The 144179-nt window shown below is 41.0% G+C and overlaps 1 protein-coding gene across 8 annotated transcripts; it reads left to right on the forward strand.

Annotated features, from left to right (window-relative positions):
• The first annotated feature begins 880 nt into the window (after positions 1 to 880).
• On the forward strand, positions 881 to 103481 carry Resf1 (retroelement silencing factor 1). 8 transcript variants are annotated; one of them, XM_076940931.1, is made up of 8 exons: positions 881 to 991; positions 1210 to 1390; positions 3293 to 3480; positions 6729 to 6870; positions 76446 to 76504; positions 93569 to 97894; positions 99715 to 99798; positions 102583 to 103481. In XM_076940931.1, exons 6-8 carry the CDS (start codon positions 93622 to 93624, stop codon positions 102738 to 102740), a joined length of 4515 nt encoding a protein of 1504 aa, XP_076797046.1. In that variant the 5' UTR covers positions 881 to 991; positions 1210 to 1390; positions 3293 to 3480; positions 6729 to 6870; positions 76446 to 76504; positions 93569 to 93621; the 3' UTR covers positions 102741 to 103481. The 8 variants fall into 8 exon arrangements, 4 of the variants coding, with proteins under 4 accessions (XP_076797046.1, XP_076797045.1, XP_076797047.1 ...); XM_076940930.1 differs by having other exon boundaries at positions 988 to 1112; XM_076940932.1 differs by lacking the exons at positions 881 to 991; positions 6729 to 6870 and adding an exon at positions 44262 to 44300 and having other exon boundaries at positions 998 to 1390.
• The last annotated feature ends 40698 nt before the right edge of the window (positions 103482 to 144179 follow it).

Here is a 144179-nt window from a genome sequence, read left to right on the forward strand (position 1 = left end):
CCCAGTAAGGCGGGGTGAATGGTTCCTGGAACAGTTTGTGGTTCTTCCAGTAACTGAGTTCAGGCTAGGGTCAGGCTCAAATCTAAAATGGAGCCTGCTCTAAAATGGAGTTTGTCTTGCTGACAGGCAGGATTCCTCACCCAAGTTCAATAACAAAACTACAATATTGAAGTTTCAAAAGCCCAAGACAGATCCAATCTCTCTATTCCTGCTGCCCCTGGATCCAGATGTAGAACTCTCAGTTGCTTCTCCAGTACCATCTCTACCTGTGTGCCATGCTCCCTACCATGATGATAATGGACTAAACTCCCGAAACTGTAAATAAGCCCAAGTTAAATGCTTTCTTTTATGAGTTGCTGTGGTCATGGTGTTTCTTCACAGCAACAGAACACTGACAAAGACAGTATGCCTGTTATTTCTAGGTTACTTGGTTCCCTACCAGCATGCATGCTGAGGATCAAAACTTGAGTTTCATGTAGGTTAAGTATGGTGAACAAAGCTGGTGGGCTTTGAGCGGGATTGGCAATTAGGATGTCTACATTTGCCTTTTGAATATTTTCAATATGAGGTATGATAAAGTTATTTTTCTATGGCTGTGAAAAGACACCATGATCAACACAACTTATAAAGGAAGCATTTAATTTATAGTTCCAGGTTAGAATCCACGATCATCGTGGCAGGAAGTGTGGCAGTAGATAGGCAAACTTGGCCTCTGATCAGTGACTAAGTACTTACATCTTGATCCACAAGTTGGAGGCAGAGAAAGAGACTGGGCTGAAGTGAAAATTTCTGGTTTCTTTGGAGACTCAGTTAGGTCCTGTGATGTTTTTCTGGACTCTGTCTTATGAGAGGATGTTTTGCTGAAGCAGACAAGTGAGAGGGTGTTTCGATGAGAACAGACATGTAGTGTTTTTCTGGAAGGTTCCTGGAAAAAGGGCATGTGATGTTTTGTTGGAGTGGACTCGTGAGAGGACTCGTGGTGTTTGGAAAGGTTTAAAGTATAACCCAACACACAGCAGACAATGCTGTGGCATTGATTTGCCTTGCTACTCTTTACTGGTTTTCTTTGTGCTTTGCTGATGCTGGTCTTCCCTGATGATGCTGCAGCATTGGTTTGCCTTGCCTTCCTTGCTAATCATCTTTAGTAAAGACTTTGTAGATAGAAACACACCAAAGAATATCTTGTAATATTCCGGTGGCTTCTTGCAGCTTCCATGAACTTGGAGTCATTGTCAGAGACTCAGAGTTTCTTCTGGATTGAACTGCCATAGCTGATTTGAAAATGATGTTTATGAGTGGATTGGACTACTGCTGCTGATTCCTGTGAACTGAACTGCTGATATGCTGACAAGGAAGATTGGAATAGCTCCAAAGAACTATTTCTAAACAGGTCCGCATCCCCCTCTGCCCTATTAACCTTTTCTTTCCACTACCTCTGGTGGGTGGTGGGCTGGAAGGGAGGTTAAAACATTTAAAAACCCTTATTAAAGTAGGTTTTGTAAAATCTAACCCTATACTGGGCCTGTCTTGAGCTTTTAAAACCTCAAAGCCAACCCCAGTGGCCTTAAATAAGGCCACACCTTCTAATCCTTCCCAAAACAGCTCAACTGTAGGGGACTGCTCTGCCAAATGTTGGAACCCAAACTGCCAATATCTTGGAGGCCAAAATTGTTAGAGCCCGCACTGCCCCAAGCTTTGGGGGCTAAATTGTCCTGGCTTGTACTGCTGCTCTGGTCTGCGGGTCAGGGTTCAGCAAGAGAGAGCGAGAGGGCTTGAAGAGCCCCATACTCGGGAGACCCTTCCTCAAGCCTCCGGAATCGCGACCCCCCAAAAATCACAAGAAACCATACCTGGATGCAATCAGCAGAGGTTTATTAGGGGAGGAGCCGGCGGTCAAAAACGACATGCTCTTTAGATCCAAGAGCAGGGTTTTTGGCCACGTGTGGTGGGTTAAAGGGTCTTTTATAGCATGGGGTGGGGGGAGGAAGGCATTTTCGCGCGCTTACACATGATTGGATATTTCAAACATCAGCAACTTGCAGAACTGGCAGAACTTGTAGAAACTAGGACCTCCCAGAAAAGGGAGGGAGAGAGAAGTAAACACCAGATAGCCCATTACTCACTTGGGCTTGTTTGGACTTGTCTGGGCACGCCCTTGCATGCCTTTATTTTTTGTCACCCTGCCCCTGCAGGGGCTTAATATTTTTATTATGACTATATTTAACAAATTGTTGGTGGTCTTTGCTGACCATGAATTTTTGTTATTGTTACAATGCTGCTTTCAAATTTTGTTCTCACAGGCTGACTCTAAGAATGGAGACCAGACAGAGTGTGATTCGGTCCCATTTATTCTCAAGTCTCTTTTCTTCTCTCTTTCCAAGTTTCTTGTTCCTAGTCCAAGTCCCAAATCTCTAGTTCCTAATCCCTAGTTCCTAGTTCCTAGTGCCTTCAAGTTCCAAGTTTCCAGTCCCTTCTTCTGTCTGCCTCTTGCCTTTTATAAGTCTGACCTCTCTAAGTCACACCTTTAAGTCACACCTTTAAGTCACACACACCCAAGGGAAAATCCTAGGTGTATATAAAACAAGATGTTATCAGAGTGTGCTCAGCTGTTGTAGGCTGTTGAAAACAAGTCTCTTGTCAGGGTATATGGCTCAAGATGGCTGCAAGGATGATAACCGCCTTCTGTCGGCTCCCACACTCAACCACTTGAGGAACAAGTGTTCAGATATATGAACCTATAGGAGTCATTCTCATTCAAACGACCACAAGATGGGATTAGAATTTACTGAAGTTACAGGAGGCATTAGTCCCCCTTCTCACTCCCCTATCTGGTAACTGCTTGTTTAAGGATTCTGAGCATTAGAAAGGTTTTTTTTTTTTTCATCTTTTAAAATATTTATTTATTTATTTTAAAATTTATTTATTAATGTAAGTACACTGTAGCTGTCTTCAGACATCCATATGAGGGTATCAGATCTCATTATGGATGGATGGTTGTGAGCCACCATGTGGTTGCTGGGATTTGAACTCATGAAGAGCAGTCAGTGTTCTTAACCACTGAGCCATCTCACCAGCCCTAGAACGTTTTACATGACAAAGCTGAGTTGCTTTTGGTCATGGTGCTTCATTGCAGCAACAATGACCCTAACTAGGGGAAGAAGACAAAAATTCTTGTCGTATGAGGATTTAAGCTTTTTAAAAATTTAGTTGTGTGGTGGTGACACACTTTTAATACTTTTTAAAGATTTATTTATTTATTTTATGCATATGAGTACACCATTTCTCTCTTCAGACACAACAGAAGAGGGCATCAGATCTTGAAAGACCCCTGCAAGGGGACCCCCACTCAAGTCCAGATAAGCGGGCACCCAATGACACACGAAGACCTTCTTGATGCAAAAGCAGAGGAGATTTAATAGCGATCGAACTGTATCACATGCAGGAGAAAGCAAGTTCGATGAAGAACCCAGAAGGCAAGAGGTATTTATGGGCAGGGATTGGGGAAGTTGGGGTATTCCAGCGTGGTTACATGTGATTGGTTAACAATTAAGTCATACAGGCAGGATGTTGAGTTGGCAAGCTGTCTAGTTATTTTTAACTATGTGCCAGTACGTGTCCAGACATGTCCTTGTGACCGTGAAGTTTTGGACTTTCCCAGAAGGGTGGGAAAGGAAAAACACCAGATGGCTCATTACTCACTTGGACATGTTTAGACTTGTCTAGGGCATGTCCCTTTGTTTTCGGTCATCTTGTTCCTGGCAGGCCTGAGTGTTATTATTCTGACTATTTTTTATCATAACATAGGTGGTCCTTTTCTGACCATGAATTTCTAAAATTACTTCAATGTGGGTGTTTTAAAATTTTGTTCTCACAATCTCATTACGGATGGTTGTGAGTCACCATGTGGTTTCTGGGAATTGAACTCAGGACCTCTGGAAGAACAGTGCACTTAACCACTGAGCCATCTCTCCAGCCCAAGTCTAGGCACACTCCTTTAATCCCAGCACTTGAGAAGCAGAGGTAGGATGATATTTAAGTTCAAAGCCAGTAGTCTGGTCTACAGAGTGAGTTTCAGGACAGCCAGGACTATACAGAGAAACCTTGCTGCAAATAACAACAACAACCACCACCAACACCAACAACCCAAAATTATTTATATGATTTTTTTTTTTTTTTTTTGCATTAGTGTGCTCTACATTCCCTTGCTGGTGCAAGGGAAGCCCAAAGAAAGTACCAATTCCCTTGGAACTGGAGTTATAAGTAGTTATGAGCTATCATGGTGCTGGGAATCAAAGCCAGGTCCTCTAGAAGAGCAGTCAGTGCTCTTAGCCATTGAACCATCAGAATGCTGTCCATGTTTGTCCTTTTTCTATGCTAGCTACACTTTCTGAAGAATGTTATATTAAAAATTGCTTCATTTATACTAGTACCTTGTATTTATTATCTTATTTCCAATAAATTAGGATGATTTAATGTTTTTGTTCCCTTCCATAAAAAAGCTGTTAGATGGAGATGAGGTGTTTGGGCTTTTTCTTTACTGCTATTACTCTGCCTTCTCAGATCAATGGCCATCTAAAGATTCAATATTCTTCTCTGCTTACTGATGTTTGTGGTAACAGACAGCAATAACTCCATATTCTAGTTGTAAACTGACTTGTAGAAATGCAAGGCATATTTGTTTGGGGACAAAAAGAAGACAGTTCAGGTTTTAGGATTCTAGTTCCCCGAACTAGCTGGAGTTTTTCAGAGAAAAGGATAAACAGATGGTATCTCAAGGAAAAACACCCTTCTATGGGGGCTTGACTAAGAGTGGCTCCCATAGGCTTCTATATCTGAAAGCTTGTTTATCAGGGAACGGTACTGTTTGTGAGGGATTAGGAGGTATGGCCTAGTTTAGTTATGGTTTTGTTTGAGGATGTGTGTCTCTGGGAGTGGTTGGAGTTTTTAAAGTTCAGACCAGGCTCAGTGTCTCTCTTTCTCTCTCTCTCTCTTCTGCTGCCTGTAGACCTGGATCTAGAACTCTGTCCAGCAAAATGTCTCTCCCTTGCTTCCTGCCATAACAATAATGGACTAAACCTCTGAAACTGTTAGCAAGCCCCATTTAAATGCTTTCTATGTAAGACTTGCCATGGTCATGTATGTCTTCACAGCAATAGAACACTAAGACACTCTTCCAAGATTGTATTTCTTACCACTTGTCTCATTTAAATTGTTCCCTGTGTGATGGTTAATCTTGGGAGTCAACTTGACATACATGAGAGGAGAGAACTTTAATTAAAGAGTTGCCTCCGCCGGGCAGTGGTGGCGCACGCCTTTAATCCCAGCACTTGGGAGGCAGAGGCAGGCGGATTTCTGAGTTCAAGGCCAGCCTGGTTTACAGAGTGAGTTCCAGGACAGCCAGGACTACACAGAGAAACCCTGTCTCGAAAAACCAAAAAAAAAAAAAAAAGAGTTGCCTTCATTTGATTGACTTGCTACCTTGCCTATGAGGCATTTTTCTTAATTTCTAATTGATGTGGGAGAGCCCAGTTTGATTGCGGCAGTACTATCCCTAGGTATCTGGGCCTGGGCTGTGTAAGAAAGCTATCTGAGGAAGTCAGGGAGAACAAACCATAAAGTAGTGGTCCTCCATGGTTTCTGCAGTTCCTACTTAAGTTTCTGCCTCAAATTTCCTTAGCTTTGATTTTTGATTACCCTTAGGATATCCTAGATATCTTAGGGATTTATGCACCTGTAGAAACTCCCATGGAGTAAGTACTCTAATTACACTTTTGTCTGCTAAGTTCACTAACAGCCATTTAAATAAAGCTGCCACCTGGGTCCTCAGGATTCTGACCTTCCCTTGGGATTTTTCAAGTTATTAGGTGATCTTTATGTGATCATTCTTTGCAATTAAATCATCTTACCTTACTATGATCTCACAAGAAAACTTCATTATTGCCAGTTCATTGAATTCATACCAAAAAAAAAAATTAAAGAAAAATCCAAATAAAATCTGTTGAAATCTGTTGCCCAAGAGGATTAATTTTGCCTAAAAGTTCAGGTCTAAGCCAAACATAGTAGTACACATCTATAATCCCAATATTCATGATGCTGAGGCAGGATGTTTACAAATTCAAGGCCAATCTTGGCTTATGAAATCCTGTCTTCAAATGTCATATGAGAAATAAAGAAAAAGAAAGAAAGAGAGAAAGAAGGAATGAAAGCCCCAAAGCAAACTGGTCATGTCCTTCAGTATCTGAAGTTAACAGCTAGTAACAATCTTGTGGCGGAAGCCACATTATGGAAGCTCGTGTGGATCCACTTATGCCTCCACAATCAACATGGCCACTAAACAAATACATCCCAAAACCTTGCAAAACAGTGGTTTGCTTTCCTCTAGAATACTATGCCTGATGACTACAGCTCTTCCTTAGCAAATCCCAAATTCATCCCTAAAAGGATGAATTTCAAACACTGAGTGGTAGGTAGTTCTCTCCTTGACAAAGCCAAATACACAGGAGCAAAATGGCATTACATTAGATGAGTGTACAAAGGTGTTGAGGTAGAATAAAGTAGAAAAGACCTATTAGTAAATGCTGATGATGACAACTGTTCTTGGTTGTCAATTTGTCTACATGTGCAGTTAACTAAAACCCAAGCTACTGGGTACAACTGTGAGGTATTTTTCTTGACTGAATTATTTGAAATGGGAAGACTTACCTTAAATATGTATTTTTTTTCCTTAGGTAGGATGATCCACTTTAAACCTGGGCCACATCTAATGGCAGCCTATATGAAAGATAGGCTTGTCCTCACTCTCAATGGCAAATTCATTGACTGGTATTGGAGGCTACTGTTTTTGGGATTCTGGTATATACTGAAGACAAGGTGAGACAGCCAGCCTTGTGGACTGAAGAATGAATCTACTAGATTCTTGGACTTTCCATTGAGGGACCACCATTGTTGAAATAGTTGAGCCAAAATTTGTAAGCTACTCTAATAAATCCTACATAAATTTATATATTCATTATATCAGTTCTGTTTTTCTAGAAAACCCTGAATAATATATTGATTTATTAATTTATTTAATAATTTACTTAAAGCACAGTTTATATAGCTTATTGCCAATCATGACTTCATCTTACCACTTGGAACAGAATGACTTGGAAAGGCGTTCCAAGGCAGGTTGAAGGGAGAAGTAGCTGAAACAATAGGTTTTGCTTAGCAACCTAACCACAAAAGCTTACACCTATCAGCTCTGTGTGTGTATGTATGCTTTTAAAAAGCAAAAGCCTCCCAATTAGCTGGCATATACTTAAGCTTCTGGAAAGTCCTACTTACTGGCTGGCCCCACCTTGTGGCTTTAAAGTATAATATGTGAAGGCAAAGGGGACTCAGAACTGAAGTCTTTCAGAGCTATTCTGGCTTAGGTCCCCTGGTAAATAAATCTCTTCTCTTCCACTCTCACTGGTGTCAGAGGGCTAATTCCAGAGACATTTCAAAAAAGTAATTCACACAGGAGGAAACTCAAATGTTCAAAGCAATAAAGAAGCGTTCTGCCTTTTGAATAATCACAGCAAAGGGACCCAAGTAACACAGGATGCTCCCTGCTGGACCCTGGATTAGGCAATGATCACACCCAAACACCAATTTTTAAGCACAAACCAAACACAAAGAGATTCTTTATTAAGCAAGGCAAAGAGACAAGGTGGCTGAATCTGAAACAGCAGAAATAGTTTTCCAAGTGTTGAGAGGGAAATAAGGGAGGTCTGTGTTATAATGAGATAGGATGTGTTGGTAAATTCTAATTGTGTATTTTAATTAGGTTAGTCAAAATAATGGATTTTGATTGTTGGACCTTGATGTTTTGATAGTTGGACTTTGATGATTACCCTCAAGAATGAGTTAGATACAACAAAGTGGCCAAATAAGGGAACAGACCTTGGTAGCTAGCTTTAGGAATGTAACCTAATAATTTAGCAAGGGAGAAGGAAGGAGAAAGGGCAAAACCTTGTTCAAATCTGTGTTTGCAATGCTTGGGCCCTTCACATAGAAATACAAGTCAAAACATTGACATCCATTTTTGTTTTTTTCTAAAAGTTTTGAATTACTAACTGTCTGAAAGGTATGAATGAAAATTCATAGAAAGAAACTGTCTGCAATGCCAAGGATCAGCCTGGGCTTCGTCAGGGGTCCTGGAAGGGAGTTTGGGGCAGCAAAAGAAACTACCTGAAGTCTAAGAGGTGGGGTGCGAGCTGACAGCCTTGTGTTCTGCCTGAGACAGTTCTCTCTGGAGATCTCCAGACAGCTCATCCAGATAGCCCAGTGTGCACAGACCAAAGCCCAGTCTTTTATTTATGTATCAATTTGCTGAGGACAGCATAGAATGACAAGGACTGCCTGCAGTAAGCTGGGACAGAGACATCTCAGTAGCCTGTGGCAGCTCTTTGTAAAAAACAGTTGTTCTATTTCTCCTAACCTTAGCCCTGGACAATGGCTGTATAGATTTCATTTGTGCGTGACTATTTTTTAGTTGGCCTTGGTGTGCATAATTATTCTATTATATCTGACTTTCTTACTTCCTTCTGCTCTGGTGAATTTTGTGAAACTAGATGGTCCTTGATGTAATGATTCTTAAACAATTAAAAATTGAGGCACAGGGCACAGCACAGCACAGTCCTAATGGCCCAGGTGCATGCTGTGTGTTCTCATCTTAGAAACAATGCAGTAACTGCACAATGGTAGTTCCAGATTAATGCTTGACTTGTAAAGGAAGTTTGAAGAGATTATTAGAAAATGAAATAGAGCCAACACTGGGACTCCAAGAAAGGAAAATATCTATTGAAGTTATGAAATAAGTTCTGTGTAACATTTAAGAGTGGTTCCTAGATAAGGAAGTATAGAATATATAAAATTTTATACTAGTAAAACTAAGTCAAAACACTGGGACTCTTAGGAGAGTCATTATGTGCAATGAACAGAAGCAGAAAGCTAGTGGAACTATTGAGTTAAGAGTTAACTTGATTCTTTCTGGCCACTGTCTGGCAGCTTTGCCCATGTCATTTATCATTAAGCTTCACAGGAAAATGCAAGTAGCTGACCTCGGAGCTTTGAGCTCTGAAGTATAATAAGTTAAAAGTTAAAGTTTAAATAATGATAAGTTTGCAATTATTATTTTGGCTACAGGCCTAGGAATAGGGAAGCTTGAAACTTTGGGGAACAATTGTAATTCTTAATTCTTTGTGGGATGTGGTTTTGAATTTGATTTGGCAATGATTATACAATGTCTTTTTTTTTTTCTACCTGCTTTTGGAGTATCAGTAAAAGACTGGGGCAAGAAAAAAGTTGAGAGAGCATGAGAAGAATGTGGAAAGAGTAAGTGAAGAGATAACGTGAAAAGTGAATGAAGAGATAATGTGCAGAGTGAGTAGAGAGAGAATGTGAGGAGTGAGTGAGGAGAGAATGTGAGGAGTGCGTGAGGAGAGAATGTGAGGAGTGAGTGAGGAGAGAATGTGAGGAGTGAGTGAGGAGAGAATGTGAGGAGTGAGTGAGGAGAGAATGTGAGGAGTGAGTGAAGAAAGAATGTGAGGAGTGACTGAAGAGAGAATGTGAGGAGTAAGTGAGGAGAGAATGTGAGGAGTAAGTGAGGAGAGAATGTGAAGAGTGAGTGAGGAGAGAATGTGAGTAGTGAATGAAGAGAGAATGTGAAGAGTGAGTGAAGAGAGAATGTGAGGTATGTATGGAGAGTGTATGTGTGAGTGAAAGGAGAGTGCATATGGTGTGTGTGTGTGGTGTATGTGAGGTGTGTGTGAAGAGTGTGTGTGAGAGTAAGAGGGGAACACAGAGGTGTGTAGGAGTATGAGTTCAAGAAAAGCACACAGGAGAAAAGTAGAGCATGCAGGAGAATGCTGAGTGTGTGCAGCCTCAAGCTGCGAGCAAATGAGTGAGAGAGAAAGAAAGCAGAGAGAGAGAAGAGAGAAACTTAAGTCTTGAAAAATTGCCTGTCAGTTTGTACCCAAAAGGTAGTATGTGATATTTATTATGCACCTTCCAGGTATCCCTGCTTCCAGTTGAGAACTCTGATCCTGTGTTGAGGCTGAACCCCGACATCAATTCAATTGTTTACCCCAAGTTTCCTTTTGATTATCCCATGAATCATCACTTTATGACCTTAGTTGCTTGATTCTTAGAAAAGGACAGCAAATATTTTTTTTTTTTAACATGGCAAATGAATTCTGCCTGCCTTTGTAAGCACAGACAGTAAGCCAGCTGGATGGGATCTCACTCTGAGATCACCATTTCCACCATGCCTGGGCCTAACCTGGCTCTGTTCCAGGCTGACTTTGAACTTATGAATCTACCTGCCTTTGTAAGCACAAATGATAAACTTAGCTGGGTGAGATCTTGTCCTGCAATCACCACTCTCCAAATCTCCTTTTCTTCTTCCTCATTATCTTTCTGACAAGTTGGCTCATAGTGCAACTGCTTCTGTTCTTTTAGGCTCACGAAGCCCCTCATGTAGTTTGTATTGCATCCTTATATTTTGAGAAATCCTGTTTATATATTTTTGAACTCGTGGTTTTAGAGTTCTTTCCAATAGCCTTAAAAGCTCTTCTAAAGGTCTCAGTGTTTATCATTTTTGCTAAGGACACAGACACACCTTTGCCTCCCAGACTTGTGCTGTCTTTGATTATCATGGAGTCATTAACCTTGGCAAGGAGAATATTGCCTGAAGGAGGAACAGAAAGTAAATTATGTACATTATTATACAAACAAGCATCTGGCCTAACAACTGTCAACACTTGTGGAGTGTCCTGCCGCTCTGCTCCAGGGGTGGGAAATCATGTCACATCTTCCCTTCCAAGGCTATGAAGGACTTGGCACTGGAAAACTTTATTTAGGCTCTGTTTGCAAAGGCTAATGTTTGACTGATTAGAACTTCAATGATGTCTATAAGTTGTAACACTGCATGTCTAGAGCTTAGTTACATTTTATCTTTTGAAGTTAGGTTCTGGTTCTTCCTTCCAGCCCCATGTTCAGAGAAATAAGACTCAGATTCAAAATATATTTATAGATACCTTGGCCATATAGCTAGGTTCTACTCTGACTGGATCATAACTAAAATACCCCATTTATTTTAACTTACATTCTTCCATGTGGGTGGTTACCTGTGCTCAGGTACCATGCATTCGTCTCTGTGCTGTCTAGCTTTGTGTTGTCCAGTTTGTGTTACCTAGTCTTTGTGTGATCAATCACACAAAGGCCTTTTGAAGTTGATTTGCATGCATATTTTGGAGAAATTAGTAACTGAGATAGTCTGTGAGAGTGAATCACTTGGGCTATTTGCTTTGTGGAGACATTCATGTCTCCGCTGATAACAGGTTATCCCTGGTTAGTTCTAATCTTTGTAAGTTTTATTGGTAACCATACTTTTTTCATTTCCTGTAGATATATAAATATAACCATGACCCCATCTTAAAACTATTTCAGGTTTCCATTTTAATGTCAACACATCCTTATAGCATATTGGTTGGCTTAGTTCTTCAATTTTTTTCAATATCCTGCTATCTCTCAGCTTCTGTTATTCCCTTTTCACCAACATTAAGAAAATTTAGAGTTAACAAAGCATTATTTAGTTTGTCCCTAGGGGATTTTACTCTTCCTTTTTGTTTAATAAGCATCTCTTTTTTAGTACAATTGGCACTTTCTATAACTGCTTGTCCTGTGGGAATGTGTGGTATACCAATAATATACTTTATATTGTAATATGCAGAAAAATGCTTTATCTTATAGAATATATATTTGAGAGCATTATCAGCTTTAATTTGTGCAGGTATGTTGCAGAAAATATTATAAAAGGCACCATCCTGCGCTACTCTCTGGCCCCAGTGACCTCGCTGCCTCTATGACTAGCCCCATGCAGTGACTGCCCATCTTGAGGTTCTCTTGCTCACATTCCTAGCCCCAATAAAATCACAACTCTAGAGGCTTGTAATTTATCAGTTAGATTTATATTAGTAAATTTTCAACCCACAAAATGCCCACACAAGGAATTCAAAATTCAATTGATATAAATACAAGCTACACACTTAGATGGGGGCAGACACACCCTAATTATTATCTAATCATCTATCTAATAAATCCTCAATACTTATGGCTCCCAGGACTGTGTGGTTCTGGCTCCTCTTCCTCTTCTATAAGTTCCATCTTATCTCTTCCTCTCCTTCCCTTCTTCTCCCCTTCTCTGTCCTTCTGTACCCTTTTGTAAAATTCTCAGCCCTCCTTCCTTGTCCACTGCCCAATCACAGGCTCTCACCTTATCTGGTACCTGCCCTCACCTGCATATAGACAGCAGTCCACACAGGTATCCCTATAATCTTGGACTATTTTAATCTCCTAAATAGCCTTTTCTTGCCCATCTACCTCTGTGTCAGACTTAATATTCCACAACTAACAAAAATATCATTTGGACTTTATTAATTCAACAAACTATTTTTCTCCAACTAAAGTGAAAAAAAGTTATTATAATATTTAGGGCTTACCTACAGCTGATATTTCTCTTCTTGGTTGTAACCCACCTCTCTGATATTTCCAATAATGTATTTGAAAATTGTCTTGGGACTAGAGAAATGATAATGTGGTTTAAAATATTTGTTGTATTTACAAAGGACCAGGGTCCAATTTTCAACATTCACATGGTAGCTCACAACCATCCATAACTCTGGTTCTAGGAAATCCAATGCCATCTTTCAACCTCTATATTCAGCAGACATGTTAGTGGTGTATATACATATGTACAGGAAAAACTATCATAGATACAAAATAATTTTTAAAAATTAATAAAGAAAACATTCAGCTGTTGTAGTGCACACCTTTAATCCCAGAGCTCAGGATGTAGAGGCAGGCACATCTTTGAGTTTGAGGCCAGCCTGGTCTACATAGAGAGTTCCTTTTCAGGACAGCCAGGGCTACATAGAAACCCTGTCTCAAAACAATAACAACAATGATAACAACAACAAAAGAAAAAAACTAAAGACAGAAAAGATTATTGATTTATAAGTTTTTTTTGTTATAAAAATTTCAGGGCCGGGCAGTGGTGGTGCACGCCTTTAATCCCAGCACTTGGGAGGCAGAGGCAGGTGGATTTTTAAGTTCCAGGCTAGCCTGGTCTACAGAGTGAACTCCAGGACAGCCAGGACTACACAGAGAAACCCTGTCTTAAAAAACAAAACAACAACAACAACAAAAAAAAAACAAAAAAAATTAAAGAAACTATTTTCATGTTGAAACATGGAATTTGGGGTCACTTAATTCTGTATCCCTGGACCATGGTCCATCAAGTTTGGTTCCAGAATAAACCTAGAGTTGGTATTTTAACATCAGTTATGGTTTACATTTAATATTGCTAATAAGATATATAGGCTTCAATATCACAAAAATACAGATATATATCTATGGTCTTTAAGTATCTCTGCATAGTTTTCTTTTTATTTCCTACCAAAGATAGAAGGAGAAGGAAATGGGGAAAAAGAGAAGACTTTGTGGAGAACTCTGGGGATGCTTCTAGGAATTTGGCAGGAATTTGATATTGGTCTGGGACAACGAAGTAGGCTCAAGGCAAACACAGCCGAGGAATGTATTGTGTTCCTTGTATCTTGGTCATCCTGATAAACCCCTAGACATAGTGACCATGAGACTTTGTTTATTGCCTTGTTTGATTACTTAGATTTTTGTCCTGTTTGTCCTTTGACTACTTTATTTATGCTTTGTTTGTTCCTTGACTACTTTGTTTATGTCTTAAGGACTGACCATATTCTTTGTATGTACCTAGAATGATATAAAAACAGACTGGGGAAAAAAACCCTCTAATTCAGCTTCAGAATTGCCTGGGGGTCATGTTATAGTGTTGTCTAATTGTCTTTTTATTTTCTTTTTTTCCAATCCTTGTTGCCTCCCTGGAGAACTCATTGACTGACTGAGCTGGATTGGTCAAAACTTGAAGAAGAAAACTTAATTTTTTTCTGGGTCAAAGATGAAATCAAGGCCTAGAGAGAAGGCTCAGTGGTTAAGAGCACTGGCTGTTCTTTTAGAGGACCTAGGTTCAATTTTATTACATCATATGGAAGCTCACAGCTGTTAGTTTCTCCAGTCCTAGAGGATCTGAAGCCCTTTCTGTTTTCCTTAGTAGCAGGCATGCATGTTGTTCATAGATATATATGCAGGCAAAACACTCATACACATGAAAATAAATAAATGCTTAAAAAATGAAATCAGGGCAGGAGTAGCTCAGTGGTAGAGAACTTATCTAGCGTTTACAGGGTCTTGGGTTCAATCTCTAGTACTACAAAATAAAAAGCAAATCAAACTGGAACTGATATTATGACACTTTCCTATAGCCCTAAGCTTGCAGGATAAACCTACAACACTCAGGACAAATGGATCTTGAGTTTGAGAACAGCTTTCATAGAACTTCAGCAAAGATTATAAAGAATGAGAACTTGGTCTTTTTATGACTGGTTGTTATCTATTAACATTGTTTTAAGGGCACATGTGCTGTGGATGATGTAGCTGGTGACTTTATTATTTTTTTAAAATATTTTTGTTTATTTTATGTATATGAGTACACTATTGCTCTCTTCAGATACACCAGAAGAGGACATCAGACCCCATTACAGATGGTTGTGAGCCACCATGTGGTTGCTGGGAATTGAACTCAGGACCCTCTGGAAGAACAGTCAGTGCTCTTAACCTCTGAGCCATCTCTCCAGCCCAGCTGATAACTTTATATTACCAAGTCACCAAAGACCAGCTTTAGCACCAGAGGGTAAACTAAGGCAGGCAGCCTATGAGGAGTCAGTGTTGAGAACAGCTAACATGGGCGAATCTAGATACTTACAGGGGCTACAGAGGTTAGAGAAGGGAGATGGGGAATCAAACTCTCTCTCTCTCTCTCTCTCTCTCTCTCTCTCACACACACACACACACACACACACACACACACACACACACACACACACAGAATGGTTGAAGCAAGGACAAGTTCCAGCCATTTATTTTTTCTCTTAACCCCTTTTTATACCTCTAGAGACAATTTTTTTTGTATTAGGAAGAAAATTACCTCATAGCCATAAGTTACACATCTTCCAGAGATAATCATCATAAAAATATTTCTCAAAACAAATCAAAATCATTACACAAAAGAAAATTACAACAGGATATTGAATCCGTATTTCTTATATGAAACTTATACCTAACTAAACAATTCTTATCTTTCTTTCCAAAAGTTCATAGTAACCTCAAAGCAGTAATTTTTAGTCATTGATTAATGAAGTTTAAACAAGCCAAGTCTATAGTAGCAAGTTTTCTCTTTGCTTGGTTGACAACAACCTATACTTACTGAGGAGCAAATCATCTTTCTTATGTCTTATTTTTGAAGTTTTGTTCACCTAAGCTGGCTAATCATCTATTTTCTGTCCTTATATTCATAATGGAATTATTTGCTCTTTATTATATCCTTATTATTTTCTGGTATACACAGAAACCTGTTACCTCATCCCCAGATCACAAGATCCAAAAACTCAGGCTCAACCTAGAGTGTTACTTTGATCATTAGCTTGTTCCAAGCCTATTCTTCTTACCTCTACAATTACATGTTTGTAATGCTTGACTGCTCACTGTACTCCTTTCTCTAATTCAAGCAGTTTCTGCCATTCTATCAGGAAAGGGCACATTTTATTCTTAATTCAAACTTAAAACTTTCTATCAACTCTCCTAATTTCCTAACTTTATATTTTTTGTAAACTATCCTAACTTCCCAAAATTATTCAAATCAAACTAACCTTTCTAAAATCAAGTCAGAAATTCCATAAAATCATTTCATCTAGGTAGCATCATCTCAAGAAATTTTATCTTTGTATTGATCTTCAAAAAGCTTGCCTAACAGAACGGCCCATCACACAGGGGGTAATCACACCAAGCTATAGGCAGTGAGGGTTGGCCAGTGACTACTCACACCAAGCCAAGTGAATGAGAAGTATAGCAATGACAAACATGAGGAAGCACATCAGTAGCAAGAAGCAATCCTGGGATGAAGTCTCTAGGGTCATGGTGCACTAGAACGTACCCATCACAGTTGAGCAGGATGGTAGGCTGTCTCTAGGGAGCTCATGTGCCCACTGCAGCTTTTCTTGCATGGTACCACCACATCATGCCAAGAAAAAGCAGCTTAAGTGTTATGATTTGGGTGAGTGTTTCAAGGAAATCACATGAGTTACATTTTGGCTATGAGATATGGATAGCTGGTCTTGGGATATATCTTAGCTGTGTGTGTGTGTGTGTGTGTGTGTGTGTGTGTGTGTGTGTATGTTTCTCCATTAAGGACATCAGTTGTAACAGACCTCCAGACCTTAGCACAACTGACTCAGTAATGGAAATACCATTTAGGCCCTAAAATTCAGCACATAGACAGCACCAGCTTCCAAAATGAAAACAAAGACCCAATCCATCAAAGTCCGTAGCTCTATGAAAGTCTTTGAATATACTAACCATGCTTTTCAGTTTCTGTAGTTCTGAGTCTGGCTAACTGTTCTTGTTAACTGAAGTATGTCAGCCTGCTTTGTGCTTAAAAGCTTACCCTGAGAATGGCTCAGTGGTACACTGGGATCCCAAATACCCAGTCACTGGCTAGCCAATAAAGTCTATTAACTTAAACCTGTGGCTCAGTATTCTTTTCTCTTGAGTACCCCACAGTAACTAATGGATCATCCAATAAAGAATCTAAGGAAATTTAAAACATAATAAAACCAAATAGACCATGGGAGCACAAGCCTGTAATCCCAGCACTAATAAGGCTAAACAATAAGATCACCTTGAATTCAATGTCATCCTCCGTTATTTAATGAGTTTGAGGCTTGGAATACATTTGGAATTCAAATCAAACTAACCTTTTTAAAATCAAGTCAGAAATTCTATAAAATCATCAATTCATCTAGGTAGCATCATCTCAATAATTTTTATCTTCATATTGATCTTCAAAAAGCTTGCCTAACAGAAAGTCCCATCACACAGGGAGTAATCACACCAAGCTATAGGTAGTGAGGGTCGGCACTATCTCAAAACAAGCAACAACAACAAAACAAAAAATAACCGGGCAGTGGTGGCACACGCCTTTAATCCCAGCACTTGGGAGGCAGAGGCAGGCAGATTTCTGAGTTTGAGGCCAGCCTGGTCTACAGAGTGAGTTCCAGAACAGCCAGGACTACACAAAGAAACCCTGACTCAAAAACAAAACAAAACAAAACAAAACAAACAAACAAACAAACAAAAAAACCAACCAACCAAAACCCTGACATTACAACTCAGAAAAATAGCTAAATAAATCCACACTAAAATGAAGAGTTACTTTTAAAAAATATCTGGGAAAAAGAAATCCAAGGAGAAAGTGATTTGCCCCAGTCCCACGGGGCGTTGAACTGGGATCAGAAGACATGGAAGAGTGAACTGGAGGACAGGGAATGCAAAGAACCACGGCTTGTCTAGTCTGATCAAACCACTATTTTAATTTTTTCACACAGGGGTTATATATACACATAGAGGCAGGATGTGGGGAGGGGGATGATGCAGGAGTGTAATTGTTCTCAGGGGGAGTACAAATATCTTCCAAAACAGAGTGTTGGCTGGGTGAAGAAGCAGGACAGAACAGGTCACTATGACTCTGTCTATGATTCATTTGTTCTTATCTAAGCTGGTACTTTCCACCAAGGCTACCTATCTACAATGTCTATAGCTATCTGTTCTAGGGTTAGTGTTTTCCCACAGAGACCAAAACTTTGTGTTAGCAGGCATGTATGACTAACTTAGGCCTATGGCTGACTTAGGCCTTCAGTGTATAAGCAAGGTTGCTCCCAACAGTGATTCAGTATTTTTTCCTAGTTATAATGTTTTTTTTTCTTTTAACAAAATACTTAAAACTGGGAAAGAAAAGATGTTTAGATTTATTTTCTTTGTTTGTTTTACATTTATTTGTGTATTTTGTGGATGGGATATTAAACACATGAAAACTCTGGGATGCATATGAAGAGCATAGAACAATTGGCAGAAATTGGTTCTCCCTTCTATCATGTGGGGCCTAGGGATTGAATTCAGGCTGACATCTGCTAGTTCAGTTTTAAAGCCTGATATCCACAATTGGGCAGTCTTACCTTGCTGTCCTCTGTCCTCTGATGAGCCTCCCTCAACTGGATTAGACCATGGTGTACAGCATCTTGTTTGGCAGGCATGTATCACATGGTAGAAGGAAGCCAGAGTGAAGATCTAGGACATCTGTTTTTATTGTTGTTTCCCCTTTGAGACAAGGTTTTCCTTATAAAGTCCAGGATTATCTGGAACTCATAATCCTCCTGCATCAGTCCTCCAAGTGTTGGGGTTAGAAGCATATATTTCAAACCCTGGCTAAGATCACTGAATGCTTACTTTTTGCCTTGTCTTTTAATTAATTAAATTTTATGTGGGTGTTTTTCCTGCATGTATGTCTCTGTACCACTTGTACTTAGTACCCGCAGAGGACAGAAGAGAGTACTGGATTTCTTAGGACTGAAGCTACAGAGAGTTGTGAGCCATTATGTAGATGCTAGAAATTGGACCAGTGCTCTTAACCACTGAGCCATCTCTCCTTTCCACTTTTTACCTTGTTGAGATAGGGTCTCATGTAACCTAAGTTGTCCAGAAACTCACTATGTAGCTAAGTATAACCTTGAACTCATGCATGCTCCTCTTGCTTGCATGTCCTAAGTGGTAGGAGGAGAAAAGCACTCCTAGTATCCCAATCCTCCACATTAGGCTCTACCTATCAAAGGTTTTGATGCCTCCATAACACTGCATTGAGTGAGGAGAAAACTTTTATTAGCACATGAACTCTCAGGGAAATACAGTCAAGTCATACTCAAATTATAGAACACATACTGAATTTATATGAATGGTTAATAACAACAACAGGAAACAATGCTAATCAAGATGGAACCACAGTCTGACATGGAGTAACCTCCTACGGACCAGGGAGATGCTTAGTAGGTAAAAGCTCTTCCAGCAAAAGCATGAGAACCTGAGTTTAATCACACACAGAATTTTTGTAATTAAATTGGACCACATCCCAAGCCTCTCAATGAGTACTAGAAACTGTGGAAAGAATGTGTCCTCTAGCAGGGCAGTGGTGGTGCACACCTTTATTTAATCCTAGCACTTGGGAGGCAGAGGCAGGCAGATTTCTAAGTTCAAGGCCAGCCTGGCCTACAGAGTGAGTCCCAGGACAGCCAAGGCTACACAGAGAAACCCTGTCTCAAAAAACCAAAAAAAAAAAAAAAAAAAAAAAAAAAAAAAAAAAAAAAAAAAAATGTGTCCTCTGTTTTGTGTCCCTATGTGTACATACTAGGATAACGTTTTATTTATAAATTAGGTACAATAAGATAACAAAATAATTAATAATAAAATAGAACAACTATGACAATAAACTCTAATAAAAACAATTCTACTATGGCTCTTGCTGTCATATAATTATGCTGTACTTACCCTGTGTTGAATACAAGTAGTCATGAGTGTCTACAATCCTATGCCAAAGGTTGTAGAAACATCAAGCTACATCATACAGACCATTATCCATGGTCTGGTTTCTGTTCTATAAATTGGCTAAGTTTTAGAAGCTCTGCTTTGTGCTTCCCATAATTTCAGTTAATTCAGTCATTCTGGATTTCTGACAGGGTTGAAAACTTATAGTCTCATAGCCAATCCTGGCTATTTACTTTGAGAGAAAAGATCTGAAGGATGTTTTTTAGCTGACATTCATTCTAAAGCCAAGAAAAAAGCCAGGTTCAGATCTAAGTCTTTTAGTTAGGAGAGATGACAGAGGTTGTAGTGACCTCTAACCATAAAATTATTTTTGTTGCTACTTCATAACTGTAATTTTCCTACTGTTATGATTGTAATTGTAATGTAAATATCTGTTTCCCAATGTTCTCAGGAGACCCCTGTAAAAAGGTCCTTTGAGTTCCAAAGGAGTTGACATCCACAGGCTGAGTACTGCTGTCCTAACATAAATTAAAAAAGAAAAGCTGGGCAGTGGTGGCTAGGGTAATATAGTGAAACCCTGACTCTAATAGAAATAGGGGGAAAAAAAAGAAAAAAGAAAGAAAAGATGTGAGTACTCTCCCTCTTGCTCCTAGTGCCATGCCTTGGTCATATTGTTTTATCTTTTATCATAGTAATAGAAGAGAACTAATACAAATACAAAGTTACAATAGGGCTGGAGAGATGGCTCAGCAGATAAGACCACTGATTGTTCTTCCAGAGGTCCTGAGTTCAATTCCCAGCAACCACATGGTGGCTCACAACCATCTGTAATGGAGTTTGGTGCCTTCTTCTGGTGTGTATGAAGAAAGCAATGGTAGTATACTTGTGCATAAAATAAGTAATTTAAAAAAAACAAAGTTACAATAATTCTTCGATAAATTGCATTCTGGACTATGGGATACTTTGACAGTATATTCTGTATGATTCTATTCCCCTAAGCTAGATTCCTAGTGTTTAAACAGAGCTGAAGTCCTGGATCCAAAAAAAACCCAAAGGGTCAAAAGGTAGTTGTCAGTTCATGAGGGTGTCTCACTCATTACTCATTTATCCAAAGCTCATCAAATATTTACTGTGTAGAAATCACTACAGGAGCCTTTGGAGTTCAAAATTTGAACAATACATAATCTCTGCTCTCAAGGAATTTATTTTATACTTTGACCTCAAACTGGGTCTTTTATTTTCTCTGATTTGTAGAAAAAGTAACAAAACTTGAGTACTAATTATGCAGTAAAGGAGAGTTTATTTTTTTTTGCCAATAACAGAAGAAGGAAATGGTCTCATGAATCAGTGTCTTAACCCACTGGAGCCTGAAAGCTTATAGACATATAATAAAAGAGATGAAACTAAGTGGCTGATAAATGGAAAGAGTCTTCTCCTCCTCCTCCTCCTCCTCCTCCTCCTCCTCCTCCTCCTCCTCCTCTTCCTCCTTCTCCTCCTCTTTCTTCTTTTGGAGACTGGGGAATAAGAAGGTATTTTATGGGGATTCAAATACCCCTTCTTTTCATTCCTTTCCCAGTTGCTATTATGTCAATTGTAATGGTACTGGTGCATCATTTAGCATACACAGTGATTTATTATAGTGTAGTTAGAGCATCTAGGATCACTCTGGAAGTCAGTTATAACTAATCAATTTTAATTGATCTATGTAAAGAAGACCTTCTGAACTTCAGACACCCTGTTCTTAGAGATAGTAGGATTACAGAGAAGTAGAAATGTAGCAGTGTATGTTTGAGGCCAGCCAGGGATACACAGAAGCACTCATCTCAAAACAAAACAAAGCAAAGCAAAAATGAACATTTCTGGTTGTTTATCTTTTTCATTTCTTTGTTTTGGATGCTCATCTTTTTACTCAAACAACCTCCCATTCTTTTAAGAACACAATTTCTTCTTTTATCTCCCTCAGCACTGATAAATGGAAAACATCAATTTGCAAAACAGGATGTCTTTTAGTAATAGTTCTAATCAGACCCTTGTGTTCAGCAAAGATAAAACCACAAGCTAAAAAAAAAAAAAAAACCCACAAAAAACAAACAACAACAACAAAAAAACCCAATCTTTGCCTATTAAGAAAGTTAGAGGCCCAGTTTAGCAAATTCTGACTCTTTTCTGGCCCAACCCCACCCTTCCTTCCTGTCTCTCCTAAAATAACTTGATAATTCCCTCCTTCCTGTTCCTCCTTGATAACTCACATCCTAAAAGTATCTGTTGATCAACTCCTTCCCCTCAAAAGCTTTACAAAATTCATGCAGTAGGCTTAAGATATACTTCAATTGGTACGGTACTTGCTTAGTGTGCACAAGGATTCAAGTCCTAGAATATATAAAATGGAATGGTGGTGCATGCTGGCCATAATGTTACATACCTTTAATCCCAACACTCAGAATTCAGAGCAAGGGGATCTAGACCTGCCAAGAATATAAAGTAGGACTGTCTGAAAACAGCAACAGTAATGGAATGATGGTGCATTGTTGCAACCAGTTCTGCTCTACCTGGCTTGAGACAAAAGACTTAAAAAGCCTGGTTAGTTACTATGTTGTGGCCTGCTTCGCTCTGCCTGGCTTCAAACTGCCACTTCGGTCTTCTTCGGGTCAGGGTCTAGAGGGAGAGAGAGTGAGGATGAGGAGAAAAGACACAAGGAATGAAGACAAGACAGACGTTCTGATCAAGTCTCTGATCAAGTCTCTTCATTTGAAGGGAAATCTAGGGTATTTATACACTTTTGCCATGCCCCTTGTAGGTGTGTGGATATGACGTAAGCCTTGGAAGCGTGGCTAGCATGTGGATAGCTGCTTTCTGCTAAAGGTTGGCTCCCAACAAGTCCCCCCTTTTAATTATTTTTTCAAAAGGGAAGGCTGGGAAAACTTACGGAAACCGTGCCTGTCTTAGGTTGGAACAAAGGACCCCAGCCTCCCTTTCCTGTCCTTGGATACTCAACAGCCATTGGTTGAGCTCCTGTCTTAGGATGGTGAGGCCTCCCTTCTTTTAGGGGCAAGGGTCTCAATATGTTCTCTTACCCATCACTGACTATCCAGCTTAGCACGTAAGTTAGGGGTTAATCCTTGTCAGTCTTGATGACAGAGGTTTCAGAGTCCCCTACTTCCAGCCTATAATAATGGACCTGTATGGGTTTCATTTGAATAGCATCTACCTGTTGCCATACAAAAGCCATCAGTCTGTTGAACAGCATAAACCTGAGAGACAAGAGACTTAATGCCTAAATAGTCAGTATAACAGCAACACTCTTTTTAAATGGCAACACACAGAAATACAGAACTGATCATAGCTTTGATCTTAACAAAACAAGTAAGGAAATTCCCTGTCCCTGCTCAGTCAATCTCAAACCCCCAAAACAACTATAACAACTGTGGTAGTGGGTTTAAACAATGTACCCCACTAAATCATAAGTCAGAGAATCAAGAGTCCAATAGAGCCACCCTGGAGATTCAGGTGGTGATGTCTCTTCAGCATTGAGAACTTCCCAAGTCAGGTTTGCTCATTGATCTGTTCCAGTTTGAAGGCAATTGTGAAGCATCTTCATGTTTCCTTCATATTTCCTGCAAAGAAAAAAATATGCTTCTCAGGGGGTTTCTCCTCCCTGGATTTGTTATTGTTGTCTATTTGTTTAATCAGTCTCTCTGGCAGCCAACGTGCAGCATCTGCAGTTTGGGAATATATGCAAACAGAACCTCTTCCCCAGATAAGCACTGGATCTGGCCCATTCCAGGTTCCAGTTAATGGGTCTTTCCAGAGGACTGTTGCAAAATTCTTTTTGGTATCAGGATGCCAGAATCTATCTGCAGCAGATTTTCCTTCAGAACCCAAAGTTAAAAATTTTAAAATAAAAAGTGTGTGATGAAGAATATTTCAGGGGGATCCCTTGATAGGATACCATTCCCCTTTTTTAATTTTTTCAAAATAACATTTAATGGTTTGATGTGCCCTTTCTACCATACCTTGGCCCTGTGGATTATATGGAATACCCGTTTTATGTAGTATTCCCAATTTTTCACAGAATTTGTGGAAACTGGAGCTTGTGTAACCTGGGCCATTGTCAGTTTTTATTTGTTTAGGCACACCCAATACAGCGATTGCAGCAAGCATATGAGTGATCACATGCTTGCTTGCTTCTCCAGGTTGTAATGTCGCATAAATGAAGCCACTGTATGTATCTACACATACATGTATATGTATATATTTTTGCTTGCCAAATTCATTATAATGAGTAACATCCATTTGCCAGAGATTATTTGGTATCAGTCCCTTTGGATTTACACCCAAATGAGGAACTGGTAAAAGTTTAACACATGATTGACATTGTTTGACAATTTGTCTACCTTGTTCTCTGGTAATTTTAAACATAACTTTTAAAGTTTTAGAATTAAGGTGATGTAACTCATGAGCCTTTATGGCCTGATCCAAATTAGAGGGCAGATCTGATAAAGTCACTGTAGTGGGTAAGGCCTGAGGTCCCATTTCTGGGGTTAATACTGTGTGGGTGGCAGAATTGAGGTCCAGTCCTGCGCTTCCTGGTGTTGCTCAACTAAGTTCAGAAAGGGATTGGTGTTTGTTGGTATGACACTGACTGCTCCATAAGCCTGTTTTGGCTTGCAATGGGTCGGGGCCTGGAGCTGGCCCCTGTTCCCGTTTCCCTGATTATGGGAAAGGGTGTTTCCTTGTTCATCTTTTTTGGACCTACATTCACTAGCCCAATGCCTTCCACATTTGCAACGTGGGCAGAGCCCAGGCTGTTTGCTGGGCTGTCTCTGGGTGAACTCATTTTCTGCCTTGCAATCTCTTGCAAAGTGTCTAGGCTTTCCACATTTAAAACATGTCTTTCTGTCTCTACTTGCCAAAAATTTTCTTACTGATTGTCCTTGCATAGCAGTAGCTAAGCCCTGTTGGTAGGAGGGCCCTATGTCAGAACAGAGTCTGATATACCCTGTAAGATCTGTCTTTTTCCTGTAGGGTCTAATGGCCACTTGGCAGGCAGAATTGGCATTTTCATATGCAAGTTGTTTCACATAGTCTACACCTGCCTTTGCATTACCCAAAATCCTCCCTGCTGTTGTCATTAATCGATGAACAAAGTCAGAAAATTGCTCATCAGGCCCTTGCCTGACAGTTGTTAAAGATGCACCAGTGTCTCCCTTTATCGGGAGTTTACACCAAGCCTTCATTGCTGCATTTTGAATTTGAGCATATAAACCTGGATCATATTGCATCTAGTTATCACTAGAAGCAAATTGCCCTTCTCCTACTAAGGCATCAAAGGACCAACCATTGCCTGCCTGAATGTTTCTCCTAGCTGTCTCTTTACAATTCTCATGATACTCTGATTTCCAAATAAGATAGTCTCCACCACTAAGAACCGCTCTCACTAACGTATTCCAATCACTAGGAGTCAGCCATTCCTCTGCCACAAACTCTAAAATTGCAAGAGTAAAGGGAGCAGTGGCACCGTATTGAGATATGGCATTTTAAAATTCTTTAATAATTTGAAAATTAAACCCTGTGTGATGTCTCCAAGCAACTCCTTGAGTGTCTCTGGTCTCTGATACAGGGAAAGCCTTAGCGTCTCCCTCCTCTGGCTGATCTGTAGCTGAACTAAGGCTAGAGGATAGGGGCTGCCTTTGAACTCCAGGTTGAGGAACGTGAAAATCCGGGGGATTTTCGCAGTTTACCTCTCGAGACCTCTTCCCTGTCCTTAATTTTTGTAGCTGATTAATTAAGTCCTGATACTCTTTTTCCAACTCTATTAGTTGTTTAAGAATAGAAATTTTATCCCGTAACTCCTTTCTGGGATCTACAACCAGTGTTTCCACAATGGGAGCCTCTGGAACTGGAGGTGCACTGGGAGAGTGCCTTTCAGAGTCATAATATTTAACTGCCAATTCCTCTAGGTCGGCACAATCTGGCTCTGACAAATTGTCATCAACCTTTGGTTGTTTTTTGGATTCTAATTTTGGATATATATATATGTTTCTTTTTATTTTGAACCTGAAAGACAGCATTTAAACAATGTAACAAAAGCAGGCAATTAACACACGTGAGCAGCAAACAACAGAACAAAAACAGAGAGTTAAGTTCAGGCTGACTTATTTCTTGCCCCATTTTCATTATACCTTTCTCGACGCAGCAGATTCCTGCGGCAGTCAGCAGATCCTTCTAATGTCCTAACTGGGTCTCTAGTTCCTAACGCCCTGTCTCCTAATGTCCTTCACTGGGTCTCTGTTCCCTCTGCCTCTCCTTGAGCGCCAAAAATGTTGCAACCGGCTCTGCTCTACCTGGCTTGAGACAAAAGACTTAAAAAGCCTGGTTAGTTACTATGTTGTGGCCTGCTTCGCTCTGCCTGGCTTCAAACTGCCACTTCGGTCTTCTTCGGGTCAGGGTCTAGAGGGAGAGAGAGTGAGGATGGGGAGAAAAGACACAAGGAATAGAGACAAGACAGACGTTCTGATCAAGTCTCTGATCAAGTCTCTTCATTTGAAGGGAAATCTAGGGTATTTATACACTTTTGCCACACCCCTTGTAGGTGCGTGGATATGATATAAGCCTTGGAGGCGTGGCTAGCATGTGGATAGCTGCTTTCTGCTAAAGGTCGGCTCCCAACAGTGCATGCCTGCAATTGCAGCACTCACAGTCAGGAATTTAAGATCCTTCTCAGCTACATGAAGAGTTCAAGGCCAGCCTAGCATACCAGAGACTTCACCTCAGAAATAAATACTGGCAGCTAGAGAGATAGCTTGGTGCTTAAGAGAGAACCAATATTCAATTCCCAGCACCCTCACAATGGCTCACAATGTCTGTAACTTCAGTCCCAGAAGATCTGATGTCCTCTTTATTTCTTCTGAGGGCACCAGACATGCATGTGGTATACAGACATACATGCAGGCAAAATACCCATACACATAAAAAGTTCACAACTGCCTATAACTCTAATTCCAGAGGATCTGTTGCCCAATTCTGGTCTCCACTGCTTGGCTTAAATAGTAAGTCCTTAAGTGTAAGGGTCCAAGATTCACTGAAGAATGATACCCTAGACTCAGATAGTATGCAAAGGCAAACTGTTTATTCTTCAGAAATTACTAGCATGCAGGAATCTCTGTCCAACAAAACAGGTGTTGAGTGAGCTTACAGGCTCAATTTTAAAGCCTGTTAGAGGAATTCCAGGGAGGAGTAGGCGACTTGTATCCTGATTGGTTGGCTCTATTTCTAGGGGTATGGGTGTCTTTGTGATTAGTCAAGGTTCTGGTAAATTTTGAGGTCTTTCTGAAGCCATTGCTAATAAATTTTTCTTGGCTCAGGCCAGGTGTCAGGGCAGCTTTTGGTAGCTCCTGATTAGTCTCCATAGAGGGGTGGTTTTTTTCTGGAATTGATTTATCCAGTTTTGAGAAACAGAAACTTACTCCTAGTCTTCTGACCTGGCTTCTTGCAGTCTGTCATGGAGTCAGTCTAACTTGGCCCTTTCATTAGAAAAACAATTTAAATGCCAGGTGGTAGTAGCACACAACTGTAATCCCAGCACTCAGGAGGCAGAGGCAGGCAGATCTCTCTGAGTTTGAGGCCAGCCTGGTCTAGAGAGTGCATTCTAGGATAGTAAGGATTAAGCAGAGAAATCCTGTCTTCAAAGACAATAAATAAATAAATGAAAGAAAGAAAGAAAGAAAAAATCTAATAAATTATGATGAAAATGCTAACACCATTCAGTTCATTTAACTGGTTTCATTTGCTAATTGTCTAGCCCTTTCCTGGCACAGTTCTAATAAGTTATACTGATTTCTCAAACAGTGATATTGTACATGGGAACCACCAAGTTAGGCCCAAATTATTTACTTATTATTTTATTTTACTTGTTTTTTTTTTTTTTTTAAATATGCTTTTATGTAACCCAGACTGGCTCTGAATTTCCTGTGTGTCAAGTCCCAGGGGAACTCATGAATGGTTAACTGTAGTGGCTATTAGCATACAAAGTACATGATGACCTTAGGCTCTCTCAGTGTCACAAGTACTGGTTTCATAGTCTATGCTGCTGGCATCCTGGCTTTTCAGAACTTCTCACTCTGCCCCATACCCTAAACCTCTCTAGTCCAGAGGTGAAGTGGAAACTCAAGGGTTCTTTGGAAAGTTGTTTGGATGGTGTTTTACTGGGGCAAACACATGAAGTAACATGTCGTTAAAGTCGACACAGGTGTGAAAGGCTAAGGCAGATAGGAAAGTTTTCTGAAGTGACACAGGAGAGAGGATGTTCTGCTAAAGCAAGCACATGAAAAAACACATGATGAAGGATTCTTTGCTAACAATACGTATGTATTGGTCTGCCTTACATTGTGTAGTTCTGTAGAGTGAAAAATTATAAAAATTGTTTTATAAAATGTATATAGGCTTTTCTTTAGGCCTCACTTTAAAGGGCATGGAAAATTTTCTCTGAAGCAAGCTAAAAATGTAGACTGGCCAGTTTCAGGAACCGGAAGAGAGGAATGCAAGTCATCTAGGTGGTGCTGAGAAACTAGTAACCATGATGACAGGGCAGGGTCGTGTCCAGAGCAACTGAGAAATAGTTGAACAAGTGACAAGGCAAGGTCACAATGACATGGCAAGACCACATTTTTGAGAATGAGTATACAGAATGTTTTCCACATGACCCTGACTCACTTAGGTTGGGTTCCTCTGGAATTTTCCTCTATTTTTATGTTATGTTTTTTTGGTAATGCCCTCACCCCCTTGGTTTGTGATTCAGTCCTATATAAGCCCTCCACTCCCAGCCCACGAGGTCGACACTCCTCTGCCCCTACGTGGGTCACGAGTCTCGGTCTCAGTAGACTGATCCCGAAATATACCTCTTGCTGTTGCATCAAGCATGGTGTCTTGTTAGTTTTTGGGTGGCCACGAATTCCTGAGGCTTGGGGGAGGTCCTCCCTTCATGGGGGGGGGGGGGGCTTACAGTTCAGCTGCATTTGTTGGGATTCCAGAGAAATGCACCAAGAAACGTCTAGTGGTGTTCAAACTCAGGCTGATTGGCAGAGTGATATCACATGCTGAGGCAAGACCCACGGAGGACTTATGATGTTTGGAGAGAGAATAAAAGGACTCAAAGGACAGTGACAGGACTGAGATAGGCTTGCTGGTACAGTGTTGGTGCAACACTTGTGGGTCTCAAGTTGTAAGACTCTTGTGAGCCTTAGCTTACCGGATACCTCCCTGAATGAAGCACTTGGAGACACGAATTGATGCAAAAAGCAAGAGGAATTTTAATGATTTTAATGAGAGGCAGTGACTCTAGCAGCCCATTTGATCAGTTTTTATACAGTCTTATACAGTTTAAGGGAGAAACAGTGACTAGGCACAGTATGATTGGCAGAACAGTGACTTTTAAACTGTTTGGTCTTTGGGGAATGAGGTGGCAAGGACCTCCCTTGTCTGTAGTTAGCAAGGGTTGGTCAGTCCTGCAGAATGTGTCTACATGCTTTGGGCCTTCCCCACCAGCAGGTGAGTTCCCTTCCATGTGGTCTGAGGAATGTTAATCAGCCCCTCCCTTCCTCCTCTGATGGAGGAATGTTAATCCAGCAAGTATCCTCTGACTGAAGAATGTTAATCAACCTCTCCCACCCAGCAAGTGTCCCATGACCTTTCTAAAGTTCCAGAGCTGACCAGAAATGTTAATTAGCCTCTCTCTTGGGGGTGGGTGGGTGGTGACAAGTGTTTCAAAGTCCCTCTTCATTGTCTTTGCTGATCTTCCCTTCCATGAGAGAGGCACAGTCAAAAATGTCTCCTACTGACTCCAAAATGTACCTCTTGCTGACTCCTACTGAGGCTGAGGCCTGGCTGTCTCTGCTAGGTCGTTCCACCACTGCTGATTCCTGTTTGCTATTCCAACTCTACCAAACTGGACTGCTGGTGTATCCATAAAGTGTGAACTGAACTGCTAATTTCCAGACGACACAGATAGGAGTCGCTCCCAAGAACCTTTCTGAACAAGTCATCTTCCTCTGTATGCTTTTCTCTCCACTAACTCTGGTGGGTGGTGGAATACAAGGGAGGTAATAGCATTTAAGAACCATCATTAAAAATGGTTTTGAAAAAAATTTTAAATTATACAGAGGCTTTGCTTTTCTTCCTCAAGCTTCTCTTTCCATTTTGGGCACCCACTCTTGGTCCTCTTGGCCCTCTCTCCTTCTGCTTTTCTTCCCCTCCTGATGCCCCACCCCCTTTCCTCTCGTGGCCCTGTTCAGTCTATTACTTTCTTTCCCTGTTCTGGATTCTTCCAGATGCCTGTGGCTGTACTCCCTCATATCTTCAATAAAAATCTTTCCCTAACCATACCTTGGGATGGTCAAGTCCTCATTTCCATTTACTGTATAACTGAGAATAAAATAACTTCTGCTTTTCCCAGGCTGAGATTATAGGTGTTTGACACCACACCCAAGACAATTTGTTTTAGTAACATTATATAGCTCAGAAGATTAAGTAATGAAATGGTTTGCCTAGCTAACACACACAAAAAATCAATTCTTCTCCTTCCATATCCTCTCTTTTAGGCCTTGCCAAAAAAGGGTTCAACCATTTTTCCTGATAGTCTTCTGAGCTCACAGCAAAATGTGGACTCACCTTATCAGCAGGGTTTCTCCTTCTCTGACTTTGTATGGGGAGCCGGGAAATCCCACACTCTCTACCTGCAGAATGTCACATAGCCTTGGTGAGATTAGAGGTTCAGCTTCCTTTCTCCGGATAAGAACTTGTTCAGGAAGCACTTGAGATTCCTGGAATGCCTTTCTATGCAAATGAGGCATTCTCAGAACTTTAAAACTCTAGACAATGATTTTTATTTACCATGAAAACTCTTTCCCATTCTCAAAGGTCCATATATACTGGATTTGCCCCAATAAAGTGTATTCATACAAGCCCACTCCAATAAAAAATATGCACAAGCTAAGAACATCTCAGAGAGTTGTTTCATTGAAGATGGTCAGAGAAGGCCTTTGTCTAAAAGAGCTGTAAACATTATAATCCTCCAAACACTGAGATCCTTGGGGAAGGCATTTCCCCCACTACTCTCTTGCCCCGATATTCTCTCCCAGCAGGACCAGAATCCTGCAGAACTCCATCCATTCTGGACTCTGCTTCATCCTTCCAGCTTGGTGTAGTGTACAGTAGAATCTAGATACCCTGAGAGGGAAGAAGGACACGAAACCACAACTAGATCCCAAAACGCATATCACACTCCTCTTTTCTTTGTCCTTTTATCTAGTAATAGATAATCAAATTCAGGCCCTCGTATATAGTATATAATCACGGAGCTGTGTCTCCAGTATTTGGTGTATTTGAGACAGGGTCTTGGTATGTATTTCACACTAGTCTGAAATTTGAGATCCTTCAATCTCAGCATCTCATCCCTGTTAGGAGCCGCAGTGAGCGTGACAGCATCCTGTGTTCCCACAAGTAAACAACTAACTGCGCAGGTGCAAAAGGCAAAAGTGCACCAAAGTCACTGCCCATCCCGGGGCGTAATATGGGGTAATGAGTGAACAGCCAATCAGAAGTGAACACGCCACTCTAGGGTACATATAGCAGTGCCTTTTCCGGGCTTGGTGTCTTTCCGCTTCTGCTGATACAAGAATAAAGCCTCGCTGTAGTAACCACCCGAACACTGCCTCACGTGTCTCTTTCGCAGGTGAAGGGGACACGGAAGAGGCCCGGAATACATCCCTACTCAGACTGCTGATAATGAAAATATCCAATGCCCAATTTGGGCTTACTAAAAATTTTCATATGTAATATCTTTCAAATTTCTCTTACTAAAAGTAGAAGTAGACAATATTTCTCCCATGCTGCTTTGTGCTTTTTAGCTTCTCAGCCTTATAAGGCCACATCAAATCATGAAGTCAGGGCATTTATATAACATGATGATGTCAACCCATTATCTCAGCAAGTACAAGGCAGAATTTTTGCACACACGATGCTGTAAGAGTCCAAAAATAGCTGAAGGAAGACCCCAGACTCAGATATGGAGACAAAGAACATTTATTCTGCAGAAACAACCAGCATTTGGGGTCAACTGTTCTTCAAAATGGTGATGCTAGACAAAAGTGTGTAGGCCTTCTTAAAGGGAATTAGGGGCATTTTCTAGAAGGATTAGGTAATCTAAAATTTTTTTGGTGGTTACTAATGGGTCGCAGGGGTTGGCTTCTGATTGGCTTGTGCCAGGTGGTCGGTGGTCTGCATTCCTATGTCATGAATGTTTAACCACAGGATAAGATAGGGCTGCCTAGCACAGATGGTTTATCCTGAGACAAGATCTTTTTAGTTCTTGTGGTTATCCCCTGGCTATTCTTTGGGAGGGGGTTTTATAACCTTGTTCCTGGATTTTATGGTCTGTTCCTGGAGCTGGTGCCTATGGCTTTCATTTGTAAATGAGGTCTGTTTTTTAAATTGGAGACATTTGGGGTTTATGTTGTCCTTTCAATGTTCTATTTAAAAGAGAGATGTGATAGCACATGTCAATGATTGAAGTGGCTGAGGCAGGGAGATTGGTTCAAGTTTGGGACCAGCCTGGATTGGAGTCAGTCTCACTTCAGCTTGGGTTACTATAGCTGGTCTTACCAACCTGAGTTAGAGTCAGTCTCATTTCATCTTGGGTTACTATAGCTGGTCTTTGCTACTCTGTGTGGGTTCTTCTTTTCCCACCTTTTTCCCCTTCAGTTTCACCCCATCACTAGACAGGAGGGAAAGAATTTAGAAAAGACAGAAAGAGATCCTTGAATCTAATTCCTTTCCTTTTGTTTCTTCTTTTTGAGTATAACTACTAACAAATTGCAACTAACTCTCCTGAATGACCATAACTAACCAACCACTCCTATTGGGGCACTAGCATTTATAGCTGACTTCCAGACAGCTAGGACAAGGGTATTAAAGCCCACACCTACAGTAACACATCTACTCAAACAAGGCCATACCTCCTAATAGTGCCACTCCCTGGCCCAAGCATATACAAACAATCACATTCCTCTCCCTGGCCCCAATAGACTTCTTCAAACATATGAGTCTATGGGGGCCATACCTAAACATAGCATAATGCAAAATACATTTAGTCCAACTTCAAATGTCTTCATAGTCTATAGCAGTCTCAACAATGTTAAAAGTTCAAAGTTCAAAGTCTCTCTGAGATTCATCCAATCACTTAACTGTAATCCCCAAAGCAAGACAGGAAACCAGCTGGGCAAACTCCAAACTCTTCATCTCCATGGCTGATGAAAAAGCAGTCTTTAGATCTCCAACTCCTTTTTCATCTTTGTTGACTACAACAAACTTCTTCCTCCTGGGCTAATTCCATTCCCTATAATCAGCTTTCCTTAGCAGATAGCCCAGAGCTGTGGCATCTAGAACATCTTGGGGTCTTCAAGGCAACTTCAATGTTATAGCTTCTTGTTTCAATGTTTGGGATTTATACATGATCTTCTGGCCTCCTCCATAGGGCTCAGGTCTTAACACCCCCAATCACAATGCTTTGGCAGCCTTAAGAAATAATGATATCCATTGTGGGAAGCGGCTCCGCTCTCGCCATTACAAGGTGGTGCTTGGCATAGGCATTGCTTGAGAGAAAAGACAACTCCATATATGGAGTTGTATGCACTGAGAGGTGTGGTTACCCAATCACCCCACCTCACATCATTGAGAGTGGCCAATCACCAGTGACTTTGTGGCAGCTGCTGATAGGATTAAGACAATGCTTATAAGGGGATGCATGGGGAAGAGAAGAGAGAGAGAAGAAGCTCGCTGTACAGGGATAGCTGAATAAACCGCTTGAAGAAGAACACGGTTGCTGTTGACTTATTCTGCTGGTCGGACATGGGCAGCGACAATCCATAAATGGGTTATTGCTGTTGCCACTCATGATTTTGACCCTGGTGTGGGCCCCACTGCAGCCCTGACTCCCTCCATTAGTGCCTTGGTCAGGGAGCATGTACAGAGGATGTGCCCTTCCCCTGAAGGGCCTCCTGATTACACCTGTTGGGGCTGTGGCAAGCCTGGTCAGACAGGACTACCCCTCAGCTAGGCCCAAGAGCAGATGTCCTCAATGTAACAAAAATTTCTGTTGGGCTAAGGATTGTCGTTCTCAAAAACAGGAAGACAATTTAAACTCCAAAAGGGGCACCCCTCAGCCCCACCACTAAGAGGGGACCCTTCTTGGCCAGTAGTCTTTTGGACCTTGCCTGTGTTTCCTTGCTCCCTGATGATGACTGTACATTTAGATAGAATACCTGTTAAAGGGTTGGTTGACACAGGGGCAGATGTCACTATAATTACAGAAAATGAATCATTGAGGGTTCCCCCACTGGAGATTCAGATCTAGTCCCTCCATTACAGTAGTTGGAGGCCAACAAGCCACAAAAATGACTACCTGACCTGTCCATTGGCAGGATCTCAACAGTAATTAGGGATCTTTTACACCTGTTGTGGCTGATGTTCCTTATATCCTTCGGGGAAGAGATATTCTGGAAGACATTGGTGCTATCCGTACTACAGATGATCATGCCTTTTTTTTTGTTTGTTTGTTTTGTTTTGTTTTGTTTTGTTTTGAGACGGGGTTTCTCTTTGTAGCCCTGGCTATCCTAGAACTCAGAAACCCACCTGCCTCTGCCTCCCAAGTGCTGGGATTAAAGGTGTGCATCACCACTGCCTGGCTGATTATGCCTTTTTTGATGACATTATACGACATGACCAACTAGACCACAAAAGTCACAGAGTTGGGGATCACATAAGATCACATTCTAAATTGCCTGGCTGCCTTGGGCCAACCTAGCCAGATATGGGGGTCACTGGAACGAGAGTCCTTTAAGGTTAGGTGGGTAAGGATTCCGTGGTGAAAAACAGAAACAAACACAGGGGCAGTTTTAATTTGAGTGTATTTTTCAGCTGTCAAGCAAAATATTGTGTATATTTTTATACATAATGAAATAAATATTACAACTCTTAGAAGATGTGTTTAATGAAGCAATCACGATCAAACAGATAACACCATTGTTATTTGGCACAGTAAAGCACAAAATCATCCAAGGCTAATGGCATATTTCCAAGAGCAGGTTAATAATTTTTTATGGTTAGTTATTATTTAACATCTGCTACCTAATTTTTTTGTGAAACTTCAAGGTGTAAATTTAAACTATTTTAATTCTTTTTTATTTAAGGCTTTCTTTACCATATATCAAGCCGATTTCCAATGACATACATATAGCCATATGAAATTTTGTGGTTGGAAAAGTTTTTATCTATAATACTATTTTGTAATTTTGTAAATGATTTATGAAGTAAAGTGCTAGTTTTCTCACAGATATGGTCATGGCTAGTGACCCCATCTCAAGGGATGGTTTCTTATCCAATTTCTTGCTTAAAATCTCAGCCTAGGGTATCAGGAACATCTCATAAATAAGAAAAGGAATAGAAGAAGATAAAACAAATAAATTGCCATGAGAACAATGGCTCAATATTTTGCTCCAGCCAAGAGTTCCACAAATGGTTAGTTAGTTATTATTTAAACTATGGTTTATATAATAACTAACCATTTGGTTAGTTATTATTTAAAAATGGTTCCGGAAGGCCTTCTTCTTTTGAAGTTTTTGCCTCTGTCTGTGGAACTTGTCACACAAATTCTACTAGGGTTGGTGTGGCAGCTGGCATATTAGCAGAAGGAAATGAGAGAAGTGGTACCCTCATTATGGCTGTAGACACAGAATTGGTAGAACAAGCCAGAATGTCACACCAGCAGTTTTACCTTTCTCCTTAGAATTGACATAAGATCTTACCAAATTTGCCTATGTTGCAATGTAAACATCCTGCAATTTTCAGTGCAATGTGTACACCTCTTACGCTATTGGGGCCCCTTGGCAGATCAGGAGTTAACCCTAGAGGTCTAATCCCCAATGCAATCTGGCAAATGAATGTCAGCCATTACCCAGGCTTTGTTAGTCTTTGGTATGTACATGTTGCAGTAGATACTTGCTTAGCCTTTCTGTATGTGGTAGCCACTGTGATGAAAAGGCCTCATCTGCTATTAAGGCTGTGAAATCAACAATGCTGGTAATGGAAGTGCCTTGGACACTCAAGACTGACAATGGACTTGTTTACTCATCTCAGCATCTTGTTGCCTTCCTATCCTCATGGAAGATCACTCACTCTTTTGAAATACCCTATAATCCTCAAGACAATAATAGAAAAAGAGCAATAATAGAAATAATAATAAATAAAATAAATAAAAATAAATAAATAATAAAATAATAATAAAGAGCAGTAATAAAAAGAAAACATAGGTCCTTGAAGGGAGCATTTGCTCAGGTCACCTCCTCTGAATCCAAAAGTGATCTACACCTGACCTTGGTGGAGGTCCTGTTCCATGTGAACTTTTTCTCCTTTGATGAGAAAAAGGACTGAGCCCTGCTTACAAACACTGGGACACTCCCCTCCCATTGGTTCGATGGAGGAACCCAATAACCTCTCAATGGTTCTGCCTGCTCTGCTTCTGACAAGGGGACGAGATTATGCTTGTATTTTCCCCCAGGATGCAACTGTGCCAAAATGGGTGTCCTTGAGAGATGTTTGCCCAGCCACAGACCAGGGGACAATGAAGGAACAAGAATTCGACCAGGATGTGGAGACATAATATACATACTATGTTTATTAATTTTTCTTCTGCCTGAAAGGACCTATGAACTCTTGGCTTTGGTGCTCCTGTCCCCCATTTTTTGCCCATGTCAGTTAAAGCCCCAGCCTACCCTGTTCTTTTCTCTTCCAATGTGAGTTTGGGTTTGCTCTTCATGAGCGATTAGAAGGCACCTGGCCCACGGAGGAAATTTTTTGCTTAATCCCCAATGTCTCCTCCATTGGCCCTTGTATTCAGCTATACAATATGACCACAATGGACTTTCATGATAATCTAACCTATGGCACCATGTTAGGCATGGAACTTCATGTTTCCCTTACTGACTACAAATTCCCCAAAGGATCTCCCAAGCATATCACGTCCACCGCTGCCTCGCTGTCCAAGGATTCCTCAAATGCCCATTTTCATGGGTCTTCCTATCCCTTGGTAGCACTGCCAGCCTGCACTAGGTATGGGACTACCTGATGTTGCCATCTAACCTCACACTTGGCATGTGGAGGTTTACCTCATATGATGCTTCCAATATTACTCTGTATGTTAACAGGGATCCCATTAGATTCTGATATGACTCCAATATGAGCAGTTGTCTTGATTCATGTCCCCTTAATCTACTAAAAGGTGGTCATCTCTTTAATGGGACATATTTCCACATAAACCAGTAGGTAAAAATGTGGATTGGGGCAACCTCCTGGAATGTAATCATTGGCAGCCAGGATGGCTGGAAAGCCTGTCTACAACCCCCGTTTTTCTTTCTGGTCACTAATACCTCCATTGTCAGAGACAGCCCTGACTGCCTTAATGAGAAATGATTCCTGACTGTCTGCTGGGTAGCGTTTTCAACAATGACTATTCTGATAAGAGAACCAGATGCTATTTGGATGCCTGTGGTAAATACCACCCACTTTCATGCTGTCACTCTGATGATCCAGACTCACTTACAACCCTTACACTGGGGAAAGAGGGATTTTGGTATTTCTGCTGCCACCACTGCAACCACCATTGCAGGCATTGTCAATGTGACAATCACTGCTGTTGCCTTGACCCAGACAGCCACTATGGTGAAGACCGTCAATGCTGTAGTCTCTAAGTCAGCTGGCGTGTTTCAAGCACAGGAGGTACTAAATCAACATCTTTATCAATCTATCTACATTTTACAACAGATTGACTTTCTGGCAAAAGAGTTGGCCTTTGTTAGGGACATGTTTCTATTGGCATGTGACCCCAGGTTCACTCAATCTGCCTAATCCCTTACCAGGTACATAACACAACAGTTGGCTTGAAGGTACCTGGTCAGACAAATTCCTTAACTATTCTCTGTTGTTAAGGGAAAACATAGCCAACCTCAGTGTAACCTGAGTATCTGTGCTCTCTCCAGATGCCAGATTCTTGGGCAAGTGTGAGACAATATTAAGAGGCTATTTAACCCTATGTGGATAGCCATTTATGCTATGATGGGAGGAATTTCACACTAATAATAATTTTGTTTAAGTGTCTCTCATAGCATATCTTCAGGCAGCACTCCATAAATAAGTTGACCCTCCAGGTACTGATGGCTTTTGAAAATCCTGATTGCCAACCCCCCCTCCCCCCCAGGGAAATGATCAAAGCCTGGATGGCAGAGATCTTGAGACTACCACGTAGGCTGTTCCCCATCACCCCCCTTGTGTGACATGCCTCCAGAGTGATATCTCTTTGAGGGCTGGTAGTCAATGGCAGGTAAGATCCTGGAAGACAGGATAACTTAAGACAGGCACAGTCCAGTATACTGGGAATCCTCTGAGGTAGGGCCAACAATATTGAGGCACTGGCACTCCAGCTCTCACTAAGCTGTCAAAAATCTAAAAACCAAAGGGTAGAAATTTAGGAGAAAATGAAAGACCCCCAGGAGGGGAGACCCTCACTCAAGTCTCGGGTTATCGTGGCCACCCAATAACTTGCAAGACATTGATCTTGTTGCAAACAGCAAAAGGCTTTATTTCGGGATCAGCTGGCTGAGGTTGACAGAAACTCATAACAAGGAGTGTCTACCTTGAGGCCGGGGGAGAAGGGTATTTAAAGGAAAAAGCAACAAACGGGGGGGTGTGTGTGTGTGTGTGTGTGAGGGGGAAAACCAAGGAAGAATACCATAAAAATAGTGGAAAGTCCCAACCCATTATTCAGTTGGTCATGTGGGAAACATCCTGTACATATTTTCTCAAGAATTCAATCTTGCTCAACCATCTACTTTGTGGTCAGCCAGTTCCCAGAATGAACCAGCTGACTTGTATTTTTAGTTCTGCTTTCTTTGTGGTCAGCCAGTTCCTGGAACCTGGAGCTAGTGAACCGGCTGGCTTACATTCTTGGCTTAGCTCTAGGGGGTCATAAAAATTTTCCATGCCTTTTATAAATTTTCTATACTTTTCAGAACAGTGGTGGCCACCTCTATGTAAAGGGGGGCGGGGGGGGGCGCACACAGCCACAGAGGCATCTCCTGCAGGAGGACCTAATTGAAGACTGCCTGAGAGACCAAGGATTGTTGATACAGATAATGCCAGCCAATTGGGAACTGCTGTTTAGAAGAGATGCTTTCTTGGGACCAATGGGACACAGGTGGAGGGCATTAAAGAAGCTTGCTGCAACGTTTCTCACCTGCTCCCAGAGTCTGTTTTTGATTCCAAGCCACCTCACCTCCAACTCCCAAGGGCAGGTAGGGTCCAGTAGCCAGAACACAGGCAGCAGTTGTGCTCAATTAAGAGAATGTTTCTACAAATGCATTATTAGTGATTTTGTTCATCATAGAGTTTGCTTACATAAGCACATATTGTGAGGTTCAGCACTTGTAGTGGCTAAAGAGATTTTTAAAAAGTAGTAGATAAAAAATTAATATTGCTGATGATACAAGACTGCACAGTAGCAGACAGTCCAAAAAGATAACCAGTGTAAAGGCCTTTCCTCCATACAAGCCATTGTTCCACTGTTCCAGCCATTTGGAGATGAAGACTATTGCTTTTAAATTCATGTTCCTTTACCTTTTGATTTACCCTGACTGATTGGAATTACTATGAATTTGAGAGAACCTGAGAAGGCTATGCTGACTCCATGACCAGTTCAAGAGACGAGGCCTAAGTCTCTGTTTCCAAGAACTGGCAGATCCAGGCAAATCCTGCCATCAGAAGCTGCTCAGCCACCTGGCCTGAGGCAAGGACAATGAATGAGTCAGCAGCAGTTTCCAGACTTACTCAGCTATTTCCTCAGCAACAATTCCCAGAACTCCCCCAGCAACAATTTTCAGGCTCCACACCCTGGTAATGGAATGTTCCTAGGGATGGAGTAAGATAAAGGTCACCTACCCAAGAATCCCCTAATGTGCTTTAAATCAGGCCTATAAGCTCACCTGGTTGTCTCTCTGTCTTGGTAATGAGAGACCCCAGTATGTTGGATTTCTGCAGAATAAAACGTTCTTTGTGTTTACATACTATTTGAGTCTAGGGTATCATTCTTCGGTGAATCATGGACCCTTACAAATCCATAGCCCATTCAAATGCTCACAGAATAAGCCTATAGTGAAATAGCAAGACAAAGGATAGGATTGTTTCTATCAAATGAAACCCACCAGCAAGAATTTACTCACACTTGAATTACTATGCACTTGAAGAGGTCAGCTCAGGAACTTTGGAAAATTCCACCAGACCCCTTCCCTCCTGGAAGAGAAAGATCATAGACCACTTAGGCACCCCTCCCCTCCAGAAGTCAGAGGCTAATTAACATTCCCTAGACCACAGGGGGTGGGGCCTGACCTAAGGGTGGGGGAGGCCCAGAGCACTGGCCAGATTCCACAGGACAGACAAGGGAGGTCCTTGCTGCCTCATTCTCTAAAGACCATTCAGTTTAAAAAGTCATACCGGTCTGCCAATCACATTGTACCTCATGGCTGCTGCTCCAAAGAATATAAATTTCACTGAAGGAGCAGCCTGGAGTCACCTCTCCTTTTGGATACAGGATGGTGCCAGTGAAAGGTATTGAAAACTTATGAAAAATATAGAAAGTTTTTATGACCCCTAGACCTGAGCAAAAGAATGCAGGTTCACTAGTTCCAAAAAGCAGAACTAAATATAAGATTTTAGGCCTTCACTGCCCTGGGATTCGGTCCACATTCCAGGAGGGGTACATTATCCCTGAGTCAGAGGACACTTGCAGGATTAACATTCAAGAGAGGAAGGGAGGGGCTAATTAACATTCCTCAGACCTCAGGGAAGAGAACCCACCTTTGGGTGGGGAAGGCCTAAAGCAAGAAGACACATTCCTGACCACAAAGAAAGATGCAAGTCATCTGGGTGGTTCCAGGAACTAGCTGACTTTCTACTGTTTCTATGTTATGTTTCCTTGGTTACCCCTTCACGCCCCTCCACCATTTGTGGGTTCCCCTATGTAAGACCGCCCCTGGCCAGGCTGTCTGTTCAATTCCTCTGCCCCTGCGAGGGTTACAAAATGACCATCAGTCGACTGATCCTGAAATATACCTCTTGCTGTTCCATCAAGAATGGTGTCTTGTGGGTTATTGGGTGGCTGAGAATTCCTGAGGCTTGAGGGAGGTCCTCCCTTCATGGGGTGGGGGTGGGGTCTTACACCAGCATGCTGGAACATTAAGATTCCTCTTGCTTTTTGCAGTGATTCTCATCTCTGAGTGGTTCACTCAGGGGGTCTGGAAAACAAAGGCTTGTCAGAGTCTTACACACTCAGAGATTAAGGGAGAGGTGTATTTAAAAAGTAGCATTTCTTCAGTTCTGGCTAACACCCCAAAAGTAACCAGCCCTGAACAGAAATAGCTTACTACTAGATCAGGATTGAAGAAAGAAACATAAAATTAAAAGAAAAAAGAACAAAGAAGATGGTCAAGACATATGGTTGCTTCCATCTTAATGAAGTCAAGGTGGCTGCAAACTACATAGTTGCTCTCTGCTCAAGATGAGCTCAGCTCCGTGGTAAAGTGAACCTCTTCCTTGCCAGGACACATATCAGTGTGGGATTCAACATCTCACAGAGAAAATATGGATAATTACACTCTTCCCTTTAAAATGACACTTAACTTAGTATAGATATAGAAGGAGAAATAGACAAAGGCACTTTTAACAACAACAACAACCCACAAAAACAACTCAAAACCCTGCTTGTCTCCAGATGGTGAATAGCTTCCCAAATCTCCCTAAGGAATGATACCAGCTCAGTTCCAGAATGGGGGAAGGTGTCCAGCAGTTTAATAGTCATTGTAGGCTTTCTCTGTAACAGAAGTGGGGGCAGGGAGGGACTAGTTTGTACTTTTGTATCCTTTTACAGTATTTTTTAAATGATAGATACCTCTCTATAAATAATAGTAACCTCTGCTGGAATAGTTTGCCTTTTAATTGTTTTAGGGCATTATGCTTTTGCTTACTGAGCTGCTTGGTTTTCTTTTTCCCTGTCATAGAACCAGGAGGCCAACCAATGAAGACCCCCATACTTGGGAGACCCTTCCTCAAGCCTCCGGAATCGCGACCACCCAAAAATCACAAGAAACCATACCTGGATGCAATCAGCAGAGGTTTATTAGGGGAGGAGCCGGCGGTCAAAAACGACAAGCTCTTTAGCTCCAAGAGCAGGGTTTTTGGCCCTGAGTGATGGGTACCAGGGTCTTTTAAAGAGCAAAACCACAAACCAGGGGAGTGGGGAGGGGGTAAGAGGTTGCCAAGGATACATAACATGAGAATAGTGATACATTCCAAAGAAACCCACCCTAAAAGGTTAATGGCCATGGAAATTACCCAGTACAATCATTTTCTCAAAAATGTGGTTTCACCAAGTCACTGCCCTACCTTGTCATTTATCAACTATTTATTCTCACTAGCTCCAGCTGTAAAGCCACAGTCCTGTCATTGTGTTTTTACCACCTGAATGACTTTCACTCCTTACAGCCAGTTCCTGGAACTGGCCTGGCTTGTTTCAGAGAAAATTTTCCATGTCCCTAAAAGAACTTAAAAGGTATCTATATATGTATATATTCTATAAAAATGATTTTTATAATTTTTCATTCTTCAACACAGGACAGGGATTCGGGGGACATTTCAAGACAAATATGCTTGAGTCTAAAGTAAGATGGCTAAATGTGGAGAGCTCTTGTTGCTACTTCAAGGATATTGGCAAGAATTTGACATTGGGCTAGGTCAAGAAAGTAGGCTCAAGATCTTGATCACCTTAATAAGTTCCTGAATACCATGGGACTTTTGTTTATGCCTTGTTTGTTCCTTGACTACTTTGTTTATGTCTTAAAACTGGCCATATTCCTTGCATGTACCTAGAATGATATAGAAACAGGCTGGGAAAAATTAACCCTGCTTCAGCATTTGCTAGAGTCTTACTATAGTGTTGTCTAAGTGTCTTTTTTTTTTAAATTCAGTCCTCACTCCCTCAAGACCCTGTTGACTGAGCAAGCTTGGTCAGCTAAATCCCATCTCCAGATGCAGCTTCTCAGTGAGCTTAAATAGCACAAGATAGTTTGTCAACACAACCTATCAATAAGCATATGGACCAGATTGTCTTTGTGTTCTAAGCAGGGTTTAGGGGACCTCTCAGCAGGAAAGAGGACACAGATGTCAACTAGATACTTGTGTCAAGGAGTGTGAGTAGGATCTAGCATGTTCTTGCAATGTATACAGTTTGTGAAAGAGAGGGAATAGTGTTTTTAAGAAAGCCAGTCTAGTGGTGTTTGCATTTGAGTGGTATCATCAACTATGAGGTTGAATGTTGATATTTCAGAGACCTTGTCTCCTGTGACTGTTGCCATTGCACCCAAACAAGAGTACGCATTCAAATGGCAACTCAACTTAAAAGGCAATTTGAAGTGCACTGACCAAAATCAAAGAGTTTATTCCAGTCACAGTGATGAGGGTAGCCACTTGGGAACCATGTCTTCTAGTTGTTTAGAATAAGTACTCCAAAATGGTGCCTGTGGAACTGTTTTCATAAAGAGCTTGGGGTTATATGATAGTAAGTCAGTTTTGATAATTACCTTAGTTGAAAAAAAATAACAGCACAGGTTGGGCTGGCAAGATGGTTCAGTGGGTGACGGTTCTTGCTGTCAAATATAACCATTTAAATTCGATCCCTAGAATCTACATTGTGGAAGAAGAGAACTGACTCCTGAAAGTTGCCATCTGACCTCTACACGTGTATGGTGGCATACACCACCCTTTACCCATGAATGCCCATGGCTTACTTTCATTATGTGTTCTAGGAACAAACTGACATAGGTAGGAAAGCTTTTACTAAGATTGTTTAGCATTGTTATGACATCAAAGGCTTGCCAGAAACTCAGCATGCTATGTCAGAGTGACCTAAATGACTGCTGTTTTATACCACATATTTGCACTGAATTTTCTGGACTCATTCTTGAACATGTTGAATCTATTGTGAAAAGATACAATAAACAATGGATCTCTGATGTCCACAATGCTGGAGTTAAACTTTCTAATATTTGTCTTGATTTTTTTTATTGAAAGTAGAAATAAAGCTTTGTCATAATTATGAGTCCTTGGAGTAATGAGTCTGTTTAGAACAAGGGTCCATATCTGTTAACTAATTAAAAATCATGTAAAGGAGAAGCCAGTAAAGGAGCTGTTAGCCTCCATTCACCTTGTAAAAGGTGAGATGGAGATGTATTTCAGGTGCTCAATATTTTTACTAACCTATTCTAAGAAGCTTAATGTAAGCAATTATACAGTTTTCCTTTGGAGGATTATTTATGCACACTTAAACAGTATTGACCATTAGTTCGAGTGGTAGCCTATAATCACACTATGAGGCAGATAGACTACCACTAGTTCAAGTCCAAGGTCAGTCTAGACTACCTAGTGAATTCTAGGACAGCCTGGGATACAGAATAAGACTGTTTCAAAACAAAACAAAGAAATAAAACACACACATGCAACACACACACAAATGACTATTGAATTTACATTTACAGTCATGTGACTAGATTTTTTTTTTAACTTCTCAGGTTCTTCAGAATGGCTACAGTTATTCTAAAGTGTTCATGGTAAGACTGCATGGCAAAGTACTTGTCTGGCATGTACTACAACTCTGGGTTACTTCTCAAGCATTACCCCAAAACAAAACAGAACAAAAAGGTTTACCTTACTTACTGCCAAATATGGTGGCACAAGCCTGTAATTCACATCATTCAGGAGGCGTCAGAGGGAGGAGGATGTGTAGATATCTGAGGTCAGTCTGATTTATACAGTGAGTTATAGGCCAGCCAGGGCTACACAGTAAAACTGTGTCCTGAAAAAACCAGACCAAACCAGACCAAACCAAACCAAACCAAACCAAACCAAACCAAACCTGAAATGACAACAAAAAGAGAATATTGGCTTCCATGGTACTTCAACAGGGGGAGATGGTTCCTCAAAGCAAGGCTCGCTCTATGACTAGTCACTGGGACTTGAGAGAACCTCAAAGGGTACCAGTCTGGCATGGCTGATGATGGAACAACATGACATGGTTCCCGCCCTGGAGCAGAGCCAGCAGAATGTGGGTCTCCTTGAGTATTGATGGTTGCTGTAGGGATAAGGCTTGTTTGTATAATAGTGTACATATTTTACTTCATGTTTCTCCTTTGGGGAATATTCTCCCTACCAAGGTTATTGGGGAATGTTATCCCTGCAAAGGTTAATGACTCCATGGTAACCAGAAACAGCATGATTTTGGGAATCAAGAATGTGTCTGATGATCCTCAGCAATATGATGATGCTGTGACATTTAGGGCAGTCCTTAAGGCTGTGGAAAAGAACTCTGAAAAAGTGAGTTCAAGAATACATAAATCAGTGTAAGAGCTGTTCTTTACAGGATTTTTCAACAATGCAATATAAGGATGCAATATGAATTGTATGAGAGGCTTCATGGACCTGAAAGAACAGGTATCTGCACTAATGAGTCATCTTAGTCAGAAAGATATTAAGGAAGGAGACATGATTTGGTCAATAGAGGAAAACATCTGGATCATGAAAGAGAAAAGAATAGTTAAAAAACAAGGCTCAGAAAAATTGGAGGGTTATCCTTATATAGATACCATTGTGTGATTTTGTATGTGTGTGTGCATGTCTGTCTGTCTTTCTTTCCGTTGGTCTACAACATGATAACCTCCTAGTACTACAGAAATAAAATGCTGTCCCAATGGGAAATTGCTTTATACATTTAGAGATTAACAACAACAATAACAACAACAACAACAACAAGCTCTTTAATGGTGTTTGTCTGGCCTAGGCAAGTGCTCAAAGAGTTGATTCTGAGTAGAAGATTTTACATACCTATATGTACCATACACTTATGAATATTACATATGTTGTCATTCTTAAATCTTTTAATTTTCATGCCCAGGTTATATTTTTAAACAATTTAAACACAGAGAGGAATCTACAAGTCTTGCTACTTGGGCAGATGAGAGAATTATACATCAAATATATTGTTGCCTGGGGCCATCTCACCCATATGGCAGAATTATTCTTTTCTTAAAAAGAGAACTGATAGCTCTATAGCAGCCTAGGTTGTGAGCCCATGCTACCCCCTAGTACTTCCAGTTAGTCTTTGGGAATGGACTTAATGTCTCCTCATTCCTGGTGAATATTTATATTCTAGCACTGAAATTTTGCTTATCTCTAACAGGCCTGGTTAGCATGCTACTTATTTTGGATGTGTTTTGGAGATAGCATCCCCTTAGCTAAATTCTAATTTCTGTGATTTACTGTCTCCTCAGTGATTCTACTAATAAATCCTTTATAGCATTAATTCTATTACCTTGAGTTTCTTTTACATTCCTAATAGTGCACTTTAAGATGTAGTAAGTCTTGAAATCATGGTATAAAACTCCTTCATCTTTTAGAATTATATTCATTATTTATAGTGTTTTGTACTTCTAGCCTCTGGTCTCCAATTAATCCTTTTTCTGTTAAATACAAAGAATGTTTTCCAGTTTCCTTATAGGACTTTAACGGAAGTGAAAAATATTTGCTCATGTGAACTCTTGCTTTTCCCTGCCTTTTATTTATTTTTTATTTATTTATTTATTTATTTAATTTTTGTTTTTCGAGACAGGGTTTCTCTGTATATCCTGGGCTGTCCTGGAACTCACTCTGTAGACCAGGCTGGCCTCGAACTCAGAAATCTGCCTGCCTCTGCCTCCCAAGTGCTGGGATTAAAGGCATGTGCCACCACAGCCCAACTTTCTTTCTTTCTTTCTTTTTTTTTATTCCCTGCCTTTTATGGTGTTATTTTCCTACCTCTCTGGTTGTTCTGGTGTCTAAGCCTTCTCCTTTGCCATCCTCCCTGGTTGTGTTATGCCCAGATCAAGAGGTCCCCACACAACACTAGAGACTATCAGTAATCTGACTCATATGCAAAAGCAAAGAGTCTTTATTCAAGCCTGAGCTCGGACCCTCCAACATTTCTAACACAGTGGATAGGTATGTGTAGAAGGTCCTGAGATGGTAAAGCCTTGCCATTTTATCACAGTTAGAGCAGGCTAGAGAACTTTCCAATGTAGCAGTTACATGATTGGTTAATATTTAAAAATTGAAGCTTGGCACATTTCTATTGGTTAATAATGATTTCAGCTTGTTACAAGCAATTGTGGTTAACTTGAGTAATCTATTTCAAAACATCTGGAACTTTCCTCTTAGGAGCTGACTGGCTGTTACTAAGGGTGGAGTGACTATTGTTAGGAAAGTTATGGCTGTTGCTAAGGGTGTCTTAGTTCCTAGATCAAGTTGTGGTTTTTCCATGGCTTTGTCATATACTCAGCGCAAGACATAAAAAGAAAGCTCCAAAAATTAAGAGGAATTTAAGGGTATGAATAGGTTTCAACCTTTGGAAATTGCTCAGAAAGTTTATGACAACCAAGATTCAGCTGAAAACAGACAGGGAAAGAAACCCAGAAACAGATAAGAGAGAAAATAGGGAAAAGAGGCTAGAAGAAAAGGAAAGGAAATGTTTGGGAAAGGACCAGTGTGGCTATTTTAAGTAGAAGGGCCACAGGAAGAAGGAAAGCACTAGCTGAAAGAAAAAAGGAGAGCTGTTGAGGACTGCACTGCCCCACACTTTGGGGCTACTATGTTCCTGTCCACACTGCCCCAAGCTTTGGGGGTAAGTGCTCTGGTCAAGAGAGAGAGTGAGGATGGAGGGACAAGAGACGTGAAGAATGGAGACAAGCCAGAGAATCTGTAGTCAAGTCTCCTTTATCGTCTCCCACAGACTATATTCACACCTCCTACTGACCACTACCACTACACCTACTCTTTGAACTTCTCCTATTGACACTATTACAAGGAAATCCTGGGTATTTATAAGCACAAGCAGGAGAACACAGGTGAAGACACTTTACCACGTGCACTATGCAGCTGGGGTCACTAAACAGCAAAACAAGCTATGTGGGATAAATAAGATGTTTGTCAGAGTGTGCTTCAGCTGTTGTAGGCTATTGAAAAACAAGTCTCTATCAGGGTATATGGCTCCAGATGGCTGAAAAGTTGATAGCTGCTTTTTAGCTGCTTTTTTTCTGCTTAAAGTTGGTTCCCAACAGAGAGCTGTCTCATTCTCTAGCTAATGGGCATCTGAATCAACCTTGTGTTCAGTTCTATAAGACATCAGGCTTTAACTGTGACAGTCTCCTGCTAGAAGATGACCCTGGAGGACCCCTGCACAACTGCCTTAAGCTGACTGACCTGATCCAGTCTATTAGGCTTACTCTGACAGATGTCCTATTGGCAATATCAGAAAGGTATTATTTACAGACAAGAGCAGTTTTGTCCAAGACAGGATTAGGTGTGCAGGCACAGTTTATTTGGGCACAAGCTTTAAAAAGGAGAATCTCAGCTCAATCAGCTGAACTTTTTGTATTGACTCAAGCACTCTTCAGGTGGAAAGACAAGGTTACCACTACTGATAGTCAATATGCTTTTACCATGGCTCATGTCTATGCGGCTTTAGGGAAAAGGCTTACCTTAGTAGGAAAAGAAATTAAAAAACAGAAGAAATCTTAGTTCTGTTGGAAGGTCTTTGGTTACCTAAAAGGGTCTGTTGCAAAGGCCATCAAAAGGGGATTCTCCAGAAGCCAGAGGCAAAGAGAGTGGCTGAGTTAGCCTCCTGGAAAGTGGTCTTAGAACCAATGGGGCCTCTCCAATTCTTGGTAGCTTTGACTGGACAAAACAGAAACTGGCTACATAAGATGAACAAAGATGGTGGATGTTGCTAACAGCAGACCCATCCCTCCTGCAAGTCCAGGAAATTGGCACGTTACAGCTCTTCACCAGGCCACTCACCAGGGAACACAAAAACCATTGAACATCTCAGACAAAGGTATTGTGTTCCAATTTTGGGAAGACTGATTAAAGTCACCACTTCTACATGTGGCACCTATGTTCAGGTAAATCCTAAAGAAGGAAAAAGTTCACTCAAGGAATTCAGGCTTGTGGAAATGGGACTGGGGAACATTGGGAATTGGATTTCACCAAATTCAGGTCTTCTGTTTCTAAGAATCTATTGGTGTTTGTGGACATCGCAGGATTGGTAGAATCCTACCCTTCTTGCACAGAGATTGCCCCAGTAGTTACAAAAAAACTTTAGAAGTTAATCCCAAGGTTTGGACTTCCCCTAGCTTTGGTGTCTGACAGTTGTGGGGGGCCTGCCACAGCAGTTGACAGGTTCTAGAGAGGAAGTAAGAAGGTGAGGAAGAATTGAGTCAGGCACGGTGATTAGGAGAATCTTGCAGCCTTGACTGACTAGAGGTCTGGATGCTTCTTTATTTATACAGAATTCAGTAAGCAGGGATAAATTTATGTTGTTCCAAGAAATACAGATCATATCATTTCTGTCCCCATACACATGTTTAATTTTTCTCTTGCATATTGGGAACCAACTCCTAGCAGAAGGCGGCTATCATCTTTGCAGACATTTTTGGGCCAAATATATGCATGGTTGATACTTTTATACCCTGACAAGAGACTTGTTTTTCTAGCATGATATTTTTTTCAGCAGCTCACAACAGCTAAGCACACTCTGATAAACATCTTGTTTTTCTCAGACATATCCTGGACTTGTGGTTTAGTGTTCCAGCTGCAAGGCACTCATGGTTAAGTGTCTCCAGCTGCATTCCTCTGCTTGTGCTTATATACCCATAATTGTCTTTCAATAAACAAGACTTAATCAGACAACTGTCTTGTCTCCATTCTTCGAGTCTCTTGCTTCTCCATCCCCACTCTCTCCCTTGCAGACCCTGTTGGTTGACCTGTGGACAGGATCTCTTGCATATCTGGGATCATAAGTTTAGTCATCATTAATAAACCATGATGGAACAAAGTTAGCTTTTACAATCATTTTCACTCATCAACCCCATAACCCAAGTTTTAAGAATCCAGAGGCATATTTTGCCAAAGCAAGAATATATGTTAAATAACAGCCCATTCTCAGGCTGGTAGCTCTTGCAGTTTCAAAAGTGTTAAACAGAAAGAAAATCTCCAAGCCAGCCTGGGGAAGATCACCATGTCCTAAGCAATGTATTATTAACCTTTAGTGATCAGAGTACCAGCTGTCAATAGGCCCAAGAAAAATCTTCAAACTAAAGCTGCTGCAGCTATTATTTAATTTCTGGCATAATAAAATGTTCATATTTTGTATCTTATAGAATTTATATGTTTAATCATGGTACTTTTTTGTTCCTTGGTTATATGATACCACGGTGGCCCCGTGAAAGCTGACTTTTCTAAGAAAGAGAGGTCCTGATACCTTATTCTTTTATCATTTTTTTTCACCTTTTTTTTTTTTTCCTATCAATATAAGTCCCTGTGTATGGCAGAGGTAACTCCAGCCTATCTAAGTTTTTTGCTGTATCTTTCCCTCAAGGGGCTTACCAAATGCGGTCCCTAACCTCATATGCCATGTAATTGCCTAAGCATACAGAAGGAAGAGGCTTGTAATCTGATCTACCAGCAACTCTTTTAGCCCACCAAATCTTAATGTCCCTTTTAAGTTTATTTTTGTCTGATTATCTTGCTCCTATATATGTACAGAGGCAGGTGTTTCAAGAATATCTTGGAGCTAGAGTCTCATAAAGAGGTCCCTGGCATCTTAATGTGCATTACAACTTCTAGGGCACAAGGAAGGGTCAAATAAGGTGATTTCCCTAAAAGTGGGAGGGGTAGTATGTAGCTAGAGATTTTGTTTTTACCGATTTGAGCTCCTGGGCAGCCACATTTTTTTTTTTTTTCAGCCATCCATCCAGGCTCTCTTTGGATCAGCAGATAAAACACACACACACACACACACACACACACACACACACACACACACAAGCTCATTTTTAACCTGTCTTACTTAGTGGCTGGGCTCTTCTAAGCCCTTCCTCTTACTCCTAGCTCAACACTTCTAAATCTGTTGCCAGTTTAGTTGCCCAGTTACCTTCTGTGAAGCCCATTTGTCTTGCTGCCCAAGATGCTTTTGGGCTGCCCTTCTGTAGGCTGTTTTCACTTTCTACCTACATTTTGGAAGATCTCCCTGCAGCTCTGATCTAGTCTGTCTCTCTCTCCCAAGTATGTTGGGGATTGGTTCTAATGCTTTGAAACTACGTGTCCCGACACTGAAGGTCCTTGTCCCCAACTGGTTTATGATCAATAAAGATGTCAGTGGCCAATGGCTGGGCATGAGAGGGACACTGAGAGTTGTGCTAGGATGCAGAGAGAATCAGGAGGACTGGGAAAGAAGAATCAGACAAAATAGTGGCAGGAGATAAAGCCAACCAGCCATGTGAGTTTTTAGGTAAATGGCCACTAGCCACTTCCCTGATTGGGCCTGGGGTAGCAGGGGAAAGTTGAGGAGTGCCCAGCCTTTAAAGTAGTCAAGGCATTTTAAAATTAATTGGTGTGTGTGTGTGTGTGTGTGTGTGTGTTTTCTATTTGCAAATCCAAGATAGCTCCTGAGTGGCTAGTGTGGCCTACCCAAGAGCATAAGGTAGGGTAGCAAAAACCACCCACAACAGTATTATTCTCAGCATTTTCCTGGGGAAGGCTTATAAGCAGCACTCCTGGGAGAAGGCATAAAGGATATATTGACATTTTCTATCAATCTAATATATCCGAGTTGCACAAATATTAAATGCTCCCCAAGCATTTGAAACCAAAAGTGAAAGATGGCACAATGGCAATTGCAATGTGCAGCTCAGTTTTGCTGGATCTTTGTCCAACAGCTGTGCTGGTTTCATGACTTTCGCTGTTCCCATCAGATATGGCTGTGTCAGACAAGAGGCCCAGTTCTTACAGCCAAGGTACCTCAAGGTCTGGCAAAGGTATTAAATATTAATTGGAAATTACATTGTGCATATAGGCCCTAGAACTTAGGTCAGGGAGAAAGGATGAATAGAATTTTTAAAGATACTCTGACCAAATTGGTCTTGGAAATGAGAAAAATTTGGGCCAATCTCCTCTCCTTTGCCCTGTTTATGACTTAACATACTCCTTCTCACTAGAAGGGGCTTACTCCTTTTAAAATTATGTTTGTGATACCACCTCCCATCCTCCTCAAATTCCAAGATATTCTCCAGGCAGAAATATCTAATCATTCCCTTCTCAAATCTTTGCAAGAAGCTCGACAGGCCATTAACTGGACCATGAAGGAAAGTCTGCCATTTCTTACCTCTAAATCTGCCCAACCAGTAAAGCTTGTTTGGATAAAAATCATCCCTCCCCCCTTGGAACCTGTCTGGAAGAGACTCTTCATAGTTATAGTGACTAACCTAACCACTGTCAAAGTATCTGGCCATCTCTTGGATTCATTACTCCCGACTGAAAGAGACCATATTGAACAATGACTGATGGGTGGACCACTACCAGAATCTCCAACTACCTAAAGATAAGGTTGACTTGAACTCCTTAAATGTGGGTATCATCTTTATTTCCTCACCTTATAACCCTCATAGTCCAGAAATTTGTATTTGGGAAATGAGTTAAACAGAAATTGGAAAGATTCTCTTCAACCTAATTTTGGATGGCCAATCACTTTCCTGGTGGATCTTTGTGTCCTTGTGACCCTGCCTCTTGTGGGGCTAGGATGAAAATGGGGTCTAAGAGGATGGGTTGTGGCTCTGTTGCCATGGATAGGGACTTTAAGAGTCTTAATACTATTCATGTCCTGCAAATGATCCATCCTTCTGTCAAGAAAATGGTAATTATCACTGTGCTGCCCCTGGTTGTAAAACACAATATTCCTGGGAAACAATGATCCCTATATCCAGATAGGAAGGGAAAAACCCCTTCAACCTATAATCATGGAAGATGTAGCCCCATGATCATTAAAGTCAAGGCCTGGACTAGGATAGGCACCACTATTAGGTCATGTGTAGAATGTACAAAATCTGGCTTTATGTCAGTGGAAATTTACTATCTAAAAAAAAAATAGCTACCCAAGAGGGTGACTCCCATTGGGTCCAATTTTGCTATGTTCTTCCTAATCCCAATCCCAAAAGTGAAAGAAAGCTCTAGAGATCCTACCCCACTTTCCATGCTTGCTTTGACTACCAGAGAGCTTAACTCACACCACCATTCCAGTCAGAGCCCCTCCTTCCATGTCAAATGTTGAGGCCCACACTGCCCAGCTTGGGGGCCACTGTGTCCTGGCCAGAGCCGCTGCTCCGTTCTGCAGGTCAGGGTCTAGAAAGAGAGGGTGGGGGGTGGAGGGAAAGAGACTCAAAGAATGGAGACAAGCCAGAGTGTATGATCAAGTCTTGTTTACTAAAAGGAAAATCCTGGGTATATATACACTTCATCACATGCCTGGCAGCCGTGAACAAGCAGGGGAACACAGCTGAAGACACTTTACCATGTGCACCTTGCAGCTGGGGGCACTAAACAGCAAAACAAGATTTGTGGGATAAACGAGATGTTTATCAGAGTGTGCTCAGCTGTTGTAGGCTGTTGAAAACAAGTCTGTCGCCAGGGTATATGGCTTGAGATGTTTGCAAAGATGATAGCCACTTTCTTCTAGGAGTTGGCTCCCAACAGTCAGACATGTTATTAAAGGTCTATTGCTTTTTAAACACTTCTGATTCAGAATTAGGTTAGGACTCCTGGTTATGTCTGTATCCATATCTACCTTTCTTTATAGGAGTATCGTCCAGTCAAACACTCTCCTGTTGAGGACCCTACCAATTGTGAATGGAAATAACCTAAAATTAAAAATCTGCAAGAAGGCACCTGTATCATGTCTTCATAATTTAATCTTGCTTTCTCACTTTATAATAATGTTTGTTAAATGTTGAACAAACGAATGCTGGACTAAAGGAATACATATTATTCAATGCCCCTGAGTCTACCTGCCTTTCTAATACTATTGGTTTGACTAACTTTGGGTTCCTCTGATTGGTTGGCAAGTCATACCTTCCACTCTCTATATACTGGTCTGTTATCCCCCAGATGTTACCTTCCATTATAGATGTTATTTCATCCATTTTAGACTTATAGACATACAATGTCTATAATGGAGAAGAGAGAAGAGCTCATATGGGCCTTGACTCAATGTTAATGAGGGTTTAAGAAGCCCCAGTTCTGGTCCTGATCCTAGTAATGACAGAAATAGTCAATGCAACTACCCTAGGCACCTCAGCCTTGACTACTGGGATCTAAAACTTTAGGAGACTCAGTTCCAAGATATATTTTAGATCTAGGCCATTTGGAGAAATGTATTTCCAAGTCAGAGAGCCAAGTCAACTCCCTCTCAGATACAGTCTTATAAAACTTAAGGGGATAGACCTTTTTATGAAATATAATCCTCTTTCCCAGAATGAGTTCATGATTTGTATGCCCATAGAATCAGTGGGAGATGTAACAAGGGCTGTAAATTGACTATGGTTAATTCCATTTTGGTAACTCAGATGAATTTTATCTTGTCCAATAAAGTCCTAGTAACTGAAATAGAGAATTTGAGAAAAACAATTTCAGGAATAAAAACCAGTGAAGGATATGGACTCTTTGCAAAGTCATATTTTTGCATATTTTTGGCTGTTGTAATTATTTGCTTAACTTGCCATTGTGGGAAGGAAACTGTGATAGATATTCTTGGCTGTCAACTTTGACAATTGAAATTAACCAAATCCCCAAAATGGAGGGCACTTCTATGAAGGATTTCTGCTTAATTAAAAGTGGGAAGATCCCCTTCTAATCTAGATCTTTGAGGCAGGAAGACAAGCCTATAATCTGAGTCAGCTGAGCTAGAAAAAGATACACTTTTAATCTGGATATTGAGGTAAAAAGACACATCTTTAATTTAGATCATTTGAGTTGGGAAAACCCATCTCTAACTGCTGGAGCCTGCCAGTCAGTCAGTCATAAAAACCACAACTGGGAGAATGAGGATGATTATAAGAAAAGCAGAAAGGACCCAGCTATACCACTCCTGGGCATATACCCAAAAGATGCTCCAACATATGCTTCACTATGTTCACAGTAGCCTTATTTATAATAGCCAGAATCTGGAAAGAACCTGGTGTGGATACTTTGGTCCTTCTTAGAAAGGGGAACAAAATACCCATGAGAGGAGATACAAAGTGTGGAGCAGAGACTGAAGAAAAGGCCATCCAGAGACTGCCCCACCTGGGGATCCATACCACATACAGTTACCAAACCCAGACACTATTATGGATGCCAAGAAGTGCTTGCTTACAGGAGCCTGATATAACTGTCTCCTGAGAGGCTCTGCCAGAACCTGACAAATACAGAGGTGGATGCTCACAGCCAACCATTGGAATGAGCAGGAGTCCCCAGTGGAGGAGTAGAGAAAGGACTGAAGGAGCTGAAGGGGTTTGCAGCCCCATAGGAGGAGCAACAATATGAACCAACCAGCACCCTCCCCCCCTCAAAGCTTTCAGGGACTAAACCACCAACCAAAGAGTACACATGGTGTGACCCATGGCTCCAGCCACATATGTAGCAGAGAATGGCCTTGTGGGACATCAATGGGAAGAGAGGCTTTTGGTCTTTTGAAGGCTTGATGCCCCAGTGTAGGGGTATGCCAGGATGGGGAAGTGGGAACACCCTCATAGAAGCAGCGGGAGCAAGGATAAGATAGGGGGTTTTTGGAGAGGAAACCAGGAAAGGGGGTAACATTTGAAATGTAAATAAAGAAAATATTCAATTAAAAAATTAAAAAAAAAAAAGAAAGAAAGAAAAGCAGAAAGAAGATGCAAGAGACAGATATGGGAGGGCTCCTGGTAAATACCACACCAGCAGCAAGTGTATTTTCTCAGTGCCTTTTAAAGGCAAGCAACACAAAGCAGGACTAATTCCAAGAAGTTAAACAATGACCACAAATGCTTATGTGGTTTATAATTTATAATTATATTTTAATTTATAGTTTATAGTACACAGTATCTATGTTTGACCTATACCATTTCCTTCAGCCTTGAACAGTCTCTCTTAAGGACATATGTATAAGTGGAGGAACATGGCAGGATATAACACATGCCTTAACTAAAAGAAAGACAGATGTCGGCAGACTTATTCATGATTAATCACAAGCAAGAAGTCAGCCAAGTTAACTCTAGATGTGCTTGCCACATCTAACCTGGGCTATTATTTCTGCTAGAAGACTATTACAAGGACATGGAACAAGGAAGCTTTTGCTCTTTTCCTGCTTGTTCTTACTTTTCTAGAAAGTTACTGGCACTAGAAAGTACTTCTTTAGGATTCTAGCATATACTGAAGACCATCTGAGCTATCCAGTTTCAAGGACTAAACAATACTGGATTCTTAAACTTTCTGTTCACAGCCAACTGTTGTCAGATTAGTGGGATCTCAGTCTGTAAGTCATTCTAATAAATCCCTTTTCTATATATTTCTGTTGGTGTTCATGAGTCATGCAGGATGCTGACTTCCACCTTCAGCCTGAGAGAGGTTCTTGAAGAAGGGGTGAATGGGAGCAGTGAAGGAATGACTCAGAGTCAGTAATGGATGCAAGCTGACAGCTCTGTGATCTATTCAAGATAACTCTCTCTCGCAGACCAAAGCCAGTCTTTTATTTGTATAAGCTACTTCTTTAGAAATTGCATACCAGTTTAATTATTTATTCTAGGTTCCTTTTTGATCATTTATGAATCAGCATTTTATGACCATAACCACTGACTCTTAGAAATAGAAACTGAAATACAGAACACATTCAAGGCAAATGAACCAGACAACAGGTACATTTAAAAAAAAAAATATATATATATATATATATATATATCCATATACGTATATATATACCAAGTCTTATGTGGCTCACTGGGCACACAGCTTGTGGTTGTCAAGTCTAGACATAGAGGCTATTTTTATGTGAGAAAATTAGCTTTAAGTATAATTTTTTTGCAATTTAGCCAGCTCTTGTTTGTGCCGATGTAAGCGGCATTGAAGCTCATTTTTATAATTCTTAGCTACCTCAGTAGATTCTTTTAATCTTTGATTTTTTTTATCTCAGCAGCTTCAAGAATTATTATTCAAGAGTATTAATCGATCCCATTTTTTTTTTATATCAGACTTTCTGTCTGTCTCCAACCTCTATTTGGATTGCACATGTAACTACTTCCTTTAGGGAGTAGAGTATCTGAATCAATTTAGTCATTGATGGTTTCCATGGAAACCACCACCATTTTACCACTAATATTATATAACCATCTTTCTGAACCTTGTTTTCTTAAACTATTCCTTTCTCTTTCATGATCCAGGTTTTTTTTCCTCTATTGACCAAATCATGTCTCGTTCCTTAATATCTTTCTGATTAAGATGACTCACTAGTGCCTGTTCTTTCAAGTCTGTGAAGCCTCTCATACAATTCACATTGCATCCTTATATTTTGCATAGTTGAGAAATCCTGTAAAGAACAGCTCTTACACTGTTTGCATAATTTCAAACTCATGTTTTCAGAGTTCTTTCCCACAGCCTTTAGGACTGACCTAAAGATCATTTTGCTGAGAATCACCAGATACATTCTTGCTTCCCAGAATTGTGCTGTTTCTGGTTATCATGGAGTCATTAACCTTGGCAGCAAGAATATTCCCCAATAACCTTGATAAGGAGAACATTCCCCAAAAGAGGAACATGAAGGAAAATATGTACATTATTATACAAAGAAGCCTTACCCCTACAGCAATCATCAGCACTCTAGGAGACCGACATCCTGCTGGCTCTGCTCCAAGAGAACCATTTCACACTGTTTCTTCTGCATTCATTCCATAACCAGCAGCTGGACAATTGTGTTAGTTAAGGTTTACATTGCTGGGAAGGGACACCATGATCCTGGCAACTCTTATTAATAATAAACAAACAATTGTAGCTGGCTTACAGTTCAGAGATTTATTTCATTATCATCATGGTGGGGATAAATGGCCTCATGCAGTTGGGCTGGAGAAATGGCTCAGAGGTTAAGAACACTGACTGTTCTTCCAAAGGTCCTGAGTTCAATTGCCAGCAACTGTTGGACTCTAAAGATCCAAAACCATGAGATGCCCCAGAGATACTCACGAACGGGACTCGCTGGTATCACATGAAGTTTATTGATGAATTGATAGTGGCTGGTGCACTGGGGTCCTTCTGCTCACAGGCGAGAAGGAACTGGGAAATGAGGCAAAGGGTGGTTTATATACAGAGTTTACAAGAACAGTTAATTGCTTCTTGGACAATATTTAAAAATATTTCAAACAGCCATTCCCAAGCCTGGTTTCCATTCCCAGGCTCGGTTTCTTTTTTTGTTTGTTTGTTTTGTTTTGTTTTTTGTTTTTTTCGAGACAGGGTTTCTCTGTGTATCCCTGGCTGTCCTGGAACTCACTCTGTAGACCAGGCTGGCCTTGAACTCAGAAATCTGCCAGCCTCTGCCTCCCAAGTGCTAGGATTAAAGCCCTCAACCAGGCTCAGTTTCTAAGTTACTCAAATTTACACCTTTATCTTTATAATCCGGGAGAATTTGTTCAAGTGGCTTCTGTTTATCCAGGTGTATTGTATTAAGGGCTCAACTCCCTTATCTTGGGCTCTTTCCTCTGGAATGTTTGTTCAAGCCTTTGGAATGTACTCCTCAAGGGATGTGCCTTGTGGGCAGCTAATGTTTGAGTGTAAATCGAAACTCTGAACCTAAGAATCCTTCATACTGCGACCTGAAATTACATTCTTACATTTAATTTTAAATTTATGCTGAGATTTGAAATTACATTCCTATACAACCATATGGTGGCTCACAGCTATTTGTAATGGGATTCGATGCCCTCTTCTGCTGTGTCTGAAGACAGCTACAGTGTATTCATATACATACTTAAAAAAATTAGAATGGAGTTTATTTGGAGCATGGGGAGGGGAGTTGAGAGGGTAGTAGAGGCAAAGAAAGGCAGAGAGAGCAGAGGAGTAGAGAAGTAGAGGTTGGCCATGAGCACATGGAGAGAGGGGGGGAGGGAAATGGGGATAGATGGGGGTAAGGGGTGAGAGAACAGAGTGGGAGCAAGAAGGCAAGAGCAAGAGAGAGCAGAGGGTGCATACAGCCCCTTTTATAGTGAGTAAAGCATACCTGGCTGTTGCCAGGTAACTGTGGGGTGGAGTTTAGACAAAATGCAAACAGTATCTACCTAGCATATCTGAGTTAAACGATCTTTGTCTGTTCTTAGTTATCTGCTCTAAACTGAACCTTGAAACAGGAGACTAAATAAAGCTTTAACATAATTAACTGCATCAATTTTTAGCCTATCAATCCCTGTTATGTTTGTGCCTTAAATTCTGTTTTGAATTGATGCTCTTCTAATAATAAAATAAAACTTTTTAACCCAAAAACATACTTCATAAAGAGACATAATAGTTTCCCATATAGTTTAGTTTAACTTGAAGCCACTGCCAGGACAGGAAAAAGTTAAAATGACCGATGTTTGGCTGAGAGAATTCTTTCTCTGGCTAAAGCCTTCCCTGAGCTTAGGCAAACTTGAAAGGAGAAGGTGGATTTTAAAAGCCAGTTTAAAACAAAAAACAAGCAGACAAACAAACAAAAAACTCCTTAACGATGTAAACTGTGCTTATTTTTTTATTCATAGTATTATATTTTGTATAGGAAAAGGAGAAAGACAAAAGCTTCTCTTTTGAATACTAGGCCATCTCGAGTCCTTGAGATGTTGCTGGGGCTGGTATTGCTGTTTGAGAACCATCAACTGAACAGTGGAAGTCTGCTCTTTAACAAACTTGACTAAAGCATTATTTATACATGGTCCACAAGCCAGGGCCAATATCAGAAGGATGAGTGGGCCAGTCAACAGTGAGACAAGGGTGGTCAACCAAGGGGACTGGTTAAAAAGAGGCTCATAGCAGCCCTGAGACTGTTCTCTTTCCAATCTCCTGTCATTTAATCTTTTTCTAAGCTGAGCCGTATTTTCTCCGACTATTCCTGAATGATCAGACCAAACACAGCATTCTTCTCCTATAGCTACATATGAACCACTTTGCTGAATAATAAATCTAAGCCTCTTTCTATTTTGTAAAACTACTTCAGCTAGAGAGGAAAGGGAGTCTTATAGAGAGTTAACAGATTTCTCTATTCCTCTTGTATCATTACCTATTGCAACATGTAAGGTTCTGTGATTCTTGTCTTGCTCCTGTGCCAGCAGCTACAGCTATTCCTATACCAAGCTATGATGGATAACAGCCATCGCAGCAGCCACAGCAACACTTTTCACCTGGTAAGCTGGAAAGTCTGATTGATTGGGAATGGCTTCCCCTGTATAGTTATTTGGATAACTAGCCGAATCAGAGTAAAGAAATCAAGGCATATATTTAGAACGAGAATGTGAATGCAAGGGGTGAGTCCTGACATACAAGCCAAACAAGCATCCTCTGGAGGCAATAGTTTACCCATATTCTACATTGGTAGGAGTTGCATTGGGATTGCAGAGGTGTGAATGTTCTGATGGTATCTGATTTCCAGTACAAAGGCCTTGTCCTTCTATTGACTGTAGGGTCAGATTACCTCTTTCTGATTGCTGCCATCTACACTGAGTACTATCTGTTGTCTGTGAATAGTTCCCAGGGACAGCTATTTCTTCATAATAGGGGAGTTGAACATTTAAGCATAACCAACAATCTGTGTCAACTCTGGATGAGAGGAGTTAAGTACCTGGAATGAAGCTTCTAACCATTGTAGGGGTTCTGATCCAGGTGGTGAAGTGGGGTTTTGTTGGAGTAGGAGGTTGGTGAGTTGCCTCTTGGTGTAGGGGTGGGAATGGGAATAGATGTAGGCAAGGGCTAGGGATCTGGCCATGCTAGGATGTTACTGGGTCCAATGGGTACCTCTGGAATCTGTCTAATAACTGGTTGGACAGTGAACAGAATTCTTCCATAAGAGGAATTATTAGTTATTAGCTAGTAATTAGCTCCCTACTCTTTTATAGTCTCTCAATCCCCAAATGTAACCCAAATCCCATTCTGTGGCCTGTTTTCCTCTTTCTGTGAATGACTTCCCCTGTATAGTTATTTGGATAACTCGCTGAATCAGAGTAAAGAAAGCAAGGCATATATTTAGAACAAGAATGCAAATGCAAGGGGTGAGTCCAAAAAGAGGAATGTTTTCCTCTTTTTGTGTCAGGGGGTTACAAGGTGAATATGGGTAAGGAAGAAAGGATGTGTCCCATTTCTAACTAGCTTGATAAAATCAGATTTTAATTGGGGGAAGGGTCTCCAATAGATGGAGCCTCTGCTTTCACAACCCTAGTGTGCACAGTAATAGTCAGAAGCTCTTACATAGTCTCTAGTGAGCCTGATGTTCTGGACACACATAAAAATATTGTTCTTGGAGATATTTTCTCCCACAGGGGTCTAACTGGTAACCTTTTGTGGCAATTTGTAACAAATCTTTCAGATCAAAGTGTAAGTCTGGTAACCAAGTCCCAAAGCGAGCAGTGTGACTGACCTGGTGGACTGACCTGGATCTTGGTCAAAGTTAGTGATTACCCAAGTGATGTTGAGAGGCTGATGGGTGTTGGGAGCCGACTCCTAGCAGAAACCAGCTACCACTACCATCTTTGTAGCCATCTCGAGCCATATACCCTGACAAAAGACTTGTCTTTCAACAGCCCACAATAGCTGAGCACACTCTGATAATCATTTTGTTATTCTCACATATCCTGTTTTGTTGCATAGTGCCCACAGCTGCAAGGCATGTAGCAAAGTGCCTATAAATACCCAGGATTTCCTTTCAATAAACAGGACTTGATCAGACTCTCTGTCTTGTCTCCACTCTTCCCGTCTCTTGCCCTTCCATCCCCACTCTCTCTCTCTTGCAGACCCTGTTGACTGGCCCACGTGGACCCGGTCACCTGGCCCTCAACGTGGGGCAAAGCAGGCCAGATCAGATGGGGACTAGAGGTAACAATTGCAAGATGAAGGCATCGAGTGAGCAAAATTTGGAATGTTGAAGTTACAGCTCTAGTGAATCGGCTGGGTGTGAGATGACCTTCCACTGCTCTTGTGGCAATTGTCTGGGAGCTTTGTCTTTCTCTTAGCAGCCTTAACAGGGGAGTGGTGTATCCACATTTGGATCCTGTCCATCTCAATAGCTGTTGGCATGATAAGGATCACAGTGTGAGGCCCTTTCCAGTGAGGTTTCAGAGTCTTGTGGTTATGTCTCTTAACCCAAACTTTGTCACCTGGTTCAAAGCAATGGAGGTTAAGAGAAGGAGTAGACTAGAACCTCATGTATGGTGGCCAGAGTTGCTTCTGGACTCTATGGAGAGCCTCCAAGTATTTTAAGAACTTATGTTGGTCATATTCAACTAGAATGTCAGATTGGAGATTAGGCAGTCTGGGAGAAGGTTTCCCAAATAGGATCTCAAAGGGTGTAAGACTGAAGGTATACAGAGTATTCCTGGCCTTATATAAGGTATAAGGTAGGAGAGATACCCACTCACTTCCAGTTTCAAGGGTTAATTTGGTCAAGGCCTCCTTCAGCATCCTATTCAACCTCTCTATCTGCCCTGAACCCTGGGGTCTATAAATACAATGTAATTTCCAATTTGTGGGGAGCATATCTGGAGTCAACTTTGGCTGACTTCTTGCTTATGATTAATCATGAATGAGTCTGCCAACATCTCTCTTTGTTTTTAGTTAAGGCATGTGTTTTATCCTGACAAGTTCCTCCACTTATGCATATGTCCTTGACAGACTGTCCAAGCCTGAAAGAAATGACCTTGGTCAAACATAGATACTGTGTACTCACATGTGAACTTACCATGTAAGCATTTGTGGTAATTGTTTAACTTCCTGGAATTGGTCATGCTTTGTGTTGCTTGCCTTTAAAAGACAGTGAGAGAATAAACTTGGAGCACAGTACTTGCTGTCAGCCCTCCTGATATCTAATCTCTCTGATTCTTCTTTCAAATCCTTATTCCCCTGTTGAGAACCTTTTCTCTGCCTCAACGCTTTGGGGCTAAGTGTTCTGGTCAAGAGAGAGTGGGGCTCTTGGGGCAGGAGACGCAAAGAATGGAGACAAGACAGGGTATATGGTCAAGTCTCTGATCTCATACCAAGTCTCTCTTATTGAAGGGAATTCTGAGGTATTTATACGCTTTTGCCACGTGCCTTGTAGGCTTGTGGATACCACGTGCCTTGCAGGTGTTGATATGACGTAAACCTTACAGGCGTCTATAGCGTGGATAGCACGTGCACTGTGTGCCTTGTAGGCTTGGATACCACGTGCACCTTGCAGCTGGGGGCAGTAAACAGCAACACAAAATATGTGGGATATCAGAGTGTGCTTCAGCTGTTGTAGGCTATTGAAAACCAAATCTCTTATCAGGGTATATGGTTGCAGATGGCTGTAAAGATAATCTAGCCGCTTTCTGCTAAAAGTCGGCTCCCAACATTCCCCTAGTTGTGGTTTTCCTGTTGACTGACTGGCAGGCTCAGGCACCAATTGGTCCCCAGAACCTGCACTAAAGATTGAGTTACCTGAGAGATGAAGACTGGTCCATTGTCAGACCCAAGTAGAGTAGGCAAACCATACTTGGGTATAATGTCTTCCAGAAGTGTCTTTGCCAACTACGCTGGCAGTCTCCTTCTTTGTAGGGTAGGCTTCTACCCATTCTGAAAAGGTATTTATAAAAACTAGCAGATATTTGTATCCATATATGCCTGGTTTTACCTTTGTGTAGTCTATATCCCAATAGGCTCCTGGCCGTTGGCTTCTGACTCTGGTTTCTGAAATTTCGATTGGTGCCAGAGGGGTTCATGACCTGACAGGTAGGACAATTTGAGATTACCTAGTCTGTTAATTGACCCATATTAAATATTTTGTATTATGCCTCTTAGAACAGTTCCTTTAGTTTTTAGTGAGCTGGGTGTGATGCTTGATGTATCTGATGGATGGGTTGTTTAGCAAACTCCTAGGTAAGATGGTGCAGCCCTTTGCAGTGTGTATATAGTCATATATTTCCCTTATCAATTCCTTGACATTTGGCCTGATCCTATTCGTCCTCTGCAGTATATTCAGGGATAGCTGGGAGCGTTGTGGATGGTAAGGCTACCAGAATGTTGGTAGTGAATGTTTGCATGGCCTCCCTTGCTGTTTTATTAGCTTGTCTGTTCCCTCGAGCTATATCTGATGTTCCTTTTTTGATACCTAGAGAAATAGATTATGGCCACTTGTTGCGGCCCTCTCCACTCCACACTTGGCGGCCACTGTTTCCCGGCCCAAGCTGCCACTCCGGTCTGTGGGTCAGGGTCTATCGAGAGAGAGAGAGAGAGAGAGAGAGAGAGAGAGACAGAGACAGAGACAGAGACAGAGAGACAGAGAGAGAGAAGAAGGGGGAGAGACTCAAAGAATGGAGACAAGACAGAGGTTCTGATCAAGTCTCCTCTATTGAAGGGAAATCTGGGGTATTTATACGCTTTTGCCACGTGCCTTGTAGGTGTTGATATGACGTAAGCCTTACAGGCGTCTATAGTGTGGATAGCATGTGTACCGTGCCCCTTGCAGCTGGGGGCAGTAAACAGCAAAACAAAATATGTGGGATATCAGAGTGTGCTTCAGCTGTTGTAGGCTGTTGAAAAACAAGTCTCATGTCAGGGTTTATGGCTCAAGATGGCTGCAAAGCTGATAGCCGCTTTCTGCTAAAAGTCGGCTCCCAACAGCCACTCTGAAAGGAAGCCATAATGTCTCCAGAAAAGCAAGTATTTTTTCCTTATTTTTGATGATCTTTCTTTCAGCGGTCAATAATCTGCTCTCTTGTTATATGGACCCATGTACATGAGGCATGGCAAAGCTATATCTGTTGTCAGTTTAAATGCTGGTTATAGTCCCCTCTGCCAACTTCAAACCTAAGTTAAAGCTGTCAACTCAGCCTTTTTGGCTGATGTTTCTGGCAGCAGAGCAGTTGTCCAAACAGTAGAGTTCCAGTCCACCACCATTCCCGCATACTTGGCTCTGTTCTCAATGAAGTTGCTCTCATCTGTGACATAGTTACTGTTCTGTATCTGGCTTTGGTTTAAAAAGCATGAATATTTTTCCTCTGCTCAGAGATCTGGGCATACAGATTGGATGGAGATATTTTACCATGACAAGAAGCACATTTTTGTCTATATCTAGAAGACAATCAAAGGAAATTTAAAATCCTGAGCTTGTGACTGAAAATAGTAGTTAGTACTTTATCAGCTTAACAAAATTTCATTGATCAATATTAAAACTCCAAACCTTCAAACTATCAGGGGAAGAAATCTGAAACATTTTTCTTACCTTAGATTGCTTTCTTACACCTTTATAACTTGCATTTACATACCTTAAAACACCACCTTTCACATCCTTAGACACTTCCCCAGACCCTCAGAACTTACTTAAGCTTACTCATTTTCCATCTAACCATTTGCCAGAGACATGAGTAGTTATTACTGAGAGCAGTCATTGCAAAGTAAATTCCTTTAAATCCTTTTGTCTTGTTTTGCCCTTCTTTCTCTGTCATAGTCAGGTGGCCCTCCAAATACAGGACAGATTTTGGAGAAAACCTTTAAGCAAACATGTTTGGGTCTAGAGGAGAGGGAGCTGTTGTGGGAATATTTAAATCTCCAACCTGAATCAGGACCAGTCAATGAAAACACGACTCAGTAATTATGAATATAATCTGTAAGCCTAGATTGGGCAGATACCCCTACACTACTCTGTTCCCCAGCTATGAGACCCTTATTACTTGAGGGTTTTCCAGACCCTGCGTCTGTCTGTCCTTCTACCTCCTGCTTCCCAGTCATCCTCTCCTTTGTTGTCTTCAGTCGCCTCCTCTCTCCTCTCTTCTCCCCAGTCATCATAGTCTCCATCTTCTCTGTTGTCTCCATCCTCCATTGTCTTCCTCCAGTCATCCTCCCTCTCTCTCTTCTCTCCCCAGCCTTTATTTCTTCACCTCCTCTTCCTCTGCCCAATCACTGGCTCCAGCCTTTATTTTACAAATTAACATGGGCAGAAGGTTCACTAGAATTCACACCTCCTCTGCAGTCCTTCACAGGAAAGGGGAATTAGTATCAAAATAAAAGGCAGAGGCTATCCACAACAGAGAGCTATAACCCAACTCCAGAGCCAGCTTCTAAATAATGAGGAACATCATAAGCCAACTTTAATATTATCCATACCCAAAAGACATCTGAATTCTTGCTAAACAGAACCTAGTAGCCAGAAAGCACAGAGATAAATTCTGAGTCCTTGTCACCAAAGCAGCCAAAGCAAGTGGCATTGGCATTAATGGTAGTTGCTGGTCCAGCAGCATCAGAGAAAGCAGAAACAAAACTGTCCCGTCCAGTGGGGTGGTGAACTAAGACTAGGGGACCACCTGAAAGAGAGAACTGGAGGACAAGGACATGCAGAGAACGTTCAGCAAGTCAAGAAGTCTGATCAAGCTGTCAAATTTTTATTCTTCCCACACCAGGTTATGTACACATAGAAGCAGGATTTGGGGAAGGGGATGATGTAGGGTTCCTTTGTTTCTGGGGAGCACAGGTGTTCTCAGGGAGAGTACAGATGTTCTCAAGAACAGGATATTGGCTGGGTGAAAAGTTCACAGAAGAAACAGAGCAGAACAGGTTGCTAGGTACCTGTCCATAAGATCTATTGGTCATTTGTTTTTATCTAAGCTAGTACTTTCCCACCAAAGCTACCTGTCCATAAGATCTATTGGCCATTTGTTCTTATCTAAGCTAGTACTTTCCCACCAAGGCTACTTGTCCATAAGATCTATGATTATTTGTTCTTAACTGAATTAGTGCTTTTCCACAGAGGCCAAGACTTTGTGCTAGTAGGCACATATAGCTGACTAAGGAGTTAATGTTTAAGCAGGGTCACTCCTGACACAAAACCAATAAACACAAAACCCAGAAAGCTCACACACCCAAAAATCAAACATCGATGGCTATCATCATTTATATATTCAGCTGACTCTGACCCATTTCCATCTTGAGTCCCGTGTTTGCCACAAGAAAACACAACTTATGTCTAGAAAACAAGGACACACCAGAAAACACAGTCCCACCTGTACACACAAAACAGAGAGATAAATTTCCCCCAACAATCAGAACTAGGTGGGTAGGAGACATATCACTGTTTTGCTTTTGACAAGAGTAAAAGGGGGATGACATTTGGCCATGGGGGGGCTTTTAGGTGCTCCATACTCAGGGATGTACTTGGGAAGTTGGCAAGGGGAAAGATATGTCAGATTGTGTGATTTAGAGGAGAAAGATGAAGGGAATGGCTGGTGAGCCTGAGGTCAAGCTGATGGGGAAAGTGATGGAAATAGAAGCTTTTGCTTTGGCTAGGAGGTTCATCCTCAGCAAGAGGACGAGACAGGTTCTTACTACTAAGAAGAAGTATGTAAGGGTGATACCCCTAAAGATACAAATAAGTGATAGAGTTTGGTGAGGTTGATAAGGCTGTCCTTACCATATGGCCTTATATACATCCTTATAGAAAATCGGGGGTTAGGTCCATGAAACTTCACCAGGACTGAGTAGGTAACCTTCCAGAAGAGAGGTGGGTTGCCCTGATACTGTTATGACTACCCATTTCAGAGATGGTGATGATTGGGCAAGGGAGCCTGTAGAGTGAAAAATTATAAAGGCCATTTTATGAAATATGTGTAGATTTTTCGCCTTACAGAATTCAGAACTGAAAATAAGATTTCAGGCCTTCACATTCCAGGTGAAGGACACTTGCTGGATTACATTCCCCAAGCCTCACCCAAGGCAGGAAGGCATTCCTGACTACAGATAAAGATGCTGCCACCTAGGTGGGTCTATAGCCAGAAGATAGTTCATCTGAAATAGTTGGTAAATGGCAGGATAGGACACAATAGCATGGTAAAAACCACATTTTTGAGAAGAATGAGTGTGCAGTGATTTTCACATGACTCTAGATCATTTGGGCTAGATTCTCTGAAATGTTCCACTGTTCTTGGTTACCCTTCCCTTGGTCTTCCCAGTGCTATGTTCAAAATTTGTAAAACAACCATTCATGTGTAAGCACGTGAAAATGCCTTCCTCCCCCCACCCCATGCTATAAAAGACCCTTTAACCCACCACTCGAGGCCAAAACCCTGCTCTTGGAGCTTAAGAGCTTGTTGTTTTGACCGCCGGCTCTTCCCCTAATAAACCTCTGCTGATTGCATCCAGGTATGGTTTCTTGTGATCTTTGGGTGGTCGAGATTTCTGGAGGCTTGAGGAAGGGTCTCCAGAGTTTGGAGCTCTTCAAGCCTATGTCCCCTCAGTAATCCATGGCCATGCCTAAGAGGGCAGCTAGAGGGCAATCTGGGCCTGGTATGCCCACACTGTGAGGGACATGGGGCAGTCAACAGCCCAATGCCCCTTTTGATGGCATTTTAGACATTATGGTGGTCTGAATAAAAATAGTCCCCATAGACTCACAGAAGTGGCATTATTAGAGGTGCGGCCTTGGAGTAGATGTGACCTTGTTAGAGGAAGTGTGTTTCTTGGGGTGGATTTTGAGGTTTCAGATGTTCAAGCTAGTCCTAGAGTCACTCTCATTTCTCAGTTTTTTAGCACCATGTCTCTAGCACCATGTCTGCCTGCATGCCATCATGCTTCATATCATGATAGTGGACTAAACTTCTGAACTATAAGCCAGCCCCAATTATATATTTCTTCATAAAAGTTGTTAAGGTCATGTGTCTCCTCACAGCAATTGAAACCTTAAGAAAGACGTAGTAGAGGTGGTTTGTAAAAGTAACTTTTATTCATTAGATGTAATTGTTGTCTTGGAGGCTTACTGCTGAATAAGCTCATCCCTTCCAGCTCTTTCTGAACTTTGGCTGACTGGTTAACTCAGATGTTCTGGCTCAAACTTTTCTCCAGGTTGACAGATTCAAACTGGCATCTGACTGAATTGCTCTGCTTGGCCTCAAACTAACTCTAGCAATCTGTTCTAATCATCTGGCTCCTTCTCATTCTCTGGCTCATTCTTCATCTGTTTCTAGTTTGTTCTCTCTGCAACCTGTCTCTATGAAGCTGTTCTGGTAAAAACTTCCTTTGAACTCCATGAACTGAACTGTCACCAAGTCAGCTCCCTTGTACTGCCTCTCAACTGAATTCCAACTGACTGACTCAACTGACAATCTGACTTCAACTCCACTGCTCCTCCCTGTGCTCTCTTAAGTAGCTTCTCTTTCCTGTGCTGTTCTTGTGAAAGTTGAGTATATCCAATTCTGTCAAAGCTTTCTCTGATCCGTCACCTTATCTGTCCCTTAATTAGACAACATTGTTTGGGATTGAAGGTGTGTACTAAGGGCATGTCTATATTCAAGCCAGAGGGATTAAAGGTGTGTGGCATGTCTGCATTCCAGCCAGAGCACACAGACCTAGGTAGTCTTTGAATGTGATCAGAGCAGCCATATTTCTGGATTAAAATTCCTCTACAGTAGTTTAAGAGGCCCAGTGACTAGGCCCAATGTTCTCCGGCTTTGGGAGGTGAGAGAGCCTTGGCAGTTGCTACAGCCAGTTGAAAGGCCTTAGCCAACATCAGGTATTTTTGTTTGGGGTTTTTAAGTCTCTCCCATGGTATACCTTGAAGGGTACCTCTAAGACTTCTTCACTTAAGTTTGGCTCTAATGTCAAGAAAATTCTGGGAGAAGTAGGTCATGAGGAGTTGTTTTCCATCAGGTGTCTTGGTTTCTATTTTGGGGGTTCAAGAAATGCCCCACAAACTACTCAGACACCAATGTCAGTTAAACAGGGATAGTTTATTGAATACATATCCTGGAACTGATTGGTCATGGACTGTCTTAGCTTGGGTTTCCATTGCTGTGAAGAGACACGGTGACCAAGGCAACTTGGGGCTAGCTTACAGGTTTAGAGGTTCAGTACATTATCATCATGGCAGGAAGCCTGGCAGCATCCAGGCAGGCATGGTGCTGGAGGAATTGAAAGCTCTACATCTTGTTCTTAATGCAAAGAGGAAAAGACTTGCTTCCAAGCATCAAGAAGGATCTCAAAGCCTACCCCCCAGTGACACACTTCCTCCAACAAGGCCACACCTACTTCATTCAACAAGATCACATCTCCTAATGATGCCCCTCAATGGGCCAAGCATATTCAAACCACCACAGAGACACAGGAGCTGAAACTGAAACCCTAAGCCAGAATGCTACAGATCTTTTAAGCCTGAAATTCACAAACATGTGCCAAATTATCCTACCAATCAGGATTTAGGGATAGGGGACTTCCTTAGGGACATGTCTTTGTGGTATACTTATCCTGTTCCCATTTGTTGGATTCAATTGTGTTGGGGTAACTTGCCTAGCATTCATGTCTCAACTTACCAAACAGGATGTCAGTTCCCCGGGAGGTCTTAAGGACTTAAACTTTATTGTGATTGGTTCTAAAGTAGGGCAAGGATTTGGGGGGAGGGGGGTTTCCAAGATCACCAAAGCATAGAACATAATAAAATGTACAATCAATTCAGGCATGAGAGTAACAGTACATAAGACAGTTTCTTCATAACAGAATAATATGGCTGGCTGCAGGCATAAGACAAAATGGCTTCAGTGATATCAGATGGCAACAGTTACCCAGGCCTTAACCAAATATTAGAAAAGGGCATTTATAAGGGGGCCTATGGTTTTTATGATTTGTCCTGGAGGACTTCTTGTATTTTTCATAATTTACTGCTTTAATCATAGCCTTAGAGAGACCAGCAAAGTGGCAAGTTGTTCATTGATCCCTAACTAGCATGCCCATATTACTTCCCAGAGTATTGTAGGTCCTTCCAAGGTCCCAGTTAGGGCCTTAGGGAGTGGTTCTGATGCCTTGATCGTGAATCTGCATGTGAATACTGAAGGTCTTGTTCCCCAACTGGTTGGTGATTGATCAATAAAGATGATAGCCAATGAGCTGGGTGGAATAGGTGAGACCACAGACAGTCTACCAGATGCGCAGGGGAGAAGAAAAAATATTTGCCATGCTTTGGAGGAAAAAAAATGCCACCAGATATGTGAGATCTAGAGTGGAGTGGCCATTGGCAGATTCCACAGCTGGGCCTGGGTTAGTAGGCAGGAGATTAGGAACATAACTAAAACTGAGGGCAGTTTTAGGGTGTTGAGCTGGGAGTGAAATGAAGGGTGCGATAGCCAAGGAAGGCTTAGAAGAACTCAAGCATTGAGCTAAAGCATATAAAAAATAAACTACTGTGTGCACTCGTGCGTGTGTGTGCGCGTGTGTGTCTGTCTGTCTGTCTTTCATCTGTGGATCTGAGGGAACCAGAGCAGGGTTAGTAGCAAGGTCCACCCAAAGCTTAAAGTGGGATAGTAAAAACTATATACTACAGGGGACTGCCTCAACCCTGATTGGGTGAACAGCATTAGTTTGATGAATTTCATTTGCACATGCCCTAGGTTGGCACCAGACTAGCCTGTGTTCCTCAAGGAGAAAGTTGTTGGTGAGAATCGTTTCCATGAGAATCTCATGAAAATGAGGTTGTAAGAGTGGATGATATATTGGAACTCTTTAATGAACATGGTTGGATTAGCAATGTAAGAGAAAGAGAGAGAGAGAGAGAGAGAGAGAGAGAGAGAGAGAGAGAGAGAGAGAGAGAGAGATCAGTAACAAAGTGCCCCAGCAACCTCCTGCAAAGGGAGAACTGGGGCTGGGTTAGGCCAGGGAGGCTGAGGGGATCCCATGGTGGAGCAGGAGGACTGAAGCCTGTCAGTAGGCTAAAAGTGGGTGCCAGAGACTGATGATTAGGGTGGCCTGTCCCTGGAGAGGAAAGAGTGACTGGAGGGAGAGAAGGAGCTGAGGGTTGAGGCCAAACATGATTGCAAAAGTGAATAATTTTGGGACCCTTCAGTTGGGTGCCAGGCAGAGAGGCTGGAGGTTTTCAAAGAGGCATCTCAAGGGGCAATGGGAGGGTATGGATAAGACAATTCCCTTGGCTGGGGGTGTGGGGAGCCGACAGAAGGCGGCTATCATCCTTGCAGCCATCTTGAGCTATGTACCCTGACAAAAGGCTTGTTTACAATAGCCTAAAACAGCTGAGCACACTCTGATAACATCTTGTATTAGATACCCAGGATTTTCCCTTGGGTGTGTGAGACTTAAAGGTGTGATTTAGAGACTTAAAGGCATGGCTTAGAAGTGAAACATATGAAAGGGGAGAGGCAAACAGAAGAAAGGAACTAGGGATTAGACACTTGTACTTGGATGAGACTCGAGACTAGAACTTGGAACTTGGAGGCACTAGGGGACTAGGAACTCAAGACTTGGGACTTGGACTAGGAAGAGAGACTGAAGAATAAACGGGATTGAATCACACTCTGTCTGGTCTCCATTCCTGGAGTCCATCCTCACTCACTCTCTTGCTGAACCCTGACCCCCCCCCCAACCAGAGCAGCCTGGGGCAGTTCGGGCTCTAACAATTTAGCCCCCAAGGCTTTTGGAGTGTTGGTTCCAACATTGATAGAGCGTTCCTGACATTTTGGCCCCCAAACGTGGGGGAGCTTGGGTGGCAATGGGGTGGTGTTGAAGCAGCTGTAGTTGATGGTGTCCTCAGGGAGGACCAAGCCATTTAGTGGGATGTCACAGCACTCAACAGGGTCAGGTCTAAGAGCCTAAGGGGACTAGCACCTGGTACAAGAGCTTTTGATGTAGCCAGAAGGCTCTCCAAAAGGCAATGAAAAATTGAACTCAGGAACTAGGTCTCATCCATGGGAAAGTAACTGGGAGCAGGGTCTCATAGTTCATGAAAGCAATGAAGGCATAGAGAAGCTATGGGATTACAGGCAGCTCTTGAAGAGGAGGCACAAGGATTGGGGCATGAAAGGTTCACAATAATCCAGTCAGGTCTAAGGAAGCTGTAGAATTGTATCTCTGAGGTTGTGTGTGTGTGTGTGTGTGTGTGTGTGGTGTCGGGGGAGTGCAGGTGAAGAGGGCTAATTAATGGTAGCCATAAAGACCTTTGCTGGGGGCACCCTCACTTCCAGAGGAGTGCCAGACACTCAATGGTCACTTCCCCTGATTTAGGGAAACTTACCGAATGACCTCTGGTGGATGAGGTGCAGATTGATAGGTGAGCCAGAAGGTGAGTCTTGCCCGTGCTCTGAAGATGAGGGATAGGGTCCCAGTATGGCTCAGACCCTGAGAGAGAGCACAGGCACCGGAAGAGCCTATGACACCAATATATGTTTTTTTCTGGAATACAGGCAACTTGACAATCCAAAGGCAATGAATACCACAAATTCACCCCATGGAACAAATCTTACACAAGAGATTTACTGGGAGAGAAAAACAGCATTGTCACTGCTTCTGAACAGGAAGAGAAACAGCAGAGTGTCGGACTGAGAGGAAGGCTTTTATACTTTTTTTTTTTTAGGAGCATGCGCAGAAAGTATCTTAAACTAGAAACATTGTTTGGCAGTTAAGGAGCAGTCACAGGAGACTGGGGATTTCCAAGTCTCTGAGCTTATGGTTAAACCTGGGGCAGGTGGTTTTTCCTTTGGCTTACTTCTTGGGCTTGGGATCAAGTCAGGGTTAGTATGTTCTTTTCCTATCTTTTACCCTACAGTTCTATCTCTGACTAGTGGGCTACATTGTATCGCAGCAGCTGGTCCAAAAGAGGTAATATGTATTAAATTCATTTGGCTAACTAATAATCTTGTAGAATTGAAGAGACAACCCCCCCCCCCAGCAATTCCTGGCACGGAAAATTAATGTCCTTGAAGTGATAAAACCCCTCCCCACACCCTTAAGCTATGGGAAAGAGACAACTAAGTATTCCCAGCAGACGAAAAGAGATGTAACAGCTGTGCTTAGCTTATAACGACAGGAAAGAATGCACTGGTCACTGATAACGAGAGTTATTCCTTCCCAGGTCAAAGAGGTCCTTTTCCAGAAGTATGGTCTCTCCTTGCAGTCTGAGCAAACGTTATCAGTTTGAAGGATAACATTCCTTAACCCCTTTACACGATTATGTAACACCAAGGCTCGAAAGCCCCGGCTTTTTGATTTTGATAGCTTGACCTTGGTGATCAGCCTCAGGAATAAGTCAGACACGAGGAAGTAGTCAAATAAGGAGTCTAGCGGGGTTTCTAGTGGTTTAGCAAAAGAGAAAGGGGAAGGAACAGGACCCATGCCATGTTTGGGCCTGTCAGAACCCTTCAGCATTTTCTATTTTTTTAATTTTTGTTTCTTTGGTAGAGATAAGGTCTCTCTGTATAACCCTATGCAGGTCAGGATGGACTCATTCACTCACAGAGATCTGTTTGCTTCTCCTTCCCAGATTCTGGGATTAAAGGTGTGTGCCACTAAACCCAGAAGAGGGTGCATTTTCTTTCATGTACTTTAGATGTTGTCATTCCATTTGCAGATCATTGATAATGATGTCATCAACAGCTTATCTTTGTTGAAGCCTGCCCCCACAAGCTGTAGTCATTTTGTTCCATGCCTACCAGCTATTTCATATTGTTGCTATAATATGCTTGTCAGTCATTAACACAGGAAAATAACAACTCAGAGCAAGGTGAGGCTGAGCATATATCCTGTTACGTTCTGTATGAGATTTGCTAATTTTTAGAAAAGCCACAAAGCTTTGTAAGGACCCGCTCTGTTCCGAAGGTCAGGGTTTAGCAAGAGAGAGAGTGGGGGGAAGAAGGGAAAGAGACTCGAAGAATAGAGACAAGCCAGAGGATCTGTAGTCAAGTCTCCTTTACTGTCTCCACCATACACACACACCACTACACCTACTACTACTACGACACACCCTTACAAGGAAATCCTGGGTATTTATAAGCACAAATAGGAGACCACAGGTGAAAACATTTTACCACATGCACCATGCAGCTGGGGTCTCTAAACAGCAAAACAAGCTATGTGGGATAAACAAGATGTTTATCAGAGTGTGCTTCAGCTGTTGTAGGCTATTGAAAAACAAGTCTCTAATCAGGGTATATGGCTCCAGATGACTGCAAAGTTGATAGCTGCTTTCTAGCCACTTTCTGATTAAAGTCGGCTCCCAACAAAGCTTTATGTAGGGCCCATCAAATTAAAGGTCAATATGAACTGTTATGTCTAAAATGTCTTGAGTCAGAGCTGATCACCCGGAAGCCCTTCCTGTACCTACGTATGAGCTCACTGTGGTTTTTGTGGGTAACACTGAAGAATGCTACTAATAAGTCAAAGTTATGATTGTTAAGACTCATGCCCTGTTATCTCAATGAAATTCCCCTGTTCAGTACCCATCTACATCCCCCCTTTCCTTACTCAGGACCAATCAGCTTTTCCTAGGAAGCCTATTACTCCCCTCCTTGCCCTTGAAACTTTTGAACCTATTTTTTTCCCCCATAAAAAGCCTACCTTGAGAGCAGACAAGGACTACAATTATGTTTGAGTTCTTTTTTGCAGTCCTGAACATTCATTAATAAGGGTATGTGTTCAGTAAGCTATTCTTGCTTAACTGAGACCAGTGTTCATATAGTTTTGTTAGGGTCCATGAATCACTGAAGTATGATACGCCTAGCCTCAGATAGTATACCAAAGCAAAGAGCATTTATTGAACAAATTCCTGCACGCAGGGGTCCAATTCCGCCAATTCACTCCTTTCAGTTTGTGTGGCGATTCCTGAACCCCAACAGTATATTTCCACTGGCCCTTGGGGTTTCATTCCAGAAGCCCTCGGGTGATTCTCATATAAATTCCAAGTGCAGGGCTAAGCTTCCTTCTCCCCTCAGACTGCAGAATGCGTACCTGCCAGGCACTAGGACCACGGCCCTGGCGCAAGCGCACAGGGGCGGAGCGCAGAGCCAGCTAGACCCGCCCCGACGAAGGCCGCCACCAAACCTCTGCGCGCTCTGCGCTCGACCGAGGCCTCGTTTGGTGCTATTGGTGTCTAAGCACCCGCCAGGCAGCAGGTCTGCTTCGGATCGGGCTTTTGTTCTAAGCCCAGGGCTCGGGTTAGGTTTCGGCCACCTCGGGTCCTCACCGCACGACGGGGTCGCTGCGCGCCGACCGGGTGCGGTCTGTGGTTGTTGGCCTGAGGTAGCAGGAGGGCTTGTTGCAGCTTCGCGTTCCTTCCGGTTTCGGGAGAGCACAGCTTTGTTTTGCTTTTCGGTTTCTTTTTGTGTCGGTCTTCCGCGTCCTGACCCCCGCGACCCAGAGGAATTGCTTTGCGCTCCGCCCTTGAGCGCCCGGGCCTGGATGAGCGCCGCGGCCCGCAGCATCTCGGAAGCAGTTTGCATTTGTGGTACTTAAGAGCGCCTTCCTAGAAAAATGGAAAAACAGGTAAAGTGGGTGAGCTGGTGTGCATTTCAGTAGAACTTGTGTGGAGATTTAAATTGTCTGATGTATGTGCTACGGTTAAGGGGAATCTTAAGTTTGTTTCTTGTTACCATGCAGGTATGCTAAAATCTTAGTGCCAGCTCCACTCAGCCCCAATCAGGTTCTCCTTTATCAGTCCACTAAAATTACTAAAAAAGTATGTTAGGTTTGGTATTATAGGACAATAGTGGACTTGGAGAAGCCCGCTTGAGTTCTAGTGGCAGGGAATATTTTGAGAGTAGCCTAGTTCAGTAGTTTTGTTTTTAGCATATCTGATACCAATTCAGTAAACTTAGTATGCTCACGTTACCACTTTAAGCGAAATAGATTAGACCTTAACTCTTAAAAATGTTTCTTGCTTTTCTTAGGATTAGAGGCCTGAATATACTCCTTCTGAAGAGACTAAAAGATAAAATTGTATTTACAGGTAAGTCTGCCTTTTAAAAAGCCTATCCTGGTTGTACAGGATGACTGTTTATGCCACAGAGTAACTTATTTTGGAATAAAGAATATCACTGTTTAAACCTATAGAACTTGGCCTGGCATGTGATTGCCTTTAATTTCTGCGTTTGGGAGGCTAAGGCAGGTAGAGTTTAAGGCTAGCCTTGTCTACATACCAAATTCCAGGTTGGCTAGGACTGCATAGTGATTCAAAAACTCACCAAACAAAACCTTCACAGAACCAATGGGACACAGTGGATTTGATGGCAAAGCTTAAGAAATAATGTTGTTGGTATGGTACTTAACAGTTTACTTTTTCCTTAATGAGATGGGAGAGATGATTTTTTTTTTTCCCATTTTGGCAGTGTTAGAGATGGAACTCTGGACCAGATTGCTCCCCTAGGAAAGATTATAGTAGGTGGTGAATTAAAATTACTTAGGCAGAGGCTGTCTCCTATTTTTGGTGGAAATGTGGTACCAGGGACAGCTTCTTATTTATTTTTAAGTTGCTTTATTTTATGGGCATACGTATGTGTTTTGCCCACATGCAAGAGTAGTTTGTGTGCTTGCTGTGTGGAGTCCAGAAGGCCTGGATCCTCTAGAACTGGAGTTTCAGGCAGTTAATGGCCACTTGTTGGTGCTGGGACCCCCATTCTAGGTCCTCTTTTGGGACCACAAGTACTCTTAACTATTGAGTCATGTCATTAGTGACCTGTAGGGTTCCAGTCCATGATCATAAATCCTGTTAGAAAGCCTCTTCTAACAGGGGTCATGATTCCTACAGTTATGTTGCTTGGGTTCAGGTCTTGCTTGACCCCTCCAACTTGGCTCTGCCACTCATTGTAAAATCTCAGAAGAATTTTACTTCCCTGCTCAGCTTCCTCATCTACAAAATGGGATAACAGTAGTACCTACATTATGGAATTGTGGCAAGTTACAAGGGGGAAGCAGAGGCAGGAAAGTCTGCAAGTTTCAGGCCAGCATAGTCTACATATTGAGACCCTGTCTATAAAAACCATTACCAAATAAAAGCAGTTAGTCAACCAACCTCTTAGAACACTCTAAAAATAGCTCTTGACACATAGTAATTGCTTGATAGAGTTTAGATTAAAAGTTTTATGGCTTTAGGCATTTTAAAGCTATGCTAGCTTTGAACTTGCAACTAGCAAGGATGACTTTCAATTGATTCTTCTACTCTTCCTCCTGAATGTTGGGATTAGATTTGCCAAACCTTCCTCTGTTGTCTGTGGTCAAAACCACTCAGTGGATTTCTTGGCTACAGTAATCTTGCCCTATGGTTCTTTTTTGTTTGCTTTTTTCCTTTTACCTGTTTGATTAGTTCTGATAACTTGTATGTTATCAGTGCTTTGATTTTAGGGATTTTGCTGTTTAGGAAATTGTAATCTTGTTAAACTTTTTTATAATAAAGGTGAACTTACAAGAATTTTGGTTTGATAGCATTTGCTTCCCATTTCTTTGAAAACTAATCCTTGCAAAACAGAAGTAGGAAGCTTTCAGGTAGAGGTAAAGCAAGAGTTTGCACCAACCCAGGCCATAGGAATGCAAACTAAATGCAAATGAAAAAGAACCTTAAGACCCTGAATTCTAGTTCTGAATTTTTGTTTGTTTGTTTGTTTTGTTTTGTTTTTGGAGGCAGGTAGTCAATACTTAAAATTCTTGATATGCTAAATTAACTAGTAAAAGAGGGGTATAGTTAGATCTGGCCTAGTGAGATTAGAATTACCAACAAACAACTATCTTTGAGCTGTACTTGGAGGCTGGGGTTTTTATTTTCATGCAAACTAAAATGTATAAATTGGAAGACTCAATTCAATTAGAAATAAAACAAAGGTTGCTTTAAAGAAAATGAATTTTTTTAAAAAAAGGAACAATGTCTTAAAATCACTTGTTTTGAACAATTTTGATTTGCCTTGCTAGTTATTTAGAGTGTATATTGGTACAAGCAGTATGCTTATATACTTAGGTCAATGTGATTGTTTGTTTCAGTTTTTAGTAATTTAGTAAGGCTTAAAAAGTGTAGGGAAGGGTTTGTGCATGTTAGGGCAGGTGCTCTTGGAGTTTGGAAGAGGGCATCATATCCTCTGGAGCTGGAATTAAAGATGGTTATTGAGAGGACTATATTAGTCAGGGTACTCTAAAGTTACAGAACTTATGGAATATCTATATATTAAGGGAATTTATTGTGATGATTTACAGTCTGTAGTTCAGCTAACCCAACAATGGGCAGCTATGGGTGGGAAGTCCAAGAATCTAGTAGTTGCTCAGTCCCAGGAGGCTAGTTGTTTTAGCAGGTCTTCTGTAGAAGTAGGGTCCAACAGATATGCTGGCAAGTAAATGCAAGCCGTTGAAATCCTAACTCCATTGAAGCCCTGGCTCCAACCTGGACCAGACTTTATCATGTCTACCCCTGGGCAAGGACATAGAACTAGCTCCCTTGGACTTTTCTTGAGGGCTTTTAGCACAGAACACATACCAGTGGACAAATACTGTGATTAGGGTAGCTTAAATTTTGGAACTAGTCAGTAACTGGGTGATTGAAGTAATTCTGCTTAGTTGGCAACAAACTTCTTTGCCTCCTGAGACATTTCACCACCTCCAGTTCTGCAAATCTTAAACCATGAAACATGGAGAAACATGGAAATCCTGGAACTATTCCTGTCACTCATTAGTTGCTCCAAGTTCTTGCTGATTACCAAACCCTTGGTAACCTAGTAATGAATGGAAAAAAATCAACTCTGCTTTATTAGTCATGGTTTCCCATGGTCTGGTGCCAAGAAAGTACCCTGTATGACTGCAGTGTGACTGATGGCAAGGTCTGTCATACCCTGTTTATTGTGCTGACAAGAAGACAGACTCTGGCTAATGAGACCATTGGGATACTTTAAGTCCCTTTCCATCATTAACTCCAGCCTTCAGTTTGTAAGATCTATCTAGGCTTTCCTTCCCAGGTTTACAAAAAGCCTGTGTTGTAGTTCTTGTAAACAGCTAACTGAACAGAATCTGAATAACCAGTGTAGACCCTGGAGTGTGGCCTGTGTGACCTATAAATAACAGGGAAACAATTCCATCAGGTATCTCTTTGAAACCATTTGGGCCTCTTAACAGGAATTATTCAGTTCTTCACAAGAAGGTCTGTCTACCCCAAGGGGCAGATTTGGTTTGTTCCTTGTAAGGAGTGGTACTTAAATTTTTGTATGTCTCAGTTTTATATTTCATCAGAGTAGGTTGACTGTGTCTGCCTGCCTGTGTCTGTCTCTTATTTTTGATAGAGGGTTGTTGAGACCTGCCCTGCCCTACGCTTTGGGGCCACTATGTTGCTGTCCACACTGCCCCATGCTTTGGGGCTAAGTGCTCTGGTCAAGAGAGAGAGTAGGGGATGGAGACAAGACAGGGGGTCTGATCAAGTCTCCTTTGCTGTCTCTCTTATCGTCTCCCTCTCATTTATTGCCTCCTCCTCTTATTGTCTCTCATTGTCTCCTCCCTTATGGTGTCCCCCTATTGCAAGGAAATCCTAGGTATTTATAAGCACAAGCAGGGGAACACAGCTGAAGATACTTTACCACATGCACCATGCAGCTGGGGTCACTAAACAGCAAAACAAGCTATGTGGGATAAACATGATGTTTATCAGAGTGTGCTCAGCTGTTGTAGGTTGTTGAAAAACAAGTCTCTTATCAGGGTATGAAAGACCGAGGCCTCAGGTCTTTCTCTCTGAGAGAGAGACCTCCCCCCAAAGATACCGAGACCAGGTATTCGGATGCAACAGCAAGAGACTTTATTTTTCCAAACGGGTACCCGGACGACAGCGTCTCCGTGGAGGACTGCCGTGCGGTGGTCCAGGGATTGGGGTTTTTATAGAGGTTCAGAGCAGGAAGAGAGGTTTACAGAAGCGAGAAGCATGGTTACAGGGCTCTAATTGGACAATTCAAATAAGGCCAGGTTCAACCTAGGGTCAACACCCTGTTCCAGGAACGAGGTGCTGGGGCAGTCTCTATTGTTCTTTGGATCACCTGGTGTTTTTCTGGGTACTTTCTGTCCCCCGCCTGGGGCCAGGTGCACTGCTTTGGCACTATCTTTGACCTGCTCAGGGGCCCAGTATTTTCCAGCCTTGCAAAACAACTCTGCTGAGCAAAATAACTCTGCTGAACAAAACAACTCTGCTGAACAAAACAACTCTGCTAAGCTGGGGTCTTTCAGGTATAGGGCTCAAAATGGCTGCAAAATTGATAGCTGCTTTCTGCTAAAAGTCAGCTCCCAACAGAGGGTAACTCAGAGTAGCTTTGAACTTTGATCCTTCTGGCTCCATCTCCCAAGTTCTGGGATTACATGTGGTAGTTCTTGAAGGAATGTTGTTTCTGAAGGATTATACTTCCTTACCACACATTAACTTACTATGTATACTTTGAGGTAGTTGTTAGGACTTTATAGATATTTAAGACCTCCAGCTTATTAGGCATGGTGGTGCATGTTTTTGACATCAGCACCCTAGGGAGGATTCTACCACTTGGATAAGAGGATTTCTTTGAGTTTTAGGCTAGCCTCAGCTATAGAATGAGACCTTCTTTCAAAAGAAAAAAAAAGTTCTTCAGGGTTAGAAAGATGGCTCAGCACTTAAGGGCAGTTGCCTTCCAGAGGACCTGAGTTTGGTTCCCAACATCCATATTGGGCAGCTCTGCAAGCCTCTGCAACTCTAGTTGCAGGGGCTTTCATACCTCCCTCTGACCTGAGGCCACCTGCACATATATTACATAGACACAAACACAAATAAATAGTAAGTATCTGTTTAAATAGCCTCTACCTCTCTAGTGGGTCATATTCCTTTGGATAAATGCTAAAACAAGACACTGGACAAAATTCCAAGAATGATCTTTTACTTCTTGATGTGATGTCCTTGTTTTCTGTAAAGTTTAATTCCAGTGATAGGGTAGTAATATAGCTATAATGGGTAGGTTCTGAAAGACCTCCAGAGGGAGACCCTCACTCAAGTCCAGATTAGTGCATACCCAAAGACACACGAGAGACCTTCTTGATGCAACAGCAGAGGCAGTTTATTGGCGAGGGCCCTCAGGTTGAAAAGTATCTCATGCAGGAGATAGAGGATTCGACCCAGAGCCCAGAAAGCTTGGGATATTTATAGGTAGAGGTAGGGGAGGGCGGGGAAAAGCTAGCGGTGGTTACATGTGATTGGGTCTGTAATTTATGTAAGCAATCATTAGGCTGACAGGATGTTGATCTAGCAGGATGTTGATTTAGCAGGATGTTGATTGATTTAGCAGGATGTCTAGTTATTTTTTGACCATGAAACCTTGTACCTCCCGGAAAGGGAGAAGAGTAAATACCAGGTGGCCCATCACTCAGTTGGACTTGTCTGGACTTGTCTAGGCACATCCTTACATGCCTTTTCATTTCTTGGTCACCCTGCCCCTGGAGGGACGTGATATTTTTATTATGGCTATATTTAACAAGTTGTTGGTGGTCTTTGCTGACCATGAATTTTGTTATTGTTTCAAGCTGTCTTCAAATTTTATTCTCACAGTTCAACACTGAGTAAAACCACACATCTTTGTATATATGTAGTCTGTTGTTAACTGAGATGTTGTCTAGTTTATGACATTAAGTTATCTGATTGAGAAGCCCATGCCTCTGAATAGAATTTGTATTGTAGTTGGATTCACTTCTTTTTAAAAGTAAAATAACAGTTGCCATATTACTTACTCTTATTAATGATCAACCCAGCTTAGGTCACTTCTTGCACACCTTATGGATATTGTGGAGGCACTGAACTCACTTAGAACCACAAGAATCAGACTTACACAGCCACAGATTGTTCTTCTGCCTCCCTGGTTCCCATTGACAGGACCTTACAACCACCCCTTCATCCAGGTCTAAGAATTTCAGGTCTCAGCCTAAACTTAAAAATTAACTTCTCCAGAGACACTTCCCTGAGAAGTGCAGTCCAAAGGCTTGCACACACATTCCAGGAGAAGGGCCGGAGATAAGAAAATTAAAAGATTATCAGGAAGCTGTGCCCTAAGCACAATCAACCTGGGTAAACAGGAGCTATGGTAAGATAGACTTAGCTAACATTCATTGTCACAAGATAATGTGCAAATATGAGTTGCCAGGAAACCCAGGCGTGGGAGCCGCTGTTTGTGGCCAGCCCTTGTGGTTAACATTGTCTAAGAGGTGATTATAAAACTGCCCTTGTGAGCCCTGTGAAAACTGTATAAAAACTGCTCTTAGCCTTAGCTCAGGGTTCCTCTAGCCTGCTTGCAGGGGGCCCCAGTGTACTGGATCAATAAACCTTGTGCTTGTTTGCAGTGATCTGCTGTCTCCTGAGTCTTTTTGTAGCAAAGGCCTGGATGGAACTGACTAGGTTCTTTCATCAGTAGCCCATGTTTTGACTGATTAGTATATTCCTTCTTTCTGGACTATCATGGAACTATGCCTTCTGTTTTCTACCATTGAGCCCCATTCTCAGCTCTGCATCTAAAAACCTCCTTGAGGTACCAAAACCAGAAGATGCTTATATTTGATTTGTATTTTGTAAGTTCTGTTTCTCCTGTGTATGTCACATCATTTCTAGGTTATTTAAAATGCTTGATACAAAGTAAGTGCTATGTAGACTGTTGTTATGCAGTTGTGTTTAGGGATTAGAAACATGACAAAATCAGTACCAACATAATTTCTCTTGTTTTTAATCTTTGAATTTACAGTTTGTATACGATTGTATTTTGTTGCCTGATTATGACTAAGTTAATGCAGATAAAGTAACCAAGTGGCACTGCTTGCCTTTGTTAATACATTAAAAAGGTAATATAGTTAAAGGGTTCAGCACAATTATTTCTTGTTCTTTGTTCATCTGTTGTTGTTGGGGGGTTTTTTGTAATTTTTATTTATTTGATTTATGCGGGTATACTGTAGCTGTCTTCAGACACACCAGAAGAGGGTATCAGATCATGTTACAGATGGTTGTAAGCTACCATGTGGTTGTTGGGAATTGAACTCAGGACCTCTGGAAAGAGCAGTGAGTGTTCTTAACCACTGAGCCACCTGTCCAGCCCCCTCATCTGGTTTTCTTGACAGGAACTACATAGGCAAAGCTTGGTCTCAAAGCTGTGACCTTCTTTCTCCAGCCTCTGATGCTGGGACTACAGGTGTGCACTGCTTTGTCTACCTATAGTTGTTGGCACATACACATTTCTGAAAGGGTAGCTTATTTATTATAGACTAGAGTTGTATTATAATGTAAAATTCAGGAAAATTGGTTATATAAAACTTACCAGACTAGGAAGCCTATTTAGACTGACCTCCCCCCCACCCTCCCTTTGGTTAAGGATATAGAAGGCCAGAGATATTATAGGTGGGCTAAATCATACTTTTGGAGTTCTGGCAAAGTGGCATTACTTTGAATTTCTAGCATTTGTAATTTTGCAGATTTTTAGTGGAAATTCTAAATTTTTTTGGTACTTTTATTGCAAATTAGAAATACTTATTGGCTTTCCCTTTAATCACATCAGTGTACTGTTTGTACAAACTTCATTCTGTAATTTGAAAGTTTGTTAAGGAACAGGCTGGCCAGTCAAAAAAATATATGTACAGGAAAAGCTTAATATCCTGGGATAGTAGTTAATGGCAGCATGTGCAAGGGCCACTGAATGGCACTGTCAGGAATTCAGGATTTGTCCTAGGGCAGACAGCAGTAGTGCTGGACCTAGACAAGTAGTGAAAACAAAATCCCTAACAATGTGAAGTGTACTCATGATATGAGGTAATACTGTGGTGTGTTAACTAGTCCTTTCCTACTGTCAGCCCAGGGACCCAACACTTCAAAGTATAGCTCCTTGGCCAACGGAAAGGACCTCTGGTGTCAGTCTCTCTCCATTCTTCTCATCTTCCTGTCTCTAAACTACTCTTCATGAAGGAAGCCACAGAACATAGAAAGGCTATTCTGCCCTCTGCCCTCTGCCCTCTGCTTCTTTGTAAGACTTGGCTGTAAGAGTTCTTCTGACCTGTCTGTTAGGACAGTAGGTTGCCAGCCTCACACACAGAGGTTCTTGACCCAAACCCAGAAGAAAGAATACCACAAAGAGGCCAAGAAAACGTTAGCCAGACCGACAACTGTGGCTAAATTTTCCATATGTCCATTAGCTATTATCTTTTTATCTCATCATTTTTAAAGTTAATTTACTTTATGTAGATGGGTGTTTTATCTACATGTATATACCATGTGAGGCCAAAAAAGTACATTGGCTCAGTTGGGACTGGAATAACAGATGGTTGTGAGCCACCATGTGGTTGCTGGGAATTGAACTTGGGTACTCTGGAAGACCACCTGGTTCTTAACTGCTGAGCCATCTCTCTAGCCCTCTCTCTAATCACATGTCTACATAACTGTAATCTAATGTCTACCTAACTTTAAATCTAAGCATGAAAATGGATAGTTGCCATTAATTTTCATTCTTGAGAGTCTTCATTTATGAAGTTTCCTGACACATAAAATATTGGTTACATTTATTATTACTATTTTTAAATTGAGTGTTTCTTAGTGTTCACAGATTTCTGATATTTTCTCAGCAGACATTGACTGGACATTCTTTTACCTTCCTTCAGCTCAGCTTGCTATTTATAACTTCCTACATACTTTTTTTTGATAAGCATCTTCTCAGGTTTCTCATAGGAAGTAATTAACAGTAGTAATACCCTATATGATTAAATCTCCTACAAAACTAAATGGCAGACTTTGTCTACTTCTAGGTAGTCGACACTACCCAGACTATCTAGAAGTAGGTACTTTTGGACAGTGATATGTAGCTTGGGCTTGCCAAGATGGACCTTTTATATGTTAATATAGAATATTAACATATTAATATTATGAATATTAATAGCACCTGTCCTAGTTTTCTTCCTATTGCTGTGATAATGTGGTATTCAAATCCAGTGGGAAAGGCCAAATACTTAGACTCAATTCAGATTCAGATTAAATGAATTTATTTCTTACTGCTAGCAGAGGGACAACAGCCTTATTGCTGAACAGCATGCCCTTCAGAAAGGTGGGTTAAGGTGAGCTTTAAGGGTGGGTGTCAGAAAGGTGTGTATTGCAATAATCCACGGAATTCAAAGCTGGGCAGGAGAATTGTTTTACTGCCCTCAGTTGTTTCCTACTTTCCCACTATACAGTAATAAAAAGACTATTTCATCCCTTCCCCACAGCAATAAATAGGTTTTACAAAGACAAAGGCAGCTGTTAATACCTCAAGGCCCTATTCTTATCTCCCCTGCAGGCCACTAGGACTTCCCAGGCATTCCAGAGTAAAAGGTCAGTGGCCCTTAGGGGATGGATGACTGGCTCTATATTAAGTTCCTTTATACTTTATCCCAGAGACTTGTGTAAATTATTATTCAGGTCTAGCAGCACTCTTAATGACTGGGACAGAGAAGTTCATTTCTGGGCAGGCAGACAGTACCATCAGATTAGGGCTGGCTGTCCTGTTTCCACAATAAAATAACCCAACAAAAGGTATTTTAAGGGAGAGAGAGTTTTTAAGGCATACGATTCTAGGTTATCATTGTGGGGAAGCTGGAGTGAGAATTTGAAGCACCCGGTTCCATTCATAGTTAAGAGCAAGAATGAGAGCATGCATGTTCAGTTTTCTTTCTTAGGAAGTCTAGGATTCAGAACCACCTCAATTAGCATAATCAAGGTGCCCATAAATCAGCTTGATCCAGGTAATCTCTTATTTGGCTTATTTTAGGCAGTGGATTCTAGGTTGTATCAATTTGATTGTTAAAACTAACCATCATAGAATCTTAGTAAGATCTTCATAAAATTTTTGAGTGAAAAATCTTTATCTATTCATCCCCATCCTCTCCACCCTCCTTCAACCTAGCTTTATAATTTCCTATACTTTTTAAAAATAATAGCAATTATTTTATTATTTTATTATTTTAAAGGAAATAGTAATAGTAGTAATACCATATAAGATTAAATCTCCTGAAAAACTAAATGGTAGACTTTGTTTGCTTCTAGGTAGTAAGTTTTGTTACTTTCTGAACACTGAGGTTTAAGTGGTCCTCTTTCCTTAGCCTTAAACTCCAAGTGCACACTGTCATACATGGTTATTGTAAGGATCCTAAAATTGCTGAAGGAAGACCCAAGATTCAGATAGTATGCAAAGACAAAGAGCATTTATTCTACAGAAACATCTAGCATGCAAGGGTCACCATTGTTTCCAAAAGGCACACCCCCTACTCCCCAGACATTTGAGTTCCTTTTATAACATGACTGCTTAGTTGCTTCAGAGATAACAACTCTAAAACTTAGGCACATATCAAGGGGTTACAGAAAGCATTAACTGAAGATCATAAAGAAGATAAACACCTCAGGACTCCTGGTGCAAAAACAGGAGATAAGATATTGACTGAGTTTGTCTAAACAAAACTATAAGGATTAGTTAGTCTTTTCCCATGACCCTCCAAACCAGTAACAAATGGTGAAAGTTAAGCCAGATAATTAATTGCTCCTAGTGTATGTGCACTTAGGCATTCTCTGTTTTAGCCTCTTAAAAAAAAAATTTATTTATTTTATGAATATGAGTACACTATTACTCTCTTCAGACACACCAGAAGAGGGCATCAGATCCCATTACAGATGGTTGTGAGCCACCATGTGGTTGCTGGGAATTGAACTCAGGACCTTTAGAAGAACAGTCAGTGCTCTTAACCACTGAGCCATCTCTCCAGCCCCTCTTATAACCTCTTATTCAATTTATGACTGAATTTATGTGCAGGCTTGTAGTGAGTTGTTTTTTTTTTTTTTTTTTTTTTTTTTTTTTTTTTCTCAGTATGTGAACACATGCTCTAAGTTGTACAAGTACAGAACAAAGGGCAGAGATAAACCCCCCTCCCCTGTTGTTGTAAATCTCTGACCCAAATCTTGACATCTGGTCAAGGAAAACACAACTCAATATTTATGATTATAAACTGCAAGCCTTGGATTGGGCAGATTTACCATTGTACTACTCTATTCCCCAGCTATGAGATCCCTTAAAACCTGTGGTTTTCTAAGCCATGTCTTTGTCCTCCTCCTTGTCCTTCCACCAACAGCTCCATGAACACAAAAGGCTGGGGCTATCCACAACACTCCCCCTTTCTCCTGATACCTCTTTTAGAGCCTCACAATTCCTACAGACTGCTTTCTCTAGCCTCCCACTGTATCACTTGAGGTACTGAAAGATATAGAAAACTTATGAAAAATATAAAAAGTTTTTATGACCCCCTAGACCTGAGCCAAAAATATAGGCCAGCTGGTTCACTAGTTCCACAAAGAAAGCAGAACTAAATGTGAGATTTTTAGGTTTTAGAATTCACTGCCCTGGGATACATTCTGCATTCCTGAAGGATTACATTATTCCTGAGTCAGAGGACACTTTCTAGATTAGCATTCAGGAGAGGAAGGGAGAAGCTAATTAACATTCCTCAGACCTGCTGGTGGGGTGGGGAAGGCCGGAAACAGGGAGACACATTCCAGGAACTAGCTGACCACAAAGCAAGATGCAAGTCATCTGGGGGGGGGGGGGGGTTCCAGGAACTAGCTGACCACAAGGTGAATGGTTGAACGAGATTGCATTCTTGAGAAAAATGTGTGTACAGGATGTTTTCCACATGACCGACTGAATAATGGGCTGGGACTTTCTATTATTTTTATGATATGTTCCCTTGGTTAACCCCTCACCCCCCTGGTTTGTGAGGACTTTAAAAAGTCCTCCTCTCCCCCGGCTGCTTTGTCAATTCCTCTGCTCCTGCATGAGTTATGAATTGACCATCAGCCGGCTGATTCCCAGATTAAAGCCTCTTGCTGTTTGCATCTAGATTGGTGTCTTGTGAGTTATTGGGTGGCCATGACATTCCGAGACTTGAGTGAGGGTCTCCCCTCTCAGGGGTCTTTCAGTGCTAACTGGAGGCTGCAGAAGCTAGCCCTAAAGCAACTCAGGTAGATCAGTTGCAGAACTACAGAAGCAGAGTACCTTTCACCCAGGATAGATATCCAATGGTCCATGGCCTAGTTTCTGAGTGGAGATAAAATGGGATGTGAAAAATGAATTCCTCAGTTATATAAGTGGGGTTTTGTTTGTTTTGATTTTTGTTTTGGAGACAGGATATTATGTTTCCAAGGCTGGCCTCAAACCTGATAAATGCACCTCATAGGGGAAGTGGGATTACCTATACATACTATTATGCTGGGCTTTACATAGGATCCAGCCTTTACATTTCCTATGGCAAGCACTTTGTCCATTGCCATTATTTCTTTTATGTTGCTGTGATACTCTGGCAAAAGAAATTTAAAGGGAGAAAGGGTTTACTTGGTAATAATTCCAGGTTAAAGTTTGTTATTGCAAGAGATAAAGGCAAGAAATTTTGAAGTATTCCTGAGAGAGAATGTATGTTTGTGTGCTAATTTCTTTTTTATTGTCCAGGGCCCAAACCCATGGAATGGTGCTGCATACAGTAGATTGAGTGGTCACCATAACAATATAATGAAAACATCCACTGTTCACAGGGCATACTAATCTAGACAGTTCTTCATTGAGACAAGTTGACAAGCACAGCTAACCCTAACACTCACTGAGCCATTTCCCTAGCTCTTGGGTTTTTTGTTTGTTTGTTTGTTTTTTGATGTTGTTGTTGTTTTTGAGAAAAATGGCCTTGCTGTGCAGCCCACATTGGCCTGGAATTTATGATACACTTACTTTAGCCTTCCTTCCATGAGCTACAATTTCGAGCAGATCCACTATACCCAGCTTACTTCTGATTTGGGCATAGCATGGTAGAGTCACTTAAGTAGAACAGTATTTGATAAACCTAAGCTTTTAGAAATTTTTATGAAAATTTAAAAATATCAAGATGAAAGTCTCCAAAATAATGATTAAATTTAAACAGGTGGAAGGGCTTACTGCTTCATTTATTTATCCTTTAACCATTGTGCATTGAGAACATGTATCAAATTATACTGTGCCCCTGAACATGTAAAATATATTTCAGTAGATAAAAGTTTTAAAAAATCTTATGTTTTTGACTCAAAAAACCAACTTATGCTCTGTCTTAGTATTTTTCTATTGCTGTGTAGACACTTTGACTATAAGACAGTTTAAGCAGTGGTTGAGAGCTTATATATCCTGTTCCATCAACATGAGACACAGAGCTAACTGGGAAGGGTGTGGTTTCAAAAGCCACCTCTACTAACAATCAATACCCCCATTTTTGAAACCTCAAAAGTCCATCTCCATTAACATCACCCCCAGTGACCCACCTCCAACAAAGCCACATTTCCTAAGCCCTTTCTAATAGTACCACCAAGTGGTGGGAACTAAGCACTCAAATATATTAGCCTACATGAACCATTCTTATCTAAATCACTACATGCTCCTATGAAATAACTAAAATATATAGGGTCTAAGAGTGTTTACTATTTAACCAAGTAGATCCAAATTTAAATTCCAAACACCCATGTAAGAGCCAGGACCTAGATACAGTGGTTTCCATCCCCCAACCTTCATTATGGGATTACCAGGATATATTGTAAGGCCCACGAATGGAGGACCTCACCCAAGCCTCGGGAATTCGCTGCCACCCCAGTAACCCACAAGACACTGAACTTGATGTAATCAGCAAGAGGCATATTTTAATCAGTATACTGAGGTCAAGACCCATGACCCACGCAGGGGCAGTGGGGTCTGACCCCTGGGGCTTTGGAGACAGAATTTAAAGCCCCAAACCACAACTCAGGGAGGGAACCACAACCCAGGGGGAGTAAGGGAGGGCTACTGGAGAGCACTTATGGAAAGTCCCAGCCCATTATTCAGTTTGTGACAGGGTACAAGGAACAGGCTCTTCTCTAAGAGCCTATAGGTAATCAGCCATCTATCTTGTGGTATCCAGGGTGCACAGGCATGCTAACTTGAACTCCCAGCTCAAGCCCTATTCAATCTATCTTATGGTCAGTTTTTAGTTCCTGGTACCCATGGTGCATGGTCACGACTCTCAGCTCTGAACTCCTATCTTATCTATTTTGTCTTGTGGATAGCTAGTTTCCTAGGACCCAGAGCGCAGAACAAGCTGATCTGCACTCTTGACTCCATCTGTGGAAGGTTTAAAATTTTTTAACTCTTTCAATATAACTGTTTTTAGTTGGTGATGGTTGAACATGTTTTGTAATTACAACACTTGAGAAGTAGAGAGGTAGAAGTATCACCCCAAGTTAATAGTCAGATAAGGCAAAATAGGCCCAGTCTCACTGTTGGTATTTGGGGAGCTTTGTTCAGAACTGGGGCAATGGTAAAGTATTGATAACATTTTGTACTATACATATGCACACATACCACATGACATAGCAAAATGCTCAGCCAACATTTTTGTTTCTGCAGCCTGGAAGTCCAGAATTTTTGTGTATCTTAAAGTTTGTCTTCAATGCATGTTCCTTGCAAGGTCCTTTGGTTTGCCAGCTACTCTAGTGTGTCTCTTCTCATAACCCACATGGTTTTAATTCTGTATTCTTAGACTCATGCAGCACTTGTGACAACAGGGAATTTTCTCCCTGCCAACTTATTCTCTAGTTTTTTTTTGTTGTTGTTGTTGTTGTTTTTTTGTGCATACCTTCTGGGTGTCCTGCCGCCCTATCCAATCCTGTATCAAATTCTACTAGTTAAAGGGCTCAGTTCCACAAGACAGTCCCAGATCCCACCCCTGGGAGACTTGCACTTCTGATAACTGTTGTAAAATTAAGGGGTATCTTGTGACAATACTTTCTTTGCTATACTCAATAAAACTGTAGGATGAAGTGGATATAGCAAGCTTTTTTTCTAAGGGGTGGGTGGACTTTTCATTTCTTATCAGAACATACTATCCTCTTAGTACTACCTTGTATCACATTTCACTCGGTAGTGGTGTTTGCAGAGTTAAATTCAGGCTCTTCTGCTCTTTCTAAAGCTATGGGTGGGGTTGAAAGGTCTATCTTTTTGGTGCTGAGTGCCTCCTGGGTTCTTCCTCTTATCTCAGTGCTCAAAAGAAGCTCTTGACAGATGGAAGGAAAAGAAGATTCTCCTGTCAGCCAGAGCATTGCAAGTGATATAATTTCATACTAGGGACAAAGATCAAATATGTTTTTCTTTTTTGTTTTTATGGCTAGGCTAGCACAGCCATGGACAACACAGGGTCCTGGAAAAGGAGGGGTGAAGTGCTAGACAGAGACACAGGACTCTGGCTTTACTTCACGAATGATTAAGTTTGGTTTTTCCACAGCTGTCCCTACTGCAGTTTAGCTATCTACCAAAGATAGAATTGAATACAAGGCTTCTTTGTCCCAGTCTTTGAGTTCCTCTTCCACACTTCTCTAGTCTTGTGGTCTTGTTTGTGTTAGAGGACATTTCTACTTAGACTTTATCTCCTGCCTGCAGCTTTCTGAAGTCATGTAGCCACACCTTAGTCAGGGTTTGTGCTTGAAAAAGACCATCTGAACCCTCACAGTTTTAACTTTTTACTTTGAAATGGGAGACTGAATTGCCCAGATAGGCTTCCTTAAACTTGGCTGTCTTCCTGCTTCAGCTTTTTAATTATAGATGTGCACGACCAGTTCTGGCTCAAGTAAATTTCTTGGTATGTCGAGAGTAATATAGCCATTAGTAGAATGCCATGTAGGTAGATACATTTTTAGTGAAATAAAATAACCTGCCTGTGTATGATAATGAAACACAAACAGTAGATTGTGTTTGGTAGGATTCCATTTGTCTTAAAAGATGTTTTAGATTTTGCTAAAAAGATGTTTTTGCTAAAAGATGTTTTAGATTTTGTTTTAGAGAGAGATAGGGTCTCTCCACATTGTCCAGATGTTTTCACAATCTCATTTAGTTTCTTGAGTAGCTGAGAGTAGAGTAGGAAGCTTTATTAACTTTTGTGACCAAGCCAGCTCAGTCAGTCAACAGCTTCTCGGGCACAGGAGTGAGGATTAAAAGAAAAGAGACATTGGACAATATTGCAGCATGACCCCCAGCCAGTTCTGAGGTGTGTTTATTTTTTCCCAATTTCTTTTAAACCATGTTAATTACATGCAAGTATTTAGGTCAGTTCTAGGTTGAGGAGCCATCAATATAATAGATGCAAATAGTCAAGGAACAAGCAAGGCAATAAACAAAGTCCTGGGATCACTCCTTGATCACTGTTTCTAAGGGCTCATCAGGATGACAAAAATATCTGAGCCTACTTCCCTGTTCTAGCCCACAGTCATGTTCATGCCTGAAGCCTACTTCTTTGTTCTAGCCTAAGATTTAGATTCCTGCCTGAACTTACTTCCTTCTCATGGCCTAATGTCAGATTTCTGCCTAAAGCCCATTTTCTTGTCCTTGGTCAATGTCAGATTCCTGTCAAGCAGCCCCAAAAAGCTCTCCACACTTTTGTTTATGCTTAGAAATTTATGAAAAGTAATATTGTGTATTCTAATATAACTATGTGTTGGGGATATTCAGTAAGAAATTTTTATGTAAGCTTTGCTTTATAACTAGTGTAGATCGCATAGAATAAATTAACAAAATAGTGGAAACAGGTTAACATATATAGTTAGTGGTAGAGTGAATGTTTAGCATACGTTGAGACTTTGTAGTCCATCACCTACACCTTAAAAATAAAAGAGCAAAAAAGTACCACTTAAATGTAACAGAAGGTGATAGCTGCTTTCTTTGGAGTAAATCTTTACAATTGATCCTGACAATTTTCTCAATTATTGTTACAGCTTCCATTACTAATTTCCTTTCCAGATTCTAAGTGTACAGCTTATTAATTTGAGGTGCTTTTTTAGTTACCATAGACATGGTTTGCTTTTTATTTTTAAATTTTGTCTGGGTGGTGGGATTACCATAAGTTTGAAGCCAATCTGGTCTACAGAAGGAGTTCTAAGCCGGAAAGACTGTCTTAAAAAAAAGGCGGGGGGCGTGTAGAGAGAAAAATTTTTATTAAAGATCTTTATTTGTATTTCTTGCAGACTTATGACATTCAAAACCACAGACTTTACAATACTGCTAAGTCAGATCAACTATGAATTGGAATGCAAAACCAGAGAATATTTGCAAGGCCCCACCATATTCTAAAACCCAGTCATCTATATTGCAGCAGTTTTTAATGACTTCTACAACATCTCAGAATTCTTTCAGCTATCCTGCCCATAATCAAGAAGCATGCATGTATTCTAGTAATTCAAATTCAGTTTCACAGCCACTTCTGAGCGGCAGAAATTATATAACTCCTCAGACTCAGATCTCTGTTTCTAATATGCCTAGCAGGACGACAATTGTGGCCTCGCAGTCTTCAGTGGAAAGAGTTGTATCTACAAATGTTAAAGGACCCCAACAACCAAACCACAATTTGCAAACAGCGTCTTCAGGAGTTATGCAAAATGTCTGGTTGGGCTCACCAATGAAGAATTTTATGCCTTCCCATTCAGAAGCAACCATATCCCATAATCCTGATGGAGGGACTAATATGCCTTACATGCACCCACCACAGAGTCAGCTTGTCACATCAGATACCTATTCTATGCAACTACAAATGGTTCCTGTAAATTCTGGAAAAGTACCTATAACATATCAAGGAAATCAGGGACTTAATCACTTCATACCAGATCAACTGAATGAGTGGACACAGTATACAGCCAATGAACTTACTTATCCTGAATACAGGCCACCTCCAAAACATTACTCCTACATACTGCCAGCTACTACATCATCACAGGTTAAAAATAATCAGCTCCCAACATATGCACAGAGCTTACAGTCAAAGCATTCTGCACCTTTGTCATCACATCAGTATGCTGCAGAAACTAGCCAAAGACTCTCTGCCCTTCCTTACAGCTGTAGATATGGAAACCAACATGTGCAAAATGCTCAGCCTGTTTCTAAACACTTGCCTATGGAAGTTCCTCAGAGTTCAGAACTGTACTCATCTGAAAAAAATAAAGATACTTACAGAGGCTTTAAGCAACAGTGGCAGAACATTAATGAAAAAGTCAATATTGGAAAGTTCTGTGAGTTGAAAATAAATACCAAGCAGTCTTACAGTGAATCTGGTAGATCTTCTGGGGATGGTGTTCAGGCGCTTGTTCAAAATCAAGAAAAAAGAAAAATTTCCTACAATCCAAGTACAAATCAAGTAATAGATACAAATGCCACAAAAGAAAAGCTGGCCAGTGATATTAAATCACTGGTAGAAATCAAAAAGAAGTTTTCAGAACTTGCAAGAAAAATTAAAATTAATAAAAGTCTTTTGATGGCAGCTGGTTGTAGTAAAACAGCCAATACTTCTTATACTGAACCAATTCAGCATTCTGAATTTTCAGCAAAAGAAATGTCTGCTAAAAATGGCAATGACTGCTCCATGGAATTGCTAGCAACATGTCTTTCTCTTTGGAAAAACCAACCTCCAAAAACCACAGAAGAGAGTGTTTCAAAACCTTTAGAAGAAAAACAGTGTAACACATCAAGAACCAATATGACAGTAGTTGGCAGTTCAAATCCCACAAGTGAAGTTCATGTTAAGAGTATTTGTTCCAGTGTTGGAAATTCTCAGAAAATGATGAGCTCGTCACAAACAGTATTGTCAGTTCCCACACCGAGTTGTGAATCTTCGGGTGTAGCTGTTGGAAAAGGAACAGAGCTTCAGATTGCTGTGGTGTCACCTTTAGTTCTTTCAGATACTAATACCTTACCTGGGAAAGAGTTAGTGCCTGAAGTTTTACCTGAAACTCTGTATCCAGTTGTTAAGGAAGGTAGTGTTTGTAGTTTACAAAACCAACAGGCAGAAACTGTTGCTTTATCTTTTGATAGTATAGGAATAGTAGCAGGTAGTAACCTATCAGCAGAGATTTCTCTGCCGGTTCATAATGAAAAGCAGCATGAACCAACACAGGGTGATCCAGACATAGTTGATAGCAGCTTAGGAAAACACTCTCCCCTGGGTGCTGAAGCTCTGCCTAAGCCTATGGACAGCAGCATTGTGAGTGGACCCATGTTACAAATTGAAAGTATCTGTTCTCTTGCAGAAGGGGATGTATCTTACAATTCCAAGATAGCTGAGATATTCAACTCTGTACAAAATGAGCCCCAGAAACCTTCACCTAATGAGGTAATTAATAGTCAGCAAAAACAAGTACATGATACCACTGAAAGTAAAAACTTTAGCTTTCAGAAAGATAAGTATGTGCAGTGTACAGATGTTCCTCATGAGGTCATTGAGCAGCCAGAGCCTCTGCTGCCTGAAGAGCCAGCATCTTGTGAGTATGTGGAAGCAAACAGAGAAGAGGAAAACACAGCTAAGGTTATGTGTTTACCGGCTGCTGTTCAGCAGGATCCTCCCCCTCAGGAAACTGATATGTTCAGCAATAAGTCAGTCCACAGTCTTTCTGTAATAAATGAGAATAATGATGAAAGTGAACCTATCTCATACCTACATGACCAGCTGTCAGAGCTTTTAAAAGAATTTCCTTATGGCATTGAAACTGTTACCAGACGTGAAGTGACTATGGATCGACAAAAGACACATAAAATTTTAGAAAATCAAACTGGTGGTAAAACTAGTAACATGTCTGTGGATAGCACAGACCAAATAAAAATTACAGTATTAAACTCTGAACAAATCAAAGAACTATTTCCTGAAGAGGATCAGCCCTATGACAAGTTGCCAGAACCTGAGAGTAAAGAAATTGCTACAGAAGTAAAGAGCCCATGTGACTCACAGGTCCCTAGAGAAGAAAATCATGAGCTTGGAATGTTGGACCCAGAGAAAGACAAAATCCATTGCTGTGCTTTGGGTTGGCTCTCAGTGGTTTATGAAGGTGTGCCACAGTGTCATTGCAGTTCCACAGAAGAGAAGGAGAAAGACCGGTGTTTGGACATCAATAGCAACAAGCAAGGAGAACAGCCCTGCAATAGTGGAATCACTATTTTTGAAATTAATCCTGTTTCTGATAACCCAAAACCTCCTCTGACCCAAGCAGCCGAGAAAGACCATTTTTCTGAAATGCATGGTAAAAAGACTGAAGCATCTAAAACAAAAGACAGCAGGGAGGAACAAGAATCAACCTGTCATTTTTCAGCTAAATGTTACAAAAAAGATAAAAAAGACAATTTTAAAATAAGGCATGATAGCTCACTGACAATGGAGCAAAAACTAAAAAATATTCCATCTAAATGTGATACACCAAATCCCTCAAAAAGCAATAAAATAGCAACTTCCAAAATACTTAATGTAATAACTTCTAACTCTGATAAAAACATGCCATTTTCTAAACAAGCTTTTCAGGAAAGCCTACAGAAAAAACACACATCCCAAGACTCGGGTCCAGTAAAAGCGCCTTTAGAACCTTCATCAACTACAGATCCATGCAGGAGGAATACCTTTTCAGTACAGTCAGTGTTGCCAGAAAAGAAAAAACTAAAATTCAAAGCAGGTGGCTCCAGACTGAAATATTTTGAAAAAAGAAAGACAGACCACGCAATTATTCCAGATGTGGAAATAAAAAAGAAGAAATATGAAAAGCTAGAGCAGAACAAACGTGCTGGAGACACACTCAAATCATGCAGTGCTCTCACAGAATCAAATGAAAGAGCCAGTGTTCAAGAAAAGACTGTCCCAAGTCCTGAGTCCTCAGACTCAAAGGGTAGCTCCTCTAAAAGTACCAGAGTTATAACAGTGCAGGAATATTTACAACGGCAGAAAGACAAACATGTAACTGGGAATAGTGCTTCCAGAAACGTGAGTGTAGAAAATGTGCCGTGTGACTCTGAACATGTGAAGACCAGTAAGCATTCTGAAGCAGTAAGCTGGGGAAAGTTAATTGAGGGGCCGAGTATCAGTGCAGAGACCTCAAAAGAACTGGAAAATAATTCCACCAGCCATGGTAAAGGTTTCAAGATGCACCATTCTGAGGTGTCTAGAACACACAGCGTGTCAAATAACAGTCAAGGAAAATTTAGTGGGAAGCAGCCTGACAAAACCTGTAATAATAAGACAAGTGTGAGTAATGAGTCCAGCCAGATGCCTCTCCAGCTAAAGGAACAAAGGAAACAGTACCTGAATCGAGTTGCATTTAAATGCACAGAACGGGAAAGCATATGTCTCACCAAATTGGACAATGCATCCAAGAAGCTCAGTACAGAGAAAATGAAGAGTGGGGCATATACACTCAAAACAAAAGACGTAGACAAACCTAGTATGCTGGAGTTTAAGTTATGTCCAGATGTGCTATTGAAGAATACAAGCTCTGTTGACAAACAGGATGAGGCTGGGCCTGAGAAAGTGCAAGCACCTGTGCAAGGTCCAGTATAATTTTCTCTCCCCCTTTTTTTCCCTTGGGGGAAGTTCCACATAGTTCAGGTTGGTGTTAAACCACTATATTACCAAGGTTGGTTTAATTCTGATCCTTTGTCTTCATCTCCCAAGTGGTAGAAAAGTAAGCCACAGGACCCAATTATTGGTTTTATGTATGAGGAACAATACAGGTATAATCCTAGGACTGGGTGAATAAGTAGGACAGCATTTGTTTTATGTTTGTTGCTTTTTATTTTAAATTATAGTAAATTAGTGCTGACAAGATTGTCAACTTTAACATTTACTGAATACAAATATTTAGTCCCAAAGAAACTACACTGTGAAAAGCATTTCTGGTGGTGAAAGTTTTAAAAGAATCAAGTATATAAGTATACATTTATTTCAAGAAGTTTTGAGTTTTGTTGTCTTGGTGGTCAAACCACTGGTATTAGACCCTGAACCACAGCCAGAGTCTGGGTTTTGGTTTTCTTCTGTACTTAGAATTTCAGAGAGGCTCCTATGGAAACTTTGTTCCAAATATTGGAAGGTAGTGTACTTTTTAATGGGTTCTTTTGTTACTTCAACACTGAAGATGAAGATGTTTCCCCAAAGTTAAAAGGTAGCGTCTATTCTGTCTATTAAATAGAAGGCCCGTAAGTTATAATTGCTTGGAACAAATTAATCTCAAATTAGTCACAAAAGTCTAAATGGTGACTGGGCAAAGTGGTATATGTGGAATGCTGGTGGCAGAAGAATCTAGGGAATTTAAGTCCAGCCTTGGCTACAAGGTTTTGTTTGAAAAACAAAACAATGAAGCAAGAATAGCAATCATGAGTCATAGGTAGCATCTCTGTGAAGTGCAGAATTAAGGGGAAATGTGGATGAGTATTTGTGGTCATAAGAGAAGGTTATGAAGTTGTAGGTATTATAGCTAATACATTGTGCAATGCAACTCAGATTGCACAATTGAATTTGTGCAATTGGAAAAATACAGAGTTTTAGTTTAATCTGGGATATTTATTTATTTATTTATTTTCGAGACAGGGTTTCTCTGTGTAGCCCTGGCTGTCCTGGAACTCACTCTGTAAACCAGGCCAGCCTCGAAATCCGCCTGCCTCTGCCTCCCAAGTGCTGGGATTAAAGGCGTGCGCCACTACTGCCCGGCTGGGATTTTTTTTTTTTTTCTTCTGGTTCTGTCTGTTGGGGTGAATAAAACTATGGCATAAGTGATATTTCTTTGTGTAAGGTTATAGGTATAGAATACAAAAATAATTTAGTTTAAAATAGCTGATTTCAAGGTCAGGCATGCTGGCACATACCAACACTTGGGAGGCAGAGGTAGGTAGATCTCTGTGTATTTGAGACCAGCTTGGTTTACATAGTGAGCTCCAGGCCATCCAGAATTATATAATGGGATCCTGTCAACAACAAATAAAACTAAAATCAAAAAGTGTGATTTTAATAGGCATTTGGTATTAGGTTTTTAGAATCTGAGAACTTGGGTATAAATAGAAATTTGGGATTGAGCAGGAGCAGTAACTTTGTCATACCTGTAAATGCCCTGAGAAATGTTGGTTATTCAGCCAAGGTAAGAAAATGTTTTCTTAATGTGACAATTAAAAATTAAAAATTCATTTTCCTATTGTAAAATACTCACCTGGGGAAAATGATTTTGAAGTCCTTTAAAGAAGGTTGTATTACCTATGGAATATAGGTATTATATAGGTAATGTCAGTATTATATATATTTAGGTGAGGTCTTGGTTGTTTTCATTAAGCTAAAATGGAGGAATAAAGGTTATATATCTGAAAACAAGTATTTAAATAGTTTCAGGAATAAAAAGTACAAAAGAAGACTGGTTAAAATGCATCCCTACAAGGACAAAGATGCCTGAATCAAGTCAAGAAATAGGTAAGCCATCATCTGTTTTCTTTTTTGTTTTGTTTTTAAGTTGCCGGCTTGTGTATGAATAACATGGATATAATTACAATATTATCACAGTGCACGGTTTTATTCGTAATCTTGTTTTATAGTAACTTGGTGTTTATTTCTGAAGGTAAGATAGCATTGTTTTCTCTGTCAGGATGGAGTGGGAAACCAGGATCTAGTACCTTTTAACAGGAAAATAATACTGTCACACTGAATTAGGTAAGGGAGTTTTTGAATCTTTTCCCTGAGTAGGGCTAGAGATAATGATTTTCTGAATCTGAGATGACCTCAGTTCTGACATTGTATCAAGTGATAGGTAAATAAGAATATTGTGTAATTGTGATTAAACTCTTCACTAAGATCCGTGGCAGGCTGGATTGGCCTCAAGTAATGTCTTTCAGTCTCCATTTAATTTTTTGCAGGCTCATTCATTCAGTTCCCTAAACAAGGTAGGCAAGTACATTCCCATTTGTCATCTGGCTTACCACATTGCTAGAATAGAGATTTGGACCTGGCCCCTTTCTTCAAAGTTTATTGGGGATAATGGTGTAAGTATTAAAATACAGAAAGCTAATTATCATGGTAGCTTTTATTGGTTTGTTGGAGATTGGCCTTAGCAACTATCTGGTAGGGTAGCCTTGTCCTCACCATGAACTTCTGATTCTCTTGCTTCCAGCTCCCACATGCTGAAGGTTTATGTGCTGTCAAGAATAGAATCCAGGGCTCTGTGCACGCTAAACAAAAAACTGTATTAACTGGTTCCGTATTGTCTATTTAGCTAAAAGTGGGCTGAATGAATATACTGTCTTGGGTTTGTGCATTGAGCGTTAGAAGGTGGAGCTGAAGAGTTGTGTCTTAAATTTCCCATAGTTAAAAGAGTCTCAGAGTCTTGTAACTGGAAACAATTTTACTAGGAACAATGACAGAATGTTTTTAAAAGATACTTAAATTTAAAAGACTTTTACTGAGTGGGTCTATGGGTCTGTGCACATGAGTAAGGTCCCCTGAAGCTAGATTTACAACAGTTTTGAGCCACCAATGTGGATGTTGGGACTATATCTTGTGTCCACTCCAAGAGGGGTGTGCACTCTTTAATCACTGAGTCATCTCTCTCTAGCTCCAAATTTAACAAAGATGAAAATAGAGATTCAAATGTGTATAGATTGAGTCATACAAATACCAAGATAATGCTTACATGAAAGAGCTTAGTTATCCATGCTGTTTGCTTGTAAACCCTGTACTTGAGGGGATGAGGCAGGAGGATTAAAGAGAGCGGGAGACTAGCTGGGATTATAGAACCGAGTACTGTCTCAAAGACAGAATGAAAGATGAGCTGGGATATAGCTCAGTGGGTTGAGGGTTTGTTTTGCTGGGTTCACACTCAGTGCTGAAGGGATTAAAGTAGCAGAATAAACTCCATTTTGTTTTTCAGACTCCATTAACTTGTCCTCGGAGTGTCTTGACCCCCAACCTGGAGTTCTGAAAAAAACCATGAGATATTCTTGGCAGTTGCAAAGTAGACATAACAGCTGTGGCCAGCCAATAATAACAGGGTGGGCTAAGGAAACAAGAGTTGTTCCCAGGGCAAGATGTTCCCTGTAGATGTGTGGTCCCTCCTTGTGGGTTGACCAGATACTGTGAACCAATCAGCTTAAAGGCCAACATTCTTTTATCTATTTATGTAACACCAAGACTTGGAAATCCCTTTTTGCTTCCTGTATAAACCCCATTTCCTTAGACCTTGACCTACTCTCCTATCCTGTTCCATCAGGAAGGTTTGTGGCCCAGTCTTGAACCTGAATAAAGATTTCTGGGTGCTTGCATTGGAGTTGTGGTTCCTGGTGGTCTCTTTGGGGGGGGGGTCCCGTGATCTGGGCATAACAGTGCCAGCCAGTGAGAGGAATGGCTAAAGCAGGATCGAAAGTGCAGGTGTGGTGAACAGGGGAAGGAGGCCCTGAAGTGAGAGAGTTCCATCTAAATGCCTAGAAAATAGAGAAGCAAAGCTAGAATATCAAAATTACACCTTTTCCACTCACTGTTTGGAAATGGCCATACTTTTTCTGCTTTTTTTCCTTAAAGATAGTGTCTTTGTTTGTTTCTGAGACAGGGTTTCTCTATGTTGAGCTGGCTATCCTGGAACTTGCCCTGTAGACCAGGCTGGCATTGAACTCACAGAGGCCCGTCTACCTCTGCCTCCCAAGTGCTGGGATTGAAGGTGTGTACCACCACTGCCCAGCTTGTATTTATTTTTAATTATGTGTAATTATTATATATGACAGGGGAGGGGGTGAGGTACATGTGGGTGTTGTGCCCTGAGAGTCCAGAAGAGGACATTAGATACCCTAGAGCTCGTAGACAGTTGTGTGCTCTTAAGATGTAGGTGCTGGAAACCAAAACTAAATCACTTGCTTCCCCGCCCCACCCCCCTTTGGAGACAAGGTTTCGATATGTTGTCTTAGCTGGCTTGGAACACTTTTCAAGTAGCCCAGGCTGGCCTCAAACTCAGCTGAGGCTAAAGATAGTCTAAACTATCTCTCCAGCTCCTCCTTTGGTTTTTAGGCAAGTTCTTGCTGTGAAACTCAGACTGGCCTTGAACTGAAGATCCTCCTGCCCCAACCTTGAAAATGCTGAGATTATAGGCACATGCTGCCATTTCAGCCATCTGGCTCTGCTTTCTGTTCCCACAGATACTGTACATTTTGTCTCACTTCTGATTGTATAGTGTATGAATGTATCCAACATTAAGTATCATTTTTGTTTTCTTAGATAGTGCCAACTCAAGACTTTCTAAGAGAAGCCTCAGTACAGATGAATTTGAAACGCTACAAAACCCAGTAAAAGACTCAAATGTCATGTTCCGGACCTACAAAAAGATGTACCTTGAGAAGAGAAGCAGAAGCCTCGGGAGTAGTCCAGTTAAGTAGTCACAGGAAGTAGTGATTTTTGTTTTTACCACCAGGACATCCCTAGTCTTTTCAGACTTTTCATCCCTTGCTGAAAATAACTCAGGATGTTCGCATTTGGATTTCTCAGCCAAGAAGTTCAGTTACAGCTTATGTTATATTTTTCACTGATACTGTGTGACTAAATTGTTGGATTAGCTGCTGGTAAGCAGGCAAAAGGAAGATGGCATTTGTCTGGGAACTACAAAGTGTATGATATCTGCATTGTTGAACCATGTTCACTGTTTGAAGTCTTGCTGGTACAGTGGTGCACACCTGTGACCCTAACATTTGATGCGTGGACACAAGAGAATCAAGAATTCAAGGTCATTCTCAGCAGCATAGTGAATCCAGTGAAGTCATCTTAGGCTACATATGACTCTCTCTAAAAGCAAAACAACAGCAACCAAAAAGAATATGAAGATGGCTTATACAAACTTTACTTTGAACCACTGTCATCCTGAGGTAACTATTCATTGCTGAGAACTTGGTTGTTTGACTGGGGCTGTAAATAGATTCTTGTTTCTAAGCACATTAGCAAAATTTATTTTTCAGAAAGTGCCCACTGTGAATGTCAAAGTATATTCCTAAGTATTTTGTACCTCATTGTAAAGGTTTTTTCAGAAGTCTTGTTTTATACTTTTGTTAAACTGAATGGAGTTTTTTGGGAGATGTCTAAACATTACTTTTCATACTTGAAATAAACATTTATTTTTTAAAGAACTACAGTTTAGTCTTAATGGTTTTGTAAGGGTCCGTGATTCCTGAACAATGATACCTTAGAATTCAGATAGTATGCAACAACAAAGAGCATTTATTCTACGGAGAACCAGCATGCAGGGGTCTACCGTACATGGAGATGGGAGACAGAGATAAGAACTTTGCAATTTAAAGCCTGTTAAGGTAGTAGTAGGTGACATTTACCTTTCTTCCCCTTGATTGGTTGGCTCTGTCTCCAGGGGTATGGGTGCCTTTGTGATTGGTTAAGGCTCTGGGGGATTTGGGGGACTTTTGCTGATTAACTAGGCTCAAGCTAGGTCGTGGGGCAGCTTCTGACCCGCTCCTCATTGGCTGCACATGAGGGGTGGGGTTTTCCCAGAATTGACTTGTTTTGGACTTCCCAGTGCTTGAAAACAGAAAATTAGGCCTAGTCTCCCAAACTGTCAGTTTGCAGCCTGTCATGGAGTCAGCCTGGCTCAGGCTAATGCAGTCTTCTCAGTCGCATTTCTCTTTGGTTTTGTACCTTCACTAATAGACACATGTGGATAAGTCAAGCATGATGGCACACTCTCCTGGAGGCCAAGGCAGCCTGTGCACAGAATGTTTGCTTCTAGGAGAGCATTGGCTATTTTTAGAAAATGCTTCCCTCTTCCAGTAGTGGAAATGGAATTCTAGACCTCATGTGCGCTGCGTGCTCTGCCCTTAACTAACCCCTAGTCCTGTTTGTTTTTAAATCCCAATCTTGTATGTATAACTTTTATTGAAGAAGTACATTTAAAGTGGAAGGTAGTCAAGATTTTAATTTTAAGGATTATGCAGAAAGTTCCTTGTAGATTCAGCTTCCGTATTGCCAGCAGTCTTGTAGGAAACACCTATTTAACAGCTTTTTTATGCAGTATTAAGGGATATATATGGTTATCTTAAAATGCTAGTGCAATTTTTTTTCTATGGAAAAACACTATGTGAATGGAAGGCCGAGGCAGGAAGATTGCTGCTACTTCAAAAATAGTCTGAGCTAGGGAGTAACATCCTCCCCAGTCAAAAGAAAATAGAAGTGTACATGAAGTCAGATATTCTTCAATATACTACAGCCACAGACAGAATGTACGTGCAGACAAAAACATTCTTCACCATTTCTCAGTCTTAAATATATTTCAGTATCTTTATTTTATGTGTGAGAGTGTTATTCTTGCATGTGTATAAGTGTACCATGTTCGTGCCTGGTACTTGAGGTTTTAAGTGGTTTCAGACCCTCTAGGTCTGTAGTCACTGGTGGTTTTGATTTGCTAACTGGGTCTTCTGCAAGAGCAACAAGTATTAACTGCTGAACCAACTCTCCATCTCTGACTTTAAAGATTTATTAATTTTAATTATGTCTGTTTATAAATGTGCATATGTTTGCCACTGCCTGCAGAGGCCAGAGAACTATATGATTCCCCTACCTGGTATAGGCAGTTATGAGCTGTCAGGTGTGGGTTCTGGGACCCGATATTGGATCCTCTGACAGAATAGCAAGTGTTCTTAACTGTGGAGCCATTTCTCCAAAAGCTTTTAATTTTTAAAACCTTGTTTTTGTTTGTTTGTTTGTTTGTTGTTGTTGTTTCGAGACAAGGTTTCCCTGTGTAGCCCTGGCTGTCCTGGAACTCACTCTGTAGACCAGGCTGGCCTCGAACTCAGAAATCCGCCTGCCTCTGCCTCCCAAGTGCTGGGATTAAAGGCGTGCGCCACCACTGCCCAGCTTAAAACCTTGTTTAACAGTTACATTGGCTGTAAATAGTGTTTATCTGTTAACATTTTCTGCTCCAGTCCCACGGGGCATTGAACTGGGTTCCAGAGGACCTGGAAGAGAGAACTGGAGGACAGGGAACACAAAGAATGGTGGCTTGTCTAGAGGCTGATCAAACCACTATTTTAATGTTTTCACACAAGGCTATCCACAAGATAGGTAGCCTTGGTGGAAAGTTCTTATGTAGGTTGGTAGTTTTCCACCAAGGCTGCCTGTCTACAAGATCTATAGCTATCTGTTCTAGGGTTAGTGTTTCTCCACAGAGACAAAGACTTTGTGTTAGTAGGCATGTAGGCCTTCAGTGTATAAGCAAGGTTGCTCCCAATGGTTTTCAGTTTAGAAGTGATTTTTACCTGTTGAATTTAGAATCTGATTTGTAAGTAGTAGTGAATGGTTTTTTTTTTTTTTCTTTTTGGCAAATTGAAGTTCAAATTATTCTCAGGAAAGAATGGAAGAGAATTGTTTCTGTGTAAAAGATCAGTTAATTCCCAAGTTTGCAGTTCTGAGCAGTAGGATATGGAATATTTCTTCCTCCCTAGTAAGGCAGATTCTCACTGAAAGAAAAAATAGTTGAATTTTTACAGGGAAAATAAAACCCGAAAACATTTTATTAAGATGTATGTGTATGTTGGTTACACTGAGATATTCCACATGTGCACAGTGAGTACTGATTAAATCCATCTGCTCAGCAATCAATATTCTAAGAAGACTCAAATTGGCTTTTTTAAACTTCCCTCACGAGTACGTGTGCTACTTGTCTCTTAAATACTTAATCCATTAGACATTCCAGTTTCATCATTTTGTTGTACTTGGTAGAAATGTTGTTACTTTATTCTCACCTGTTAAATGGCACCTAGGTTAGGGCCATGTGTAGTTTGTCATTGGCCTGTAGGTGTCTGACATGCCTATTCTTTGCTCATGCACATAAGTGACAAAATAGGATCAAATGATAGTTTCATATTAGGGTTTTGTTTTGGGGTGGGTTTGTTGTTTATTTTGTTGTTTTTTGTGTGTTTTGTTAAGGCAGAGTTTGATTGTGTAGCCCTAGCTGACCTGAAATTTGTTAAGAGAGTACTCTTGTTTTATGAGTGTTCAGAAAGTGAGTTGATCCACACATTGTAGCACATATTCTAAGAGTAAAATCTTATGGTGTTCAGTTTCCTTCCATTCTTAGGCTTTTGGGCCCTGAAGCCTTTGAGGCTGTTGGAAGTCACTTGCAACTGAATCTCATATGACACTGTTCTATGACCTGAACATAGTGGTGCTTTGAATACTTGTCCGTGTTCCATCCAGATACTCACAAGAGATCTGCCTGCCTCTGTCTCCTGAGAGCTAAAACTAACTTCATTTGTATTAACATTTCAAATACTCAGTTATTTGTGTCTGGTGACTACTAAATAGGACAGCATACCCCAGCATATAAAATGTGTTCAAGTGGCCTGAGTATTTGGCTCATGTACAGTGTTGTTGCCTAGTATGTTCAAAGCCTTGGGTTCCAAACCCAGCATCACCACAACAAAAAGGCTCCATTATCTATAAGATAAAAGAAATGCTCAGTGTTTTGTGGGATAGGATTTGGTTTCGTTTAGTTTGGATTTAACATTTATCAAGTGCTATGTCAATTTATTGCTTGATCCTTGGGTCATTTATATATATGTGCGTGTGTGTGTGTGTATGAATATTTGTATACATATATGAATATATGTATGTGTGTATATATACATATATATATATACACACACTCTTAAATGTCAAAAAGAAAAAATTTTCACCATTATATTCTCATTTCCACCTCTTGTTTTCTTTTCCTCCCTTCAGGGTTTTACTCAGACCTGGCTGACCTAGAACTAGCTAACCTTGGCTTTAACTTAGTACTATGTTTATGTTTCTCTCTCTCTCTCTCTTTCTCTCTCTCTCTCTCTCCTCTTTCTTTCTGTCTCCCTCTTTCTCCTCTCTCTCCTTCTTTTTCTTCCCCCCATGTTTGTTTGCCTTAAACAAATATATTGCATTTGTTTGTGTGTGTGTGTGTGTGTGTGTGTGTGTGTGTGTAGCCACCCATATCATGGCCTGCAGAAGTCAGAGCACAGCTTTAGGGAGATAATTCCTTCTTTCTACCCTGTAGATTCTGGGGAATTGAACTCGTTGTCAGACTTGGCTTCAAGTGCTGTTACTCATTGAATCATCTCCTTGCCTCCTGTTTATGTGTTTTTGTTTTTGTTTCTTGAGACATGGTCACACTGTGTAGCTCATCTAGTCTTTTGGCATCCTGAGTACTGGTATCACATTTGTGTATCATAGCACCTGTCCATTTCCCATGATCTACTAGTCAATTACTGTTGCCTTTTTGCACTGTACCAGTTTGTAGCTGTTGAAAGGTGAATAACCAAAGTAGATAGAGTATTGTGTAGCACTCAGGAGGCAGAAACAAGATGTTGAGTTTGAAGCTAACTTCAGTCATATGGTATATTCCTGTCTCATAGAAGCATAGATGAAAGTGGCTGAGGAAATGGCTTAGTGGAAAGAGGAGAGCTTGGTATGAAAGCAAGAGGACCTGGGTTCAAAACCTCCAGTGCCCAAATAAAAGCATGGCAACATGTGTATCTAACCTCAGTGTTGAAGGGTAGAGATAGGCATGTTCTGGTCGTTCCAGGCTAAGATGGTGAACTTTAGGTTCAATGAGTGGTTTTGTCTCAACCAAAAATATGGACACTGATAAAAATACCAACCTCCTCTGGCCTACATGTAGACATGCACAGATATGGGCACCTAAATGTATGTCCACAGGGAATACACCCTGACAGAGAAAAAAGCTAAAGCGAAAAGCTAAACCCAAACTACTAGAATCATACTGGAGAAAGAAAGTTTTTAAAAAGGAGAAGCGTGCGTTAGGAATTTGACAGACTCTGAGGAACTTTGTTGGCTACTCAAAATATGGCTTGGGCTATTCCAATTTAACTTAAACTCTACTTCTATATCTCCTATAGGCCCTTTCCTCTGGGTTGGGGATGATTATTGCCATCTTGAAGCACTGCATTTGTTATTTCCATGGCATTTTCATGACACTGGGCCTGTTAACCATTTGGAGCAAGAGGCAGGTTCATGAGGCTGCTCCCCTCCAAGGTTATATAAATGTTAAACAGAAGACTCTTATGTATAGCTTGCCCATTATTGCTCTTATGTATTGAGTTGTCCATATTCCTGTAAGTTACCTCAGTAAGCTCACTTATAGCTGGATTTGAATAGAATCCTTTTTTTTATTGCTAAGAAGAATGGACCACCTGCTGAGCTTGCCTTGACACCTTCAGACTGCTATCCCCTCACCCAGCCGCTGGAGAAGAGACTCTGGGGGGTGTGGCTTTCCCTTTATATGTGAAAGCAAAATATTAAACTTCAGGCCTTGATCAGAATACGTTGTCTTGGCCCCATGCTTCTCCCGCCCTCCATTCCCCTTTCATTCCCAGCCTTACTCTCAGGTGAACCTGGTTACCTATAACCACTGGTGGCTACACTAGAGGAAGTAAGTCACAGGGGGTGGGCTTTGAGGTTTCAGAAGCTCAAAACAGACCCAGTGTCGCTAGCTTTCTGCTGCATGCCAATCCAGAAGTAGAACTCCCAGGTACCTTTCCAGAACCATGTCTACCCGCTTGCCACCATGCTTGTCCTCTGGTTATTAGTGTTCACTCATATGCAGATCTGTAATGAGAAGGAGCAAGTTAGGCAAGAAAAAAATAGAAAATGTATAGTTTGAGGAGAAAGGGGGCACCAGGAAGTGAAATATAGTTAAGTCCTGTGTTCAAGGAGATAGATTAAAGAAATGCTTGACGTTAAGTGGAACAAAGAGAGTGATATCTCAGGGCATGATCCCACCTGGCTAAGCTTCCAACTTGTGAAACAATTAAAGAAAAGCTTAGGCTTTTTGAGGGGTAGGGGTGAGGTGTGGTGATACAAACCTTTAATCCCAGCACTCCAGAGGTATATCTCCAAGTTTGTGGCCAGCCTGGTCTATAGAGCAAATTCCAGGACAGCCAAGTTTAGGAAGCAAAGGAAACCATCAAAAAAACAAACAAACAAAACAAAGCTGGTTAGAATGTATTTGAATGAGGGGCAGCTTCGGTCACGTGGTTCTGGCTTTAGAGTCAAAGATAGAAGGAAGGGGTTAGGAAAATCTCTCTTCATGACTAAGAAAAGCTGCTGAGGCCAGGGATGTCCCTGCATGGAGACCTACAGAGGCCACCATGTGAAGCAGTAAAGGAGAAGCCTGGATTGTGTTGGAGACCATGAGATGTTGGAGATGCCAGAGCTGTCGGATACCTGCAGAGGAAAGCTGCTAACAGAGTGGAACTGGCCCAAGAGAAGTGTGGTGCAGTCAACAAGGCTGAAAGGAATTGGAGATCTGAAGCGTGTTTTGACATCCGACATAGAGATGCAGAGTTTGGAGTAATATTTGGGCCCAATTTTCCCCAGATCCCAATTTGCTTTGGTTTATAGAGTGGCACCAATTATACTTTTTAAAAAGATGTTATTTATATATGTGTGCACTTGTGCATGCATACATGCTGCAACAATCATAGAAGTCGGGACAACTTGTTGAAACTGACTCTTTCTTACACCATGCGTGTCCCAGTATCCAGCTTGGTTTTTGAGCTTGTCCTTTTCTACTTTTAGGAAGAAGATCTTTTACAGTCGGTGTTTTGTGGGTAGTTCTAGATAGTTAATATTTATGTTGATGTATATACCAAGTTATTGATTGACCCTCTATCTTAAAATGCAATCTCTCAGGGGAAGACACAGTCTGAGGAAACAATTTTATACACTATGAGTAACTCACAGGAGAGTATAGTCAAACACAGTATATACTAAATTGTCAGTGAAAACCTAAAGCAGTAAAGGAAGTGAAAGTATCACAGTTGCCTCCTTAGATCAGAATACTGTGTTGAAGGAGGGAGGAATCAGCACAATTTACCTACATTAAGATTTAAAATACTGCACAAAAGGGAGGAAGGTGGGGTAACTAGGCTTTGTTGAGGCCTATTGAGAAAAGGAAAATTTTCTCCTACTAAAGTAAATTTATTTTTGTAGATTTTAGAAGTTATTTATCCTTTGTATTCTATCTGTTGCACTATTTTTGGTTAAGAGAATGAAATCGGGCTGGAGAGATGGCTCAGAAGTTAAGAGCACTGACTACTCTTCCAGAGGTTCTGAGTTCAATTCCCAGCAACTGTGAGAACAAAATTTGAAAGCAGCATTGTAACAATAACAAAAATTCATGGTCAGCAAAGACCACCAACAATTTGTTAAATATAGTCATAATAAAAATATTAAGCCCCTGCAGGGGCAGGGTGACCCAAATGAAAAGGCATGCTAAGATGTGCCCAGATAAGCCCAAGTGAGTAATGGGCCATCTGGTGTTTACTTTTCTCTCCCCCTTTCTGAGAAGTCCAAGGTTTCATGGTCAAAAGTAACTAGTCATCTGCCAGCTTGCACGTAGCCACTTCTGCAAGTTGCTGATGTTTGAAATATCCAATCAGATGTAAGCACGCCAAATTTTCCCGCTCCCCCCAACCCCTACCCATAAATATCCCAAATTTCCTGGGTTCTGGATCGGAACCTCTATCTCCTGTGTGAGATATGTTCCGGCCCGAGGGCCCTCGTCATTAAACCTCCTCTGCAATTGCATCAAGAAGGTCTCTCATGTGTCCTTGGGTTTGTGCAGTTCCAGACTTGGGTGAGGGTCCCCTTGCAGGGGTCTTACACAACCACATGGTGGCTCACAACCATCTGTAATGGGAGCTGATGCCCTCTTCTGGTGTGTGTGAAGACAGTAACAGTGTACTCTAATACACAAAATAAAATCTTAAAAAAAAAAAAATGAAATCTACATTGTATTGATGCAGGAAAAACTTGAAGTAATAAAATTGATGTTATAAATGATTTACCAATAAATTTGTTTAGAAAATATTATTATATAAAGTTGTATTTAGCTAAAGGCACATTGCCTCTGATACATGACTGGAAAGTAAAGGACATACCTGACTCTGAAGACCCCCAAACTGGCGACCCTTACTCAAGTCTTGGCCACCCATGAACTATCAAGACACTGTATCTGGATGCAATCAGCAGAGGTTTTATTAGGGAGAGAGTTGGCTAGCCAAGGTCAATTCGGTTCACTCGCGCAGGAGTTGAATTGACAAAGCCAGTCAGTCTGAGGAAGGTTTTTAAAGGGGGACGCCACAAACCAGGGGAGTGGAAAGGGGGTGTGTGTGAGGGGTTGTCAAGAATACATAACATAAAAATAGTGGAACATTTCAGAGGAACCCTAAATGATTTAGAGTCATGTGAAAATCACTCTGCACACTCATTCTTCTCAAGAATGTAGTTTTACCATGTCACTGTGCCCTACCCTGTCATTTACCAACTATTTCAGATTAACTATTTCTCACTTGCTCCGGCCACAGCCCCACTGTTGCGCGCACCTCCCGTGTCCCCCCTCGCCCGTGGAAGAGAAACACGAGAGGCAGAATTCGGATATCACCACAGCGAGGCTTTACTCTGTATCAGCAAACGTGGAAAACGCGGAAGGGCTGAAGACAGGAAGAGGCCCAGCTTAAATACACCCTAGAGTGACTTATTCACTTCTGATTGGCTGTTCACTCATCACCCAATATTACGCCTCAGGATTGGCCAGTGACTTTGGCGGGCTTTCTGCCTTTGCAGCTGCGCAGTTAATTGTTTACTAGTGGGAAGGACACGATGTCCGCGCCATCTTGGAATGGCGGATACTGACATACTCACTACGTCTCCCAACATCTCTCCCTGTTTAAATTATTAATATGAAACAGCCTTTTGCCTATTAAGTGTAGCACCAATCAAGATTCGAACTCAAGCCCAATCAAGCAAACTCCATCTTGGGGGAATAAGCCATCAAGAGCTTACAGCCCGAAGATTCTCCCTTACCCTACCAGGTGCAATGGAAACAAGTCCTCTGGGTGCAAGGGCTAAGGGGATGTAAAGAGGAATGGACACCCGTCCCTGTGCAATGGAGTATAGCTCCCAGGAGTGCAAAGGCTGTCAACCTACTATTCAGGTACCACAGCTATTTAGGCAAGAGCTTGCTGGACTTAGACCTCTCATCGACCCAGTGCAATGGGCTGAACCCTTGGGGTGCATCGACTGAGGGTCTCAGTCATCGGCTACTTTCTTAGCCTAGATAGTCAAATTTCAGGGGGAGATCTTTGCTCCAAGATTGCGAGTGCTTGGGCGCTAGCGGCCTTGTCACATTTTTTTGTTGAGCTCTGAGCTTACAGACCAACCATCATGAACACTAATCCACAACATAGGGCTGCATCAAACAGGCCTATCCCCCCTTTTAGAAAGAAAGAAAGAAAGAAAAGGCAGAAGAAATTCAAGAAGTAAAATCGCCAGGGGTAACAGGGTCCATCCGTGCTCCATCAAGGCTCAAGATCCGGATTTGCAATTGCTGCTGTACCAGGTCTAACTCCCCATTCCAATTCCCTTTTAAATAAGCAGAAAGATTATGGCTTTGAACAAATGTATCATTCACAAATCTCAGAGGTGTAATACCTGGATGTGGGGTTGCTGACATGCAGCTTATTTGAACCACATCCGTGAGCTGCTCCACATGGGCTTGGAGCAAATCAACTCTCTGATTGACCAACAGGATGTCTGATATGCATCCACTTTCTGTAAAATAGTCAAGGCCTTAAAGGTCTTTTCTGAAATATGATTAACAACAGTAGCTGCTGTAACTTGATTAACCATGTCTAGGTCTAGTGATCCATTCCAGCATTGTGCTAAAAAGCATGCAACATTCTTACAATCCAAGATATCAGAATTATTCTGAAAGTTGGATAACATAAAGAAAAATGGAGGGTCCACACACACCGACACCGGTTGTGCAGATGCATTTTTAAACAAATTTTAATGTTATTCAAATGGCTAGAGATATTAGATCGTGTAGCCGAAACATTCTACACTCCATGAAACACACCATTTAACAAGACAAAGGCAGATACACCCTTTTTAACATTCTAAACAGTGGCTACAACACATAATTTAATTGTGTTGAAACAGGATAAACCCAAGAAGATACACATATGATTTAATTTAGGACTTGCATCCCTTTGAAAACATTAGAGGTTTAAATCCTCCTATGGTAAGCTTAAGATGAGGTTTTAGCCAAATAATATCTCTTAACAACTTTTAAAAATCACTAAGAGCAAATCAAGATTAAAAGTAAACTATTTTCCTTTTGCATGTACACTCACAAGCCAGAAGATGGCGTTAGATCCCCACCACAAATGGTTGTGAGCCACCATGTGGTTGCTGGGAGTTCAGCCTTTATAATTTAAATTAAGTCCAGCCTTTAATGGCTGAGCCATCTCTCTAGCCCCATCTGATTAGGATATAACTGAGGTCTCAAATATTGAAAGACACTGTCTTTGAATCCTTTTTTGGAGTAACAAGTACTCTAAAAAATTTTTTTAAAGCTCCTTATATTGGAGCAATGGCTTGCAGAAAAAACTTCTTTAGAGAAATCCACTAATAAAGTATCACACAATGAATAATATACACTAAAAGATTTAACCTCTTAATTTTTTGTATTAAAGCAGCAACAATATTTATATATATAAAATGTAAAACAATTAACCATTTTCTGAAGCAATTATTTTTAACAAATACCGCTTCATGGGCTCTTAAAAATTATGAATAAATTTACTAACTGCAAATCTCTCACCTTTACCAGAAATGTAAAGGGATGGTATAAAACATCTTTTATATAAGCATTTACTGAAATGGTAGCTGGAGTAGGCAACTTAGGCTGTATAAATCTTAAATTTGAACTTTATTTTGGATTAATTTAATAACCAATCTTTTTTTGTTCAATGAGAATATCGGATAAAAGCCAACTTTATCTTCTAATAATTGTTACATATATTAGAGGAATCCAAGGCATCTCATTTTTAACAACCTTGAATATAAAGGAATTAAAACAATTTGAACCATATTTTATCAGCAGGCACAGTCACACTCATGGAGGGAAGCAGACATAATTTTAATTTCTCCAGCATAATCATAACCTTTAGCCTACAGACTGTTGTAAAGTCTTTGGTTTTTAGATTTATCCCTCCTCTCACAAGAAACAATGAGGACAAAAGACGAATTCCGGTAAGCACATTTCTAGAACCAGGTCTGAAGACTCAGAACAAAAGGAATGCTTAACACCTGAGCTTCTACAGCGCAGCCTGCATTGTCTTAATTCAAATGTAAATGTAACCTCCTCCGGCCTGTTCTCTGAGGCTTGGCTAGTCCTGAACTGTGTGATTTTGACCTTAACTTTAAACCTTAAATTTAAACTGTAAACCTTAAAAGACACGTGTTGTATCTTTTCTCTACAAACATAGGCAAATCAAAAAACCAATCTTTAACGATGTAAGCAATCTATTTTTTCTCAAATCAACACCAACTGGATTACCTTTATGTTATAAAGTTTTGCTGCCACAAAACAAAGTGTAAAATCTAATGGAAAATTTGAAGCATTGTATAACTCAGGCTGCCTGCGGGTGCGCCTGAGGCCAGGGCAACCAATTAACACTCAATAGCTGTACACAATGGAGGTGCTTCAGCATTTGAATGTACTAGCAAGGGAACAGGCCAAGATCTAATTATGTCCCACAGTGGTATACTTATCGCCAAATGGAACATCAGTGTCAGGAGAATCAGGGTCGTAATCTTGCAATCTAGCTTCCTTCTTCACAATCTGTACCAGCCTCGTAGGGACCCAAATTGAATTGTTTTCACCTGTTGAATAAGCACAAACAGCCTCCCACCCCAGGCCACAGCAGGCCCTCAGCCAATCTTGTAGCCTCCTGTTCTTACGAGGGACAATGGCTGTACAGCATTTAGCTGTGGCATTTTCAAAAATCATCTGTTCTATCACTGGCATTGCTTGCTCTAAGTTCATGGGGCACTCCCCGCGTGCCCGCTGCTGGAAGGCAGCTTCCCAGGGCAGACTGCCTCCCTCCTCTGCCTGCCTTTCCCGCCACGCTCTCTTGCTCTGCCTTGTTGCAAGCCGCTGCAGGTAGCAGAGCGTAGACGCCTCTGCAACTGGTCTGACCCAGGCCCCGTCGAAGCGTCTCTGTTCCCACAGCCCGAGCCGAGAAGCACAGCAGGGGACCCTCGAGCCCGAGCGAGCCCGAGCTGGCTCCGGCTGAGGTCGGTGGGGCTGGGCTGAGTGACTTAAGATCTTTCTTAGTCTTATCTCAGAATAGCTATCCTTTGCACAAGCGGCTACTTCCTCCTCTATGCTTTCCTCCTCGGAGCTGCCCAGTTCTATGGAGTCAGGCTCCTTAATGAAGTACAGGGGGGTCCTTTTGACCTCCGTTCTCTCTCTCCACCATCCGGTGGAGGGTCCTCAAGCTTAATGGACTCTGCAGTAGCCCTTGTTCCTTTTGAGTACTCTATCCTATGGCCAGGCTCCTTGGCCTGCTTCTGTTGCCCAGGCTTTCTTGCCTGCTTCTCTTTTCCAGGCCCTTTGGCCTGATGCCGGCTAACACGCTCTGGTTCTGGTATGCTAGAGTGGCCCTCTTTCTCACAACACAAATAAGTTAAAAACAAATACAATTCAAGCAAGAGGCTAGCTAGTGGAGCGGCAGCGGTGAGTTTAAATCCGCTTGTCACAAACGCCACCCCAGGCATATCTTCCAAAGGTGTACCTCGTCCTGTAGTCTTTTAACCCGCCCCAAAACTTGGGGGCCTCCGTGTAGCCTTGAAACTCCAGGGTTTCGGCTCCAGTTGTTGTGCACACCTCCCGTGTCCCCCCTCGCCCGTGGAAGAGAAACACGAGAGGCAGAATTCGGGTATCACCACAGCGAGGCTTTACTCTGTATCAGCAAACGTGGAAAACGCGGAAGGGCTGAAGACAGGAAGAGGCCCAGCTTAAATACACCCTAGAGTAACTTATTCACTTCTGATTGGCTGTTCACTCATCACCCAATATTACGCCTCAGGATTGGCCAGTGACTTTGGCGGGCTTTCTGCCTTTGCAGCTGCGCAGTTAATTGTTTACTAGTGGGAAGGACACGATGTCCGCGCCATCTTGGAATGGCGGATACTGACATACTCACTACGGCTCCCAACACCCCACCTAGATGACTTGCATCTTTTTTTGTGGTCAGGAATGTGTCTTCCTGCTTCGGGCCTTCCTCACCCACAGGTGGGTTTTCTTCCCTGAGGCTTGAGGAATGTTAATACTCTTCCTGGAATGTATCCCAGGGCAGTGAAGGCCTGAAGTCTTACATTCAGTTCTGCCTTCTGGAACCTGCATTCTTTTTCTCAGGTCTAGGATAAAGAAAAAGCCTGTATATATTTCATAAAATGATCTTTATAATTTTTCACTCTACCACTCCATTTGGAAGCCAGCAGCCATTTTGCTGTTTTGTTAAATACATTTCTATTTAAGAATTCTGTTGTGGGAAATATTAAAAAAAGAATGGCACGTTCCTGTGCTAACCCCAGCTACTCTCTGCCCCAGTGGGCTGGCTGACTATGCACTGGCAACAATGGCCAGCCTGTTCTTATCTCATGGAGACTCTCTGACTCAGCTCCAAAATCTCTCTTCCCAGCTCGCTAAGTTCCTGCTGGCAGGTTGCTACTATGCCACGATTCAAAACCCTCACAGCCTTTGTGGTGCTCACCTGGCAAACCCATACTTTCTGTCTGGAACCCAGTAGAACTGCCACAGGAAGGAAAACACCACACAAACTTAGTTCAGAAACAATGGTGACTCAATTTCTGGGTGCAACAAGAATCCTAATCTTGTATCTATATTAAATCTAAATCCCCTGGTGGTGAATTCATGCTGTCCCCGTCCAAATAGACTCACTCTGACTCCCTCTCTCTCTCCCTGTCTCCCTCTTCCTCTCTCTTCCCCTTCCCATCCAACCCAGAAGTTCCTCCTACTTGCCCAGTGATTAGCTCCTTTATTCATTAGGGGATTGGTTCACAAGAAGTCACTTGAGTAAGTGACTCACTCCTTGTCTGCAGCCCCTTTCAGGAGAGCAAATTATCATCAAAAATATAAAGAGCACCAGGCCTTTTTACAACAGAACTCAGTTTTTGTTTTTCATTCTCTGTTTCCTGGAACCTGGCCTGTTTTTAAGAACCTGTTCTAACCAGTAACCACAACCCACATGATGACTGTTTTTCTAATTTTTTTTGTACTTTGCTAACCACTATTGTTTTCAATTCTGTAAACATGCTTACAACTACTTATTGTTTTACTCTTAAAGAACCCTGAAAAAATGGACTCAAGACTACTCTTTCAACTTAGGGCTAGGCAGTAGCTGGCTGGTGAGTACCCAAATAAGCTTGCTCAATTTGGCCCAGGTGGTTCTGTTCTTACTCTTTTTCCAGTGGAATTTAGAAGTAGTATATTAACCAGGCTTGCTAGAAACTATAGGGATGAACATTTTATAATTGAAATTTAGGTTTGCTGAGAAAGTTTCTTGGGAATTTTAATCCAGCAACTTGGCTGTTCTGGCAAAGGATCTCATTCAAAGACCTTCTCTAGGTTTATGTGATCTAATTGGAATGTAGAAATGCCCTGTATTACAGTATGATCTGGCTTGAGTACAGACACATCATTAGTAGACACTTTTAATTGCAAACTAGAAGGAAGTAGTCGTGTTTGAAAGTGATGTCTAACTGAGGGGCAGACAAAGTGATGAGTCAGAGATAAAATACACCCAACTCTCATGAGAACAGGGCAGGAAAGAAAGCTACTTAGGAGCAGTGCAGGGAGAGAGGAAGGAGAGTTTTCACTGAAGTGGTTTGTGGGGAGCCGACAGAAGGCGGCTGTCATCCTTGCAGCCATCTTGAGCCATATACCCTGACAAGAGACTTGTTTACAATAGCCTAAAACAGCTGAGCACACTCTGATAACATCTTGTTTTAGATACCCAGGATTTTCCCTTGGGTGTGTGAGACTTAAAGGTGTAATTTAGAGCTGAGACTTAAAGGTGTAACTTAAAGGTGTAATTTAGAGATAAGACTTAAAGGCATGGCTTAGAAGTGAGACATATAAAAGGTGAGATGCAGACAGAAGAAATTATTAAACACTTGTACTTGGAAGAGTACTTGAGACTCAAGACTTAGAACTTGGAAAAAGACTAACGACTGGGAAAGAAACTAGCAACTTAGAACTGGGAGAAGGACTTGAGATTTATTACAGCTGGAACTAGGATTAGGACTTGAGACTTGGTGCTAGGAACTAGGGACTTGGAGAGAAGAAGAGAGACTGAAGAATAAACGGGATTGGATCACACTCTCTCTGGTCTCCATTCTTCCACCGTCCTTCTCTCTCTTGCTGAACCCCAACCTTTGGACTGGAGCAGCTTGGGGCAGTGTGGGTTCTAACATTGACTGAGTAGTCTGCAACATTTTGGCCCCCAAGCATGGGGCAGAGCGGTCCTTGACAGTGGTTTGTTACCAGTACAGCTTTACAGAGACGGGTTGTAGGGGAAACGAACCAGAGAATGATAAGGAGCCAGAAGTTACAAACATCTTACCAAGAGTCAGTTGAGGCCAAGCAGAACAATTCAGTTTGAAGCAGAGAAGCCAGATTGAATCAGTCAGCTTGGAGAGGAATTTAGGCCAGAACTGAGTTGAAGCAGCCACCCAGAGTTCAGAAAGAACTAGAAAGAACTTGTTTAAAGCCTCTGAGATAACAATTACATCTGCCGAATAAAAGATACTTAGTGCCGGCGGTGGTGGCGCACGCCTTTAATCCCAGCACTTGGGAGGCAGAGGCAGGCGGATTTCTAAATTCAAGGCCAGCCTGGTCTACAGAGTGAGTTCCAGGACAGCCAGGGCTACACAGAGAAACCCTGTCTCGGGAAGAAAAAAAAAAACAAAAAACTTAGTTTCTGCTAATGTTTCTTCACTAAGAATAACCTCCAGTTGGACTCCATTCCCCCAAAAAGGAGACCACCTTGTCTTGCAACTAGCCATTAAGCCCATACCTCCAAAGGGTATCTCTTGGGGACAGGTAGTATAGGGTCACAACTATTTTCAAGTCCTAGTTTTCCACTGTCCCCTGTGCTCTTAATTAAAAAAGCATAATTCTGTCAGGTGGGCGAGATGAACCCAGGTAACAACTATTCTAAAAGAATAATACTACTATGCTTAAAAAAATAATTCTGGCAGTATCTTTGCTCTGTAACTCTCCCTTCTGTCCAAATAGCCAGCCTTTTAATCTCCTGTATGTTTAAATTGTCCAACGTGTAACCTGGGGCTAAGTCCAGAACGAGAATTAAAGATGACAACATATATAAGATGTGTAAGTGTACAGGGTATATAACTAGTATCTATTCTTGGCTGCCTTCTCTTTGGGCATTAGCCAGAGCCAGATGCATGCTAATATTAAAGAGTGTTTCCTTTGTTACTTATTTCCTTTATTCTAAGTATGTGAAGTACTTTCTTACTGGGAAGCATATTAATTCTAAAATACTACATCTGAATTTGGGTATCCATTAACATGACATTCTAGACTGCCCAAGGACCATAAAGTTACCTTCTCTAGGCCTCCACACAGGGCCACACCTGCCTTATGCCTGGCTTCAGGCTTTCCTTAGTTTCAGAGAGAGATTCTATAGCCCCTTTCTTTCTAGAACTCTATGCTGGGACACCTCTGCCACACACCTTGCTTCAGTGACTTTCCTTAGTCACAGAGGGAGTTTCTATAACCCTGTTCTTATATTCTTGACTCAAACTAGAACCATGTGGCCAAAACTGCCAAGTTCTGCTGCTTGCTGGGGATAGAACATAGCCCATTTATTCTATTACATCTTTACCAGTTTCCCCTTTTTTATTTTCTTCACTGCCTAAGCTTAGCTGTCATGGAGCTTGCTTTATAGACCGATCTTGAACTTGTAGATCTGCATGGCTCTGTCTCCAGAATGCTGGGACCAAAGGCATAAACCACCATGCCTGGATTTAAGTTTTGCTTGTTTTAAGATTTATTTATTTATTTAATGTATGTGAGTACATAGTCTCTGTCTTCAGACACACCAGAAGAGGGCATCATATCCCCATTACAGATGGTTGTAAGCCACCATATGGTTGCTAGGAATTGAACCCAGGACCTCTGGAAGAGCAGTCAGTACTCTTAACCACTGAGGCATCTCTCCAGCCCTAAGCTTTTCTTTAATTCAGTTTTGCAAGATGGAAACTTAGCTGGGTGGGATCTTGCCCCAAGTTCACCACTCCCTTAATTCCATTTAATATTTTTAATCTGCTTATCTCCTTGAACTCAGAATTTAGTTCCATTCCACTTTTTGGTGCTTCTTTTATCCTTGAACCATACATTTTGTATTTTTAATTTCTCAGCTTGCTCTGTTTCATCAAAAGGCTCTTTATAACAATGAACCACAGGATAGAGTCTATGATAGGCTGTTTTGAGATTTCCTTTGCCAATGCAATTAATCTAAGTCTCTTCACTTTAGCCTCAGTCAGACTCTTCAGACAGGCAGGGGCAAAAAACAGCACATTTTTCTCTGAAACTTCTTGAGTCAGGTTCCCACATTTTAAATCACTCTCAGCACCACTGTCTTCTATGCTTCTACTAGTATGGCTCATTAAGCAGAGGTTAAAGCATTCAACTACTTTCCTAACCTACAATCTCAAAATCCACATTTCTCCAAACAAAAACATAGTCAGGCCTATCACAGCAATACCTCAGTCCCTGGTTTCTAGTGACCAACATTACAGCAGGGTTGTAGAACTAAGATTAGAGGATGTGTGGCAACAGTGAGAATGAAGACACTGACTACCAGTTGACATTCAAGCAAGTGTCCCTAGTAGTTTGAACCATCTTTATACAATCATAAGCCTGGTAACCTGAGTAATGTTATTGTTTGTTTTTATTCAAAGAAAGCATAACATCAGCATTACAAAAGCCTTATATGTTCTCCTAATACTTTCCCTTTCTCCTTCCACTTCCCCTAGGTCAACTACGCCCTGGCCTTATTTTGTACTACAAAGTACAGTTTAAGTAAGCCAAAAATAGATGTCTAGCCAAGTATGTCCTATGGGCAAGAGCACATGCCCAGCTGGCAGCAAATGCAGTTGCACAGTTATGCCAGGTGAGAGACAGATTAACCCTTTATGGGTATAAGTCCATTGCCCTCTATCCTTGAAATTACAAAATAAAGTTAGTTTTTTCTCTAGTTATCAAATAGTGTTCCTTTGTCATAATACTTTTTAATTGCAGAGACATGCTCATTGTACCAAGCAACCTTCTTGATCTGCACCCATCAATTCCTGATATTATCTCTCCAAGAACCATTTTTTAAGTCTCTGTTGGTCAGACATAACGTTCCCCAAACAGTTATGAAAATAGGACCCATTGCTGTCCACAACTATTGCAAGTTTACTCAGTGTGACTGTAGTTGTCTCTCTAGGGGCATGATTATGTGTCCCCAAATGCCCTGGATTAATGGCCACATCTGGAGGATTGATAGAGGTAGAGGAAAGAGAGGAGGGTTTTACCTCTTGAAACAGTTTTAAGAAGAACAGAATCATCCACGGGACTTTCAGCTTACAAGATCTTTGCCTTGCCTGTGACTGACAAAATGAAACTAAATATTGCTATGAGTATAAATAGCATAGCAAAAGCAAGGAGAGCTTATAGCACACATGATCTGTAAGTAAGTATAGAGGCTACCAAAATTCACCCACAGGTTTTGCTTCATGGTGAGGGGTTTCCATGGGTCTTGCTGCATGGAGTGAGTTTCATCATCAAAGCCCTCATATGCTGTTCTCTGCAGATGCTGCCACCTGGTACTGAAGAATGAAAAATTATAAAATCATTTTTATAGAATATATATATATATATATATATATATATATATATGCTTTATATATGCTTTTTAAGTTCTGTTAGGGACATGGAGAATTTTCTCTGAAACAAGCCAGGCCAGTTTCAGGAACTGGCTGTAAAGAATGAAAGTCATTCAGGTGGCGAAACACAATGACCAGGCTGTGGTTCTGTGGCTGGAACAAGTGAGAAATAGTTAATAAATAGTTGGTAAATGACAGGGTAGGGCACAGTGACATGGTAAAACCACATTTTTGAGAAGAATGAGTGTACTGAGTAATTTTCATGACTATAAAACATTCAGGGTGGGTTTCTTTGGAATGTTTCCCTATTCTTATGCTATGTATCCTTGGCAACCCCTTACTCCCCTTCCCACTCTCGTGGTTTGTGGTCTACCCCTTTAAAAATTCTCCTCAGACTGACTGGCTGGGTCAAATTCTACTCCTGTGCGAGAGTGTGCAGTTTGACCACTGGCTGCCAGCTCTCTTCCCTAATAAACCTCTGTTGATTGCATCCAGGTATGGTGTCTTGGAGTTTGTGGGTGGTCGCAACTTCCTGAGACTTGAGTAAGGGTCTCCCTAGTTTGGGGGTCTTCAGTACAAACCTCTGTCTTAGGGTTGCATTGCTGTAATGAGTTACCATGGCCAAGGCAAGTCTTTTTTTTTTGTTTGTTTGTTTGTTTGTTTGTTTGTTTTCGAGACAGGGTTTCTCTGTGTAGCCCTGGCTGTCCTGGAACTCACTCTATAGACCAGGCTAGCCTTGAACTCAGAAATCTGAAATCTGCCTGCCTCTGCCTCCCAAGTGCTGGGATTAAAGGCGTGCACCACCACAGCCTGGCAAAGGCAAGTCTTATAAAGAAAAATATTTAATTGGGGCTGGCTTACAGTTTCAGATCTAAATGTACTTTTCATTTCTGTTTCCTGCTGACCACTTAACTAAGTCAGATTAAAGTGATAGTGTAATATGGGCCTGGAGAGCCATTGTAGCTGCCTGCAGCTATGGGAAACTGGGTTCTCCTGAGAGGAAGCCTGGGAATGAACATGAATGGAGGGCGAGAGAAACGTGGGGCCAAGACAAAGTATTCTGATCAAGGTCTGAAGTTTAATAATTTGCTTTCACATATAAAGGGAAAGCCCCACCCCCCAGAGTCTCTTCTCTGGTTCAGCCCAAGGGCTGGGCAAGGAGATAGTAGTCTGGAAGGTGTCAAGGCTAGCTCAGCAGGCAGTCCATTCTTCTTAGCTCAGGTAACAGGCTTCAAGGCACCAAGGCTGGTAATGCAATGCATCTCAAGTCCTATTATTGTTTGGTCTATTGTGGTAAATGACTTGTAGGCCTGCTCAGACCTGGGGGAAGGGCACAAGCCATGAAGAAAAAAAATCAGCCAGTGTCTTTGAGTGTACATATAACTCTGTTGGGCAGTGGTGGTGCACACCTTTAATCCCAGCATTTGGGAGGCAGAGGCAGGTGGATTTTTGAGTTCGAGGCCAGCCTGGTCTACAGAGTGAGTTCCAGGATAGCCTGGGATATACAGAGAAACCCTGTCTTGAAAAACAAACAAACAAACAAACAAAAATGTACATATAACTCGATCAAATCTCTCAGTAATTTAAAGTACCCAATCAATATGTAAATTATCCAGTACAGGAAATAAAGAAGCCAAAGATGTATTTAAAAACTCTGCTTTGGGATATTCATGGCTCTGCCTTTGAAGAAAAACCCTAAGAGAAGGTTTTCTTGGGTTCCATTTTTCTGGTTAGAAAGTCTGTAAGAGCAAAATTAACTTTGAGTCTGTGTATATGTGGTAGCTGTCAGGGGTGGGGACAGATGGACAGATGGACTAAAGTAAGGGCCTTGTTGCATGATAAGCATGTGCTGCTCTACTATTGAGATACATCTCCAGCCCTCTTTTCACTTTAACATTTTAAAAATAGATTTATTTATTTCTCAGGGTATGGTGGCCCTTGCCTTTAATTCAGCACTTAGGAGGCAAAGGCAGAGGCAAAAGCAGAGGAAAATTGATCTCTTTGAGGTCAAGGCCAACCTGATCTACATAGTAAGTTCTAGGCTAGCCAAGCCTACATAGTCTCAAAAAGTCCAGTCTCAAAAAGAAGAAAAGATGTATATGTTATGTGTATGATTATTTTGCCTGCATGTGTGTAAGTGCATTGCATTTATGCCTGGTGCCAAAGGAGGCCAGAAGAGGGCGCTGGGTTCCTTGGGTCTGGAATTACTGATATTTCAAATGCCGTTGCTCATTGAACTGATGATTCAGGAGCCCCAAATCTTGGTGAGAGAGGGACAAAAGGAAGTCAGTGGAAGAATGTATGCTTAGCCACGGTTAGGCCCTGGGTTCAATCTCCAGCATCCTGAAACAGATATACTCAACAAAGAAAGAGCTCCAAAGATATGGTATAGTTTGAATGTTAAATACCTTAGAGGCTCGTGTATTTGAACGTGTCGTGGAACTGTTTGTAAAGGTTATGGGATCTTTAGGAGGTAAAGCCATGCTGGAAGAGGAATATCACTGGGATGTGCATAGATTTGTATCAATGGAATGTGGTCACTCTGCTTCCTGACTGTCATGTCAGCCTCATCATCTTCCTGTCATGCCTTCCTTGACATGCCTGACTGTACTTCTCAGAACTGAAGGCCAAAGTAAGCCCTTTCTCCTTTCTAACTTGCTTTTGGTCATATTATTTCATCACAGCAACAGAAAAGTTAACTAATACATATAGCTTTGCCCAGAGGTTCAAAACAAAATGGTTATGCATTGAGTCACCTTGTTAGATAAGTTAACCTTTCAAAAAATGTTTGTGTTTATAAATTAAAGTGACTATGTGGTTCATATAGCTTCTTCCAATGTGGAATATCTCATTCCGAGTAACCTGAATATGAGATCCTGGGCCATGGTCATTTATTTTTGCCTCAATATATGTTATCATTTATTGTCTTTGAAAAATAGTCTCTTAATTAGACAATTAAAAACTGTAATCATCATGAACAAATGTAAATATCTCCTACTTAAAATCAACAATCCATGACTGAAAATGTGTTTGTTCTGTAATACTAACCTTAAACATTGCGTCTCTCTCTCTCTCTCTCTCTGTCTGTCTCGCTCTCTCTCTCTCTCGCTGTCTCTCTCTCTGTCTCTCTCTCTCTCTCTCCCTGTCTCTCTCTACCAAGACAGGGCTTTTTGTTTGTATAGTTTTGGCTGTCCTGGAACTAGCTCTGTAGACTGGGCTGGCCTCTAAGAATTCACAGAGATCTGCTTGCCTCTGTCTCCCAAGTGCTGAGATTAAAGGTGTGTACCACTAACAACCAGGTCTATTTTTCATCTTATTTTATCTTTTTATTTTAAAGTTCAGCAGTAAAAATTATACCATGTCAACACAAAGTACTCAGCCAATTCTTTTAAAAAATGTTTTATTAAAGATTTATTTTTGATTGTATGTGTCCTTCATATTCTTACTTCACTGCTGGATCTGCCAGATGGCTCTGGTCCACAACCATTAAGATATTTGTATGGATTGTGCAAAGTGAACAGACCAGTTAAGGATGAAATTTTGCTCCTTGTTTGAGCAGGGGAAAGACAACTGTCTTTTTTACGAGTTAATTTCATCAATAACCAATTGTGATAAATCTTTATTCATGTCATATGAAGTAGGACACGAAGAATCTTAAGGATTATTGTCTCATTTTAGCTGAAGTTTTGGCTAGACATTTTTATGTCTAAGCCATGTCAAGGAATCAGCATCTCAATTTACCTGTCTTGTTTGATTTTCTCAAATATTTTGAGATTTTCAGGTGGTCTTCCCCTGTCATATCTGATCCATATCACTTTGGAAGGGGTCCAGAGCCCTTTCTCCTTTCCTGTCAACACAAATACAGAGCCTCTCACCAAATAAATAAATAAATAAATATAAATAAATAGCATGTTCTTGGTCCAGTAGGTAGAAATCATTAAAGTATAGCTTAACTTCTCTCCCAGAGGAATTTTAATATAACCACCAATCTCTTAACCACAAGCATTTGATAATTTAGACAATTCAAAGCAATTAAAGCAATCTAAACAAATATTTTTTGTTGAGACAGCTCTTCTTTGCTGTCTCCTGTCCCAACCTACATGAGATCAAGGACTAAATTATTTATACATCTATGTATACTTAAATCCTCCCTACCATGGAGATTACTATCTCTGTGGGTACATATTGTAGTATGCCCTTTTCTCTTTATATGATTCTCAAGGCCTAAGCTTCTACTGTCTGAGATAGGTTAGGCTTCCTATCCCATGCTTTTGATCTATTTTTTTAAAGATTGATTGCCTCAATATTTATACATACTGTATTTATCTTTGATTAAATTCCTTTCTAATTGCTTTATAAACCTATTTACAGGCTGTATTTTTGTTGCACCAAGGTAGGCAATCCCAGAAATCTCATGCAGCCTCATTTGAGAATTTGCCCTGGCAAGACTTTTAAATATCTTTAAAGCATTTGTTCATTTATTTCCCTACTTTCTCCATTCTGTGGAGCTTAAAAGCTCAGAAAGATCATCTTCAGCTACAAACTATGCTAGAGATTCTGTTTCAGGGAAAAGAGAAAAAAAGAAAAAGGGTAAAAACAAAAAGAGGAGGGGGTGAGAGAAACAACAAAACAATGATTTTTGATATGTGGAATTTTTTGTATCTTGCAACTTCACTGAATTTTTTCATCAATACTAATGGTCTTTTGATGGATTCTTTATAGTTTTCAATGTATAGAATCATATTTAGGGCCAGTCATGATGGCACACATTTTTTGGAAGACTACTATATATTTATTTTATCACAAAATTTCAAAGAAAGTCCAATGTAACGTGTAGACATGTGGAGTTAGTTCTGTTCTACTCTATTGAAGATCGTGGGAAAAACAATTTTCTCAATGAAGTCTTTCATTGAGGAGGAAATTATCAATCTGAAATTTTACCCCCAAGAGCTAGGATTACAGTGGTGTATAACTGGTTTATGAAGTGCTAGAGACTGAATTCAGGGCCTCCTACATACAAGGCAAGCACTCATACCAATTGAGATATACTCCAAGCTAGATTAGTTATATTTTTATGCACCAATTATTTAATTGCTGAGAAATTTTAATAACCCATTTATAATAGCTACAAAAATTAAATTTCAAAGAATAAATTTAACCAGGAAACTGAAAGACCTTTACAATGCAAATTATACTTTGATGAAAGGAATTAAAGACACACACACACACACACACACACACACACACACACACACACACAAATGTGAAGACCTAATGGGATTTATAGTGTTAATACACACAATGCTTTATAGAACTAGAAAAACTAATTCTAAAATTGCCAAAGCAATATTGAATTGAAAAAGAATAGGGGGTGGCTGGAGAGATGGCTCAGTGGTTAAAACTGTTTACTGCTGTTGACTTGTGCAGATCTTGTGTGTGGGACCTGGATCGGAGATCCTCAGAGAAGAGAACAGACTAGTCTAATGCTTTAGACAACCCTATTTCAGTTTCAGTGTATATGAGTGTACATGATATGCACGTGAATGTAACAAAGAAAGCAATGATCCACAGAAGGTTGTTTGAGTTCAGAAAAACATGTAAATAAATGTCAGTAAGCACATACTAAATATTATTGCAGCCTTTTTCTAGAAGTTTCTTAGGACAAATCAATTTAAACACAATTGCACATATTATAGATTATATCTGGGAAAAGTTCAAAGCAAGGCAGAAGGCCATATCCAGATTCAGGATACACTGACCAGATTGACTTCTATAGCTACATTCTGACATCCAACAAGAATAAACATATCATATAAATTGAATGTAAATGTTTATCATAGGAGGCATGAAATTACATCTAAGAGCGATCCAGGGAACACACTGTACCTGAGGTAAAAGGCCCTCAGCTTTTTTTTTCCTGGAGGCTCTCTCGCAGTTCCCCAAGCTATTGTTCACCATGCATTATTCTTTTGACCATGTTCTAACAACTGCTCTTCCAGAGGACAGAAGTTCTATACCCAGCATAGGTATAGGTATATTATGCCTTTGAGCCAAGCACTTGAATTTCAGAGGCAGGTGGATCTCTATGAGTTCAAGGCTTTCCAAAGCTACATAGTGAGACTTTGTCTCAAAAACCAAAATAATAAATAAAAAAAATCTTATATGTAAACAATGAAACTATGTTCCAACTAAAAATCACAGCAGAAACACCTCAGACATCAGTATAGAAAATACTTTTTAAGGTTAAGACCTCAAAGACAAAAATAACAAAGACAAAACAGAAAACCAGCATTATATGAAATTAAGGAGTATCTGTACAGCAAAGAAAATAATCAAGAGTGAAGCAACAGAAATCAGAATTAGAGACAATATTTACACTCTACTAATCTGAGAGAGGATTAATATGTAGAATATGTTGGGAACTCAAAAATCAGCAATAACAAAACAAATAATCCAATTTAAAATGGACACATGATTTGGATAGATATCTCTTTAAAAAAAAAAAAAAGCAAAAACAAATGTGAGAAAATGTTCAACACCATTAACCATCAAAGGAATTCAAATAAAACCACAATAGGCAGAGTAGTAGAACACATGCTTAGCATGTGTATGAATCTAAGTTCAGTTCCCAACACCAAACCAAACCACAGTGAGATACTATCTCACCTACTCAGAATGGCTGTTCTAAGAACAAAGCAGAACAAAAACATTTTGGTGAAAACGTTGAGAAAATGGAACTCCCATACCTTGTTGATGTGAATAAAAATTATCATAGCTGTTGTGGATTATCACATGATTCCTCAAAGAACTAAAAATAAGTGATGTGACCCAGATCTCCCACCTCCAGATGTGTCCATCCAAATAAAACAAGACTAACACATTGAAGAGACTTGTGTTTATAAGCAGCACTATTCACAGCAGCCACAGTTTGGAACCAATCCAGGTGCCTCCCAACAGATGGCTGGATAAAGATATGTGATATAGATACACAATGAAATATTATTCAGATATAAAATCAATAAAATCATTTTACCTGAAGCAAAATGGAATTGGAGGACATTAGGTTTGGTGATATAGTTGACTACTAAATGATTGTTATGAAATCTTGTGAAAGCATTCTGTTTCTGTTTATTTATTTATTTATTTATTTCACTCTAATCACTGCCTCTTCCCAGTGTTCCCTCACAGAGTTCTTCCCCTCCACTCTCCCCCTTCTCCTCTGAGAGGGTGGGACCCCCTGGGTATCCCCCAACTCTGGTGAATCAAGTCTCTGCAGAGTTAGGTACATCCCTCCCACTGAGGCCAGACATACCAGGTGCAACATGGCTTTGAATGCAGGAGCAACATCAAGCTGAATAATGCATCTTTAGTTTTCTAGTATAGAGATGGATTTACTCTTTCTTGTATGCTTGTCTGTTTTGCCTTTTTCTATACGATAACTATGGTAAAAATTTCTGCAAATGGGATTGAGGGCATTACTAGAGAAGGAAATGGCGTTGATGTCTATTAGGAACTGTTGGGGGCCAACTTTAATCAGAAAGCAGCTAGAAAGCAGCTATCAACTTTGCAGCCATCTGGAGCCATATAACCTGATGAGAGACTTGTTTTTCAAAAGCCTACAACAGCTGAAACACACTCTGATAAATATCTTGTTTATCCCACATAGCTTGTTTTGCTGTTTAGTGACCCCAGCTGCATGGTGCACGTGGTAAAATGTTTTCACCTGTGTTCTCCTGTTTGTGCTTATAAATACCCAGGATTTCCTTGTAAGGGTGTGGTGTAGTAGTAGTAGGTGTAGTGTGTGTGTGTGGTGGTCAGTAGGAGGTGTGATTATAGTCTGTGGGAGACAGTAAAGGAGACTTGACTACAGATCCTCTGGCTTGTCTCTATTCTTCGAGTCTCTTTCCCTTCTTCCCCCCACTCTCTCTCTTGCTAAACCCTGACCTGTGGAACAGAGCGGGCCATTACAGTTTGGCGCCTAAAGTGAGGCTCCAGTAAGCATTACAAGGAACAAATTGCTCTGGCCCTGGCTATTCAAGCAGTCAACCCAGGCATACTGGAACAAGGGGTTCTGGATGTGGAGGCTGACTGCCTTAATTGTTCTCTGAGAAGTCTTAGCCAACTCATGATGATTAAGTTGTATCAGGAAATATTTGAGGCAGGAGATGTTTTTGAGAAACTTGAAATTTTAGTAGTTAAGAAAAGTAAAGATCCAAAGGAAAAGAAATACTGGGTCTGGGTCACTAAGGACAGGTATGTCCATAGAAAATACAAGGGACAAGATAGAGGAGTAATAGCTGGGTCTACTGGATTAGTGAGCAATGGTGAGAGCCCCCATGAGGGGGGATCTCTAATAATAGAAAGTTTTATCCAGAAATATTATTGGGGAAAACTAGAAGATATAAGTATAATAAAAAAAAAATAAAGAATGGTAGAAGAGTTTGGGCCCTGTGAGGGGGCCATTGGATTAGTGAACTGACCTTCCTGGAAAGACTGGAACATGCTGGTTTGACCTGCCTAAGGAAATTAGGGTACATGTTCTGAGAGATAGAATTTAGGCTTGTGAAGGAGCCCTGGGGAAGCTGATGGGCAATTAATACTGGATATGGAAAAACATTTGAAAAGCACTGTAGAAATAGATATTCAGATGAGCTTAATAAATCAGAGGAAGAAATTCTGCAAATTTAGACAAGCTAAAATATTAACATTACCCTGACCTGTGCAGCACCTTTCTGTTTTCATGGTCATGCTATAATGCCTGGATGACCTGTCATTTGGAGGATTTTCTGAGAGTTAAAAGTTAATGTATAATTTGCTTTTGTAGACACTGAACTGTGACTTTATGTGTGCATTGTGCTTTCTGGTGACATAGTTATATGAGGGTTTTTTTTTTTTTTTGGAAAAATAATGGGTTTGAGGAAAATAATGAAAAGGCTTTTGATTATGTATTATTGCATAACAAGGAAGTATGTAACCAATAAATTCTCTGAGGTGAACTCAGAGAGAAAACCTGAAAGCTGCCTCAGAGCACAGCTTCAGAACAATGAGTCACCTGTCAGCCTGTACCTGCATCCTTGCCTGAGACTCTGACTTTGAGCAGATCCAATCATTCCATCTTGAGACCCTTTAAAGGGCCAAGGCTAGTCCTTGGCACAGACAAAAGCAGCCCTGTTGTTCACCAGGAGAGGCAACAGCTTAGGGAGAGGACAGCTTCCTCTCCAGTTGTTGGGAAACCCCTATGGAGATTGAGCTGCACACCTGCACTCCTCTGTTTCTCTTCAGGCTTCCCATTGATATCAGCCAGCCATGGCATATCAAGTTGCATTAAGAGTAGATACCTCCTCTCCTATTAAGGCTAGATGAGGCAACTCAGTAGAAGAAAAGGGTCCCAAAAGCAGGCAGTGGCATCAGAGATGGCCTTTGTTCTCACTGTTATGAGTCCCACAAGAAGATCAAGCGAAACAACTGTAACACTTATGCAGAGAGCCTAGGCTTCTTGGTTAGTGGTTTGGCCTCTGTGAACCCCTATGAGCCCCACTTAGTTGATTCTGTGGGTTTTCTTTGGTGTCCTTGACTCCTCTGGCTCCTACAATTCTTCCTAGCTCTCTTCCTCAGGATTCCCCAAGCTCTGCCTAGTGTTTGCCTGTAGGTCTCTGTGTCTGATTTTGTCAGTTTCTGAGTGAAATCTCTTTAATGACAATAAGCCTAGATGCCAATCTATAAGAATATAATTAGAATATAAGAAGTATATTAGAATATAATTAGGTATCATTTCATTGATCTTTTTTCTTTTTTCCAGTTGGTTTTCTCCTAGGTATCTGGGCTATCCAGCTGTTCCAAGCAGTGTCAGAGGTGAGCTCTCTCTCATGGCATGGGTCTCAAGCTGGACTAGTCATTTGTTGGCCACTCTCACAATTTCTACACTACCTTTATGCATCACATCTTGTAGGCAGGACATATTGTAGGCTGGATTGGTGCTCCAATTCCTCCACTGGAAGTTTTGCCTGGTTTAGAAGATGGCTGGTTCAGGCTCTGGATCCTCCATTGCTAGGAGTCTTAGCTAAGGTTACCCTCATAGATTCCTGGGAGTTTCCATTGCACTAGATTTCTAGCTCCTCCCAGAGATGCCTCTCCCCATTTTAGTTGTCTCTTCCAGTATTCTCTCCCTCCATCCTCACCCCACCTAATCACTTCTGTTCTCATTCTTCCCCTTTCAGATACAACCCCCACCACCATCAATGTTTATTTTATTTCCCTTTCACAATGAGATTCATGCGTTCTCCCTTGAGACTTCCTTATTACTTAGATTCTCTGGGACTGTGCATGGCTAGCCTTTACAGCAAAGATCCACTTATAAGTAAGTACATACCATGTTTGTCTTCTTGCTCTGGGTTACCTCACTCAGGATGATATTTTCCAGTTCCATCCATTTGCCCACAAATTTCATGATGTTATTGTTTTTTAACAGCTAATACTTTTTTGTGTAAAATGTATTACATTTTCTTTATCCATTCTTCAGTTGAGGGACACCTAGGTTGTTTCCAGTTTCTGACTGTTACAAATAAAGATGCTATAAACATAGTTAATCAAGTGTCCTTGTGGTATGGTAAAGCATCCTTTGGGTATAAGCCCAAGAGTAGAATAGCTGGGTCTTGATGTAGATCGATTCTGAGAAACCTCCATATTGACTTTCAAAGTGGCTGTACAAGTTTGCACTCCTACCAGCAGTGGAGGGGTATTACTCTTGTCCCTCATCCTTGCCAGCATGTACTACCACTTGAGTTTTTGATCTTAGCCTTTCTGACAGATGTAATATGGAATCTCAGAGTTGTTTTGATTTGCATTTCTCTGATGGTTAAGGATGTTGGTAGTTCTTGGCCATTTGGGATTCTGCTCTTGAGAATTCTGTTGCCGGGCAGTGGTGGCACATGCCTTTAATCCCAGCACTTGGGACGAAGAGGCAGGCGGATTTCTGAGTTCGAGGCCAGCCTGGTCTACAGAGTAAATTCCAGGACAGCCAGGGCTACACAGTGAAACCCTGTCTCGGAAAACAAAAAACAACAACAAAAAAACCCAAAACAAACAAACAAACAAAAAAGTAACTTAATTATTTGGTTTGTCGATGTCTAGTTTCTTGAGTTCTTTATATATTTTTGCATATCAACCCTCTGCCAGATGTGGGGGGTTGGTTGTGGGGGGCCTGCCCCAGCAGTTGACAGGTTTCAGAGAGGAGGTAAGGAGAAGGTAAGGAAAAATTGAAATAGACATAATGATCAGGAGAATCTTGCAACCTTGACTGACTGGAGGTCTGGATGCTTCTTTATTTATAGAGAATTCAGTAAGCAGGGATAAATTTGTGTTGTTCCAAGAAATACAGATCATTTCTGTCTCCATATACATGTTTATGTTTAATTTCCTCTTGCATATCTGGGATCATAAGTTTAGTCATCATTAATAAATCATGATGGAACAAAGTTAGCTTTTACAATCATTTTTACTCATCAACCCCATAACCCAGGTTTTAAGAATCCAGAGGCATATTTTGCCAAAGCAAGAATATATGTTAAATAACAGCCCATTCTCAGGCTGGTAGCTCTTGCAGTTTCAAAAGTGTTAAACAGAAAGAAAATCTCCAAGCCAGCCCGGGGAAGATCACCATGTCCTAAGCAATGTATTATTAACCTTTAGTGATCAGAGTTCAGCTGTCAATAGGCCCAAGAAAAATCTTCAGGCTAAAGCTGCTGCAGTTTGTGTTTTCTTTATTGCTTCCATTTCCATTGTCAAGTCTTGAACAGTGTTATTTATTTCCTTCACCTTTTTGTTAGTACTTTCCTAGATTTTTTGAAGGGATTTATTCATTTCTTCTTTAAGGGCCTCTGTCATCTTCATAAGATTAGATTTAATGTCATGCTCTTGTGCTTCTGTTGGGTTACATACCCCTACACATATTGTGCAACTGATTATGAAGATGTGCCTGTTTTCTAATTTTTAATCGCTGTGCTAGTAATGCCAAGTATAGTGGTAGTATATTTATCTGCTCTAAACTCCCCAGCAGGTACACGTGCACTCCTTACTATTGCCCAAACGTTCTGAATTCTTGAATGAAAGACACAACATGCAGCCTTCTATTTTAATATGCTTTAAACAGTGTAATGGCTGGGCAACTCCCAAATTTCCATGTTACTAATGCCTCCCCTCTGATACTCCTCAATTATTACTAAAATCTATGTTCCATCTTTACTACCCTAGACCCAGTTGAGGGTGGCCCCTTGGGTCTGCTTTTCACCAGCAATTACATGGTTGTATACTCTCATGTCTCCAGCTCTCAAGCCTGATTCTTCTGCTTCCCCGGCATGGTGGTACTCAATCCTTCTTCCCGTGGTTTCCTTGCCTGGGAAATCTAAAGTTCCACTTCTGTTCAGTCACTGGCTGCCAACAACTTTATTTAGTAATTAGAACCAGCTGAAAGCAGGGACCCTCAGTGTCTCACACTCAGGATTCTTGTGCCATTTGGGAACCCATAATGCAAGCATTAAACAAAAGCCACAACAGCCAGGTGCTGGCAGAATTAATAGTGTTATCATATTTATAGCTCACAATACTTGCTGTCCATATTGTAGAGAAATTTTAATCCAGTAATATGGAGCCCTAGGTAGGGAGTGTGAAGGTATTCTTAAGAATAACTTTAAGTGCTAAAATTACCTTTGGTAAACATATAGATCAGCCATAGAATTCTAAACACTGTGCCCCTGAAACTCAAGGTTATAAGAACAGCCTGACCACTTGACTGCTATCTTTCTGCTTTTGTAAACAACACTTGCTTGCTTCCTTCAGATGGCCACAACTACCTTTCTGTATATGTCACACAATTGTAGTTTTTACTTTAAAAGCTGAAATAAACTGGAGGTTGGGCTCCTCCCCACTACTCTGTATGGAATATCCCTGTCTGTGGAGAATAAAGATTCCATATCATTTGCCTTATTCAGGCCTCTCAGATGCTCTCCTCAGCTATCTCATAACAGTGAAAGAACTCAGAACCTAGAAGAAAAATGTTTTATGTTTGTTTTTATAGTCAGAAACTTTTAAAATAGTGATTTCTTAAGATTGGGAAAGGTGGAGAAGAGATTAGAGGAAGGGACTGACTATTGTCTACTCAATAGAGATGGAAATAAATAGTATTCATAGCACAGTGCTGTGACTTCTACTAGACTGGTATTTGGCTGCCTACCCCATAAAAGGCCAATTCAGTCAAAAGACAAAGTGTTGAGGCAAGGAAAGTGATTTTATTCAGAAAGCCTGGGCCAGTAATAACCCAGTGCATAAAACTGCTTGCTGCTAGAGTGAGCCTGATGGTCTGATATAATTCCAGGAACACACAAAGTGTGAGGAGAGAACCAACTCCTGGGTCACACTCAGGTTTTTTTTCTTTTTAAAATTTTATTATTTCATGTATATGGATGTCTACTTGCATGCGTGTCTGTATACCACATGTGTGTCTGGTACCCACAGATGCCAGAAGAGAATATCAGGTTCCCTGTAAGTCAAATTACAAACAGTTGTAAACTACAATGTTGGTGCTGGGAATTGAAGGGGCCTATTCATTCCATTTTGTCTCCACTCAGAAACTAGGCATAGGTCATCTGCTCCAGGAGCAGACCATGCAACTAGGCCATAAGCCACTTGTTCCAGCAGCAGACCCAAAGTCTAGGAACAAAACAATAAAATCCTCCATCTGAGGAATAGCCTGAAGATAGCCATATAAATGGGAGATATCTTATCTCGGGGTAGGTTATCTGTGCTGGGCAGCCCATCCTGTGGATAATCACCTATGACGAAGGAATGCAGTCCATTTGTGGCATCCTGGCACCCACCAAGGAGGTTTTAGATTATGTAACCCTAGCATAGTAACCAACCAAAATTGTACTAATGACAGGGCTTTGGCCCCTACCAATCACATTAGAGATTACCTAATCCTTCTGGAAAATTCTCCCAATTCCCTGTAAGAGAGGCCTGAGCATCTTTGTCTGACTCACCATCCTGATGTAGTGGTGCCCCCTGAATGCTGGTTGTTTCTGCAGAATAAAGGCTCTTTGTTCTTCCATATTATTTGAGTCTGGGGTTTTCCTTCAGAGATTCCCAAACCCTAACAGGAATCAAACCCAGGTCCTGGAAGAATAGCCAATGCTCTTCATCACTGAGCTATCTCTTTAACCTCTGACCTCCACACTCCACACCTGCAATCCTCAGTCTCTCAGGTATTGGAATTACAGGCATGTGCCACCATGCCCTACTTACAAAGTCCATAGTGCAGGAAGGTTGCTCTGAGGGTGGTTGAGGTTTCTTTATATGAGGTCATCAGATTGATGCATAATGCATCTTTGTCACCTAGTCTTGTGGCTATTTTTATGACTAGTTACACATTACAATAAATAAGCCAAGCTACATGAGACTCCTTGTTGATTGCCAAAACTACCAGTACAGAATGACCACAAATTCTTCACAAGAAACTTCCATAAACCTTGGTTTCAATAGTCCCCAATAACTTATTATGTGTGTTAGGATGAACTAGAAGAGAAAATCTTGAAGGTTTTAAACAGTGATAAGAAAGTAAAAATATTAATTACTCTGATAGGTCTGTACAGACTGTGAACCTGCAGACATCATTCTGTGAAGTGGAAGTTTCTGGTTATTTTAAAACCTCAGTTGTGTCATGTGATGTTTTTTCAGGAAGCTGTCTTGTGAGATCATGTGATGTTTTTCTAGAAGCTGTCTTGTGAAAGGTCATGTGATATTTTGCTGAAAACAGACACTTGAGAGGGTGGTGATGTTTAGAACGAATATAAATAGAACCCTGCAGACAATGAAAGAAAAAAATCACATACCCTCCCCCAAGACAGCTTCCAGAAAAACATCATGTGACACAACTGAGTTTTTAAAAGAAACCAGAAGCTTCCACTTCAATTCTTTGCTTTGTGTGTAATTGTTTAAAATGTTCAGATAACAAAGATTGGGGCTGACAGGATCTTTTTGTTTCTGCTTTCCAGGAAGACATAGCTCAGTAAGTGGTCAGGAGTAGGGATCTGCATGTCTTTGTGCCTAGTATTATTGTTAAAGTGACCTCTCAGTTGGACACTGCTGCCATCAGGTGGTGATAGTCACTTAATGACTTCTAATGTGAAGAAAAAGATCCTTTATCAGATTCCAGAGACTGACTACCACTCAGAGATGTGCACAAAAAAAATCCATGGAGGCTCAGCAAGATGACACACATCTTTAACCCTAGTGCTTAAGAGGCAGGGGCAAGTAGATTTCTATGAGTTCAAGGGCAGCCTGGACTACATAGTGAGTCCCAGGACAGCCAGGACTATGTAGTGAGACTTCCATAAACAAACAAACAAACAAACAAACAAAGAAAAAACCATGGAGAAGCAAAATAAAACACCAGAATTTCTACTCCCTTTCATTTTTATAAAAAAAAAGTCAAGAAATTGTACTGATATTGAATATATCAGTTGTATTCAGAATTCTTCATTCTGAGTGAATTCTAGGTCTCTGCTCAATATCACCTTCTCACAGAAAAGTTTGAGCCTCATATTGTTATCAAACTTAGGGGTCACAGCCTGTGCCCCAAACCAGGTTCAGCTATCTGTCCTCAATAGGCCAATTAAATGAGTCAAATTAATAGTGGAAGTCAGAAAAAGGAGATTTATTCAATATGGCAATATTGGGTAGACAGAGACTCTGTAATTCTCTGCCTTAGGGTACTATTGGTGTGCTAAAAACACAATGACCAAAGCTGTAGGAAGCTGCTGTTATCTGCGCAGTTGCTAGGCAGATGGGCTTCCTTAGTCACTGCCAATCCCGAGGCATATTGGGTGGTGAGCGAACAGCCAATCAAAAGTGAATATGTCACTCTAGACTATACTTAAGCGGGACCCCTTCCTCAGCTCTCCCCTTCCGCGTCTCTCCACGTTTCTCCACGTGGGTGATAAAGATTAAAAAGCCTCGTTTACAGTAACTACCTGATCTCTGCGTCTCGTGATTTCTCCGCGGATGCAAAGCTCTAGGGGGGGCGCGTTAGACAAAGCAACTTGAAGAGGAAAGTGTTTATTTGATTTATGCTTCTATATAACTGTTCATCATTAAAGAATGTCGGGACAGGAACTCAAACAGGGCAGGAACCTGGAAGCAGGAGCTCATGCAGAGGCCATGGAAGCATGCTGCTGACTGGCTTGCTTCCCCTGGCTTGCTCAGCCTGCATTCTTATAGAACTGGGTTCTCTCACATCAATCACTAATTGAGAGCTCCTTCCTCTCCCATGACTCTGCATTGTGTCAAGTTGACTTAAAACTAGACAACATACCCCCTAAATTGTAAAGTGAAAAATTATAAAGGCCATTTTATGAAATATGTGTAGATTTCTTTGCCCTTAGACCCGGGCAGAAAAATGCAGGTCCCAGAACTCGGAACTGTCAGGCCTTCATACCCCAGGACACTTGCTGGATGAATTACATTCCTCAAGCCTCAAGCAGTAGGCCCACCTATGGGTGGGAGAGGCCCAAGGCAGGAAGACACATTCCTGATCACAGATAAAAGATGCAAGCCACATAGGTGGGGCTATAGCAGGAAGAAGTAAAGATAGTTAATCTGAAATAGTTGATAAATGACAGGGTGGGACACAGTGACATGGTAAACCATTCAGGGTGGGTTTCTCTGGAATGTTTCGATATTCTTATGTTATGTATCCTTGGCAACCCCTCATCCCCTCCCCACTCCCCTGGTTTGTGGCTTTGCTCTTTAAAAGACCCCTTACCCATCACTCTGTGCCAAACCTTGCTCTTGGAGCTAGAGAGCTTGTGGTTTGACCGCAGGCTAACTTCCCTAATAAAGCCTCTGCTGATTGCATCCAGGTATGGTTTCTTGTGATCTTTGGGTGGTCGTGATTTCATGAGACTTGAGGAAGGGTCTCCCGAGTATGGGGGTAAATCTTTGGGGTCGTTAAAATTAAAATAGTGGACCAGGGACATACAAACCAAGGTGTAGTTCTGTCCACTTCAAATACAATAATGTGGATTCACCTCATGCCTACAAATAATTCTCCCCAGGGATAGCATTGCTCTCTACACCTAGGAGACAGTTTTAGATGTCCAGAATTCTGTTCTGGTTGAGGTGGGGAGAATGGGCAGATTTGCATTAACAACTTTGTCATTTGGTAGGAAGGATTTGAGGATAGTAAAAAATAATAAAGCAGTTCCCCAGTCTAAGTACTTATTATAGTGCCCTTTGCACATTTGTGGAGGTTAAAGATCTGGTTTTAACAACTTACTGCTGAGTGTTAATAAAATATTTTCATACTTTTACTAAATGTTGAATTCTGGAAATCCAACCATTGTGATTATATAGAAAAAAATAACTCATGATTCAGGATTTTGCTTAGTTCATATTGATCTGGAAAGTCATTCTGGGCAGTTGTAGTAGTGATTATTTATAATGTACACCAGTGTTATTAGCCCTCATAAGGGTGAGACTGGAGATAAGAGATTTTAAGGACAGCCTGGGTTTCAAAAACCCCCAAACAAAAACCAACAGCAGCATCAACAACAAAATAATTTCTCTGAAGGAAACTCCATGATGGTAGGAAGGGCATGAGGCAGCTGGTCAGTTACATGTGCAGTCAGGAAGCAGAGAGAGAGAGAGAGAGAGAGAGAGAGAGAGAGAGAGAGAGAGAGAGAGAGAGAGAGAGAGAGAGATCCCTTTTACATTTAGTTCAGGAATCGATGGTGCCATCCATAGGATTAATTCTTCCCTCCTCTTATAAACATGTCTGGAAATACTCTTATACTAATGCCTCATGATGTTTTCTTTAAGGTGATTTCAAGTATATTTAAGTTGACAATAAAGGCTAATCAATTTGTGTTTGTCTTTGTCCGTCTAAATAAAATAAAAATATAGAATATTTTGATAAGATATTTTATATTACTGATCGAAACAACTTCTCACTGTCTGGGGCATCTACATTCCAAAAATAGGACATTTGTTTTAATTTTCCTTAAATAGAAGACCTGCTGAAGTAATTTTCTTAAAGCCAAAGAAACCCAAGGTCAATTTAAATTATTTCTTCTGACAACTATTCATGTATCCCATTTCCTTTTCCTCCCATGTCTTCAGTCTTTATAAACCTAGGATACTATTCTCAGTGAAAATAACCTCTAAAAGAACAACCTTGGGGCTGGAAAGTTGGTTCAGCAGTAAGGGCACTGGGTATTCTTCCTGAGGACCTACTTTCAGTTCCCAGTACCACGTTGGGCAGCTCAAAACTGCCTATAACTCTAGCTCCAGGGAGATCTAACATTCCTTTATGGCCCCCTAACCCAGGGTACCAGGTGTGCAAGTGATCACAGACATACACGCAGGCAAGCACCCATACACATAAAATAAAATAAAATAAAATAAGAAAGAAAGAGAGAAAACAATTATTATTGCCACGTCTTTGGCTTCCTGAGTAAATGTGAAAGTGATCAGGATAATTCCTGTTTATAAAAACATTTCAGGTATAAAATGTGAATTTGATAACAAGAAATTTGAAAAGCTGGAGAGATGGTTCAGTGATAAGAGCACTTATTACTCTTCCAGAGGAACCACTGTTCTGTTCCCAGCACTATGCTGGACAACTGCCTGTTATTCCAGCTCCAGGGGATCTAATGCCCCCTTCTGCATACCTGTGGCATTAAAGATTCTTAAGCTTGGTCAGAACCATCTTGTTCTCAGCTATGTTTTGTTTCAAACCTAGGACAAATAGCTGAGTTGCCTATTTAACATATTAAAGCAGACATGGCCTCCAGGTTCTCCCAGCATTCCTTAGTCCCTACCAGTTACAGGGTATGACTGGCATACTGTGCCCTACACTGTCAACTCTCCAGTCCAGGGTTGGGCTGCCTTTCCCCCAGAGACTCTTCCATAATCTAGCCATTTTGGTTACCCACTCTGTTTTAGGATTTCTATTGCTGTGAAGAGACACTGTGACCACTGAAGGGCCCAGCCTAAAATTACAAACTCCATTTTGTATCTGGACTCCCTCAGACTGAACTCAAGAACTGGAAAAACCACAAGTGTTCCAGGAACCAAGACACCCGATACCAATAGCCACAACTTTCCTAATAACAGGTACTCTTCTGTAACTTCTGCCAACACAGGAAGATATGCCCATTGCTGCTCTGGATCTCCATGCTGGTACAAGCCCTGTAAGAGTTATCTCCAATACCAGTTGTTTCTCTGAGGAAAACTGCCTACTATACTTGGTAAGTTGTCAAAAAAAAAAAAAAAAAAAAAAGTGTATAGCTTAAAGAATGGCATCTGAGATTGTCTTCTACCCCCACAAATATGTACACACATGTTCACATATACATGTACATACATGTGTCCCCATGTAGGAACATGCATATATACAATTCTTAATGAACAAATGAATTACTTTTGAGGCAGGGTCTTACTACATAGTACTTGAATTAAATATCCTCCTGATTCTACTTCCTGAGTTCTGGAGTCACAAGTATACACCACCATGCCAAGTATGGCTAGCATTTTATTTCATGGCCTTGCATAAACCAAGCTCTTGATAATCTAAGTGGGACCTTCATGGCTACTTAGACTAGCTAAGATTCATCCCCTAGTCTGGTATTCCCTAAAGGATTTACTTACTTGAACAAAATCTGATTTGGGAAAGATAATTGTGATGTGTGCAACACTCATTTTTTTTTTTCCCTTTTCAAATGGAGGATAACTCATTGCAAAAGGTTGCTTGAGTATAAAACTGAATATATGTGAAATCTCTTAAGCTTAAGCCTGGCATATATGTTGTATATTCCCTTACTTTCTTCTTAAGATTTTCTACTGCAGTGGCTACAGTATTTACTTGGACATTATTCACTAGTAGCTCCCTCTCAGAGACTACTGCTTTCTGCTTTTCTAGTGGAGCAGAGTTGGTTTCTGGCACCTATGTCAAACAGCTCACAGTTGCCTGTAGCTTCAGGTCGAGAGGATCTGGCCTCTGAGGCCATGGCATATATTTGGCATGCATTCACATAAATGTACAAATATATGCATGAATTTAAAAAAAACAAAATAAATAAAATGGGGGGCCCAAAGACCTACAAGCCCTCTTTAAAATAATTATTTATAATTTTTGTGTATGTTTGTGTGTGTGTATGTGCACATGTGTATGTGTAGGGCAGAAAATAAGCTGCAGGAGTTGGTTCTTTCCTTCCACCATATGGGTCCTGGGAATTAAACTCAGGTCAGCTCTTGCAGCAACAGCTTTTTTGTACTAAGTCATCTTGCAAGCCAACCACAAATTCCTTTGATGGCATGGTTCTCTAGAAAACTCTTAATTTTTTTTTTTTTTTGGATTACATTTATTCATTTTTGTTTGTTTTTTTCAGGGTGTGTGTATGTGTATGTAAATTATTCCACACATACCAATTATTTTAAGAAGAGAATGTATTATAACCACACTTCCTAAGAGTAATTAAACAAACTAAAAAATATGTTTAAGATTCTTTAATAATTTGACAGTGCTACAATGCATTTGTAATTCCAGCATTCAGAAGGTCAAGGCAGGATTTCTATGAGTTTGAGGCCAGCCTATGCAACACATCAAGACTGCTTCAAAAAAAAAAAAAAATCACAATAATAAAATAACAATTATAGTAACAAATTTATAATCCTTTTACGAACATATGTTAATTAACTACTGATTGATTCACATTTACATCTTCCAGTGGGATTTGCTGTAATTAATTCACTTTAGAGAAGCTGGGCATGGTAGTGCATGCTTGTAATTTTAGCATTCAGAAGGCTGAGACATGAAAATTATGAATTGGAGGCTAGCCCAAAGTATATAATAAACTATCAACACACACACACACACACACACACACACACACACACACACACACACACGAGATAAAAACTAAACAGAGAAAGAGAGACAGAGAGAAAGAGGGGGAGAGAGAAAAAGAGAGAAAACTTTTATCTACTAGTGTTACTTGATTTTCAAGAAGTATAGCACAGTCCTTTTTTGAGACAGGGGCTCATGTATCCTAGACTGGCTTGAACTTGTCATATAGCCGGAGATTTGAGGATGTCCTTAAATTTAAGATTTCCCTGCCTTTATGTACCAAGAGTTGGGATGATAGATGTGATCCATCACTACTGATGTATGTAGTACAAGAGATTAAACCCAAGGCTTATGTATGCTCCGCAAGCACTGAGTCACAGAACACTTCTTAGACAAAGAGAAGAAGAATAATTTTTTTCCTTGCCTTGCTTAGGATCTTTCTGCTTTCCCCTTATCTTAGATAGCTTTCATAGGAAACTTTTTACAACTTAGTAATAAATGCTGTAATCACCTTTCAAAGTGTTCCTTTTCCTGTGACTTCTACTAGCAGGCTGAAAGTTAGAGCTACGAAGCTCCTGCTGATATAGAACAAAGGCCACATTACTTATTCCTCCCCCCACCCCAACCCCGTTGTTAAGCTACAGGTGTCAATCGCCTAAGGCAGCAGCTTTTTACCTTCAGAAAGAGCAAGAAAGTTTTTAGAACCTTTTAGAAGTGTTCATCAGCATTTTTGTACAGTTAGAGAGCTAGAAGTCTGGAGACCAACTTTAAAGCCTGTCTCACCCTCTCTGGGCTGGGAGGCTCTTGGCAAATTAGGGTCTTTTTTTTTTTTTTTTTTAAGATTTATTTATTTATTTTATGTATAGGAGTACATTGTAGCTATCTACACACACACACACACACACACACACACACACACACAAAAGAGCATTGGATCCCATTACAGGTGGTTGTGAGCACCAGGTAGTTGCTGGAAATTGAGCTCAGGACCTCTGGAAGAGCAGTCAGTACTCTTAACCACTGAGCCATCTCTCCAGCCCTAATTGGCGTCTCTTACAAAACAAGTCTCAACAGATAAAAGAATACTGAAATAATACCCTGG

The sequence above is a fragment of the Arvicanthis niloticus genome, chromosome 9 (genome assembly GCF_011762505.2).
Source record: "Arvicanthis niloticus isolate mArvNil1 chromosome 9, mArvNil1.pat.X, whole genome shotgun sequence".
Classification (NCBI taxonomy): domain Eukaryota; kingdom Metazoa; phylum Chordata; class Mammalia; order Rodentia; family Muridae; genus Arvicanthis; species Arvicanthis niloticus.

Coding starts and splice junctions, on each gene's coding strand:
- Resf1 (XM_076940931.1), top strand. CDS start 93,622: ATGAATTGGAATGCAAAACCAGAGAATATTTGCAAGGCCCCACCATAT. Junction 97,895..99,714: donor AGTGCAAGCACCTGTGCAAG/GTCCAGTATAAT, acceptor GTATTTAAATAG/TTTCAGGAATAAAAAGTACA. Junction 99,799..102,582: donor TGAATCAAGTCAAGAAATAG/GTAAGCCATCAT, acceptor TTGTTTTCTTAG/ATAGTGCCAACTCAAGACTT.